The sequence below is a fragment of the Diceros bicornis genome, chromosome 14, assembly GCF_020826845.1.
Source record: "Diceros bicornis minor isolate mBicDic1 chromosome 14, mDicBic1.mat.cur, whole genome shotgun sequence".
Classification (NCBI taxonomy): Eukaryota; Metazoa; Chordata; class Mammalia; order Perissodactyla; family Rhinocerotidae; genus Diceros; species Diceros bicornis.
In genome coordinates, this window is record NC_080753.1 from 52,868,948 (window position 1) to 53,013,126 (window position 144,179).

Here is a 144,179-nt window from a genome sequence, read left to right on the forward strand (position 1 = left end):
GATAGTCCAACTCAAGAAGATGGAGCATAATTCCTTGCTCCTAAGTGTGGGCTGCCCATAATGGCTTCCTTCCAAAGAGAACAATACGGAAGAGCGGAAAAAGAGTAACTTTACAGCAGAGAAATCGGACAAACACTACCTCAACCAGGTGATGAAGGCCAATATCAACCGTGATAAGTCATGTTGACAGAGCGGGCCACGACACGATGTGACAAGAATGGCGCTTTACCTCTGTGGTCTTCCACCCCAAAATCCATAACCCAGTCTAATCCTGAGAAAAACATCAGACAAAGCCTAGTTGAGGAACACAAAATACTAAAACTCTTCAACCTGTCAAAATCTCCTTAAAACTACTCGTCAGTCTCCTTAAAACTGTCAAGGTCATCAAAAACAAGGAGAGTCTGAGAAACTGCCCGAGCCAACAGGCACCTAACGAGACGTGACAACTAAACGTGAGGCGGTATGCTGGATGGGATCCTGGAGCCAAAAAAGGACATGAGGGCAAAACTAAGGAAATCCAAATAAAGCATAGACTTCAGTTAACAATAATATACTAAAATTGGTTCATTAATTGTAACAAGCACTCCATATTAACATTAGATATTAACAAGAGGGGAAACTGGACATGGAGAATATGAGAACTCTCTCTATTATCGTCTAAATTTTTCTATAAATCTAAAGTTTTCTAAAATAAAAAGTTGACTTAAGAAATATTTACTTAGGGGCCGGCCCAGTGGCCTAGTGGTTAAGTTCGCACGCTCCGCTTCAGAGGTCTGGGGTTCACAAGCTCAAATCCCTGGCACGGACTTACACACCGCTTCTCAAGCCATGCTGTGGCGGTGTCCCATATAAAGTAGAGGAAGATGGGCATGGATGTTTGCCCAGGGCCAATCTTCCCCAGCAAAAAGAGGAGGATTGGCAACAGATGTTAGGGTCAGGGGTACTCTTCCTCACAAAAAAAAAAAAAAAGAGAGAAAGAAATATTTACTGAATGCTGCTTGGAAGCACGGCATTAGGCCTTCCTCACAGTCTCCACACTAAAGCAACAGAAAGCTGGAATCTGAGAACCAGAGTTGAGGGAGCCCAGTGAGGCAGCCAGTCGTGAAGAAATGAGTTTGGGGGTTGAAGTGTATTATTTGTTATAAACATAATCAATAGAAAAATTACAAATAGCAGAACTATCAAAACTGGAGAGAAGAGTAAGTGGGAGGTATGTGAGTTACATACTTCCTTTCTTAGAGAGGGGAATCAAGAAGTACTGTGTAAAGTGGATACTTAAAAAAAATTTTTTTTCTAATAGTTAAAAAGGAATTGTAGGGAGTAGGGCTGGGTTTGGACAAAGAAAACTTTTATTTTTCACCTGGTAGCATCCTGAATTTGACTGAGATAATGCGCTTACAGCAATTCACCCGGAGTGTGGCACACGGTAAGAACTCAGTAAATCCTAGACAGGAGCATCCTTGCCCGGTTTCCATAACTGTATGCTACAGGGAGGGGGAACAGGGCCTCAGATTCCTGAGGGGTCTTAATTCATAAGCACAAGTGACTTCAGAAGTGCAGGAAACGGCTTTATTGCTCAACAGAGTACATCACTTCAGTTTTAGTACAGCTTAATGTACAGCATGTTATAATTCTGCAGCCCAATGTTAAGTAATAATTGGCTGATGTACCAATGTCAGACACTTTTCCAGACAACAGACTCCAGCCTCACATTTACCTGCATAATTGGAAACAAATGATGCCTTACAAATGCTTAATTATTTCTGAATTTCATATTAGAACAATGTCAGCATCTTGCAAAATAGATTTTGATGAATAACGGCCATGGCAAACCTTTTAAAAGAAAAATAGTGGCTTTGATGATCTGAGATTTTCAGATTATGAGGTCATTAATCATTGCAAGTGTTATGTCTCATTTCTGCTAGAGAGTTATTTTATACCCCTAGGGCCGTAGCATGTTTATTAGACTTAAGTCAAGAAAGAAAATGATTTCTGCCCAAGGCTATTCAAATTCTATTAAAAATAATTTCTAAACCAGCAACCATTTTTCCATCTCTGCGTTAAATATAGGAAAGAGTAGGCTTTAAAAAAATCAACCAGGCTGCCCTGCACATTTTTCACACCCTAATGTAGTGAGATAACAGCAATACCCATTAATTGAGAATCTTTCTTTTTGGTGAGACTACTACTAGGATGGGTGCCTCTCCTGTAATACTGAACTCCAAGTGAACCCATCCACACTTCAGGTAGATCAGTACATGGCACTGCACGTGCTTTTGGAATTTTTTTTAACCCTCATTGTGTTGTGTACATACTTCAACCACACTATAAGAAAAAGTTCTAAAATTCCCAGAACCCATGGGAGCTCCTTTGGAATCACCACACCTAATAAATACAGTGACCATACATTTTACCAAAAGCTGCCCATAAGTCTGCAGTAGAAGCAGGAGCAGAGGCAGCGAGGAGAAGGGACGTCAAAAAGAAGCAAGTTAATTCATGCAATAGAACCTTGGGAAAGCTCGAGAATTAGAGGCACCAGCTCCTCTGAAGAGGGAGGTATAGAGTGGTTGAGAGTTGGCATAGAGGAAATCAGCCTCCCAGATCCTTTTCTCTCCTCTCCTTGCCCACTGAAGACCGAGGCTTTCTTTCTAGAAGGGTTGCATCAGAGAAGGCCTGTCCCCAGAGACACCAGGAGCACTTGAGGGTGGAGGTGAGGAGTCCTACTGAAAACAGAGGTATTAAAGGGCAAGCTATATATTGAAAAGGGAGTCGGACACCCTCCTCCCCTCGCTCAGCTTCCAAAGCACTGGCGGCCAGGATTTCCTCTGTGGAGAAACTCATCAACTTAAAAGAAAGACCTGGATAGAGTGAGAATTGAGCACCCGCCAATAAAACAGGAGAGCCTTCCCCAGAGGCCCATCAGTTGACAAGCCCCAGCCATGCACACAGTTTCCAAACGGCTTGTTTAGCTCCTCACTAATCTGAAAAGACAGCTAAGGATCAGATAGTTGAGGAATGGTTCTCCATGAAAGACAGAGACCAAAATAAACAAACAAAATTAACTCGGAGGAGACAGACAATGCAGGGAGCAAAAGAACACATAATAACTCTAGAATTAATATGCTCACTAAGGCAAGAGAAGATACTGTGCTCAGAAAACGAGAAGATAATATCACCTAAAAAAAAAGAAACATTCAGAGAACAAGAAAGCAATCTAAGAAATTAAAAATGATGGCAAATATTATAAAATTAAAGAGAAGGGTTGAAGATAAAATTGAGGAAAATTCTCAGGAATTAGATCAAAAATGAAAGAGATGAGAAATAGGAAAGAAAGGATAAGAAAATCAATCAAGAAGGTTCAAAAGCTGAGCAGCAGGAATTCCATAACCCAGAAGAGAAAAAGTAGAGCGGAGAAGATTTTGTAAAAAATAATACAAGAGCATTTCTAGAACCAAGGGAATGAATTTCCATATGGAAAGGGCCCACTTTTGTGAATACCTAGCACAATAAATGGAAAAAAGCCATATAACAGTTTTTCACCATGAAATTTCAGAACATGGACAAAAAGAAGAACTTAACAGTTCCCAAAATGGAAAAGAAAAAAAAAAAAAAAGGAGATCACATACAAAGGATCAGAGATTAGAATGCGATAGAACTTCTCCATGGCAAGCTGGGGGTTACAAGGCAAGAAGCAATGAGGGAGAATGATTTCTAAGCAAATCGTCAATCAAGCCTAAAGTTAGAATAAAGATATTTTCAGACATACAAGGTCTTAAAATTTTTACCTCTTACGTCTCTTTTTTTTTTCTGCAAGCTGCTAGAGAATGTGCCTCATCAAAAAACGAACAAACCAAGAAAAAGATGGCGTGCGATTCAAGACTAGAGAATTCTCAGGATGAAAGGAAGTCTCTGGATGACAGCTGTGCAGAAAGCAACTAATCTGGATGGGATCGAGACAATGACGGGCTCCAGGAGGGTAAACTAGCAGATTATCTGTCACATTTGACAGGAAGGAAAGGTTTTTCAGTAGTCGGAGACTCTGGGGATGATTCAGTTATAAGTAGAGAGAAAGCGAAGTAAATTTTAAAATGAGGCAATTAATTCTAGGGAGAATTAAAAATTATATAAGAAAGAAAATGGTGGTGGTTACAGGGGCTGAGGGTAGGGGAAATAGGGAGTTGTTCACTGGGCATAAAGTGTCAGTTAGACAAGATGAGTAAGTTCTGGAAATCTGCTGTACAACACGGTGCCTATAGTTAACAATTCAGTATCCTACACTTAATAATTTGTTCAGAGGGTAGATCACATACTAAGTATTCTTGCCACAAAAAAAGGAGGGGAGACAGGAGGAAACTTTTGGAGGTGATGGATATGTTTATTATCTTGAGTATGGTGATGGTTTCACAGGTGTATACATATCCCCAAACTCATCAAATTATACAGATTAAGTATGTCTAGCTTTTTTTGCATATCAGTTATAGCTCAATAAAGCTGTTTTTAGAAAAAGAAAATATTCACAATACATTATAACCTCAGCTATGAACAACACTGCATAGTCATTAACAATCTAAGCACTGGATATTGATTTTACTGAAAATTGTGATATAACTATATTGGGAAGATGTAAAGAGTGGAAGTGTGTGTGTATGTGCATGTGCGTGTGCATGTGTGTGCTGGAGGGCAGGTAGTAAGAAAACTAAAACCTCATTTTCCACAACAGAAAATACAAAATGACTAAAATTGAAAAAAGGAATTTTCATATAAGTACAGTTTTCAGAAATATGGAAGTAAAGAGGGGAAAAAAAAGATTTTAGAATAGAAAGTGGTCGCCCTTAGAGGACAGGGAGGGGTGGGTCAGGGGCATCTGTTTTTCATTAAATGCTCTTGTACTATTTAGCTTTTGACACCATGAACATGTGTGACTTTGATAAAAATAGAAGTTACTTTTTAAAAAAAGTAATCAGACCCTTTGAGAAAGCAGTTTCGTTCCAGCTGTAATAGTAAAAGCCAAATGTGAGCGATTCAAGAGTATGAATGGTGGTAAGAATGTGGGGGAGGAGGGGGGAGGAGGACCAATCACTGGAGTTGAGGTCCAGGCACTGAGGGACCAGTACCTTAAAGGAGCATCTTCCTGGATGTGAGAATGGCATAGAGCATCCCTATACACCATGCAGGAACATTGCCTCAAAGATTACTGCAACTATCCAAGTAAAGGTCTAAATTAGGGTGGTGCACAGACAGACTCTCTCAATGGCCTAACTAATCAGGCTCCCGTGAGTTTTCTGCTCAACTAGATCCAAACTTGAGCTTTCCTCTCCGCCCTTGTAGTATCCATTTTTGAGCAAGAATTTTGCTAAGTTAGTTTAGCAAAAATCCCGTACCCTTGCCATCTGACCACCCTTGATATTTTATCGCTGTGGCCTGCCTTTAGCAAGAATTCTGTTGAGTCAGTCTACCAAGGATCCCCCTTACCACTGATGTTTCCTCTTAGTAATTTTCCATCCCCTGACCCCCACCTCTCCTTCACTACAAATCCCCACTTGCACTTGTCTGAGTCGGAGTTGAGTCCAATCTCTCTTCCCTACTGCAAGACCCCACTGCAGTGGTCCCTACACCCATTGCGATGGTTGCCCCTCGAATAAAGTCAGCTTTATCATTTATTAACAAGTGGCATTGAATAACCTTTTCCTTAATAGTCAGAATAATATTTTTTCTTTAACAATATAGAAAGAAAAGATATGAGAGTCTCCAGATCCTGATAATTTGTCACACATGTACTGACCTCTCAGCTCAACACTCTCTTCCTTTTCCTAACGACCACTCTCTTCCTTTTCCTAACGACTACAGCTATATGCCTGTGTATGATAAAACTCTTAGTGTTTTACATAAGTTGTCAGTACTCAAATGCTTTGTTCTTACTTCTCCAGAACAAAGAAGGATGTTGAATAATTCCAATGACGATTTCATGTCTTCATTACATATTTTTGTGGCTAGACATAACTTCTAGGAATAAAAATCATCTCTGTCTAGCCGCATATTCTGTTGTCTATAATTTGATAATCCATGTAGAAAAAAAAAAGTTGACTGATATTGACTAAGTGGCAGGGAAGTGAAGGGTACGAAGCAGACGTGGACTTCAAAGAGCTTCCTTAGAACTTGGTTCTAGCACTTGTCATGCAACTGATCATTTCTCGGAGTGTCGGTTTTACTGTCTGTAAAATAAGGCCATTGGACTGTGATCTCTAAAATCTTTCCAGCCCTAACATTCAATGATCAAAAGTTTAAATCTGGTATATGTTTTTCAAAATTTGGAACATTATGTTCCATTCTTTGAGAATTAACTGTGAAAGTTTCATAGGCTCAAAAAAACAATTTGTAACAAATTATTCTGCTTGAGACCTCCTTCTGCATATATTTAGATATTTCCTTGTGTGTAATGTGAAGACTGACGCTGAAGCAGGGGTTAGAGGCAAAGTTGGAATGAGTCTTTCCATAAAACTTTGACAAGAATGTAAATTGTTAAAATTGGAAATGAGAAATTACCAACATTTTACAGTCCCTGCTACAGGCAGCCTGTTCCTTTCCCCCTTTGCCATAAATGGCATTAAAGAAATCAAAGAAAACAGGAAGAAAGGAAGAGTTGCCTGCGTTTTTGGGTCAGCACATAACAAAAACAGGTGTTCATTTATTGACTAATGATGTTATTTAGCATTAAAAATAACATTTCAGGGGGCCGTGCTGGTGGCCTAGTGGTTAAGTTCGTGTGCTCCACTTTGGCGACCCAGGGTTCACAGGTTCGGATCCCAGGTGCAGACCTACACACTGCTCATCAAGTCATGCTGTGGCGGCATCCCACATACAAAATAGAGGAAGACTGGCACAGACGTTAGCTCAGAGACAATCTTCCTCAAGCAAAAAGAGGAAAGTTGGCAACAGACGTTAAAAAAAAAAAAAAAAAATTTTTCATCATAAATGTGTTATTTTAATTCATTTAAAATTCCATGTTAAAAGATAAACTCTTATCTATAGATATGAAACTTAAAAGCTTAATTTATTTTAAACTATTTAGAAGGAATTTGAGACATTAAGCGAGCTCTCAGAATTATCTGACCCTAATCCATTATACATTTATTAGCCTAGAGAAAATTCATGATTGGCTCAACCAAATTGGAACTGTATTGCCAAAAATTAGGGGAGACATTAAGCTTAGAATTATACAGCATACACTCTACCTAATAATAATGATTATTAAAAATTTTTTAATATCCAAAGACTATAGAATTTACCATGTGAGCTGACAGAAGCTCTGCACACATTCTATGTGCCACTCAACGGACTGAAAAATCTAAAAACGGGAGCGCATGTAGACAAACCTCCAGAACAGTATCAAGACTGGGAACATACGATGAACTTTATGGAAGAACCCACTGCCTGGAAGGGATTTTAAGAAGGGAGGGAATGGTCAGACAAAAAACCAAAGGTTATGTTGGCCAAACAGGATCACTCTGAAGAATAAACTGAGGAGTGAACTAATTACTAGAATAACAAGAAAACACAGCTGTCTAAGTGAAGAGTTGAAGAAGATCTGACCAAGACTGAGGCAAAGGAGTATGCAGTCTTAAAGGAAATGACAAGTAGTCCAACGTGGTTTGGAAGATAACCAGAGAGCTGGTTAAGCAAGTTAAGCAAGAGAGTAACAATGTGTTTCAGGTGGGTGTTTAAGAAACCCAACAGGTATTCTAAAAGTTTGAGGCTAGAATCAAGCACATCATTTACAGGTTTAAAAAAAATGTTATTTCACGAAAGATTTGGGTTTCTTTCTTCTCTGAGATACACAGAAAGTACCTCAGGAGATAAAAGATTGTTTTCCATTTTGGTTTATTCCTTCAGTAATTGGATAACTGTAATCATGCATTCCAACCTTAAGATTTACCAAACTTTAGACAGGTGTAGGCTCCTACGATTCTATCTCCTCCACAATATACCTGCTGAGATGACACTGGACTACCCTCTCTTGAAAACCTCCAGTGAGGGGGAAGGTAGCTCTCACAGAATAACACATTCCAAATCTTTGGAAAATGAAATAATTGATTCAGGCAAAGATCATCATTGGATGCTAGGACCACCAGGTAAACATTTAGGGAAGATGATATTTTCTAGGTGCCAAAGCATCACCCCACATTTTACTTGCTAATTGCATGGGGAAATGGAGAGACCTGGAGGTCACCACCTTCACTGAGTGATCAGACAGCATTTTGAATGGTAGCGCAACCTTTCATTCATGTCTCCCGATGTGATGCAATACCAAATTCACAGCATCATCTAAGAAAACTTCTTGCCCCAAATCTGAATCCGATCATGCTTCTACACCTAACTCTCAGTACACGGGAAATACAAGGGATAGAAGGAAATACAAGGGATAGAAGTTAAACACCATCACTGGAGACAGCCAGACAAACCCAGAATGTGGGGCATTGTACGAGATAACTGGTGCTTGCTTCAAAAAGTCAGTCATGGGGAAAACAAGGTGGGGTGACGGTTCCAGAATAAAAGAGAATAAAATACCTAACAACCAAATGCAATGTGTGAAGCTTGACTAGATCCTGGCCTGTGTTTTGTGCTTTAAACTATAAAAGATACTTTGGGAACAAAGAGAAAAATTTGAATAGACTGCATATTAAATATTAGAAAAGTATCTGAATTGTCTTAGATATACTAATGATATTTTAGTAAAATTAGAGGAAGTCTCTTACTATCAGGGGAGAGAGAAAAAACAAATATAGCAAAATGTTAACTGCTGACTCTAAGAGGTAAGTGTAGCAGTGATAATTATACATTTCTCTCAACTTTTCCGTACATTTGAAAACTTTCATGAGAAAAGCCTGGAAAACATTTTTTAATAAACTAATCTGTAATCTGCTTCCGTTTGTGTTCACCTACTTATCCTAATCCTATCTCCTTTCTCTTGGCTGCCACAACCACACACTGTCCAGTTTCCGGTCTTGGGGCTCTGGCTGCTCCAACGCAGTCCCCTGGCTAGCTTCTCCACTGATCACTCAAAGTTACAGCTTCAGAGAGCCAAGCTTGGCCCTCCGCTCTCTCCCGCTCTCCATGTCTCCACTCCCTTAGCTTCAGTTGCTGTTATGCCAATAGCATTTCAATGACTCCCAAATATGTCTTCAGGCCACACCTCTTCTCTGAAGTAAATGAACCTGAACATAGAAAGAATCTTTCTTACCTAAAGCCTTGCACTTCATGAGAAAATGAAGATCTGAAACAACCTACTAAGCCACAGCACATTCTTTTCTCTTACGAAGTTCCAACCATCTCAGTTTAAAGGGGAATTGTTAATACACTGCAAATCTAATAAACTTCTGATTAATTAAAACGCTTGTAGAGTAACTGTTCCAGGTAATTCAATGTTTTAATTCAAGCACGTTTCAACCACTTTTAAAAATACATTAGCACATATCCCTACTTAGTATACACAATATTCAGGACGTAATTTAATTTTAGGTTTTTTTTGTCTTAAATTTAAAGCACTTGCATGTCAAAACCCTAAATATCTGTACACTGAATATACTTAGATTTGGATTATGCCACAGATTTAAATGATATAATGAGCTGAATCTGTATTGCCTCCAGGACTCACTTGGAATTTACTCAGATTTCAACATTTAGTTATCCACATTCTTCTTTTTTTTTAATCTCTTTTCCACAAAAGTAAATTTGTAAGGGAAGACCCAATACTAAGGCTCTTGTTTCTGACAGAGGAGTAAAAATTCATAAAGGGTTTGAGGCAAAGAGAAGTAAACATCTAACATAGGGGCAGAGATGTGGAAAACACACAAGACTCAAGTTCAAGAGCAAATGGTTCAACTTTTTCAGAGATCTTACTTTAACCAAAACCCTCATTAGTTTTGAGGAAAGCTCTAGAATAATATGTGGTGTTTCTGCAGTGTTTCAAAGAATTAAGGCAAGTATTTGTTTTTTACCAAGAAGAGGGGAAAAAGATGTTTCAAAAAAACGCAGAAACATGTAGAACTGTAGCTTGCCTCCACTACACTCTCTCGAGTTCACTCGTTTCCATCTCTTCTGCACCCGGTACACACAGGGCTCTCATTTATAACTGCTCGATCAGTCTGCCTGTCTATTTATTTATTTTGTGTGTGTGTGTGTGTGTGTGTGTGTGTGGGAGGAGATCAGCCCTGAGCTAACATCTGCCAATCCTCTTTTTGCTGAGGAAGACTGGCCCTGGGCTAACATCCGTGCCCATCTTCCTCCACTTTATATGGGATGCCGCCACTGCATGGCTTGCCAAGCAATGTGTCGGTGCGCGCCCGGGATCCGAACCAGCAAACCCTGGGCCGCCATAGCGGAGCCTGCGCAACTTAACCGCTTGCGCCACCGGGCTGGACCCCAGTCTGCCTCGCAATACAGGATTCTTTTGGCTTCCAGGTCTACCTGGTGATGTATCAGAAAATTTCTTCAAACTCGGGGAGTCCTTGAAGCCTGGTATCTATCTAAAACTGGCCAAATGCTCATCACCTGACAGTATGTTCACACTCTTAAGTTATGACCATCACAGGGAACTTTTTCTTAACTCAATTCTTTCCTCGTTTATGTAGATTTCAGAAGTGAATGAAACCGTTAACCTTGATTAACACATGGTGCCAATTCACTAATTATCATAAGCATATAACTGCTACATATCCCAAATTACTTCTACTTCGCCTAACAATGGTCATATTTCAATATCAGGTAATTTTAAAAATTTGCCCAGATCACACAAGGTTAGTGATTCCCCGACTAAAATGGATTCTATTTGGCTCAGCAGCTAGGCAAATTCTGGAAAACAATCAAACAAATTAAAACCAAAACATTTATCTGTAAAAGATAAAGACAATATTTTTGTTTCTTCTTCTCTCATTTTTCCACACTGCTTTTTTTAAAAAAAAGTATGAAAGCCTTTTAGGAGTGGAATAAGTTAGATTAGCTTTGTTGCAAAGTTCTGAAATCCTCTGCATATGATAAAGGCATGAGCATAATCAATGTTTCTGAAAGCTCATGTTTGCAGTTATCCAACGTTAATAGAGGTCCAAAAGTAATAATTCAGTCTCAACCACGAGAGAAGTCCAGCTTCTAGTTTAGAAATAATAACAATTTAATGGACAAACAAAACATTATCACAGTGAATAAAACACTGAAGCACTGGCCTTTTTTCACTCAACAGCATGAAGAGTTTTTTGTTGTCATACATTTAAAACTCTTTAAAACCAAATTAACTTACTGGCAACTATAAAAAAGACTATCACAATAAACCCAGAGACACAAATTTAGCACTGCAGACATTATACAAATAAGCAAAATACATAGTACCCATGTCCAGAACTTTCTAGAAATCTCATATAACTCACCAATTTATCTGATGCTACATTTCAGACAAAATGAACATTTTTTTAAAAACCTTATAAATATATAAATCCAAACCACAAAACATCTCCTAAACATTATATTTACTCTAAGTACAAATGGATTTTTGGAAATTACATTCACAATGCTATTTAAACTAGATTTTATGAAATCATAAATGTAGTTAGCTGTATCTTGGGGTTTAAATTCATTAGGCCACCTCCCACATATATTTTCCCGTCAGACTCACCTTGGGCATACATATTCTCAAAGTTAATAGTTATATCACTAAAATCAAACCACTATTCTAGAAAAAAGTGTCAATTTTTCCTGAATGAGGAGACTGGAACTGGTCCGCTGTAACTATATCACGCAACAAATGTTTCATCACAGACAAGTTAAAGTAGTCTTAGTAATGCCCCTTTCTAAGAGTTATAAATATTTTAAGGTTAATCATCAGTAATGGGTTTTAAAGACTAAAAAGGTTTTTTTTTTGCCTCGTTTCTGTGAATATTCTATTTCCTCAAACCTAAAATCTGCTAAACAATGTCTTCTCATAAATATATACATTCAACTTCCCCTACATCATGAAAAGTTCCTTAACTCAAGTCACAATGCTTATGCTTTTATTTGAAATAAATTGTGTAAGAACTTGAATCCATTTTAAAATGGACTTAAAAACAACAGGGATTGCAACACGTTAAGCTGCACTCCGCCACCTTCGTTTTACTTCCTTGAAGGGTCTTTCCAAGCAGGGCATCAGCTTTGTGTGTTTCCTGCCCATCTTTTGGCCCAGCCTACTGCAACACAGTTTTGCATGTAAACCTAAACCACTACGTTTTGGTACAACTCAGTACAGTACAGCAAGATACTCAGGTTCTCAGCACTTCAAACTGTGAACTAGAACATCTCAATAATTGTTCCTGGGTTTCCACTGCCACAATTTGACCAAAATTGTTAGGATTAAGTTAAATAAGTCCATAATAGAATTTAAAATACAACGGGAAAAAATAAAATCCTCATAAACTTATAGCAACTAATTTAAATGGAACCTCATTCAGGATAAGAAATGGAGCTGATTGAACAACGTGGTTAAAAAAAAAAAAACTAAACTAAAATGTTTTAAGGAAAGACTCAAAAGATTTCCGTGAACAATAACTGCTCTGTGAGAATTTCAGAGAAGACTGAGGAGAGAGGAAAACAAATCTGGAGGAAAGTGTGTGTCTCAAAGACAAGTGGCCATATTCTGTCATGAATCTTACTTTGATGTGAATTCCTCAGTGTTTTTAATTCTCTTTAGTAATGTGGCAAAACAGGTATTTAATTGAAGCCACACAAGGGAATGTGGCCGAGTTTCCTCTTGGCAAGGGAGCATGTGCAGAGGGAGCTAGCATCTCAACTGCAGCAGCAGACCACAGACAGCGACACTAACTTAAGAGCGAGAGCACCTGAAGAGGATTCAGGGGCGCTCCAACAACGAGGGGTGCACACTTTTCAAACGGATGTGTCTTGGAACAGCTCTCCTCTCATATCCACCCTCCATCCTAGACTGTCGATGATGATAAGAGCAATCAGTTCATTCCTAACCTTCCACAAAGACCTCTACTGCAGCCTAACACACCTCACTTCTGGTCTCCGTCCAGGTGGGCTGAGTGAAATCCTGCTCTTTCTCTGGGAAGACTCACGAGAAGAACTCCATGAAGGCTTAGCTCATACATTTTTGTTTCTTTGCTAACCCCTAAGTAGAAATGAATATTTTTACTTCCAGCATATAGGAAAACCAACTGAGTCAACATTTTGATGGAAAACAGACCACAGACATATGGCTGATGGCTTTGTTAATGTCATGGACCCTAATCGTAGACAATACAAAAGAAAATAAATGATAAATTACCTAACTTCAAACATGGCAATGTACATCAAATTTCTTAGTTTGCATATCGATTAAGAAGGTGTCATACAGTCTAGAAATTCATGACAAACACACTGGCAAAAACCATACACCATAAGAATAACAAGGCTCGAAGGGACGAGGCTGACAAAGACGACCCCAAGGGTGACTTTCTTAGATACCAGTAAGTAGATCCCTAGGGGTAAGGAGCTGAAGTACAGCAAACCTAGCAACCAGACTAAGACCCGGATGGATGTCTGAAAGAGCAGGGATGTACAGTTCCACACAGTCCAGTTGTGGGACACAGTGGTGACAGAGTCGAAACTCGCAGGCCTATAAAACTCTACCACAGGAGTGGAGCTCAGAGACGGGGAGCTCTCTCTCTGGACCTCCATGATGGTGATAACCAGGCAGTTGGAGGAGGTGTGAGAAGGACTGACGAGCGAGGCCAGCCTCTTGGGGGTCAGCAGCAGCTCGGTGGGGTTTTCTGGCAGGCACTTCTTGCCTTTGCCTCCACAAGTCAAGTTCACGAGGATGTTGTTGTCGTCGGGCAGGCTACTAACTTCGTCATCCGGCAGGCATGTCTCAAACCTGCAGAAAGGACAGACGATGACGCCTTGTGGGGAGTCCCCGAAGTCTATGATCTTGTAGAGGCATTTGGCACACACCCTGTGACAACACTCCAGCACTTTGGGCTTCCTCTGCTTCAGGTTGTAGCGATTATAACAGATCTTACACTCGAGCTCGTCGGACACCTGAGACTCTGCGGCGTCTTCTGGCGGTTGACTGGCCATCTTGAATTAAGGATACAATCTTTGGCCAGGTGTGTCTCGCTGGAGAACGACTTGGATTAAGGCGTCCCTCTGAACATCACATCATCCAAATCAGGCAGAGATGCAAAAAGGCAGGAAAAGGAGTGACAGAAACCAGAAATCTTCCAGGCATTTTCAACTTCTACATATAAGTCTCTGTCTCAAACGCATATTAACAAAGGCCACATGAAGGGTCTGTAAAGGAAAAAGAGATTCTAATATAGTGAACAGCTCCACTCAAAAGCGCTTTATGGAATTTTCTGAGCCTCAACAATTAGAAGCAGTAAACTTAAAAGGTTAAATGCCTTTCATCTTTTCACGTGTTTCTGCCCCCAGGAGAGGAAAGTGTTATCTCCATGCTTAGCTTTTTCAGCCCACAAATATGATAGTAAAGAAGGAATTAAGAATCTTAACCTTGTAAATACACTCTAGGGCACTGTGAGATTTCTCTCTGCAACTTGTAACAAATTCTGGCCTTTTTGAAAATAGAATGGGACACATATAAGAAATAGACACATTTCCATCAAATTCCATTCAATATAGACTCACTAATTCAGAGTATCATTGGTATAAATACCAGTGGTCTAAACATCCTCAATAGTGCTTAGGAACACACAAAAGAAGGAAACCTTCAAGATAAATGCTCAAAATGTGTTTTCACAAAGTATGTTGACAGAGATGAGAGCATATTTAAATACAGCAGACTATTCGCATCTTCCCAGTGTAAAGAAATCTGTTATAAATGCCTTCACCATTTGACTACTCAATTTCAAACTTTTTCTTTGACTACTAGTCTTGAAAATCATAGTTGTATATATACACTCACTCAAGGAAGAATGAAGCATATGACATCTGACATAAGCATTATAATAAACAAGTCAAGTCTAATTCACAAGAAAGATAGGTAAACACGATAACACGCACAGTCATTCCTCCAAACATGAAGAGTCGTGCCTGCATGGCCATCAACTCAAAGTTCACCTACTTGCCTAGTGTATTTCATGTAAACTCTCCTTCTTCAGTGAATAGAAAGTGTAATACCATCAGGAGTCCTTAATGTTGGCCCTTAGTTGCTATTACTGGCTTTGGACAAATGGCTCAAGGTTGATTTCATGTGCATAGTCAGTTTTCAATTAATAGTACAAATGGAAGGGAGCAGTAATATAGGAAATATCCAAGTAATTTTTATTTTGCTTTAATATATGTGATTTTTTTTGGTCATAGATTTTGTCTTAAACTATGTTTTGCTTGGAAAAATATCAAAATGTATTTAAATTTGAGCATACCTCCAAGCGATAATACCAGAAGACTGCCATAACAGTTCTGGGAAGTAGAGTGCAACTATGCTAGAATTTAAAATTTGCTGTGGATCATACTGCCTTAACAGAGAAGAGGCAGCTAAACTCGGATAATTTTTGAAATCATGAATAATTGGTTTGTGAAAACCTATTATCTTCCTTTTTATTTATGACTTTAGCTAATTTTTTAATTGACTTCATATAATACAATTATAATGGATATCAGTGGCAAGATACTCTTGGTAGGAAAAGGAAGTCAATCAATAAATAGAATCTCTGGTGTCACCCCAAAAATATAGGCAGAATTAAAAAAAATAGAGTTTACTGTATGTGAATGCATGTATTACAAAATTGCTACCATAAGCCAATTTCTATGTATCCTCTCTTACACACAAAAAAGGATATACAGACACAAACATCAACTCCTCCATCCCTTTTCCCTCCATGTGCCCTAAATATTTTCTTCATTCCTGATCCTGATCCTGTTCAGGTTACAAGTGCCCAAGTCATTGCAAAACGTGACTTCACCTTGCCCACAATTCTACAAAGCTGGCTTTTTATTCTCTTGTAGGATGAACTTCGCCAGGACCATAATCAAGGAACAAGAAGGTGTTCTCTCCCTGTCACCACTCCTAGTCCTAACTTCCTTCACAGAATGGTCCCGAGCCCTGGGCAGGTCACTGGTGATCTGCTTACTGGACAGCTCCCATTCATTCAGCCCTCCTGGCAGCACACACAGACCAAAAGGCCCATCCAAACTGAACACGTTATATTCTTTTTGCAGCCCTTTCCCACTCAGCCTCAATGCCCTCAAAAATCCAGGCGTACTGAAGCTGATATCAATGGCAGAATTCACAGCAGTGACTGCCTCCATCACCATCAAAAAGACTGATGTATGTGAAGTTGTGTGAAAAAGGAAAAGAAAGTATGTAAACATACACACAAAGACATGGGGAAAAGAGAGAGTAAAATATGCAGTGAGGATAAATAAGCAAAATTACATTTAAAGGCACAGAAAGCCAGAGCATACATATAGAAACACCAACAAAAGGCTTATATGTAATGAAACTAGACCCCTATCTTACACCGCTCACAAAAATTAACCCCAAATGGATTAAAGACTTAAATGTAAGACTGGAAACAATACAACTCATAGAAGAAAACATAGAAAAAAAGCTTCTTGACATGGGTCTTGGCAATGATTTTTTGGATTTGACACCTAAAGCACAAGCAACAAAATCAAAAATAAACAAGTGGGACTACATCAATCTAGCAAGCTTCTGCACAGCAAAAGGAATGATCAGCAACATGAAAAGATAACCTATGAGATGGGGAAAAATATTTGCAAATCATCTATCTGATAAGGGGTTAATGTCCAAAATATATAAAAAACTCATGTAACTCAGAGCACTCCATCCAAAAACAGCTGACTACACATTCTTCTCAAGAGCGCATGGAACATTCTCAAGGATAGACCATATGTTGGGAAACAAAGCAAGCCTCAATAAATTTAAGAAGCTTGAAATCATAACCAGCATCTTTTCAGACCATAATGCTATGAAACTAGAAATGAACCATGAAAAAAAAACTGGGAAAGTGACAAAAACGTGGAGATTAAACAACATGCTACCGAACAACCAATGGATCATTGATGAAATTAAAGGAGAAATCAAAAACTATCTGGAAACAAACGAAAATGAAAATATGCCATACCAAACCATATGGGATGCAGCAAAAGCGGTCCTGAGAGGGAAACTCATAGCGATACAAGCCCACCTTAACAAACAAGAAAAAGCCCAAATACGCAACCTTAAATTACACCTAACAGAACTAGAAAAAGAAGAACAAACAAAGCCCAAAGTCAGCAGAAGGAGAGAAATAATAAAAATCAGAGCAGAAATAAATGAAATTGAGACCAAAAAAACAGTAGAAAGCATTAATGAAACAAAGAGTTGGTTCTTTGAGAAGATAAACAAAATCGACAAACCCTTAGCCAGGCTTACTAAGAAAAAAAGAGAAAAGGCTTAAGTAAATAAAATAAGAAATGAAAGAGGAGAAATTACAATGGATACCACGGAAATACACAGGATTACAAGAGAATACTATGAGAAATTATATGCCAAAAAATTGGACAATCTAGAAGAAATGGATAAATTCTTAGACTCATACAACCTCCCAAAACTGAACCAAGAAGAAATGGAGAATCTGAATAGACCAATCACAAGTAAAGAGATTGAAATAGTAATCAAAAACCTCCCAAAAAATAAAAGTCCAGGACCAGATGGCTTCTCCGGTGAATTTTACCAAACATTCAAGGAAGATTTAATACTCATCATTCTCAAACTATTCCAAAAAAATAGAGGAAGATGGAACACTTCCTAAATCATTCTACGAGGCCAACATCACGCTGATACCAAAGCCAGACAAAGACAATACAAAAAAAGAAAATTACAGGCCAATATCGCTGATGAACATAGACGCAAAAATCCTCAACAAAATTTTGGCAAACCGAATACAGCAATACATTAAAAAGATCATACACCATGATCAAATGGGATTTATAGCAGGGACGCAGGGATGGTTCAACATCCGCAAATCAATCAACGTGATACATCACATCAACAAAACAAAGAATAAAAACCACATGGTCATCTCAATAGATGCAGAGAAGGCATTTGACAAGATACAACATCCATTCACGATAAAAACTCTCAACAAAATGGGAATAGAAGGAAAGTACCTCAACATAATAAAGGCTATTTATGATAAACCCACAGCCAACATCATACTCAACGGGGAAAGACTGAAAGCCATTCCTCTGAGAACAGGAACAAGGCAGGGCTGCCCACTCTCACCACTCCTATTCAACACAGTACTGGAGGTTTTGGTCAGAGCAATTAGGCAAGAAAAAGGAATAAAAGGAATTCAAATAGGTAATGAAGAAGTGAAACTCTCACTATTTGCACATGATATGATTTTATATATAGAAAACCCTAAAGAATCCATTGGAAAACTATTAGAAATAATCAACAACTACAGCAAAGTTGCAGGGTACAAAATCAATCTAGAAAAATCAGTTGCGTTTCTGTATGCTAATAATGAACCAACAGAAAGAGAGCTCAAAAAGATAATACCATTTACAATTGCATCAAAAAGAATAAAATACCTAGGAATAAATCTTCCCAAGGAGGTGAATGACCTATACAATGAGAACTACAAGACATTATTGAAAGAAATCGATGATGACATAAAGAAATGGAAAGATATCCCATGCACGTGGATTGGAAGAATAAACATAGTTAAAATGTCTATATTACCTAAAGCAATCTACAGATTCAATGCAATCCCAATCAGAATCCCAATGATGTTCTTCACGGAAATAGAAAAAAGAATACTAAAATTCATATGGGGCAACAAAAGACCCCGAATAGCTAAAGCAATCCTAAGAAAAAAGAACAAAGCAGGAGGCATCACAATCCCTGACTTCAAAACATACTACAAAGCAATAGTAATCAAAACAGCATGGTACTGGTACAAAAACAGACACACAGATCAATGGAACAGAATTGAAAGCCCAGAAATAAAACCACACATATACAGACAGCTAATTTTTGACAAAGGAGCTAAGAACATACAATGGAGAAAGGAAAGTCTCTTCAATAAATGGTGTTGGGAAAACTGGACAGCCACATGCAAAAGAATGAAAGTGGACCATCTGCTGTCGCCATTCACAAAAATTAACTCAAAATGGATCAAAGATCTGAAGGTGAGACCTGAAACTATAAAACTCATAGAAGAAAATATAGGCAACACACTATTTGACATTGGTCATAAAGGAATCTTTTCAGATGACATGCCTACCAAGACTAGGGAAACTAAAGAAAAAATAAACAAGTGGGACTTTATCAGATTAAAGAGCTTCTACAAGACAAACGAAACCAGAATCAAGATGAACAGACAACCCACCAGCTGGGAGAGAATATATGCAAAACATACATCTGACATGGAGTTGATCTCCATAATATATAAAGAACTCACACAACTGAACAACAAAAAAAACAAAAAAGCCAATCAAAAAATGGGCAGAGGAAATGAACAGACACTTCTCCAAAGATGATATACAGATGGCCAACAGGCACATGAAAAGATGTTCAACATCATTAATCATCAGGGAAATGCAAATCAAAACAACACTAAGATATCACCTCACACCCGTTAGAATGGCTATAATCACCAAGACAAAAAACAACAAATGTTGGAGAGGATGTGGAGCAACAGGAACCCTCACACACAGCTGGTGGGAATGCAAACTGGTGCAGCCTCTATGGAAAACGGTATGGAGATTCCTCAAAGAATTAAAAATAGAAATGCCCTATGATCCAGCCATCCCACTACTGGGAATCTATCCAACGAACCTGAAATCAACAATTCAAAGAGGCTTATGCACCCCTATGTTCATTGCAGCATTATTCACCATAGCCAAGAAGTGGAAGCAACCTAAGTGTCCCTCGACTGACAATTGGATCAAGAAGATGTGGTATATATATACAATGGAATACTACTCAGCCATAAAAAAAGACAAAATCGTCCCATTTGCAACAACATGGATGGGCCTAGAGGGTATTATGTTAAGTGAAGTAAGCCAGAAGAAGAAAGACAAACACTGTATGATCTCACTCATATGTGGAATATAAACCAACACATGGACAGAGAAAACTGTATTGTGGTTACCAGGGGCTATGGGGGTGGGGGTAGGGGGTGGGCACAAGGGGTAAAGGGAGACATATATGTGGTGATGGACAAACAAAAATGTACAACCCAAAATTTCACAATGTTAAAACTATTAAAACATCAAAAAAAATATGTTAAAAAAAAACTCATGTAACTCAACAGCAAAAAAACTAATAATCCAACCTAAAAATGGGCAAAGGACCTGAATAGACATTTTTCCAAAGAAGATATATGAAATGGCCAACAGGTACATGAAAAGATGCTCCAAGTCACTAATCACAGGGAAATGCAAATCAAAACTACAATGAGATATCACCTCATACCTGTCAGAATGGCCATCATCAAAAAGAAAAGAAATAACAAATGCTGGAGAGGATGTGGAGAAAAGGGAACCGTTGTGCACTGTTGGTGGGATTGTAAATTGATACAGCCACTATGGAAAACAGTATGGAGGTTGCTCAAAAAATTAACAATACAACTATCATATGGTCCTGCAATTTCACTTCTGAGTATATATCTGAAGGAAATGAAAACACTACGTTGACGAGACATCTGCACCCCCATGTTTACAGCAGCATTAATTACAATAGCAAAGACAAGGAAACAACTAGCTGTCCATCGACAGATGAATGGGTAAAGAAGTTGTGCTATATCCATATACAATGGAATATTATTCAGCTACAGAACAGGAAATCTTGCCATTTGTGACAACATGGGTAGACTTTGAAGGGATTATGCTAAGTGACATAAGTCAGACAGAGAAAGACAAATACTGTATAACCTCACTTATATGTGGAATCTAAATAAAAGAAAACCAAATTAATAGAAAAAGAGATCAGATGAGATTTATGGTCACCAGAGGAGGGGGTGAGAGGAAGGGGAATTGGATGAAGGGGGTCAAAACGTACAAACTTCCAGTTATAAGATGAATAAGTACTGACGATAGAATGTAAAACATAATGACTATAGTTAACACTGCTGTATGTTATATATGAAAGTTGTTAAGATAGTAAATCCTAAGAGTATTCACCACAACGAAAAGAACATATTTTTTCTTTTTCTTTTTTTTGCATCTATATGAGATAATGGATGTTAACCAAACTTATGGTAATCATTTCATAATATATGTAAGTCAAGTCATTACACTTGTTAGAAAAGAGACACCAGGTCCAAAAAGTAGTCATTTGTGCTAAGTCCACATCACCAAACAGAAACCTAATACCTAACCTAATTGCAGTTTCAACCTCCCCCAGGAATATAATCTTAACCAGTTTGTCTGGAATTTCCTGGTCAGCAGTAGTGAGGTAACCTGCCTGATAGAACCCTTTCATCCCCCAAAGAAAGATGAGGTAATCCACTTTTTCTTTGTCCCTGCCCCGTTCTGTCTATAAAAGCCTTTCATTCTGTGCAGCTCTTTGAAGCTCCTTTCTATCTGCTAGATAGGATGCTCCCCAATTTGATCTTTAAATTGACTCAGTTGAGTTTTGTTTTTTTAAAAGATTTGGTGGCAGTGGCAGGACAGAAGGAGACTTCTGACGGCTTTGGGGACAATAAGAAACATAGGCATGGTACCCCATGAACCCTTTGAGTTCACTGTCTTTCTCGCCATTTCCAGAGGCCATGGGTAAGTTCCTCTTGGTTCTGAGCTCTGCTCTCTGTGTGTCAATCTCCTGATCTCTTTGGCTTTCCACTTCAGGGCTTAGCAGGTCAGCTTGAGCCGGCAGACGGTTCTATCCCGAATGTGAGTCCCTAGCCCTTGGTTCAGTCCCCAATTCCCCATTTGATTGGAAACCCCCAGCCCTTGATTCTGTCCCAAGATCCATGTGAGAACTGTTGGCAGCAGTTCACAGTTCCCTAGTCCACAGTCTCCATTTGTTGAGATCTGCTGCTTCAATCCTTTCCTGAGTCCACGGTTCCACAGTGGGAATTGGTGGTGGTACGCACAGGGCCTTCTCTCGGCCAGTCTGCAGTTAACATCTCTTGGTTACTGCTGGTATGTTAAGGTGCACATGTTAGTTTGTCTTGTTTTGTGCAGATAAAGGCTTTCGCGGATCTTGGAAGCCAAAAAGCCACAAAAATTAGTGGGCATGGGTCAAGAATTTAAAAGCTGTTAGAGCACTCATTACCTAACCCAAAGACTCCTGTGTTAGGATGAGTTGGTCACAGAACAGGTTAGATTGGCACTAGGTCACCTGCTAACCTCAAGAAAATTTCTGTGCAATGAGGTGCACTGTAAAACACCACACAATCTCCCATCCAGTGGCACATCCCTTTTAAGTATTAGTTTGGCTCCAAGAGACCCAAAGCCTTAGCTAAACAAATAAATAATTAATTTAAAAATGAGACCCTTAAATCGCAAGGAGTTGAGCATGCCACCTTCTAGCACACTTGTTTACTTTGTATCTAAGAACTATGGTCCCGGAAGCTATATATGTCCACAAAAATGGCAAAATCTTACTGTGTCCTGAGAGTCTGGCTTGGTAACTTGCAGGTTGAGAGCCCCCAAATATAGCTGGACAGAAATGTGGGTTGCACCCCATTTGCAGCTAGATATGGTTGGACAGAAAATGTGGGTTAAATTCCATTTGCGGTTAGGGTCCTACCAAGCTGTTGCCAGCCCTCAGGGGAATCACAACCTAGAATTACAATGGCCATTGCAAGGAACGTTCCAATTAGGTGAGATCATCTCAGAAGTGCATTTAAGAGCAAGGGCTGCCAAATTAAACAAACAGAACAGGATACGTAATTTACTTGATAAGCATAAGCTTCCAAAAGGCTTCAAAATTCCAAAATTTTGGAATAGCTTCCAAAATAGCTTCACTGAAAAATCTGTTGCAAAAGACTAATAAAAAAATTAAAGGGGCCGGCCCGGTGGCGCAAGCGGTTAAGTGCGCGCGCTCCGCTGCGGCGGCCCGGGGTTCGCTGGTTCGGACCCCGGGCGCGCACCGACGCACTGCTTGGTAAGCCATGCTGTGGCGGCGTCCCATATAAAGTGGAGGAAGATGGGCACCGATGTTAGCCCAGGGCCGTCTTCCTCAGCAAAAAAAAAAAAAAAAGGAGGAGGATTGGCGGATGTTAGCTCAGGGCTGATCTCCTCACAAAAAAAAAAAAAAAAAAAAAAATTAAAGATATAAGAGATACCTAAAACAAAAGACAATTAGACTGAAGTAATTCCTGCTTCTTTCCATCCTCCTTTAAGTACTCATTGTAATTCTTTTGTCTAAATTGCCTTTCCATTTTGAAGAGACTATTAAACAGTTACCTTTAAAATAAGACCACCTAAGGCTACAGACAATCCTCTTCAAATATCTTTCACTCCATGGTCAAAGGCTGAACAAAGGGCCACACTTAAAGAATTTCTTAAACCCAGAGAAGATCCTCAAAAGTTTTTTTGTAAACGGATTACCTCCTGAGATTAGTGGATAGATAAAAAGGCAGAAAATAAGACCGAAGGCCACTGGTCTGACTGAACTTGTGACCATAACTGATATTCAGAGCCTAACAGAAATTTTTTTTAGGCCTCCTCCCCTAAGCTAAAATAAAACTATGGACCCAGAGGAAAAGGAAAACCTTCTGAGGCCTCCGTGAAAGGATTTACTAGAACATTCCAAAGGCAAAGAGCTCTAAATCCAGAACATAGAAATCTTTTGATTTCCATCTTCGTTAGAAATCTTCTCCCTGATACAGAAAAACAAAGCATCAGCAGCAAATTAAGGATATTGCAGTTGGATGGGTACATCAACCTATGATGTCATTTAGGCTGCAACTCAATTCTTTGAGGAAATGAGAGCAATTGTCCTTATTTTACACATCTCTGCAAAACTAGAAATGCAGCTCTAGAGGCAATTCAAAGTTTACCTATTCCTTTTTACCAATCTCAAAACCTCCTCTATTTGTCTTAAAAAGCTTGTAATTTGTATTCTTTCCTTGTACCTCTGAGATGTAAATGTTAAAGTACAAACTTCAGGGAGGTAATTCTTATTAGAGGAAAAATGAAAGAGGGAAAGGTCATTTGAAACTAAGACCTGAAACACAACTGAGATCCAACTTCTTTTATAACTAGTGAGTTTTGTATTATTGTACCTGATTCATGGCAGTAATTTTAAAAATGAAAGATATAAGGTCTCTGTTTGTGTCTGTCTGTATGTTTATGCATGTCTATATATGTGTGTTGTAGATGTATGGTATCTTTCTACTTCCAGATGGTATTGCCATAATTAATTTGTAAAAGAGCTCTATTTAATTGGCTTAAAGAAAATTATTGCTTACATAAATTGAATTCTCAGAAATATAACAGAAACTAACCCAAATGAATTTCAGCTTCAAGCGACCTGGGAAAATATTCTGTATTAAAACTAGTTTAAGTTTATTCGTTTAATTAAAACAGGCATGTCTTTAGAGTTATCAGCATTAAATATAACACTTTTACTTTACCTGGGCTTACTAATGGTCAAATGAGTTCATGTAATCTCTTAGAAAATTTGTCAGCAAAAAAAACAGCTTGAGATGATAGCTGACTTTGTCTAGTGTCTCATGAGGTTTTTGTGGGTAGTCGGAACATAATTGCTAAGAACAAGTAAATTCAATAGATGTCAGTAGCAAAAAGATTTTTTAGGTGAACTTTTTAAATAGTTTCCCCAAATCTTTTTGGTAACCTGAAACCTTAAAGTTTTGCTAAGTTAAATTAAATTATAAGTTAATTCATTGAATATTCAGATCATTTCCAAATAAGATAAAATAGTAAAACATTAATTACTGAACAGAGATTTATCCACTTTTGGCTTCCTTTTACAGAAGAACTAAAGATATTTGGGTCTATTAGTAAACATGTTTCGTACGACACTGAAAAAGTTACTATGAGAAAGCATATAGTTTTAGAAATTATAAAATGCATTTATAAATTTACCAAGCCACAGAATGCTAATGTAAAAGAGAGTTCACAATTGTTTATTTCTTTATTTTCACTAAACATTAGGGTTTTTAAGGGTTAAAAATTCTAACGTAATTAAAGCTACTAGAAATAAAAATACAAAAAAAATCTCTGTATGCAAGCAAAGTAGGATATGTGTTTTCAGTAAGAGAAGTTATGAGGAATGGAGATGCATTTTTTGAGGGAAAAGAAAGTAATTTTGTCCTAAAGTGAGGCTGGCTATTTCAAAATGGGAAAGAGGAGAATAAAGGACAAATTAAATAGAAAGTTGGGAAGAGAGAGAGAATTTTACCTTGTGTAATCAACTTGGCTAAAATTGAACGAATTTATTATACAGGTTATAAAATTAAGCTTTAAAATCAGTAATGTACTTATGTAAAACTAGAACTTAATTTTCTTTCATCCACTAAAAGGACAAAGTTTTCTTGCACTATTGGTTAGCTCCTGACAAGAGACTATGAAAAGTTTTTCTTTACCTTTTAAGTAATCTGCCTAGAAAACAAACATTTTGTGTCTTGTCAAAATAATTTCCAGTGTGATCTTTATGAGGTATTTTGACTATCTAAGAAAGCTGACTCTTCTCTATTAAAAGAGTTAAGTTATTTTTTACAACTATGTAACCTTCCATATTTGCCTGTGAAGTCTCCAGTTGTCGCTGGATAACTGGATAAATGGATAACTAGCTATTGTCTCACAGTGACTTATGATTCTGTTTGACCAAGTGTTTTAAAACCTTTTGATATTTTTGACAAAACTTCCCCAAAGTCAAATTCTAAATGAAGTCTTTTTGACTTTAAACTAACTTTGGGATTTTCCAGAGGACCTCAGGAACATCTCAAAAGATTTGTTTTCTCTCCTTTATAAAACGAGAGATGTTAAACTAATTAGGCTAATTTTATATGTCAAATTACATGGGAAACGTCAAATAAGAAGTAATACTAAGCGTTCTTTATGGTGTATTTGTACAGGTATATGTTATAAGTGTTCCAGAAATTATATGAAATTCCTGGAAATCTGATATGTCCTGGTGTAATGTTGTCAGTCATAATTCTAGTTATTATCTTAAAATGTTGCATGTTACAGAAATAACCAAATTTCCTTGTCAATTCTATTATAATAAACTCTCACCAGATCTGTAACAATGAGCATCTTTAAGTCTTCTCACAGACAGTTATTGTTTTACTCTGATGCGTTTACAAAAGCATTCCTGCACAAGTGCTTCATCTTTAAGGAGATTTCTGAAAAGAACTGTGACAAACACAGGTTTCTGATAACTTTAAGATCATAAAACTGAACTGGGTAAGAGTTTCTGAAACTAATGGAAAAACTGGCCTCAAGAAGAACAAGTAATATTTACATGAGACTGAATGAACTGAGGAGAATGATTATAATTTTTATGACTATTTGTTTGAAACATTGCTGATTCTTTAATGTTTTGTTCTTCCAGATATAAGGAAACCTTTTCCCTTAAGCTATCTATGACTTACAACAATTTGGTAAAGTATACCTTTGTAAACAAAGATAAAACACATACTTTTTCTCCCCACCCGATCCCTCCAGGATTCAGAAAATCTTGAGTATTATTTTCATGGCAATATGCATACTTATTTACATAAATTGAATAAGAATCTGTTCTCCCTGTAACAAGACACAACTGGAAAAATATTGGCTGTATTACCAAGGCTTTGACTAAATTTTCATATTTGAAAGATGTGCATAGACTCAGATATGACCATACAGTTTTAAGGAACTAAGGTTGACTTCACGGAATCAATAAAGCCCCTGGGAAAAATCGGCCTGGTACAAGGTTCCAACAAAGCCATCTTAAAACAAGCTTATATGGCAATCACTCTTCTGGCTGCACTTACATAAATAATCAGGCCAAGTTTAATGCAAACAAATTGGTTTTACTGTGATTATCTTTGGTGAAGAATGGGAGTGATTATAGAGAGAAAAATTATGTTTGCACCTTTGTAGATATTAGATTCTAATCCTGTTAGCTATCTTGAGGTTTTGCTATGTACCTGTAAACTGGACTGAATCCTGAATTCTTCTAGTTTCCTCAAATATCTGGACTCTCCAAACTAACATTTCCAATTTCTCCCAACCTTCTAATTCAGAATTACTAATAACAAAGACTGCCTTTGAATCTCTTTGGAAGGGACTATACCAGGTCCTCCTCACTATTTACATGGCAGCCAAACTTCAGGGACTGAACCTTGGATACACATCTCACAGCTGAAGAAGGCTCCACCTGATATCCGGTCCCCTATAAATGCTGGGGACCTCCAAATCAAAGTGACTGGGAAGAGAAGTAGCCAACCTCAGGGTAGACTGCTTCATCCCAAGATATGGGATCAGGACCTTATACTTTAACTAAACACGGAAGCCTCTCTTCTTCTCTTTCTTTCCTTTACCCTGGCATTGGCCTGGAATGATAATGCCATCATCTGTATCTCCTGCACCACTGCTAAGGGGGGGGGGGGCTACCTTTCAGACTGCTGGATTTTGTCATTAAAAAACTTTGATCTGTCCATGATGCTAGAGACCTCCTGATTCATTTCCTTGTCCCTGGCTGACAATCCCAAACTTGGAGAACTTTGCATCCAGGCTCTATGCAAAGAAAGAGACACAAGGCAAGGGTAACCAGAATAAAACTGCCTGTGTGGTCTACAGATCATTAAAATTTTACTGGCCTCCATGGCTGTCACCTTTCCAGTCCTGAGCCACACATGCAAACGGGAATTACCAGGAGGCATTCATAACCCAAGATTTGCTTCCTTTGGCAGGGCCCTACTTCCCTGGTTAGGAGTAAAGGTAAATGAGGCTATGACCAGGAATCTCTCCTTATCTCTTGAAAGTATTCTGGAATTCACTGTTAAAGCAATAGGTGCTCAACAAAAATCCTTAGACTCTCTGGCCAAAGTTGTTCTTGGTAACAGGATAGCCCTTGATTATCATTTAGCTGAGCAAGGAGGTGTCTGTGCTGTGGCCACCACCACCTGCTGCACCTGGATTAACACTTCTGGGAAAGTTGAAACTCAGTTACATAAGACCACTGAGCAAGCCACCTGGTGACTCCTTCAGCGGGCTCTTTCTTTGACTTACTAGATTTTAATTGGTTTGGGTCTTGGGGACCATAGCTCCAAAGTGTACTTCAGATACGGGAAACTATCCTGCTTATAATAATCATAGCGGTTCCCCTGGCGTGCTTTATTCTCTCAAAAGCTTTAAATGCATGATTGGAGCCACTCACCACCAAGCAAACAATCTCCCTAGGACTGGAATGTCAGAAAAGGAACAAAGAGATCAACCAACTTAAAAATTACGACTGAAGTCGTGGCCTGTGAATATCACAGAGATTAAGCAAAAAACGCCATAACCTGTGAACACGACATGAAGGATCAACGAAAACTTCGAGAACTTCAGAGTGGTAGCTGGGAGTGGTGCTAATGCCTTAAATTCTGATTACATCTCTCAGTCAAGCTGAGAGTCTGATCAGGGGGGCATTATTAAAAAAGAGACGACAGGCCCAAAATGGAGTCACTTGTGCTAAGCCCACATCACCAAACCAAGACCTAATACCCAACCTAATTGCAGTTTTAACCCCCCCAGGAATGTAATCTTAACTGGTCAATCTGGAATTTCCTGGTCAGCATCTGACAATCCACTTTTTCCTTGTCCCTGCTCCCTTCTGTCTATAAAAGCCTTTCATTCTGTGCAGCTCTTCGGAGCTCCTTTCTGTTTGCTAGGCGGATGCTGCCTGATTCGTCAGTCATTGAATAAAACCAATTTGATCTTTAAATTTACCCAGTTGAATTTTGTTTTTTAACATGCTGCACACGTTAAATTTATACAGTGTTGTCAATTATATCTCAGTAAAACAGGGACGAAAATGAACATTTAAAAAAGGCTTACGTGTATGTGAGAATATATTACATTGCCAGCATTGGACAATCAGCTGGTCACGTTAATAACTTTCTGTACCAAGCTTCCAACCATTGGAAGAGTAGCAGCAATGTTCTATGTTGGGCCAGTCACAATTTCTAGTTTATAATTCTGTGAACACAAATTATTTGCTTAGACAATATTGAGCTATTGTCACCCGGAGAAGCCCCTAAACCATTTTCCATGTCTAATGCTCTGTTTTTACATTGTGCCTGCGTACAGGAACCAAGGCAGAACATTGCCAGACGGCCAAATTGCAGAACTAGTCCAAAGCAGAAAGGTCCAAGATGGCGATGGGGTGCCATGTGCAAAATGAAACGTGTGCAAAGGTGCCGTGTGCAAGAAGGGAAGCTCTGCGCATGCCCCAAATGCCCCTGCCCAGAGTGATGACATGGAGTCCCCTCCCCCTTCACATCCCATAAGAACTCTGCTCACCTTCCCTCCAGGGAGAAGGTGTTTTAGAGCATGAGCTCTGCCTCCTCCATTCACTGATCAGCGAGTCAAGTTTCTGCTCTGTTATTCCAAACCAGGTCTCGTTCTACTGGCACCAGCGGCTCCAGGCAAAAGAACCCACTTGCGAGTCACCGGTCCCTTAGGGCTCGGTAACACTATTATTTGAAACAATACTTTCCTTTGTCACAGAAACAAAGTTCTATCAGAACTTTGAACATGTTAAGATATAGTGTTATATGACCATAATGTTCATATTTATAAAAATTCATATGGGGGCTTCTTGGTAACACACAAATACTAAATGTTCAAATATACAATCAAAAAGATACCTACTATAATTCTAAGGCCAATTCTAGCAAACCCACTCCATCAGCTTGAAACATTTCATCAAGTCCTGCCTCTGAGAGTGGCACTTCTGGGCAGGACTGGCCGAGAGCCTTGAGCCCTGGTAGCATCCCTGGAAATGCAGCCAGCACACATGCTTCTCCCTGGAATGGCACAAAACAGCACGGTGATTGTTCCTCTTGGGAAGCTGGGTACCAACTGCTGGAGTTCTTAATAAATACTTCATCTGTCTCATTATGACTCTAAGGTCCTTCAAAGAACTCAAATAATAACCTAAAATCTATAACTTGATAGAGTTATGATTAGTCGGAATTGTTACCTGGTCCTCTAGAAGATATGCATTCCAGCCCATTCCCACCCTGCCTTCATTCCATAATTATGGACAACAATTATGATGTTGAGTGAAAGAAGCCAGACACCAAAGAGCACATCTTGTATGCTTCCATTTCTAGAAAGCTCAAAAAACAGGCAAAACTAAGCTGTAGAAGGGATGCAAGTTTAGATAGTGCAACTAATAAGAAAAGCCAGGAAGTGATTAGCATAAAAGTCAGGCTAGAGATGCCTTTGAGGGGACTGAGTGGTGGGGAACGGCACAGAGTGGTTGCTGAGAGGCTGACAAGGTTCTACTTCCTGACCTGGGTGGTACTTACGAGTGTTCACGTTGAGCTACACCATCAGGTGGTACATTTTTCTGTACTGGTGTTACCTTTCACAGCAAAAAGTACCAAAAAAAAATCCGTGGCTAAATAATTTAGCTATTTTGATAGGCCTATTTTCCACATCCATTTTCTGACAACGGATATTTTGGATCAGTTTATCATTTTTCCTCTACGATCTGTAAGTTCATTAATTTTTTTCACAAAATTGAAATGTCAGTCATTCACTTATCACCAAAATATACAGGCATTACTATAAATCAATATTTAAAGGGATAGAATCTTTAAGATGAGCGAGTCTGGAGCATTCCTTGATGAGAACAACTGCTACAAGTATGTCTCACCAGGCACAGGGGAAAGAACCTGGCCTACTAAAATTGCCTTAAAAATAACTACATGTAGGGGCCAGCACGGTGGCGCAGCGGTTAAGTGCACGCGCTCCACTTCGGCAGCCCAGGGGTTCACAGGTTCAGATCCGCAGTGCGCACTGACACACCGCTTGTCAAGCCATGCTGTGGCGGCATCTCATATAAAGTGGAGGAAGATGGGCATGGACGTTAGCCCAGGGCCAATCTTCCTCAGGAAAAAGAGGAAGATTGGTATCAGATGTTGGCTCAGGGCTGATCTTCCTCACCAAAAAAAAATAATAAACTACAGTAACAACATGAGGTGATGGATGTGTTAACTAATCTTACTGTGGTAATTATTTCACAATCTATACATGTGAAATACGTGTATCAATTCATCATGTTGTACACCTTAAACTTACATAATGTTATGTGTCAATTATATCTCAACAAAGCCGGGAAAAAAATAAATACAAAAGGTTTCCTTTTCCTAGAAAAATATATATTCAAATATATGAAGCCGGTATTTCTTATGAAATCACTTTTGTCTTTAATCCTTTTATAAATCATCTGAGGTAAGAATATACAAATAGATAATTACCTACTAATTCTTATAAATCAACTCGAGCTACTGGACAAATGACTATTTTCACTGCCCTAAATGTATAGTACCTACTATTCTACTCAAACCCTCTTCCTCCACTACTCAATTCCTTTGATATTGAAGATGCAAACTTGGCTTGTATTTTGAAGCAAGGTCCCTCCAGTGGACACCCGTTGTTCTGTCTACCTAGCACCTTTTTTTCTCCTGTAGACCACACCGCTCCCTTCCCAACTGCCACAGCTTCTTCGGGGAGATGTTCTCCACTCACTCAAATGACGTGATTGCAGTCGGGCTGCGTGCACCAGTCGCAGTACCTCCCTTCTCTCCAAAGGTGTGGATCTGTGACCCAGGCCTGGCTAATCACAGTACTCCATTATCCCCCTGCTCACAGGGATTAGTCTGCGTGGGCACGAGACTCAAAGCTCCTTCCTAGGATGATTTTTTTTATTTGAAGCTAGGGGAAGAGGGAACATGCCAGGGGGCAGGGGAGGGAGCACAGAACCATAAAACGATGTATCAAGGAACTGTCATGCCATCAAGAGGAAGAATAAGAGAGAATAAAGCCAAAAGTAAAAAGAGAAGTGAAAGAAAGCAGGAGGCAGACATATAGACAAAGGCAAAAGACAGACATACACCTGATGAGAGCTGAACTGAGTTTCTGGATCTAACTATGTGTGAAGGCTTCTGTGAGCGAATAAACCCCTTTTTTGCTTATGCTAGTTTTTTGGTTGGATTTCTGCTACTTACAACACAAGGAGCCATGATACAATTACCACGCTGTACTTGACTTCGAGCATTTATTGTTTTTAGATCTAGGTTCCTACTTATTACTACAGAAATTATAAATAATTGGGTAAAACAACCCAGAGCCAATAGGAATTCTTTTAAAATTTCATTTCCACGTGTGTGCACACACATGAACGCACGCACACATATACATACAAATTTATACACACAAATATACAAATGTCATCATACATAGTGTTTGTTTATTAGTGGTCTGTGTGTGTGTGTGTTCTTTTTTATCTGGTTAATTTCTCCTCTTCACTTCCCTCTACCCATATCAGCCTAAATGCTACCCCCTTACCCCTAGTAACCCATATTAACTACCTGGTATGTTTTCTTCCATATATATTTCCATGTACATATATTTATCCATGTACATATACTTGTAAAGACACACATAAGCACAATTTTTTCCATTGTTTTTTTCTAACTACTATATAATACCCAGTTTTCTGCATCTTGCTTTTCCCATTCAATATTGGAAAATCTCTCAATTCAACTGATAAAGCCCTAAATTCCTTTTTTAATGGCTGCATAATATTTCACCATTCAAATGTATTATAATCTAGCCGACCATCCCTCTCTTGGTAAGTATTCATTTATCTCCATTTTTCCCCAACACAAACATTACTGCAGAACACAACCTCGTAATATACATCCTTACATACAGGTGTTTTTATTTCTTTAAGAGATCAAAGAGTGGAATTTCTGGATCAAACAGATATTACTTCTAACATATGATGCCAGATTGCTTCCCAAAAAGACTATAACACATACTTCAACCAGTAACAGGAGTACTCTTTTCCCCTAACAGCAACAGATGTTATTGAGCTTTTAAGTTTTGGCCAGTGTGAGGGTGATAAATCATAATCTGAGTTTGAGTGTCTTCTCATTTGTTGGCCTTCTGCATTTGCTCCTCTCTGAACTAAGTCTCCATATTTTTTGTTTACTTTTCTATGAGGTTGTTGGTTGGGTCTTTCTAGTCAATTTGGAAATGCTCTTTGTCACTGCAGGTACTCTGTCCCCTGTATTGCGAACATGTCCCCTAAATTCACTATTTATTGGCTTTGCTTAATATCCTTCGAAACACAAAATATTTCACTCTTTGTACAGTTACATGTTTATCTTTTCTCTTGTAGCTTCTGAGTCTCCAATCTTAGTAAATACTGCTCCTAATATACATGTCGTTATTTTCTTACAAAATTTGTCTTGCTTCATTCTAAACTTTTTTTCATTTTTATTGTGGTATAAAATAGGATCCTAATTTTATTTTCTTCCAGGTCAACGGCCATCTGTGTCAATCCCGTTTGTTAAATAATCCATTATTTTCTGATTAACTGAAATATAATCTCTGTCATATATTAAATTTTCATGCTTTCTGAGATCTATGTCTGATTTTCTACTGTATTCCATTGATCTATTTGTCTAGCCATCTGCCTCAACCATAATAATTTGAATACCATGCCTTTTGAGTATAGTCTGATACCTGGTAAATTAACTCTCCCCTCAGTAGTCTTTTTTATTAATTCATTCAACTATTTATTAAGGGTCTACTACATTCCAGACACAGTTATAGGTGCTGAGGATTCAACAGGGAGCAAATCCCTTCCCTCATGGAGCTTATGTTCTAGTGGTTTGGAGGGAGGTGGCAGAGGAATTCTTCTCTTGGCTATCGCGGCACTTGACCTTCTGTTACAAACTTGCAGATCATTTTATCAAATTGAAAAACAAATTTTGGGGATTGGAATTGGAATCACATCACATGTATACTTCAATATTAAGACAATCCAAGAACACGGCATGTCTCTCATTTGTTCAAATCTTGCTTTACGTTCTTTGATGAGACATTTTCATTTTCTCTCTGTTTCATGCCTTTCTTTTAAACTTATTCTTTAGTATTTTTATGTTTTTTTCACTATTCTAATTTTTTTCCATTTTTCATTTCTAAGAACCTATTGCTCTTATGGGGGAAGGGGCTCTTGATTTTGTTTATTTATTTTGAATCCAGCCACTTAAAAATTCTCTTATTCATTCTAATAGGTTTTATTGAGAGTCTCCTGGATTTGCCAGCTATACGATCATATCATTAGGAAAAAGAGATAGTTTCAGCTTGTCTTTTCCAATATTTATTCAGTTATTTCATTTCCCTTGTTTTAATGAATTCACTAGAAACTCCAAGTTAACTAATAATTCCGACAAGAATGTAAACTCCACAAGTCAAGGCCTTTTGCCTTCCTTATTCATTCCTCGTATCACGGAAAAATAGCCTGGTTCAAAATAGGTGCTGAAAAGATATTTGTTAAATGAATGAGTGCAGAGTGACAGCAAGGCTGTTTAGTTCCTAATATTAATTGTAATTCCTGTGTGTTTTGCCGTTTAGAATGATACTCACTGTTGCTTTTGGTAAATGGTCTATTATATTAGTTTCTTTCCATTCCTTCTGTTCTTAATTTATACTTTTTATTACTAAAGTTTATGCATTTTATTAAATGCTTTTTGAGCATGTATTGATGTGATCACATGGTTTTCTATCTTTAATTTGATCACGTGAGGGATTGCACTGATAGATTTCCACTCTTATATTTTTGGAATAAACTCTACCTAAGTCATAGTGGGGGGGTCTCAAATACACTGATGGGTTCTATCTGCTAATATTTTATTTAGAATTTTTGCATCTATATTCAACATTACATTGGTCCCTAGACTTGTTTTTGTACTGTACCAGGTTTTGTAATTAAATGTATGCTTATTTTACAAATTAATTAGGAGCTTTTCATCATCTCCTGGAATCGTTTAAATAAGGATAAAATTGTTTGTTTTTTAAAGGTTACATAAAACTCAGCTGTAACTCCATATGATCCCAATGCCTTTTTAAACAATAGACCTTTAATCACTTTTCCAATCTCTTTTATGGCATAGCCTTATTCAAATTTTTCACTTCTTCTGGAGTCAAATTTGGACATTTACATTTGGCAAGGAAATAATTCAATTTTTCTGGTTTTTGTAAGTTGTTGCCGTAAGTTAAATGCGGTTATCTTTGTTATCTTCTTTGAATCATTCCTGCATCCCTGATTATGTCCTTTTTCTCATTTCTAGTAATTTTTTACTCTTTATTAATTTCCTAATCAGAGATATAAGTCTTTATATCTATTTTATTATTTCAAAGAGCTATTATATGTATTTATCCTTCCTATTATTTTTTATTTTATTACTTCAGCTTTTATTATGCTCTCTAATTTATTTTAGTTTGTCATTCCTTTTTCTCAATTCATAATAAGAGTACACTTTGTCTTCATTCTTAAATAATGAAAACATCTAAAGGCTGTAAAATTTCCACGGGCTACAGCCTTCACTCTATCCCACAGCTTTTGGAATAAATCATGCTCCTTTTATTAATTTCTAGATACCTTGTAAACTGACTTTTGTTTTCTCCTTTGAATCAAAGGTTATAAAGAGTATTTTTAAATTTCCAAATAGCAAAGTTTCCTTTTTATTACCTTCTGTTAGTTATTTCTAATATTATTGCATTATAATCTGAGAACAAGATCTATAAAAATCTCTTTTCCCTTGAATTCGTTAAGGTCTTCTTTGTGGTAAAGCATATGATTGAGTTTTGTAAGTAATCCAGAAAAGAATATTCTGTATTCAAGGGATATAAGGTTCGAGCATATCTGTTAAATATAACTTTTTTATTTATTCAGTTTCTCTCTCTTAGGAGTCTGTACACGGTTAACGCAGGTTGGGACAAGTGAGAAAGGTTTATTAAAATGTCTCACCATAACTATATTTGCATTTCTAATATTTCTGCTTTACAGATTTAGTGGCTATGTTATTTAACATATAAAGGTTTATTTATCTTCTTCATAAACTGTGCCTTTTTAAAATCATTATATAATGTCTTTCCATATCTTATTTATGCCTTTCACTTAAATACCACCTGTCTAAACCTAATGTTGCTAGTTCTTCTGACTCTGTATTTGCCTGGGATCTTTGTCCATCCTTTTGTTTTCAACTTCTCTCACTTTGTTTCAAGCGTTTCTTACAAACACTATATAACTGGCTTTTGCTTTTTAATTCAGTCTAACAATATTAAAGTTTTAACGGGAAAATGCAGTTCATTCGCATCTAATGTAAAGACTGTTATATTTGAACTTACTCTTTCCTTCTCACTTAACTGATTTAGAAAAATTTCCTCTATTATCTCTCCTCATCTTGAGGTGTTTCTGATTAACTTTTTGTTTGATACTATTTTCTTGAGTATTTTTGTTAGAAAATGCGTGACGATACCTTTGAATTCTTACATAGGAGATTTCTTTTACCCTGACAGGGAAATGGCACCTTACTATGTATGTGATTTTCAGGCTGCCACCTTTTTGTCTCCATGGTCTACAGAAGTTAATCCACTATCTCTAGCTTCCTGTGTCATAGACGAGAAATCTGCTGCTAGTCTGATACGTCTTAATGGCAGGTAATTTGTTCTCTCTGCCTGGAAGCTTCTAAGATTTTGCTTTTTATTCTTAACGAGTTCAAGAACTTCTCCAATATATACAGAGATGTTTTTTTTCATAAATCTTGCTTGGAACTTGATGAGCCATTTGAATTTACAGACTTATGTCTTGATCTTTAAGCTCAGAAAATTTGTTTCTTCCAGTTATTTAACTACATATTGCCTTTTCTCCATCTGTTCCTTTTTTTCCTTCTGGCTCTCCTGTTACTTACATGTTATATTTCCTATATAGATTTTCTTTTTTTTTTTTTAAGTTTATTTATTTTTCCCCCAAAGCCCCAGTAGATAGTTGTATGTCGTAGTTGCACATCCTTCTAGTTGCTGTATGTGGGACGCCGCCTCAGCATGGCCGGAGAAGTGGTGTGTCGGTGCGCGCCCGGGATCCAAACCTAGGCCGCTAGTAGCGGAGCGCGCGCACTTAACCGCTAAGCCACGGGGCCGGCCCTCCTAGATCTATTTTCTCTTGTGATTTCCATCGCTTTATATTTTTGTTCTATGCTTGTAGATTCTGCCACTTGACTGACCAGGCTACATCTCCTTCACTCATCTACTAAAATGTTTGATTCGAAAATCATGCATTTCATCTCTAGGAAGTCCTTTGGTGCTGCATTTAAATCTCCTTAAGTGCTCTTACTATTTTTTGTCCGGTCGTCATCCGTCTCCAGCTGCCGCTCTATGACATTACCACGTGTTCTATGTGTTCTCATGGACTGTCTTCTCTTTGGCTGTGGTGCATTTTTTCTCTGTTATATCACTGGAGTTCAGGTCTGACTGTTGGAGGACCTACGTGACTGCACTTCTGTGAGTGGTGGGAGTACAGTGGTCTCTACTCCTGTGGTCTAGCAGTATGACAGCAGGCAGGCGCCAGGGCCCTGCCAAGGTACCAGGGAGGAAGACTTTCTGCTTCGAAGTCTCCTCACACTCTCCCAGCCTCCAAAGGACTCACCCCAAGTGTTCATTTCTCCTTGGTCTCTTGTGGGACACACACACACACTCATGCATATAGAATGGGGTGAGGGCAATTTCAATTTTCCTCCCAGGAGTCCCCCAACCTCTGCAGGTCAAGCTCTTTATAGTATCCCATGCATTCTGATCCTCCCCTAGGACTCATCAGATGCCAGTCTTCAGTGCCAGCCCAGCCAAGGAAGAAATCCCCCACCTGTTCCCCCTCACCTTCAACTTCCACAGAGCTCAGGACTCTGCTGGCTCCAGGAGTGGTTTGGGTCAGAAGAGGCAGACAGTGTAGAATTGAGAATGGCAGCACAGTGAGCCACTTTACGTTGCTATCTTGCCAGAATCCTTGTCAACTGTAATTCTTGGATTTCTTTTTTCAAACATTTATCCAGATGGGAAACACAGCAATTTGTGATAAAAGTTTAATTTGAGGAGAACATCGGCAGTCCTAATCATGTTCAGTGAATATTACATAAAAAAACGTATCAAACTGATATTCATCCCTAAGTTCATAACTATTCTTGAAATTCACTTTTTAAAAAACTCTCCCTTTTACACATTCTTCTGTTTCCCTTCTACAGCAAACTGTCTATCTTTTCTAAATAGCACCTTTCAAGTTCTACATCTTATTTCAGAAAGTTGTATTAGCACACACCAATTATATCAAAAAGCCATTAGATAAAAATTATTCATATTTTTCTATTTCAAAAACATTCATATATACTTTTAAAAACTTAGATGTTTGGGGTCTTTGCTGCTTGAATCTTAGTCTGTTTGGGGTCTTCTTCCCCAGTTTTTCAGGATATAACTCTTCTATTTCAATTTTAAATTTATTAGTAGACCATTTTATCTACATATCCTTTGCCCTTCCGTATCATATGTAGTAGTACTGTCTGCAAATGTGGCTGTAATAACTATCCACAGCCCTGCAAAAACTTTGCAGTGTGACTTTCTGTTCATCCCATCAACAGGTAGAGGAATCTGCTTCCCCACCCCTCAAATCTAGGCTGGCCCTGGGACTCCTTTGACTAACAAAATAAAGTTGGAAGTGACTTTGTGAGAGTTCTGAACTCTGACCTCAGGGTGCCCAGCAGCTTCTGCTCTTGCCCTCTTGCAACCCAGGCTAGTCTCCCTGAAGATGAGAAATCAGACAGAGAGAGAGAAGCCCAGACAAAAGCCAGCACCAACACCAGTCACGTGAGTGACACCATCATAGACCAACTGGCCTCAGTTGAACCACCAGTGACTACAGCCAACTGAATGAAAGACCCCAAGAGAGACCAGCAAGATTCATCCCTACAGAGCCCAGTAGAAAATGCTGATCCACGGAATCATGAGCAAATAAACAGCTGTTGTTTTAGGCCACCAAGTTTTAAGGTGGTTTGTTTTGTAACGATAGATAACCAAAACATCCCCTTTCCAAACTAATCCACAGCTAATCTCTGTCCAAAGAAATTATTTTCCTCATTTATCAATGGTCATCATTCCTACCTAGAAGACTTGCTTATGTGCTTTGAAGCTTTCTAACCCTGTAGTTCTTGCAATTTTTGTTCATGTTAGGAAATTCTTGGTCAAAAGACAATTTCTGTATATTCTTCTGTATATAAACTTTTATAATTTTTATTATAATAACTTCTGTTAACAGTCTCTCTAAGAAGCTCAAAAATTTTAGAAACATTGCATAACCTTCGCAATAGTGAAGGGCAAGTATAACTCCCATTTAGTAGATGTGTAAAAGCCCAAAGAAGGTAAGCATTTTTTCCAAAATTACATGAAAAATCAGGACAAAGGAGGTTCAAAAAATATGCTGTCACTGTGATCCTATTTTTTGCCTGTTCAGGGCTCTATCTTGTGTATCACTCCACGGTCCATATGAATTAAGTTTATACACCTCAGGGGGAGAAATACTTCTCTAAAGTATTTCTCATTCAGGTTTCAGTTAGCCTGCATCATGCTCAGAGTCCATCAACCATTTTAATTTGGCATTAACAGGACAGGCTACATTTTTCTCCTTATGAAACAGTAACAACTGCCAAGTTTCAACTCTCATTTCCTGGATCCTCCTCCCACCCTGGAAAATAAACAATATTAACACTGCTCTCTACATGACAAGCAATATATTTTAAAGGGCTCGCTCGCCAACAAAAAAACTGATATAAATTAAGAAATTGTCATTCCCATTATCTCTAGTTTCTGTTGTGAGAGATGGTGGGTGCTAAAGCCTTGCTTCTATCTTTAATTTCTTTTTATGCAAAATGGAACATCACTGTTCAAACATTTTCATTTCATGATCATCAGTTTTTATGACAGCCTAAATTCTTTGACTAATAATTTTATCCCCCAAAATATACGAGAGATGCTGGCATTGTAGCAGCATTCTTCTTCGTGAATAATCAAGGCAGGACACTGGTTTTTAAGCTCAGCTATTGATAAACGACACACACTTGCCATCTCTCTAATGCCAAATCTCTCATTCACAAAACCCCATGCTCCAAATCTTAGTATTCATGGCACTTGAGTCTCAAATTAGGCTTAAACCACACATGTGGCATCTACTCTCAAGTAAGTCCAGCTTTTCCATCTGGAGATTCGTTAAGTTGGCTTCCAGTTAGAGTTTGAAAGATTCATATTCCTGTTAATAATTACTAATCACCAATAATATCCTGGTCTCAGTCCCAATTATCATAGTTCTTCCTTAGGGAATATTAATAATGTTTGAAATTTTGTATAGCATGAGACTATCAGAATTGAGGTTTTTTTCTATGCCTTTTCATTAAAAACAATCCCTCTTGCTATAATAAAAGGCTCTGACTTAGAAAACCCTAAAAGAATAGGCTCAACAGATGCCGAGCACTCATTCTTGAAGGATCAACAGCTGACTCTAAATCAATTTAACCAGCAACACCGATAACCCTTAATGGTTGCTTGGCAGCATACTGAGCACTTCTAGAAAACTTCCCTCAAAGATTAAAACTCTTTTAATCCTCCAAGACCAAGCAATTTAATTTGATGGATAATCATAATCTATTTATTAGAATACAGTCAAGTTAATGATCTAGAATTCTAGGCTATTAATTTTGGATGAGAGGCCACTATTTACACATATGAAGGAGGGATTTATGATGCATCGTTTGCAAGTGGTTTTAAACCAATGAATGTCCAGCAACAAGGGATAAAAAACAGGTACCCCTCATCCACATTGCTGCAACCTCAGGACCCTGGACGTGCAGGCAGGCGCATGACCATCACTTGCAGGCAGTCTGAAATGGAAGCACTTAGGATCTGGAATAAGGGGATCTAGATTTGGGACCTGGCTCCGACACTGACTGGTCATATGATCTTGCACTAAGAGATAACACCTACCTCACAAGGCTGTTATGAGGATCCAATGAAATCATATAGGTATAAATATTTTGCATAAATAAGCACTATACGAATGTGATCAGAAATTCAGAAACAACGTATCCATTGATAATTTTAAAGTACTTCAGCACTCGAAACTGAAAGTAGATATAAGAATGTGCATTGAATACGGTATCAAAAGGTACACAGGTTTTCTGTCTATAGATAGAGCACCCAGCAAGTAAAACATAATCTACCAATTTTGCAATATTGTTAATAATCTCAACTACCTGATGAGTTGAGAGGAAATTTCATTATTTTTGGTCTTGCTTATTCTATCTAAACGGGGCACTAACAGATAACGTATAAGTCTTATAAGTTTAAATCGTTTGCTTGGTGCCTTACTCTTTACTTGGAAGAGGCAAACAAAGATATAATTTAAAAAGACCACGGGTTAATAGGAACACAGGCTGCAAATTACATTATCAAAAGTGACTAAGTCCTTTCCCATGAGACAAATCTCTTTACTGTTAAATTCCTTCCTCCATAATTTCCCTTGGCCAAAGTTTCATAAAACTCTCTAACCGTATCAAGAAAGAACAAAATGTCTACAGAAACTGACATAGGTGATTGCACCGTTTCTGCAATTTCAAACTTAAGGAGAAGTGGGTTAATTATTTTGATGCTGATTTCACTAAATGAAACTAATACTACAACACAGAAACTCAAGTGTTCTCTCTTCTTCAGATAGAGAAGAGAGAACATTGTAACTGTTCTCTCTTGAGAACAGTTGTAACAGCCTTTCTTTTGGAAGACAGAGGTAATAGACTTACCAGTCAAAAAAGTATATGATTATACTCCTGAAGCCATGGCTGAAAATCACCGACTTGCAATATATTTTTATCGATATATTAGCAATTGATAGGAAAGTCATCTTGAACTGCTATAGAAACTCACTTAAAAGAGCAACAGTTTGATTTTAATCCTTGATAGACTGACGATGTAGGCCTCTTTTGATGCTATCTCTTTCATTTAGTCATTCAACAAGTGTTAATGCCTACTTCTACCAGGCTATGTGCCAGATGCTGGGGACGCGAAGACAAATAAGATGAGATTTCTGAAGGCAGAAGTTGATTATAAAGATAAATGGATCCTTTTCTGCCCTCATCTTGTTTCACATCTCAAGAGCTGTCTACCCAATGACCACACCCTTCTCCCTGAAACCCTCTCATCGTTTCTATGATGTCACACTTCTTTTCCTGCCCACGCTTTCTCAATGTTCTCTGCCAGCTCCTCTTCCATCAAATCTCTAAATGTTGGAGCACCCTAGCACTTGGTCTTGAGCCATTGTTCCTTCTCTATCTGCCCTCTTTCCCTTGGATTGTCTCATCTACTCCAACACGTGCAAATACCACCTGACAACACCCCCAATTTTGTGTCTGCAACTCATACCTTTCCTCTGAATTCCAGACTGCCTACTGGACACCTCCACTTGTATTCTTACAAACATTTCAAATTTAACTTAAATCTAAGACAAGTCTTAATCGTCAACTCTAACCCCCACCCAACATAGCCTCCCCATCATAATAAATGGCACTACCATTCTCTCAGTTTTTCAGGCCAAAAACTAGGAGTCATCTTTGATTCTACACTGTATCTCACTCCTCACATCCAACCCATTGGCAAGTCAAGTCAATTCTACCTCCAAAGGATGTCTCCAATCTTCCAACTTCATCCAGTCTTTGACCTTGTCCATTACCAAACAGTCTCCTAACTGATCTTCCTGCTTCTAATCTTGCCCCACTACAAACGATTTTCTTTGCAACAGCCAAAAGTGAGCTTCTAAAATTATAAATTAGATTATATCTATTCTCTGTTCAACAGTTTTCCATTACATAGAGATTAAAATCCAAATTCCATACAGCAAGGTACAGTAGTCCCCTCTTATCCACAGGGGATATGTTCTAAGACCCCCAGTGGATGCCAGAAAACCCAGATGGCACCGAACTCGAAATATACTATGTTTTTTCCTATACATACATACAAACCTACGATAAAGTTTAATTTATAAATTAGGCATGGTGAGAGATTAACAAGAACTAATAATAAAATAGAACAATTACAACAATATAATAATAAAAGTTATGTGAAATGTGCTCTCTTTCTCTCTCAAAATATTTATTGTAGGGGCCCACCTGGTGGCATAGTGGTTAAGTTTGTGCACTCTGCTTCTGTGGCCCGGGGTTTGCAGATTCGGAACCCAGGCGGACCTACACACCACTCATCAAGCCATGCTGTGGTGGCATTCCACATACAAAAATAGAGGAAGATTGGCACAGATATTAGCTCAGGGCCAATCTTCCTCACCAAAAAACAAAACAAAACAAAAAAGCACTGAAAATATTTTATTGTACTGTACTCACCCTTTTTCTTGTGATGATGTGAGATGATACAATGCCTACGTGATGAGATGAAGTGAGATGAACGACATACGCATTGTGATGTAACGTTAGGCTACTATTGACTATGTATCCTCAGAAGGAGGATCATCAAGCTATGATGATGTAGATGGCTGGGGATCCAACAAAGGGATGATTCACATTCCGGGCAGGATGGAGCAAAATGGCAGGAGATTTCATCACGCTACTCAGAACGGCGCACAATTTAAAACTTACGAATTGTTTATTTCTGGAATTTTCCATTTAATATTTTCAGACCGCGGTTGACTGCGCCTAACTGAAACTGCGGACAGTGAAACTGCAAATAAGGGGGGACTACTGTACTGTAGTCCCTGCCATCCCTCCAGTCCATCTTGAACTACTGTCCACATTGCCTTCCTGTCACAGAGGCCTTTGTTAAGTTCCATGAACAGTCCAAACTCTTTCCTGCTTTAGGCTGTTTCCTCCATGTGAAATGTCCTTACTGAGCTCTTTCCTTCTAATTGATCTCAACTTCAATATAAAGTCCTCAAAGAGGTCCTCCTAATTACTTTGTGTTAGAAATCCCTTACCCTTTGTTTTCTATTACAGCACCCTGGTTACTTTCTTCAAAAAACTTACAAAAGACCAATTTAACTAATTAATTTGTTTGCTCTCAATTTCCACTACTAGAATGTAAATTCTAAGAATACAAGAGCCATTGATATGTTGTTTACTATTGTAGCACAAGCACCTATCATAAGCCAGCACAGAGTAAATACTCAATAAATACTTGTCATATACATAAATATATTGAACCGTCTCCAGATCCTCCTATCTCCCCCAATCTGTGATGGTACACCCTACCCTTCTAAGTGTGGTGGAGTCAGTACTTTGTCTTTACAAATATTCTTGAATACTATAAATTTCTAATCTAGATTTTTAAATTATAAATCCAATATCCCAAAATTTCCATAAAAAAAATCGAATCTGATCAGCTGAACTTCCTAAGAAATCTTTAACTATAAAATAAAATATGTAAAAAGATTTGTAAATCATAGCATCTAGGAAGCCCTCAATATACGCTGAACAAATGAATGAATTCCTTCTTTATCTTCATCACTGAAAATCCTCAGTTTTCATAAACATTTGTCCACAATCAGCTTCAGGCTTAGGCTCATCAAAGATACCTATTAATGAAATTCATAGAATACAATTCCTATAGGATTGTTTCTCTATAAATGTCCAGTCATCAACCTGAAGAGGTATACTTTGTCCTTAAGGCTTGTAAATTTTCTCTAAATGTTTCCTTATATACTAAGCAAAACAGTTATCACTACTCTATCTCAATACTCACAGCTTTCTCAAAATTATAAATACAGTAAAAGCTAGAAAGATGTCATCTTTATAATATTATTCTAAAATAAAAACAAAGTCACAAAAATATTTTTCCTTTTTATCTCTCCCGAAAGTGTTTTGCTCACTTCCCATAATTCTAGAGAATACATTCTCTCTTCTCCAGTATTAATAAAAATAGCTATATCTCCTGAAATGAAGTATATTTATACTTACCAAAGTCCAACTGTGCTCTGACTCAGCAAAACGTGACCAATCCAATTAATGAAATGCTTCAATTAATAATGGGCAAAAAGAATTCTAAAGGAAAAAAAAATCACATTCTAAATTCTACTACATTTACTATATGTCTTCATCCATGCTTGGCAAGAAGAAACAGAAATATAGATCAAATTTTGTCGAATGTATTGGCCTTGAATGGCTTTTCTCAATAGGCCTTTTCAGACTCAATCTTAATGAATGTGTCACTCTGTAACGCAGCTATATAATATGGCATTATTGATTGATATATACTCAGCTATGAAGATCAGGATAAAGTAAAAAGCCGCAATTTTTTTAATGAGATAAAAATGGTATTTGCATAAGAAAAGCAGCACACTGTTAGGAAAGATAGCTTTATCTTTATTACATACTATGGATAAGTGATTTTGTCATGTGACACATACTAAACATTCGCATCCTCTAAAGGCAAGCCCAGAAGAGCATTGCTTCCTTTTTTATTAGCCCAGAAAACAATGAGTGTGAGGAAGCTTTTAAACTATGAAAAAAATTCCTCCTAATTTCAGGGTTGAGAGAAAAAGAGCTCAGCAGCTGGTATCTCTGAAGATGGTCAGAATTAGTCTGGAAAACCTTCATGGAAAAAAGAAAAACTTGTAGTGGGACAAGATATATTAAATAGAGAAAGAATGTGATAGAGTAGTCTAAAGCAGAGGACAGCCAGCAGAACGGGCCAAAGCAGAGACAGGAAGCAGCAGAAGATGAAAATACACAGCTATTGGGAGACAACTTTCAGAAGGTTTAAACCCAATCTTTTCATTGATCAACTAGCAACCAGAGGCTCCATGAGTGACATGAATACATTTAAAGGGTACCTCAAGAACACGGTGGACTCTCTTCTCTTGGATTTTATTTTCCATTGTTTAAAGTCAAAGTTTAAACAACTTATACTTGACAATAAATACAGAAATAGAAGCTCAGACTTAGAGACAGAGTTCTCAAAGTCTATATGGTGTGGGAGATCAAAATTTGGCCACCCTGAAATATATCTCTTTACCTTGATTGTTTTCTCTGAAGGACATTTGACCTCCCCCACTAACTGCCTAAAGAATTTGACATGGTGGCTCCTTCCTGGAACAGATCTTCTATCATGATGGTTGTAAAGATAATGTAAAATAGATGTTACAATGGGAGGGGCACCAAGCCCCTTTTATCAAAAACTCTGTCTCTCCCTGACCACATTATCTATAGATGACCCCGAAAAGAATTGTCCTCCTGCCCTCTGAAGTCCCAGGCCACTACCCACCCCCAACACGCTCCTCGCCTTTAGCTGCAATACTTAAGCAAGCAGCTTAGACAGAGGGACGAGTTGCTCATTTCTGAGCTTCTCCCATGTATACATGTTATTAAACTTGGTATTATTTTCTCCTGCTAACCTGTCTTATTAATTATTTGGCCAGCCATAAGAACCTTAAGGGAAAGGGCAGAGGGGGATTCTCCCTCTTCCCCCGACAATGGGAATACCTGAAATCATGGAAATAAGACTGGCAAACTGTGAACTTCCCAAAGAAGTCAGAGAAACAGAAAGTGAGAAATGCTGAGGATATCTAAAACAAGAACATTGTGAATGAGTTGGGAAAAGAGATGAGAGAAAAGAAATCGAGAAGAGGATGAGAAGAAAAAAGAAAGGTCATCCCTAAAGCCAAAGAAGGAAAGGGTGACAAGGAGGTGTCAAAAGCAGTAAGTAGGTCAATGACACAAACACGTCAAGGAGACCACACATGACCACAAACATCTCAGAGGAAGACAGACTACAATGTGTTTAGGGTGAAAATCTGGCTGTGGCAGAGAGAAAATGCAGAAGATGAATTTGGACAGCTAAAATAACAGAGAAAAGAAGCAAGGAGGAACATTAGCACAGTCAACTGACTTCAGTGAAATATGGATGATAAATCAGGAGAGCCTTTTGATAGGCACGATAATGTTAAATTTGAGCTCTTTAAATGTCTATTTTTTTCCAACTTGGCACTAATGAAAAACCAGAGTATTAAATCAAATTTCAGATTGTAGGCTAACTAAATAACATTGCATGATGAACAAATGTCAGTTTTGCTTAACAACAGTGACCTAGTCATGACAAAAACAAGTATGTTAACATAGATAAAAATTATATAAAACTTCGAGAAAGAATCTAATTTCTGAATTTGAAAAACATTAAATGTTTTTCTTACCTAACAAAAAGGAAAACCCTAGCATCGTGGATTTTACAGCTGCAGAGAGAGACCACTGATTCATTTTATAATAACAGTACAACTGACACATTCTGCCATGAAGCTAAGGATACCTCCGAAGTGCCACAGACACCAGCCCCAGGGCTTGTATCTACAGGGCCTAAGTCTAAGAAGCCTGAAACATCAAATATGTGAAAACATGCATAATTTCATGATGATACTTAAAAAAACAAAGTGATCACCTTTGGAAGAGGCTAGGAAACCAACTCCTTATTCCGAAAAGGGGTAATAAATAAAGGGCAAGACTCAAGCATTCATCCTGCCTTTCCTTTACCAACAGCTCCTTAGAGTAACCAAATAACCGATGAGGCAAAATTCTTCTTTATATTTCAACTAACGGACAAAGGAAGAATGATAGAATTACAATATTATTTTGCAACCCCTAATGAAATAATTGATGTAGGTCATGCATTGGCAAATACAGGCCAGTGGGCCAAATCTAGTCTGGTAAATAAAGTTTTATAGGAACACAGCCACGCCCATTCATTTACATACTGCCTAAGGCGGCTGTTGCATTACAATGACATATGGCCCGTAAAACCTAAAATATTCACTATCTAGCTCTTTAGAGAAAAAGTTTGCCAACTCCTGATCTAGATGACAATTATCAACGGTTGCTAAAACCACTAAAAAACTACAAAGGGGACCAGGTATTAAGCGCCCTTGATGTCCTGCAATAGGAAATACATACCTCACCTCTGAAGACTTCTTGCCAAAAAATGGAAAGTCTGACTGAACCTCTGGTTCTAATCACCAGTTCACAGGAAATATAGGGGACAGAAAAACAAATTAAACTACACCATAGGAACACAATTAGTAAAAATTCACACTGGGGGAAACTCTACAGGCAAAGGATCTGGTGTCTTCAACAAATAAATTGCAAGGGAAAAAAAAGGGCAAACCTATAGATAAAAAGAGGCCTAAGAGATTTATCACCTAAATGCATGTGTACTCCTTATCTGGATTCTGATTCCAACACACCAACTGGAAAAAAAGTTTACAAGACAATCAGGGAAATTTGAATACTGAACTGATACTTGATGACAGTAAGGAATTACTGTGCTGTTTTCAGGTGTGCTAATAGTGTTGTGGTGATATTTTTTAAAAAGGCAAGTCTCTTTATTGTTTTAAAGACACATCCTAACGCATTCACAGATGAAATAATACGACATCTGGCTTTGTTTAAAATAATCCACTGGAGAAGAGGCAGATAAATGAAGCAAGATTGGCCATATGTTGATCATGGTTAAGGCCAACTGATTAGTAAAAAGGGATTCATTCTACCATTTTCTCTACTTTTGAATATGTTTAAAGTTTTTCCATAATAAAAAGATAAAAATAAAAACCATTAGCAAAGCTTTCTGTCCCTACTTTCCAATATTTGTGTTCATGGATGTTTGTTTCTCCCCCTGCCCATCCAAGACGTAGCTCTGTTCATAAACCAAATATTTATTGAACACTTACTGTACCATGGACCTTGTGCTAGGTGCTGGCGATGATCTGACCTTCAAGGCACGTACAGTCTAGAGGTGAAGCCCAGGAAGCCACTCAGCTCCTACAGCACTTGGTGGTACACCCTACAAGAGCAGGATCCAAAGCATGCAAGGGAATGCAGAGAAGGGGGAGCTACACCTCCTGTGTTCCCCGTTCCCACCCTTTAATATACACATATATACACAATAGAATACCATTCAGCCATAAAAAGAAGTGCCATTTTCCACAACAGGAATGAACCTTGAGGACATTATGCTAAGCGAAATAAGCCAGTCACAGAGAGACAGATACTCCATGATTCCACTTATACAAAGTATCTAAAGTAGTTGTGGGAGATCAAAATTTGGCCACCCTGAAATATATCTCTTTACCTTGATTGTTTTCTCTGAAGGACATTTGACCTCCCCCACTAACTGCCTAAAGAATTTGACATGATGGCTCCTTCCTGGAACAGATCTTCCATCTGATGGCTGTAACATAATGTAAAATAGATGTTACAATAGGAAAGGCACCAACAAGCCCATCTTATCAGAAATTCTGTCTCTCTGGCCACATTCTCTGGATGGCCCTGCGAGGAGTTGCCAGACAAACATTTACATTTCTAAGGGAAATCTCCATTTGTAAAGGTATCTCCCTCTCTGTCTTGGGAAGAGGGGGGATGACCTCATTTCTAGAAACTTATCAATGTGGAAGGTGAGGTCTTAAATCTGCATAATAACCTTACCCTTGTTTACAGTGCTTTAGTGGTAATCTCCTGTAACTGACACCCCCCACCCCCAACATCCTCCTTTGTCTTTAGAAGAAGATGGTATTTAAGATGAGAATTTCTGCTATTGTGTGGAGAAACGCAGTGTCCCTGCTTTCTCCCATGTATACATGTTATTAAACTTGGTATTATTTTCTCCTGCTAACCTGTCTTGTTGATTATTTGGCCAGCCAGAAGAACCTTAAGGGAAAGGGCAGAGGGAGATTCTCCCTCTCCCCCGACATAGTCAAATTCATAGACTCAAAGAGTGGAACAGTGGTTGTCAGGGGGGAGGGGGAAATGAGGAGTTGCTAACCAACAGGCATAAAGTTTCAGTTAAGAAGATGAATAAGTTCTAGAGATCTGCTGAACAACAGTCAGCAACAATATGGTATTGTGCACTTAAAACTTTGTTAACAGGGTAAATCTCATGTTAAGTGTTCTTACCACAATTTTTTAAAATGGGTTATTTTACTACTAAAAAAAAAAAAGAGGAAAACTATCAACATAAAATTCAAGCATAACAATAATAGAAGGAAAACAACAACATTAAAAAAAAACCTTACTGTTTAACACCCAAAACAGCATAAATTAACAGGTTTTGACACAAGTAACAGACGTGTTATACTTCAATCTTTGAAATTTTTAAAACACAGTAGTGGTCACATTTAGTCAAAAGCTTGTAAAAGGTTTGTTTATTTTTTTAGTTCTGTGTAGTGTTTTGTTGTTACTTTATTTTTGCCTAAACTGTAGTGTGGGGGTCACTCACAAGAGATCTGACAGATTCAGACAGAAGATTCTGACACAGAGCGCCCTGCTAAATCCCGATGGGGCCACCAGGGACACTGCTGAGTCACTGTCATCTCCACCTAGGGGCAATTTCACCTTTTCAGGTTATTTTCTAAAAGAATGTAGTGGTAACTTGTGGAGGTTTGACATTTGATAAGTACATTCTGTGATAACGACATCTGAGGGTAAATCTCCACAGTGGGCCACAGTCATTCTTGGTTAGACCAGTCTCAGCTTTCTCTGATGAGCAGGCTCTGGGATCCTGAGTAAATATCTTGGGGAAAGCACTTAACCTTTCTGGGTCATGGCTCTTTCATCTGAGAAATTAGGATTCTGGACTTGGTGGCTACAGACCTTCCAGTTCCAACAGTACAGGGACCTATAACTAGGAGCAGCCTTTCCACACATATTGGGGTGTGAGCAGTAACTCAAACAACAGCTGAGAACATCTACATCCTGACAAGGCAGAGCACTAGTAACACTCTTACTTCCTCACTACTCAGAGTTCATTAAGCCTCGCTAAATTTTCTCCTAAGGACATGGCACATAGTAAGCAGCGTATCTATGTTAACTGTTATTAATGTACATTACTTTTGAGGAAAGCAAATTGCTACACTGTTGTTAGTGTCATTGAGTGGATTCTGACTCCTAGCGCCCCTGTGTCCAGCAGAACAGAACCCTGCCCCGTCTTTTTGCACCATCCTCTCACCTCCCCGCGCTATATCAGACAACGCTCTGCTGCTATGCATAGGGTTTTCACGACCAGTTGTTTCAGAAGTGGGTGGCCAGGTCCTTCTTCCTAGTCTGTCTTAGTTTGGAAGCTCTGCTGAAACCTGTCTACCTTGGGTGACCCTGCTGGTATTTGAAATACCAGTGGCAGAGCTTTCAGCATCACAGCAACACACAGCCACCACAGTATGACAATCGACAGATGGGTGGTGTGGTTCCCTGACTGGCAAACGAACCCAGGCCTCGGCAGGGAGAGCACTGCATCTTAACCACTAGACCACCAGAGCTGGCTAAATTGCTAAATTTAACAATATTAAAATACACATTAATGATCAGAGGACGGCACTTTGAAGTAAAAAATATCTAGGTTTGAACCCAACTCCACCAACCGCTAACTATATGATCTTCGTCTGGGCCTCTGCCTCTGGATTGAATATGGAGATAATACTGACCTTACAGGGTTGTTACAAGGATTAAGTAAAAATAACAGATGTAACGTGGCCGGTTAAACAAATATTAGTTCCTTCTCTCCTAGCCAGTTCTGGATATTAAATTCTTCTAGGTATCCCTGATCTCCACTTCATTTCTGCTCTCATCCTGGATTTCCAATCACAAAATACTCTTGCTTGCTGCCTGTGTTACTGACAAAGACTCTCTCCTTGGCCAAACTTGACTCAGGCTCCTCTGAGCCCTCGGCTCAACTAGGCCTCAACGTCAGCCTATAAAAACTATAACTTTCAGCACAAATGATTTCATCCACCTCCCACACTAAGAGACTCAAACAAACACTAGCACAGTTTCTATCAGCTCAAGGTCGTGTTCCTAGAAGGATGACCCCAGCTCCCCAAAATGCCTGCCTGAGAAAGTTCAAGACTGCCAAAAGAATTTATACGGTGTGTTCCAGCTAAAACCTGACTATAGGCCACTCAGCTCCCTTTTCTGAGAGCATTTACTTTAAAAAGCTTGCAATTATAAATCCTTTGCCCGCCCCTTTGAGATGTAAATCTTCTACCACCCAGAAATGTCTCCTCAAGGACCTGGGAGCCACCCCTTTGAAATGCAAACATCCAGGGACATAGCTCTCCTGTCTCCCAGTCCCTGTGGGAGAGCAAGAGCCTAATTTCATGGGGCTCCAGGCTCCAATGTGCAAAACTTCTTCCTGTCCTAAAGATTGAGAAGTTGGTTCCTCCTCCAGACAAGTGTCAATGAACAAACTCAGAATGCCTAACCATGTAGACCAACTCCCCTTAACGACCTTTAGTACCCTTCCTTTAGCACACTGCAGAATTTAAGAGGCTTCCCATCTTTTGTTTTCGGTGGCTTTGAGCTCAGTTTACACTGAAGTCTCTCTCCCCCTACAACAGTAGTACTGAATAAATCTGTCTTGCAGTTTTTTACCAGAGTCTGGTGCAAAATTTTTCTTTAACATTATTCACTTAGCCAACTTTTACTGAATACCTCCCACGTGCTAGGTACCATATAGCCAACAACGAGCAAGATGCTGTCACCTTCCTCACGGAGCTCATAGTCTAGTGACAGGAACAGGCATATTTGCAAAATACAGCAGTCACAGGCAGCAAGATAAGTGATGGTGGCACACAGTTCTACCGGCATCTCAATATTCACATGTCCAGTAGTATAACTTATTGTAAAAAGTCCTATATCTATATCTCCCTCAAAAAAACGTGGACTGGAAGGCAGAAACAAGCTCCAGGGGCCTAGTAATGAGGCTGTACATCATGCAGCATTTTGCAATTTTATCAAAGGTTTTGATACACATCCTGTTATTGGACATACTTTCTTATTTGGATGAATGAAATTACATAGCACTTTGTAATTCAGAAACACTTTCACTATTCAGACATCTACAAGGTAGCCATTAGTGTCCCCTATGTGCAATCAAATATGTATAATCCTATCAAGACTTATTTTTTATCTACTAATCTACCAAATAAGAATTCCGGAAAAAGACAAGAAACAGGGAAAGGTTTTCTTTCATACGTTCCTAGAAAGTCACTGATTTCCCTTTTTTTTATTTTTCAGTGTACTATAAATCCTCATAAACTTAATACCTTGAACAACAAAAATGCACTTTAAGATGTTATAGGTTCAACTTTTGGGCTTACATTAATTCAAAATCAATGCCTATCAAAAATACACACTTGAGGGGCTGGTCCGACGGCGTAGTGGGTAAGTTCACGCGCTCTGCTTCAGCAGCCTGGGGTTCCCAGGTTCGGATCCCAGGTGTGGACCTACGTACTGCTTGTCAGGCCATGCTGTGGTTGCAACCCATAAAGAGCAGAGGAGGATGGGCACGGATGTTAGCCCGGGGCCAATCTTCCTCGGCAAGGAGAGGAGGATTGGCAATAGATGTTAGCTCAGGGCTCATCTTCCTCACAAAAAAAAAAAAAAAACCACACACTTAAGGGCCAGCCCAGTGGCGTGGTGGTTAAGTTCACGTGCTCTGCTTCAGCAGCCTGGGGTTCACGGGTTCGGATTCCAGGCACAGACCTAGGCACCGCTCATCAAGCCATGCTGTGGCAGCATCCCATATACAAAATAGAGGAAGATTGGCACAGATGTTAGCTCAGGGCAAATCTTCCTCAAGCGAAAGGAGGAAGACTGGCAATAGATGTTAGCTCAGGGCAAATCTTCCTCACCAAAAAACAAAACAAAACAAAACAAAAATCCACACATTTAAGGTCATTATAGTTCATCATAATATTGTTTACTATAGGGGTATATAGAAAAACAGCACCTAACATATTTAGGTTAAAAATTTAGGAATAATAATTAAGAAGTTGCTCCAGCAATATATCAGGGTAACACTGGTATATCAGAGTAGATAAATTTTATTTCTGTGGATCTAATAATTTTTTTGAAGACTTTATTCTTCTAGAGCACTTTCAGATTCACAGCAAAACTGAGAGGAAGATACAGAAATTTTCCATATACTCCCTGCCCCTAAACATGCATAGCCCCCTACATTATCAACATCACTCACCAGGGTGGTACATTTGTTACAACTGATGAATCTTACCAAATAAATTTTAAAGGCTATTTTTAAGATTGATTTTTCCTTTCTATATTATAATGAAAAGGATTAAATTGTAAAGAAACTAGCATAAAAAATTAAGCATTCTGGGTCATTTCACTAATAAACTAAGAAAATAATTTGACATTAATGAGTTGTTACATATTTGTGTTTTTCTAATAATAAACTCAAATGAAGTTGGTTTTAATATTCTACAAATTACAAATAAATATCTACACTAAAAGTCATTATCAAATTTTTATAAAGTTTCCTCATATATTTGATTTTACTGTAATAAATAATAAACAACTAACTGGTTCAAAAGAAAGTATTCAAAGACCAATACTGTAATTACACTGCAGGTCAGTTTATCCTTTTATACAAAACAGTTTTATCTCTTAGCTATTGATGTATATTGAGTAGAATTTCTCTAGTTCAAATTTTGCAGGATAGTTTTTTAACCTTTTCTGTCTAGTCATTGTATCTTGAAGATTATTCCAAGAAAAGACCCTAAGCTAAAGAAAAAAAATTGCATGATCACATATTTTTTTGTCAACTTAGGTCAAATAAAGTACTGACATTAAAAAACACTTTTGGAGTTCCACTTCATGAAGAGTGAAGTAGTTTGTATCAGACCAACCCTCACATGAAGAAAAGTTGGATAAAATTTACAAAAGCAAAGAACTGTTTAAGGCCTTAGACAGCAACCAAAGCAACCGGGACTTGAGAGACCAAAACCCTGGAGAGAAGGGAAGTACACTGAAGTGAACCTGACATTCTCTGCCATTTTGTTTGTCGAGGCATTTGCCGGTTTCTGTGGGCCAAGAAGAAAGCAGCAGCTCAAATTTTCAGCTCACTGCACTAGGTGCAAAGCAGACAGGACCGGAAGGGCCAAGATCCCAAAGAAAAGAGAAGTGCAGAGAAACAGGACCAATACTCTACGTAACATTCCCCTTCAAGATTTCTAAGTCTCAACATGAGAAGCCAGAAAACTAAAAGGAAGGTGGCATATACGAAGTTAAAATACTAAGCAGAGCTTTTGGTAAATTTGTGGGGCTCAGGAAAAAGAAAGTGGAGTTCAGGCTCATCAAGGAGGAAGGCCCCTGTAAACACCTCAGGTCTTCACTTGGGATCTCTAAAAGGCTATGCCCTAGGAATAAAGAAAAACCAAAAGTAAAATATTCCTCAAAAAGAATGAAAGTCAGAATCAAATTTTTCAATCCTTGACTGAATCAAAATAGGCTGCCCCTACTCTGTTTTCCAGAAGAAAATTAAATGCATGCTGAAGAAAGATAACACGATCCAGAGCTTCTACAATTTTTGCAAAAACACTGTCTGACATTCTATCAAAAATACCACGCATGCTAGGGAACAAGACCAAATGACTAAAATTCGAGGTGGGGGAGGAGGGTTAGACAAGAGAAACTGACCCACGGGTGATCCAAATACTGAAGTTATCAGACATGGACATTAGAAGAACTAGGATTAACATGTTCAAGACAACAGATGATAAGTGAAGAATTTCACTAGAGAATTGGAATCTGTTTTTTTAAAAAAAGAAAGAATCAAATAAAGATTGTAAATCTCAAAAATACAATAACTAGAACAGATTTGCTTCAGCATGATGGAGTGAGGAGGTTGGCAAATCCTCTCCCCACAAAACAACTACAAAGCTGGTCAAAACTGGCAAAAACAATCACTTCAGCACTCGGGAAATTTCAGAATACAACAAACTGAGCAGCATTTACTCATGAAAATGACTGAACTTTGGGTGAGATTAACATAAGTACTGTAGTACTCTTGCCTGGGGCTGCTCCCATCACCCTGTGCTCCTCCTTCAGCATAGCAGTTCAACAAGAGCATAACCAACTACGAGAATTAGCAGCTTCGCTACCACTGTCAAGGAAGTTCATTTGATATGAAACGTTGTTTAAAGTGGTGATCTCAATCCCAAGCTAAAAGGGACAGACAGCAAGCAGCTCCACTAGCACAAGATAACAATTCTGTTTGGGGAAAGCCATAGTCTGGCAGACTAGCCAGATATAGTGTTCTAAAGTTAAGACAGCCAAAGGAGGGTTTTTTACAGCAAGCAGCTCCACTAGCACAAGATAACAATTCTGTTTGGGGAAAGCCATAGTCTGACAGACTAGCCAGATATAGTGTTCTAAAGTTAAGACAGCCAAAGGAGGCTTAAAAAACTTTCCAAATAGCCTAGGTTGACCAGAGGCTGAGCACATACGTAGTAGAGACTAAAGTCTAACACACTAACACATTCATGGCCAACAGAGCCCGAATACATGCATAGAAAAGACATAAGAGCATCCAATGGAAGTAAAAACTAGGGCAGACTTGAAAACAGCCTGAACTTTGAATGGATTCCCCATCCCACATGCAGATCCATCTGTAGAGAGTAAAAACCTTACTGGCTTGAGATATCTGAGCACAACCTCTGACTAATCTGTGGCTGAATCTTCAGCTATGCAGACACAGGAAAGATCCCTAGGAAGCCAAGCTTAGAAAATAAAAGATGACAAAAAGAACTGGGCAGACACATCAGCTGCACATTATTGAAAGACAGACTTCACAAATTTAGGCCAGTTAAGTTAATAATCACAAATGAAATAAAACAGCAACCACCATCCTAGGGAAATTAAATCACAATCCACATTGCTATGATATATTATTCAAAGTTCAGTAGTCAACACAAAAATTTTAAGGTATGCAAAGAAACAAAAGAGTGTGACCCATACTCAGGAAAAAAAGTAGTCAAGAAAAACTGTCTCTGAATGACTCAAGATGTTAGATTTAGCAAAGATCTCATGCTGCTATTATAAATACATTTACAGAAATTTAAAAAAAAATTGAAAGAACTGGAGGAAAACGTGGGACAACAATTACTCAACAAATAGAGAATTTCAATAAAGAGATATTATTTTACAAGAACCAAACAGAAACTCAAGAGTTAAAAATTACAATAACTGAAATGAAAAATTCAACAGAAGGGCTCAATGGTACATTTGAGATGGCAGAGGAAAGAATCAGTAACATTAAGAAAGATAAAAAGATATCCAATCTGAAGAACAGAGAGAAAAAAGTTCAAAGAAAAGTAAACAGAGCCCCAGAGACCTGTGGGACAGCATCAAGTATACCAATATACATGTAATGGGAGACTCAGATGGAAAGGAGAGAGAGAAAGAGGCTGGAAAAAATATTTGAAGATATACTGGCCAAAAAAATTCCCAAATTTGATGTAAAAAATCAATCTACAAATCTAAAAGCTCAATAAACCTCAAGTAAGATAAACACAAAGATCCACACAAAGACACACAGTCAAGCTGGTGAAAGACAAAGAGAAAGAAAATCTTTAAAGCAGCAAGAGAAAAACCACTCATCACCTACAAAGGAATAATGAGATTAACAATTGTCTCAAGAGAGATAACAGAAGCCAGAAGTCAGTGGATGACATATTCAAAGTGTGGGGAAAACCGTCAACCAATTGTGCAAAACTATCCCTCAAAAATGAAAGTGAAAAAACATATTCCCAGATAAACAAAGACTGAGAAAACTTGTTCCTAGTAGACCTGCCTTATAAGAAATACTAAAGGAAGTCCCTCAAGCTGAAAAAGAATGACATCAGACATTAACTTGAATTGAAAGGAAGAAATGAAAAGTGTTCCAAATGCTAAATATGTACATAAATACAAAATAGTCTATAAATAAATAAATTTTCCTCATTTCTTCTATCTTCTTTAAAACATATAAAATTGTATAAAGCAATAATTATAACATTGTTGGTTTTGAAATATTTAGAGAGGCGATTGTTTAGTTTCTAATATATGTAGATGTAATATGTGTGACAATAAGAACCCAAAGGAAGGGGAAGGAAAAAAGGATTTAATGGAACAAAGTTTCTGCATTTTACTGGATTTAGGCTACTATTAATCTGAAGTACAGCTATAAATTAAGACACATGTTGTAATCCCTAGAGCAACTACTAAGAAAATAATAACAACAACAACAAAAGCATATGTAAAAATCAACAGACAAAACAGCCCACTAAAAACTAGTTAACACAGGGGCCAGCCCAGTGGCACAAGCGGTTAAGTGTGCATGCTCCACTGCGGCGGCCCGGGATTCGCCGGTTTGGATCCCAGGCGCACACCGACGCACCGCTTATCGAGCCATGCTGTGGCGGCATCCCATATAAAGTAGAGGAAGATAGGCATGGATGTTAGCTCAGGGCCAGTCTGCCTCAGAAAAAAGAGGAGGACTGGCATCAGATGTTAGCTCAGGGCTGATGTTCCTCACAAAAAAAAAAAAAAAAACACTAGTTAACACAAAAGGAGGAAGTCAAAGAGGAAGAAAGGTATGAAATAAGAGATATATAGGACACGTATAACAGAACGGCAGACATAAAACCACATCAATAATTACATTAAATGTAAATGGACTAAATATTCCACCCAAAAAGCAGAGATTGTCTGACTTGATTAAAAAAGCACAACTGAATTAGATGCTATCTACAAGAGACACACCTCAGGTTCTAATGTACAAATAGACTGGAAGTCAAAGTAGAGACAGATATATCATATTAACAGTAAATGTAAGTGAGCTGAAATGGCTATATTAATATCAAATAAAACAGATTCTAATGCAAAAAATATTACTAGAGATAAAGAGGGACATTTCATGATGATAAACCTGTTATTACATCAGGAAGACATAATTATAAATGTATATGCAACTAATAATAGAACCCCAAAACTTGGACAGCAAAATATGATAGTCATGAGAGGAGAAATAGACAATTCAACAACAGTGAGAGATTTCAATAACCAACTCTCAATAATTGGTAGAACATCTTAGACCAACAATCAGCAATAATAGCCAACACTTAAACAAAACTATCAACCAACTTGACCTAACTGATTTTAGTAGAAAACTCTACTCAGTGACTACAGAATATACATTATTTCAAGCACAGATAGGACATTATCCAGGATAAAACATACACTGGGCCACAAAATAAAAGTCTCAATAAATTAAAGATTAGACTCAAAAAAGCATATTCTCTGATTACAATGGAACTATATTAGAAATTCACGACAAAAAGAAATCTGGGAAAATCCCAAATATTTGGAAATTAACACATTTTTTAAAACCTTCAAGGATCAAAAAAGAAATCAAAAGAGAACTTTAAAAATATGTTGAACCTGAATGAAAATGAAGCCACAACATATCAAAACAGATGGGAGAGACTAGCAATGCTTAGATGAAATTTTATAGCTATAAATGCCCATATAAAAAAAGAAAAGTCTTAAATCAATAATCTAAGCTTCCACCTTAAGAAACTAGACAAAGATGAATAAACTAAACCCAAAGCAAGTGGAAGGAAATAATAAAGATTAGAAAGAAAATCAATGAACCAGAAAATAATAGAAAAAAATCACTGAAACTAAAAGTTGGTTTTTAAAGGAAAAATCAACAAAATTGACAAACCAACTAAGTTAGTTAAATTTCCCCTAGTAAAACAGAGAACATAAATTATCAAATTACAAAATATATAAAAAGAGGACATCACTTGTGACTCTACAGAAATTAAAGGGCTTATAAAGGAATATCACAAACAACTTTATCTCCACAAATTGGACAACTCAGATGAAATGGACAAATTAAAAAGAAAGAAAAAAAAAAAAAACACCCAAACTACCAAAACAGACTCAAAAGAAGTAGAAAATCTGAATAGACCTATACAAGGAAGAAAATTGAACTGGTAAATAAAAATCTTCCCACAAAGAAAAGCCCAAGCCCAGATGGCTTCACTGGTGAACTCTATCAACAATGTAAAGAACAAATAAAGCCCATCGTTCACAAACTCTTTCAGAAAATAAAACTCATTCCATGAGGCCAGTATTGCCTTGATTCAAAAGCCAGATAAAGACATCACAAGAAAACTACAGAGCAACACTCCTCATGCATACAGACACAAAAATCTTCTTTAAAAGTACTAGCAGGCTGAATTCAGCAATACAGGAAAAGAATTATACAGCTGGGACAAGTGAGATTTAACCCTGGAAAAGAAGGTTGGTTTAAACTTCAAAAACCAATTAATGTAATACACTATATTAGCAAATATTATAATAAAGGGGAAATTAATAAATATAATAAAGGGGGAAAAACACATGATCATCTCAATACATGTAGAAAAATATTTAAGAAAATCCAACACCCACTGATAATTTTTTTTTTTGAGGAAGATTGGCCTGCACTAACATCTGTTGCCAATCTTCCTCTTTTTCTTTTTTTCTCCCCAAAGCCCCAGTACATAGTTGTGTATCATAGTTGTCGAGTTGTAGCCCTTCTATGTGGGACGCCACCTCAGCATGGCTTTGATGAGTGGTGAGCGGGTCTGCACCCAGGATCCAAACCAGCGAACACCGGGCCACCGAAGTGGAATGCACAAACTTAACCGCTACGCCACTGGGCCTGCCCCTCCACTGATAATTTTTAAAACTCTCAAACTAAGTATAGAAAAGGGCTTCCTCAACCTAACAAAAGGGAATCTATGAAAAAAACTACAGCTAACATCATAAATGTTGAAAGACCGAATGCTTTTACCCCTAAATTCAAGAACAAAGCAAGGAATATATTTCTATGTCTCTTATTTCATACCTCTCTTCCTCCTTGACTTCCTTCTTTTATGTTAAGTTAGTTTTTAGTGGGCTGTTTTGTTTGTTGATTTTTAAATATGCTGTTGTTGTTGTTGTTGTTATTTTCTTAGTGGTTGCTCTAGGGATTACAGTATGTGTCTTAATTTATAGTTGTACTTCAGATTAATAGTAGCCTAAATCCAGTAAAATACAGAAACTTTGTTCCACTAAATCTCTTTTTCCTTCCCCTTCCTTTGGGTTCTTATTGTCACACATATTACATCTACATATATTAGAAACTAAACAATCGCCTCTCTAAATATTTCAAAACCAACGTTATAATTATTGCTTTATACAATTTTATACATTTTAAAGAAAACAGGAAAAGAAATGAGGAAAATATATTTATTTATAGACTATTTTGTATTTACGTACATATTTAGCATTCCATTTCTTCCTGTCAATTCAAGTTAATGTCTGATGTCATTCTTTTTCAGCTTGAGGGACTTCCTTTAGTATCTCTTCCTTTAGTATTCCTTCTGCCACTAAACAAGGCAAGGTTGTCCACTTTTATTCAACATTGTAGTGGCAGTTTTGTCTACTGCAACAAGAAGAAAGGAAGAAGGAAGTAAGTAAGGGAGGGAGGAAAGAAAGAAAGGTATTTACATTTGAAAGGAAGAAATCTAACTTTTTTAATTTGCAGATTAGCTGATACTATATGTAGAATATAATATGGAATCCACAAGCGACACCTAGAACTAATAAAAGAATTTAGAAAGCTTGCGAGACACAGGAACAAACACAAGAATCCCTTGTATTCTTTCATATCAGCTATAAAAACTAGCTACTATGCTACATATTAGCAACAAACAACCTAAAAACGAAATTAACAAAACAATTCCATTCATAATAGCATCAAAAAAGAATAATCGGGAGGTGGTCAAAATGGGTGAAGGGAGTAAAAAGGTATAAACTTCCAGTAAAATAAATAAGTCATGGGGATGTAATGTACAGCATAGCAACTATGGTTAGTAATACCATATTACATATTTGAAAGTTGCTAAGAGAGATCTTAAAAGTTCTTATAACAAGAAAAAACATTCTGTAACTACATATGGTGACGGACATTAACTAGACTTATTGTGGTGATCGTTTTGCAATGTACACAAATATTAAATCATGTTGTACACCTGAAAATAATATAATGTTGTATGTCAATTATACCTCAATAAAAAAAAGAATAAAATACTTAACAATAAGTTTAACAAAAGAAGTGCAAGACTTACACACTGAAAACCACAAAATATTACTGAAGGAAATTAAAGATCTAAATAAATAGAGATAGTCCATATTCAAAAATTGGAAATGTTATTAAAATGGTGATTCTCCCCAAACTGAGCTACAGATTTTTTTTTGTAGAAACTAGCACAGTTGTCTTAAAATTTATATGGAAATGTGCAAGACTTAGAATAACCAAAACAATTTTGTAAAAGAAGAACAAAGTTAGAAAATTTACACTACTTGATTTCAAAATTTAATATAAGGCTACAGTGTGATACAAGGTAAGGACAGATAGATACATAGATAGATACACAGAAAGACAGATCAAACAAACAGAATTGAAATTGAAAAATAAATTCTTACAATAAACTTATTGTCAATTGATTTTTAACAAAGATGCTAATTCATTGAGGTAATTATAGTCTTTTCAGCAAATGGCGTCATAAGTGATTAGATACCCATATGCAAATAAACAGATAAATAAATAAACAGACCTTTATCTCATGCCATATGCAAAAATTAATTCAAAATGGATCACAGACCTAAATTTAATAGTTAAAATTATAACTCTTATAAAAAAATATAGAAAATCACTATATCTCATGAAAATGCAAAAAATTTCAGATTAGGCAACAAGTTTTTAAGTACAGCAACAAAAGTATGCCATAGAAGACAAGATTAATAAATTGGATTTCATCAAAATTAAAATCTTTTGCATTTCAAAGAAGACACCATTAAGAAAACGACAACACAATGGAGCTGGCCTGGTGGCACAAGCGGTTAAGTGCACACACTCCGCTTTGGCGGCCCAGGGTTCGCAGGTTCAGATCCCAGGCATGCACCGACGCACCACTTGGTAAGCCATGCTGCGGCGGCGTCCCATATAAAGTGGAGGAAGATGGGCACAGATGTTAGCTTAGGGCCACTCCTTCTCAAGAAAAAAGGGGAGGATTGGCATTGGATGTTAGCCCAGGGCCAGTTCTCCTCACAAAAAAGAAAACAACAACACTGGCCACAGATTTGGCGAAAATATTTGCAAATCATATTTCTGATAAAGGGCCTGTCCAGAATATATAAATATATAAAATACTCTTATAAATCAATAAGAAGACAACCCAACTAAAAAAACAAACAGATCTTGTTTGAGATTTTGTTCACCAAACAAAGAATACAAATCTTGTCAGAGATGGTTTATTTACCAAAAGAAACATACAAGTGGCTAGTAAGCACATAAAAAGGTGCTCAACATCATTAATTACTAGGAAAACGCAAATTAAATCACAAATTAAACTCTACACACCTGCTAGAATGGCTGGAATCAATAACCGTTGATGAGGATGGGAGGAAACTCAAACCTTCATACATTGCTCTGTGGGAACAGAAAATGTTACAGCCACTTTGGAAAACAGTTCGGTAGCTTCTTAAAAAGTTAAACATGGGGGCCTGCCCGGTGGTGCAGCGGTTAAGTGCATGTGCTCCACTGTGGCAGCCCAGCGTTCGCAGGTTCGGATCCTGGGCATGCACCAACGCACCGCTTGTTAAGCTATGCTGTAGCAGTGTCCCATATAAAGTGGAGGAAGATGGGCACGGATGTTAGCCCAGGGCCAGTCTTCCTCAGCAAAAAAAAAAAAAAAAAAAAAAAAAGAGGAGGATTGGCAAATGTTAGCTCAGGGCCGATCTTCCTCACAAAAAAATAAATAAATAAATAAAAATAAAAGCAGATGAAATACTAAAAAGAGAGCATTAGTGAACTGAAAGATAGATCATTAGAAAATTTCCAAACTAAAGCAAAAAGGAAAAAAGACAACAAACATTACAGAAAAGAGTTTAAGAGTTAAATAGGACACAGTGAAAAAGTCTAACATATGTAAAATTGTACTATCAGGAGGAGAGGAGAGAGATTGGACTAGAAAAAGTAATATCTGATGAGATAATTGCCAAGAATATTCTAAAACTGATTCAAGAAGCTCTAAGATCCCCAAGCAAGATAAATAGTAAGGAAAATGTGCCTCGGTACTTTATAATAAAACGCCTCAATATCCAAGACAAAGAAAAAAAATTTTAAAGCAGAGAAAAAAGGCACATCATCTTCAAAGGACCAACGATGAGACTGACAGCTGACTTCTTACACAAAAACACAATGGGCGCTCCTTACCCTCAGGTTCCGCATCCACGCATTCAACCAACTGCAGATCAAAAGACATACGATGGTTGCATCTGTACTGAACACGTACAAACTTTTTTTTCCTGTCATCAGTATTACAACTGTGTACACAGCTTTATGTTGTTTTAGGTATTATAAGTAATCGGGAGATGATTCAAAGTATACAGGAGGATGTGCGTAGGTTATACGCAAATACTATGCCATTTTATATAAGGGACTTGAGCATCCTTGGATTTTGGTATTTGCGGGGGTTGTGGAACCAACAGGGAGGGAAGGTTGTAATAGAAGACAGAGGATGATGAAATTACATCTTTAAAGCACTGAAAGAAACTGACAATCTAGAATTCTACATGCAGCAAAAATACACTTCAAGAATTAAGAAAAAATAAAGTTTCAAACAAAAATACAAAGAGGACTAAAGGGAGTTCTTCCAGCAGAAGGAAAATAATCCCAGAGGGTAAACACAGACTTAAATGAAGGAATGAAGAAAAATGGTAAATACAAATAAATACTAATTGCATACAACAGCAATAATAGTATATCATGTGGTTTTATTCATAGGTGAAATTAAAATAAATCACAGAACAGTACAAAAGGCAGGGTCTTTTACAGAGTTAAAGTCTTCTCAGAATCACACATTTTGAAGGAAGTGGTAAAGCACTAATTTAGAGTAAATTCGTAAGTGAAGGATGGATGTTATAATCCCTACGACAATGGCTAAAAGAATAACAAGATATATAATTAACAAGCCAACAGAGAAGAAAATTGAATGTTAAATACTTGATTAATCAAAAAAAGGAGAAAAAGGAAACAAAGAACAGATGGGATCATTAGAAAACAAATAATAAAATGGTAAATTTAAACCCAAGTATGTTACCAATTATTTTCCATGTAAATGGACTATTAGATGCTCCAAAGATCATCAGGTGAGATAAGTAAGCAAAACCCAACTATATGCTGCTTATAAAAGAAACAACTCAAAAATAAGAGTCTGAAAAGTTGCAGTATAGAAAAAGATACGCCATGCAAACACCCACCAAAGGAAAGCTTGTACATACTAACATCAGACAAGTAGACTGTAGGTCAAGAACCATTACTAGGGCTGAAGGGAGGCATTTAATAACAATAAAAGGGTCCAATGCAACAAAAAGATATAACAATTATAAATTTGCATGTATCTAATAACATTTCCTCAAAATATATTTGAAAAAACTGACAGAATTAAAAAGAGACAAAAATTTATCACCAAAGTGAGAGATTTGGCTTTCAATAACTGACAGAGTTAAGCAGACAAAAAAATCTTTAGATAGAAAGTTTGATCAACACAATAAATTAGATCCAATCTACATGTATAGAATACTGCACCAATAACTACAGAATACACTGTACAGTCTATTCAAGTGTACCTGTATCATTTACCAAAAGTGACCATATTCAGGCCATAAAACAAGTCTCAAAAGTATCAAAAGACTAAAATCTTAACAGCATATTATTTGATAATAATGGGATTAAGCCAGAAATTAATAAAAAAGATCAATAGAATATCCTAAATAATTGGAAATTAAACAATAATGACTAAATAACCAATAAATCAAAGAAAAAAGTACAGTGGCCACTTTAAAATATCTTGAGCAGAAAAATAAAAATATAACAGCAAAACTTGTAGGATGCTACTAAAACCATGGCTTCACGGAAAATGCAGAGCTTTGAATACATATATTAGAAAAGCAGGCTGAAAATCAACAATCTAAGTGTCCTTCGCACAAAGTTAGAAAAAGAACAGCTAACTAAAGCCAAAAAATATTAGGAAGGAAATAATGACAAGAACAGAAATTAATGAATTAGAAAATAAGCATACAACAGCAAAAAACCAACAAAGTCAAAATAGGCTCATTGAAAGAATAATAAATTTGACAAAACCCAGGCAAGACTGATCAAGAACAAAAAGAAAGAAAGCACAAATTGCCAATATGAGGAATGGAGAGGGGAACACTACTCAGATCCTACAAACACTAAAAAAGTTAAGAGGATTTTATTATCAACTTTTACTTGTAAATTTGAAAATTTAGATTAAATAACCAAATTCCTTGAAAAACACAACCTACCAAACTTGATGCAAGAAGAAAGGGAAAATTTCCAAAATTTAAAACTTTCCGACAAAGAAAACTCCAGCCTCAGGTGGCTTTACTGATAAATTTTCTATCAGACATTTAAGGAACAATGAATACCAGTCTCTTCCAGAAAATTGGACAAAAAGGGGGAACACTTCCCAATTGAGTTTATAAGACCAGCATATCCTTGATACCAAAACAAGACAAGTTCATTATGCAAAAAGGAAAATTACAAGCTAACCTCCCCTAAACACAGACACAAAATTCTTAAACAAAATATTAGCAAACTGAATCCAAAAAACACAAAAATGATAGCACATCTGTTGGATTTATGACAGGAATACAAGATTGTTTTAAAAACTTTTTTTAATGTGATTACCACATTGACAAAATAAAGGAGAAACAAGTCATATGATAATCTCCATAGATGCAGAAAAAGCATTTCATAAAATTCAACACATCTTCATGATTAAAATGCCTATTAAATTAGAAATAAGAGAATTTTCTTAATCTGATAAAAAGGTTTCAATGACACTCGGAAGTAAATGCCATACTTTCCCCCTAGAATTGGGAATGAGAATGAGACAAATACGTGATGTCATTACAACTATTCAAAATTATACCCGAGGTCTTAGCTAGTGCAATGAAGCAATAAAAAAAAATATAAATGGTATAAGAATTAGACAAGAAAAAATAAAACTCTTATCCATCACATAAAATGATTATGCACATACACAATCCAAATGATTCTACAGATAAACCATTAAGACTAAGAAGTGAATGTAGCAAAATCTTTGGAATCGAGGTCAATATACCAAAATCTATTGTATTTATATATACAGGCAACAAAAAATTAGAAGTTGAAACTTTAAAAGATGTCGTTTGCAATAACAACAAAAAGAATCAACCTAATGAAAGATGTGCAAGAATGCTACAGAGAGAACTTGAAAATATTACTTAGAGAAATTAACGACAATCTAGAGAGCTATATTGTGTTCATTAATAATATTGTGAAGATGCCAACTCTCCCAAACTGATCTACCGATTCAATGCAACCTCAATCAAAATCTCAGCTGGTTTTTTTGTGGAAATTGATACAGTATATTAGAATTTATACGTAAACGCTAAATACCAAGAAAAGGCCAAAAGAAATCGGAAGAAAAACAAAAGTGAAAGACTTACACAATCAGATATCAGGACTATAATAATTTAAGGCATTTTATTAGACAAATAGCCCAATAAGACAGAATACGGAGAGACCAGAAACAGATTCAAAAACAATACGATAACTTGATTTATGAAAAAGCTGCCATTGCAGTTCAGAAGAAAGGATGATCTTTACAAAAAACAATGCTGGGTCAACAGGATATTTACACAGATAAAAATAATCTTGACCCCTCCCTCACAACATACACAAAATTCAATTCCAGGAGGGATATAGAGCTAAACGGGAAAGGTAAAACAGTAAGACTTCTCGGTAGCACAGGAGAATATCGTCATGACCTTGAGGCAAGTAAAAATTTCTTAAACAAGACACAAAAAGCACTAACCTCAAGGAAAGATTTATAAATTGGAATTCATTTAAATCAAAATTTTCTGTTCATCAAAGAAACAACATTACAAGATCAAAAAGCAAGCCACAGTGTAGGAGAAGATATCTGCGATACATATGTCTGACAAAGGACTTGTATCTGAAAAATATAAAGAACCCCACAAAAATCAGTAAGGAAAAGAGAAACAATACTTTTTTTAATGGGCAAAAAAACTTGAACCAGCATCTCACAGAAGAGGCTAACCAAAGGGCCAATAAAACATATGAAAAGTGCTCAACATCACTTATTGGCAAAGTACAAATAAAAACCACAATGAGATATCACTTTTCATCCACCACTAGACCGACAATACCAAGTGCGAGTAAGACTGAGAAACAACTGGAACTTTCACACACTCACATTGGGAGTATAAACTGGTACAGCCACTTGGGGCACCTGTTTGGCACTGTCAAGGTAAATCATACACATAACCTATGACCCATTCCAACCCTAGGTACACACTCAACAGAAATGTTGCCCACATATACATGTATAAGCACTACTTGTAATAGAGAAAACCTGGAAATAACCCAAATATCTATGAACAGTAAATGGATAAAAAATAAAAGTATACACAACAAGGAAATATCAAGATGTGGGGGAAGAAAGACCAAACTATTACTCTATCCAGCAGCATGGATGAATACGACAGGAAATGGTTAGTGACAAAAAAAGCACACATTGTATGAGCCCATGTGTATAAAGTTTTAAAACAGGCAAAACTAATCAATAGTGATAGAATTCAGATGAGTGTTCACCTTTTAGGAGCGGGTAATGACTGAAAGAAGGCAACAGACGGATTCTAGGGTGATAATATTTTATTCTTCGATGCGGGTGGTGGCTACAAAGGTGGCTTACTTTGTGAAAATGCATAGAGCTATAAACTTATGACTTGGGCATTTTTCTGTATGCGTGTTAACGTTCGATGACAAAGTTTACTTTAAAATAAAAGTAATGCTTCCTTATGTCTATACATGATGCACATAACACAAAACAGGTACAAGAATGCTGTGAAATTTGAAAAGTCTACACACACCACCCAGAGAGATTTTATAGAACTCAAATCTGGTCATTTACTCCCTGCTGAAGTATTTTAACATCTTCCTCATCTGGCCTCTGCCTTCCTCACCAGCCACATCTCTTACCACTCCCTCCTCCTCCTCGACCTCAGTCCAGCCCTCCCCGACTCTACCTTCTCTGCAAAAGAAGCCACGTTCTCTCTAGAATAGAGTCTAGCTTTTAGTTGGCTAAGTTCCCTCTTCCTAGCTCTTTTATCTGCTCTTACCACTCTAACCAGTCCCATACCTGTCCCCGGGCCTGGGCCATCCTTCCTTGAGCACAGATATTAATCATTCCCAAATCTTGTCTGAGTGCCTCTCCCATGTGCTTCCACAGGCATCATATGGCCCTCACGTCACAGTCCAGCGTAACGACCAGTCACTACACTGTCAGCTCCAGGAAGGTGTTCGTCTTTGGGTCATCAGTGCCCAGCCCAGAGCCTTCCACACAGTGGGTATTCAATAAGTACTTACCGATTAAATAAAGCAATCAAGTCAGCAGAATCCTTAAAGGCATTTACCTCAGAAATGTCCTTTCTACAATGCAAGATTTTTACGAGATGTCTGAGTTTTCTTTTTTTAAGCTGACTTTCTCTGGCAGAAAAACCTATCATTTATTGACCTGTTGACCATGACCTAGAGGTTAATAATCAAACCATTTAGATTTACTGCAGACCAAAGAATAATTGCATCTCAGCCCAGATATAATTTTGAGCTCTAAAATACTTTAAGCTGCTCCTAATTATGTGTCCCACTGTTGGAGCAAAACTGTTTAAAGGTTTCAAACTCTTCCATCATTATCTATAAAGACAAAGAAAAGGAAAACACTAAATTTGTTATGTTGCTAGTTCCATACCAAAACTGTATAAATCAACATCATGACACATTTCTGATGCCCCAACACAGTCAGTGAGGTCTATCTTAAATGAATCAGTCTGTTGCCTTATTTGTAAAAATTAAACGTTTTAAAACATCTTTTGCACATATGCCGTGTAAGACACACTGAGTAACTTTTCTCCCCATACATTACCACGATTAAGAGATCCTGACAATCTCAGCAGTTTCAGTGACATCATATGGTTATAACTCACGCGCTACCCTTTTTGATTATCAAGTGTTCTGACAGATTACCTGTGAAAATACCTTCCACTTATTAATGTGTGGCTTGTAGGGCTTCCACTGTCAGAATAAAAGGGAAGGACTTGCAATTCTAATGTGACTATTGGAATAAAGGCCTTGACATTATGACCTTAAGAATTTTTACCTGCTAGCTATAATTTCTTTGACTATGACACATACACCTATTTCTATGTGTGATATAAGGAAAACACTGAATGGATGGTTAAATCAACATATATGGACCACATCTTATTCATCATTGTTTCTCACAATTGAGTGACTTATCTAATCACTCAAGTGCTAGGTAACTAAGTGTCCATATGGTGCCAGGCTCTGGACTACACACTGGAAACACAACTTTAAGCAAAAAAAGACACTGTCTCTGCCCTCATGGAGCTTACACTCCATTGAGGGCAATATCAATCAAATAATCTCATAAATAAATATACAATTACACTTGTAATAAGTACACCATCTCTCCGGTCGACTGCAATAGGCTCCTAACAATTCTCCTTGCTACCACTCTTGCTCTCATGATCCAATCTCTACACAGACGAATATTTCTAAAATGCAACCCAAATTATTCCCATTTCCCCAACCCCCACCTCTACAAAAAGCCCTCCAATGGCTTCCCATTGCATACAGAATAAAACCCAAGTCCTCACCTTGAATTACAAAGCCTTGAACAATCTGGCAACTCTTTCCCTTTCTAACCTTATCTTATACCACTCTCCTACCTGCTCTCTGCCTCGGGGCCTTTGCACTTACTCCTTCTGTCTGAAATGCTCTGCTCCTGATCAAGGCTCCCCTTGTCACTCAGAGTTCAGCTTAAATGTTACCTTCCCTCTTAATCTAAGGTAGCCATCCACTCACTTGCCTTATTTTAATTATCTGCATTTTATTTGTGTCTGCTAGTTTTCTTGTTTATTTGGATCTTGTTGGTTTGTTTTGGGCTATCTCCTCACTGGAATACAAGCATCACAGAAAAGGAATCTTGTCTGTTTATACTTCCAGAGCTTAGAACTCTACCTGGCTCACTGTAGCTACTCAAAAAATATTTGTTGAATAAGTAGTGGTGTCTGACCTGGTCAGGAATGTAATGGAAGATTTCTCTAAGGAAGTAACAACTGAGCTGAAATCTGAAAAATGAGCAGGAGTTACTGAGTGAAGAGAGAAGGGAAGAATAGCCACAAAGCAGGAACAGACAGTGCAAAGGCCCAGGGGCAGCAGGAAGCATTGCACAAATGAGGGATTAAAAAAAGACCCCTGAGACTGGGGCTCAGAGTATAAAAAGTATAGCTGAGAAAGACATTAGGAGGGCTGGCCCGGTGCTGCAAGCGGTTAAGTGCACGCGCTCTGCTGCAGCGGCCCAGGATTCGCCAGTTCGGATCCTGGGGGGCACAGATGCACCGCTTGGCAAGCCATGCTGTGGTGGTGTCCCATATAAAGTGGGGGAAGATGGGCACAGATGTTAGCCCAGGGCCAGTCTGGGCACAGATGTTAGCCCAGGGCCAGTCTTCCTCAGCAAAAAAAAAAAAAGAGGAAGATCGGCAGATGTTAGCACAGGGCTAATCTTTCTCACACACACATACAAAAAAGACATTAGGAGAGATCTGTCAGCTGTCTGAAGGATACAAAGGCAAATACTACACAATGAAATTAATATGCTTGTCAGGTTTGAGCAAAAAACAAGAGCTATATGTAAAAAAAATCACTACAGAATTATTTCATAGTAATAAAACCAAATCAGGCATAAAAAACAAGATAAAAATGTATTCTATTAGTAATATTTTTAGAACAGGAGCTGCTACAACATATTTAATCTAAATCCCACAATTTAACCATATCTCGTCTTATTTTTCTGTCCTGATTTCAACAGACTGCTACATCTAAAAAAAACAAAAACTGCTACATGAAAAATATTTCAATTGATGAAAATTTATTTGTAGATTTAGCTTAATAAGAAACCCTGATTCTACTGAGATATTATTGACACTATAGTATGTCTGACATTTTAATATGTTATCCTATTAAATGCTTTTTTTTTTAAGTAGACTCATAATGTAGTTTTTTGTGGGTTTTTTTTTTTTTTGGTGAGGAAGATTGGCCCTGAGCTAACATCCATGCCCATCTTCCTCTATTTTTTGTATGTGGGACACCACCACAGCATAGCTTGATGAGCCATGCATAGGTCCGCACCCGGGATCTGAGCCTATGAACCCTGGGTCGCCAAAGCAGAGTGCACAAACTTAACCACTACACCACCAGGCCGGCCCCTCACAACATAGTTTTTAACTGACATAGGACTCCACATTTGAAGGGAGGTGTAAAGAACTTTGTAACTAAAAAATAAACACAGACCTTGAAAAAAATAAAAAGATAACATGCCAGAATTATTTTTTGTAAGCAATGGTTAAAAATGATCTTCAAGTATATGTCTTCATCTCTTAGGAGGAAAAGGCAGAAATGAGAGGTCATGTGACGAGGAAAAAGTTGCCAAATAACAGAGGGCTACCGTTTATTAGAGCTTCGCATCCGTTATAAGTGTTGTATACTTTACATGCCTCCATCCATCCATCCGTCCCTCATCCTCACAACCACCCTCTGAGGCGATGGCATTACACTCATTCTACAGTTCAGTGCCCATCAACTCCTGCTCTCTCCTTGTATGTGTGCCATTTATTCTACCTGTGTAAATATACTATGTAAATGAGAGCTTTACCAGAAAGAGTTGTTTACCCTGCTCTTTAAAATCTCCTACCATCATCATTTGTCAGTAGGAAGACCTTCCTACCTTATCCTAACAGATTTGTTCCCAACATTCCCCAAATTACTCAATCTGAGCCGTCTCTTCAGAGGTAGAGCTAAATCTACTTCCTTCCCACCTACAGACCGATATCAGTCACAAGAACACGCACTCTAATTCTGGTGCATCTTAACCCCAACGAAACTGCCATCACTTACGAGGGAGCCAAATGACAAAACACCTTTAAATCAACACCAATCAATTCCCACCACTAGAAAAGTTTATGTCCAAGACGGTTATACGATCTTTCCATACAAAAATGTAATCACTACTATTCAGTGCTATTATAACCTCCCCAAGCTAATCATGTTGTATAGCTAATAAGAAACATAATAAATAAGCTGATAATAAATAATAATACATATACTACCTCATTTAATCCTTTACCCCTCCAGACACTCACTACGATAGGTACCATTAGTAAAGTGAAGGGAACTTGCCCTAGGTCAGCAATTTACAAAGTTCCTTTACCCCTCCAGACACTCACTACGATAGGTACCATTAGTAAAGTGAAGGGAACTTGCCCTAGGTCAGCAATTTACAAAGTGGCAAAGCCAGGATTTGAATCCGGATCTGACTACTGGGAAGCCCATGCTCTTCACGTCCATGCAATACAGGCACAGTGAACCAGCAAGTCAGACCACACACCGATGTGCAACTCTTGATCTCATTTCCATCTTTCAGCACTAAAGAGTAAGAGCTGATTTACTCTCAATCACTTTATGAGCTGATTTACTAATCTTCAATAAGTCTGTTCACTTTCTCAGGAGACATGGACACAAGCTCAAAAAGAAAAAGTTTATAAATGACACATATGCATCGATGCAACGAACAGCAGAATTTTTTAAAAAATCATAGGCTGGGGCTGGCCTGGTGGCGTAGTGGTTAAGTTCATGCACTCCGCTTCTGCAGGAGCCCTGGGTTCGCGGGTTCAGATCCTGGGCACAGACCTGTGCACCACTTATCAAGCCATGCTGTGGCAGGCATCCCACATATAAAAGTAGAGGAAGATGGGCATGGATGTTAGCCCAGGGCCAATCTTCCTCAGCAAAAAGAGGAGGATTGGCAACAGATGTTAGCTCAGGGCTAATCTTCCTTACCAAAAAATAAATAAATAAATAAAAAATCATGGGCTGGGATTGGGAGTATATTTTGCATTTTCTATAATCCTGCCAATATTTCAATGATTAAGAAGTCATTAAAAGCTTTGCTAAAGCACAAGTTTCCAACCCTTCCTTCCCAAAAATACATTTACTTCATAGAACTATTAGACTTACTTGACTTTGCCACCTTTAGCTCTTGGCACACCGTGTTTTTTAAAGCGCTTGTTATTATCATTAGTACTCAAATATCTGCAAGTAAACTGCTAATTAAAGCTTATAGACAAGCGGGTTTTAGGTGTTTTCCTTTTATTTCTTAGCCCTATAATTACATGTAAGAAATTCTATTTCGTATTAACATTAGCCAGGTTTCAAAAATTATCTTCAAATGGTTTATACCCATTTTTACTAAGCCTTGAAAAGAGAAGGGAACTATACAGTATCTTCTTTTAAGACTTCAACAAAACTGTTAAAATATAAAGGTATTATTAAAAGCACTCCACCCATGTGAAAAAGTCTCTGCCATGGACATGCTCGCGTCTCAGTGATTACAGCTGCCTCAAGTTTTACCAAATAAGTCATTCTGACCTGTTGACCACCACAGAGGACGGCATTTTCCACGCTCTTCTGTGGGATCATCTGAGAAGCACAGAGACAACCACTCAACAACACCAAGCAGAGTCTTGACTATGGAAATCTAAAACTCTTCTATAATATTCTGGAGTTTTCCTAAGACTGATCCCCTGTACTGGAAACAGGCATCACATAAAACTATTTTATTCATGCAAGAAATATTATGAAGCACTGACTATGTTCCAGGCATGGTTCTAGAGGCTGAGAATACAGTAGCAAAAAAAATAGAGCCCCTGTCTTTGACGATTTTACACAGAGAAGAAAGAGGAAGACAAACAGATCCACTCTCTGTGTTTGTTGACATGATGTGCCGCGTGGTAAAGTGCTATGAAAAAAAACAGGTAAGGAGGATAGAGAGCACGGGAGACAAAAAGACTACAATTTTGTACAGAGCGTGTAGGGAGGGCCACTCTGATAACGTTCGAGTACAGATCTGAAAGAAACAAGAGAGTAGGTCACACAAATATTTGGAGAAAAAACAGTCCCAGCAAAGGGGACAGGAGAGCTAAGGTCCGGAGGCCAGCGCAGGCTTGGTGTGTTCTAAGGACAGCTAGCCTGGAGCGCATGAGCCAGGGAGAAGGGCAGACGAGGCCGGGGGCTAGCGGGGCCAGAGCACGTAGCGCCTCGTAGGCCCCTGACCCGACCTCGCCTTTTATTCTGAGTGAGGAGGGCACCAGTGGAGGGGTTTTATTTTGTTTTCTTTTGGCACTGCAGTCTTAGGAGCAGGGAAGTGACAGGATCTAATTTAAAGTTCAAACGGATTATTCTCACTGCTACACAGGAAATAGACTGTAAGGATCAAGGGTAAAGGCTGGGAGACCAGTTAGAACGTACCTGCAATAAAACAAGAGAAATGGTAGCAGACTGTACTAGGGTGGTAGTGGTGGAGGTACTGAGAAATGATCATACTGGAATGCAGAGTCAACGAATTCGCTAATGGATTCGATTTAAAGCATGAAGGGAAAAAGGGGGAAGTCAAGGATGACTCCAAAGTTACGGCCCAGGCAACTAAAAGAATGAAGATGCCATTTACTAAACTGGGGAAAACTATGGGAGGAACAGGTTGGGAGGGTATTGTGCAGAAAATCAGGAGTTCATTTTTGGACATGCTGAGTTTGAGATGCCTATTTAGCCATCCAAATGGAAATGTCGAGTGGATATATGAGTGTGGAATTAAGGGAAGAATTTTTGACTGGAGATGTGAATTTGAGATTCATCAGTGGGTAGGATGATATTAAAGCCATGACACAAGACGAGGTACCTAAGAAATGGGGGCAAACAGAGAAAGGAAAGAATCCCAAGACTGGACTCTAAGGCGCTGCAATGTTTGGAGAGATCTGCAGAAGCAATCAAAGGATACTGAGCAGGAAAGCCAGTGAGACAGGCAGAGAAGCAAGAAAGAAAGGTGTCCTGGAGGCCACATGCGATGCGCAGGATTACTGTTCAGCAAATATTCACTCCCCTTCCCTTCCCAGTTGTGGATGGAGCATGCTTTCCTGCCCTATTGATGTTAGGCCTGGCTATGCGAATTTCTTTGGCCAATGGGAATGTGAGTCAGCAGATGAAAGAAGAGGCCAGTGTGCTCAGTGGCTTGACTTTACTCTTGGACCCCAATAATCTGGCATGACAAGAGCGTACCCTGGGTAGTCCTTTCCACATAAGTCCCAGAAATAATATACAAGGAGCAGGTCTGAACCCACTCCACAGCCTGGAGCAGGCCCACCCAACTCAGCCCATCCTGGATCAGCTGAAATGCAGCCAACCTATGAGACCCATGAACAGGAGATTAACTGTGAGCTACTGAGTTTTAGTGTAACTTGTAATGCAGCATTACTAAGCAACAGCTAATGTATACACCAAGCACAGAAAGTCTTTTAAGAAGAAGGGGTTGATTGACTATCAAACGTTACTGATAGGTTGGGTTGGGTAAGATGAAGATTGGGAACTGCTCCTGGATTGGGCAAGGTCACTCTGAAGCACTTTCAGCAGAGTAATGGGTACGAACGACTAACTGGGACAGGTTCAAGAGTGGGAGGAGAGAAGTAGGAAAGAGCAGCACAGACAACACTTTCAGGGAGTTTTGCTATAAAGGAGGGCAGAGAGATGGTGCAAAAGCTGAAGAAAAACGCAGGGGTTAAGAAAGTATTGAGTTGTGTTTTTTTTTTTTAAGATGAGCAATATTACAGCTTGTAGTATTACAGTATATAAACTGATGGAAATGATCCAATAGTGGGGAAAACTGATGATAAAGACCATTATCCGTGAGCGGGCAAGAGGGGAAGGTTCACAATGCACAATTGAAGGAGGTGGCATTAGAGAGGAGCTCAGCCATTCTGGGCCCATGGGAGATAGTAGTGCACATGGGCTCAGAAGCAGGTGAGGCCCTGCTTGGTGGGGAAGTGGTGGAAGCCTGTGGAAGTTCTCTAGACACAAGGTCATCTGCAGAGGCTAAGGGGGAGGGGTGCAGGTTTGAGGGGAGAAGAGAAGAGAAGAAATGGTTGTCTACAATAGCAAGATAATGAGCAGACTAGGAAAAAGAAGAGTGGCCAGCCAGCATCTAAGCTCACACGGGTTACATTTAAGTCTTAATATTCCTATCTAAATGGCAAACTACTTATGATGAAACACAGATGGCATGAGCTTACGCCATTGTACCTCCTTTGAAACTACTCCTACTGTTGTAAACAAACAAATAAAAAAAATTGTCTGAGAAACCACTCAGGAAAATAGACAAAAGTATGGAATATCTGGATTTAATGAAATGACATTAAAATGCCTTTCGAACCAATCAGATGTCATTAAAATTACTATGAGCTAGAGAAAAGAAGAAGCCAACTGAGCGAAAGAAGATACCTGAAACCATAGTAGGGCACAGCCTAAAGCCGATAAAAGAATCAGGTGAGGCGTAAATCTGAACCCAGAGTCTAGGGCTGCATAATTCACTATGGGAGCCACTGGCCACACTGGCTACTAAGCACTTGAAATGTGGTTAGTGCAACTAAGGAACGGAAATTTTAATTTTAATTTTAAATTTTAAATTAATTTTAATTAATTTAAATTTAGAAACTGAAGCAATATAAAATATTTTTCCATCAAATACAACTTGACTATTTTGGCAAGACTATATTTCATTTTAACTGCTGAAAATTTAGCATCCAAATTGAGATGTTTAAGTGTAAAATACATACCAGATTTCAAAGACTTCATGTGAAAAAAAAAGAATGCCAAATATCTCATTCATAACTTTTATATTGATTATAAGTTGAAATTATGATGATACTTCAGATATATTGCGTTAAATAAAATCTATTATTAAAAATACTTTTACTTTTTGAATATGGCTATCCGAAACTTAAAATTACATAATGGACAGCGCTGGTCTAAGGTTAAAACACCAATACTATCAGAAAAGCATGGTCGGGAGTCACTTATTGGTGACTATAAGGAGGGCCAAGCCTGTCCATCGACGTCACAGGAAGAATTATCTAGGACGTATGCAGTCCAGGTGCAGCATCTAAGCCTTACATCTGTGATCAGTAAGGAACCATATTTTAATGACAAATGGTCCCGCAGTAACGTGACATCAATACTGAATGGATGGTAACTAAAGCTCACCTGGAACGGTACCTCCAGCTTACCTGAGATAATAAACTTCCTTCTAGCAGGTACATGAGTTTCCAATCTAGAGAAGGTTTAGAATTAAATGTAAAGATAATGAAGAAAATCAGACTCATATTAATACTTTTTAGAAAAGTTTAGAAATATGTCTTATATTCATTGGAACAGTTTGTGCATGATTGCTGTTTTTAAAGTTTAAAAGAATCTGACATAAACTGAGAGATTAGCCTTGTGATTCTAGTTTAAAACACATGATAGATTTAGACATATGATTTATTTAGACTGAAATGTTTCAGAGGATTAGGCTATGTCTATAAAATATTCATTTTGTAAATGACAGAATAGTCAAAGGAACCTGAGCTAAGTATATGGAAAGGTTTTACTTATTTGGGTCATAAATTTGCCCAATAAGCACCTGATTTGCTTAAACAGAAAATCAAAGATATTAAATTTATAGGCAATTGAAAATATTTAAGGGTTCAAATTTTTCTTTTTTAATGATAGAGTTTTTATTTAGCATTACTAGTTGATTTTTTTTTTTTTTGGTGAGGAAGATTGGGCTTGAGCTAACATCCATTGACAATCTTCCTCTTTTTGCTTGAGGAAGATTATCCCTGAGCTAACATTTGTGACAATCCTCCTCTATTTTGTATGTGGGATGCCACCGCAGCATGGCTTAACGAGCAATGTGTAGGTCCGTTCCCGGGATCCGAACCGGCAAACCCTGACCAGCGAAGCAGAGCGCACGAACTTAACTACTACGCCACCGGGCTGGCCCTCAAAGGGTTTAAATTTAACTAAGTTTATAGATGAGACTGATAGTTAAAGGAATTCAATCTGTTCAATTTGAATTAAAGAAAAAGTGAAGGTGATTGCTCATATTTACCAGATTTATAAGCACAGTAATAAGATAAGTTCAACTTAAAGGCCTAAAGAAAACCAGATTCTTATTTTTACCTGTAAAAAGTCAAATATTAGTTGTCCTTCCTATACACAAATCTTATCTTTAATAGCTAACAATTAAGTAATTTGCAAACATTAATTCGTTTAACCCTCACAACAACCCAGTGAGGTAAGAAATATCCTTCTCCCCATCTGACAGGTAAGGAAATGAAGGTACAGGGAGATTAAGTGGCTGCCCCAAGGTCATACATCTAGAACGGACAGAGCCAGGATTCAGATCCGGGCTATCCGGCTTCAAAATTCTCTTAACTATCATGCTTTACTGACTCTCATATTGCCCTTGAACAGGAAAAAAAGCTCACATTGACAAAATAACTAGCTGTTCAAAAATCGAGCCTTTACAGGCTGTTACGATTTTAACTAAAAGTCTCTTGTTCCTCTTTTTTCCCAGTAGCTCTCAAAAAAGGTCTGCACTAGGAATTCCAGGAAAAACCAAATGAGAACAGTTTTCAAGGCTTCTGACATCATCCTGACCCTGTACCCCGGCCTGCAGTACCCTAAGACCAGGACCTCATCCACTGTGACAAGGAACATGCTGCTCTGAGCCTCGGAGAAGTCCAGCCCGGAAAAGTCCAGCCCGGAGTATGTGACCTTTACTGAGTTACTTTTCATTTCACTTCTTTCCATCCCACATCATCTCATACGGCCCTTGTCTGCGTTAATTCTCAATCCACAGTATAAAACAAAACAAAATAAATTCAGGAGATAGAAGATAACTCCGTTTAATTTTGTTTTTAATTCTAAAAACAGATCGAGAGCAAGAGTCCTCCCCCATCCTTCTACTCCAAAACCCCACCTGGAGGCTGCAGCAACAAGCGTAAACAAGGATATATTTTCTTGGTTTTCTCCTGAGAACCAGGTCCTCCCTCTAAATTGACCAAACCTACTGTTCTGAATCTGCCCCACCAGGCCGTCCTCAACTGCCCCTCTTTCCAAAGCATACATAATTAAAAAGCATCCTCATGTGGTAGGAAGCCTTCTTTGTCTGCTGGAAATTAACAAAGCAATCATAGTAAACTTCAGTCTGTGACTTATCCACACAAATCCTGTTTGTAAATTTACGAACTCTGTGTGATCTTGGATAAGCTATTTACTAGCATTTTATAGATGAGGAAATGAGTTATTGTGAAGATCAACAGACACAGCTTGTGTCGCATCCTTAATAGAGTACCTGGCACCAAGTAAGTGCTCAATAAATGGTAGCTACTGGAATATTTATTATAAGAACCTACAGAACTATGCTTCGTTACTTGCTTTTATGGACACCTGTCTCTTATGTAACCTTACTTTTCATAGCTTAAATAAGAAAAGCCCCCCCGAAATTAAAATGCTTAATCACTCTTCTACAGAGACAATAAGAACATCTGTTTATAAGGGGGTGGGGGAGGGGCGACAGGAGGTAAAACACTAAAATTATTATAAAGATAAACCTAAATGATTTTCAAAGATCCATTTTTTTTGCTCTCTTTGACTAGAATAACCAAAAGCTTCTTCATAACTGCTAGTATAAAATTAAGCTGGCCAGTATTTTTTATGCTTTTTATATACAACTTTTTAAGATATGAACATCAGAAATCCAAATAAATTGGAACAGAATTATGATATTTGATTTCTAATGTTGTATTTCAAATAACTAAAAGCTCAAATTAAATTTATAGTTCCCTAATGATACATTTTGAAACTCAGATAACTGAAGTAACACTACTACAAAAAACTTGGGTCAGTTTCCTAAGGCCCTAAAATTGACTTTTTCAAGGTCCTCAGTACTGACTTTGGAACTAGATTAAAACATAATAATTTCATATCACATAAAAAATCTTTTAAATATTCAATTAAGTACACTTGTACCTACCTTATCTTTGGAAATGAGTAAGACATAGTTCTTGTTCTTGAAAGGTTTACAGTCTAGCACAAAAAACAGATATATATATTTTTCAACATGACATGCTAAATTGTTTAAAAAAAGAAGAAGTACACACAGAGTTCTCTTGGAAGAGAGTGAGAAAGGAGGATCACTTAGTCCTCAGAACAGGTGAGAGGTAGCTAAGGAAAGAAGAGGTGAGCCCAGATTGACGACAGCCCACATAAGGCAATGCAAAATAGACAAACAGTCAAAAGATATATTTACATGTCTATAGCAAGCTAATACCATAGAAAATATGTATTCTTTTAATATTGAATACAAATAATAAGTGAAAGAATAACTACCATCAAAAATTATCTTTTTTGGAAATTACTCTTATCTAGTTTCTACGTACAGAAAAGAATCCTGGTACATGTCACAATACGCTATGAAGAAATGCTTCTTGTTTTATGACTTTAGGTTTTGTTTCTTTTTATTAAAATAATAAAAAAAAATCCAAGTGCCAGAACAATTAGTGTCATTATTTCTACACTTAACATATATCAGTGGACTGAAAAGCAAAGCTTGCTGGCATCCCTTGACTAAAGAAGCTAGGATTCTGGTATGTTTTGTGTACCTTTGGGTTAATACAACAGAGAGATCATATCAGCTTCCTCCTTCTCAAATTGGGGATCATGATAGTACCTACCTCATAGGGTTCTTGTGAGGATTAAATAAGTTAATAATGGTGAAGTGCTTCGAACAGTGCCTGGTCCATAGGAAGCACTAGTAAGGGTTCAATTGATTGATAGAAAAACGATGGAACTGCAATCAAACTAAACCGGGTCTGAGGAAACCATCTGTAACCAAAGGAGGTGCCAGAGAAGACCACACAGAAACCTTTCATTGTAGATTACAGCGCACGAGTTTGAGTACGCATCTGTTCTTCTCTATAACTATGCCTGACACGTCGTGCAGTGATCAAATTGTGTAAAATGCCATGTCTGCCTTGAATGACTATGGTTATAAGAGAGAGAAGAAGACAGTTCTTAATGGGCTGACACTCAAAAACACAACTTCTCATTCAAACACATCAAATATGTTAGACAAATACATAGTTCCATTACTGTCTTGATTATCTAACTGGTCTACCTGACAATTAGATTACATAATATACCCAAGCGGAAAACTTTTACTCTTGTGCCCTAATTTGTAATTTACAATATTCAAAGTGCCCTTACGCCACAATTCAAGGCAGTCACTTTTTAGTTAGCCAGGAGAAAAAGCAGCGGTCAAGACCAGGACCAGCATCTCTGTTGTAGCAGTGGCCAGGCCCCGGAGACCACTGAAACAGCCCTGGGACAACTGCTTCAGGAGTTGGAACCATAAGGTGTGAAAAGAGATCATTAGTGCCATCAGGGTCTTTTTTCCTCCCCTCCCCTTGACCACCAAGCCCCGCAAGCATCTCAGTATGTATGAAACTCTCTTTTGAACGCTGAAGCCTCCACCTCGTGGTCCTTGGGCTTTCACTTCTACTAATTATAAGGTAAAGAAGCAGCGATCTAATTCACGACAGGGAAATGAGCAATCAATCACCTAACAGGATCTCAAATTTTCCTATCCACCAATTGTTAGTGCCATCTAGCTGATTCTGACTCTCAGTGACCCTGTGGACCGCAGAGCAGCACCCTGCCCAGTCTTTTGCGCCATCCTCTCACCTTCTGGCGCTATATCAGACAATGCTCCGCTGCTATTCACAAGGATTTTTCAAGGCCAATCTTTTCGGAAGTGGGTAGCCAGGTCCTTGTTCCTAGTTTGTCTCAGTCTAGAAGCTCCACGGTCCACCGTGGGTGACCCTGCTGGTATTTGAAATGCCAATGGCATAGCTTTCAGCATCACAGCAACATGCAGCCGCCACAGTATGATAACCAACAGACAGTATGTCTCCCTGACTGGGAAGTGAACCCAGGCCACAGTGGTGACAGCACCAAACCTTAACCACTAGACCACCAGGGCTAGCTCCAATCCACCCTACAACCTCTGTAAATGTCCAAAACCTGAAATAAAGGACTATAACAGGTGTTGTGCTTTTTTTTCAATGCACACCATTATAAACTTAGTTTCTAATATTCTTGTGGTTGAATAACAAATTAACCAAATCATATTTTTTTAAAGCCTTGAGGATATAAAATTACTTAAAAAGCATTAAGGAATTAACTGGTAACTATTCCCCATAAGAAAAGGAAGGCTGAAAACTAGGCGAAAGGAGAATATTTGGGCATCATACGTAATAAGTTATACATAAAATAAAAGAAATAATCATAATAGTGGGAAACAAGTAATTCCTCAACCATAAGAGCTCAGACGACTTTCATCACACAATATGGAATACAAAGAAGGAAACACTTGATCAACATTTGTCGACTCATGCCCAAAACCATACTACATAACTGCTACAAATAACTGGTATGTAAGGAAATCAATCACTGACCTTGAACTATATTTATAACACTCCAATTATGTGCCAGAGAGTATAAATGTATACATTTTCCCCCAAGCACTTGTGGTTTACAAAATGGCTTAAGACATCTCATCTTACTTTAATTGAGAGCACAAAAAATTAAACACATGCCCACAAAAGTTTTTCAACCTCCATCAATCACTATTAATAATCCATGTCACAAAATACCACTTCCTGTCACCACCGCCATGTGTCTCCGATGCATTTTCTCAGCACAGCAGTAATAATCAATACCTACCACGCACAGCAGGTTAGTTAACAATACCTTATATTTATAGCATTTTTCCTCAAGGTCTCAGGGCTACATGATTCTCCACAGCCACAAATCCTAACCTAACTGTTTCGGTAAGGAAGAAATCATTAAAAAACCATCAACCTTCACAAATGTGCTTTTATAAATGCTACAACACATTGTACTAGACACTAAATTACCTACCAGTCCTCATGCTATCACAGTGCAACTAGAAATTGCAAAAGAACGTTGACCCAGAAACAGCCAATAAAGGCTTCAGTGGCCTTACGCCGCCCATGCCCTGTGCAGGCTCATAGGGTTACAAACAACTGATTTTCAATAGCACAAGTACGATGTCAATCTTAAGAACATTTCTTGGCTCCTTTTATATCTTTGAACATGCTTGATAAGTTAAGTTACAGAATTCTTTAGGTAGAACAATTGCTGTGGTTACAATTATCAGACCATATTTTACAACTTACACGAAAAATTAGGACCAGTTTTTCTTCATAAAATTAAAGACTCTGAAGCCTAGAAACGTAGAAGATTCATACTCCTGTGAACTAGTGAGAGAGACGAGTAGTATTTTACACCTGAGGATGCGCTGTGCTGTTCCCTACTTCCACCAGGTGGCTAATCTAAATTGTGGACATAAAGCACACTTTCCATTTGCATTTCCTGAGGAGATACTGTGGAGATCACAGTATTTTTTTCTTTCACTATCTGGTTATGCACATACTTCAGAACGCTAGTAACTTACACGAACATGCCAAATTACTGTTTTTCACTGCACCGACAAAAGCTTCATTTCATGCTTCAGAGCTTGTGTAAATAAACCACTCCAACAAAGCAGAGCTTGCAATACATGACTGTTTGTTTCTGATGTTTACTGACTCTTTTCTTGGCAGAAAGCAATACAGCTTTAAAGATGCCAAACTATATTGAATCTTGTGCCCTCTGTGAGCCAGCAGCAAAGGCAAAACATGAGTCCTTATTGTACTGAATTAACATTGGTTATCTCCGTTCTTCAGAATAGAAACTAAGGGCCACAGTGTAAATGTTTAGGCTAGAACCCATAGTGAGAGTCCCGTCCGGCTGAAAAGCAGGTCCAGATCCTTGCCCTTGAATGTTGGATTTGCTAACAAAGACCTGAATAAAGCCGTACTCTTGGTACCTCAGAAAAAACACAAAAATAATTATTTTTAGTACAAAATGTGAAACTACCCTATGCCTACATAATATGCCTAGGCTTTAATATTCTGATTGCCTTTCATGCTTAAATGAGAAATACTTATTTTCTCTCCTGGTTATCTTCTCAAAACAGATCTACATACTTCATTTTAATCAATGTACCATTTCATTACCATCATCAAAGAGTATTTAGCAGAGCATCTGTAAATCACTCTACAGGTAAAATTCGGTTTAAAAACAAACCCTATTGTGAAATAATCTGCAGACTGTTGCTGCAACTTAATCCTTTAGTTTCCAATATAATCTTCTAATGAAGTGACATTACTTAAAATTGCCAGCAAATATGAACAGACTTAGAAACCTAGTAATCAGCAGGCTGACAGGGATTTTGAAATCCCAAAAGAGGGAAGAGGACTATTACATAATCACTTTATGTCTAACACCTCAAGTAGCTTTAATATCCATAATTCTAATCAACTTAACTGCAATTCAAAACGATCAGTGTCATTGGTTTCTTTTCATTAGCTCCCTTTTAGCAAAAGTATAATTTCTTGCATTCCATATAATGTTCTCCAATAGACCTCTTCCAACTTATAAATTATTTTACCAAGTTAGGTATACAATTGAATCAACTGAATCATTTTCCAGTTATCAATGTGATATCTCTCCCCAATTAAAATAGATAATATTAACAAACATATTTCCTTCCGAATTGATCGGCTATATTCCTGAAAATACTGTTTTCCGTCTTTCACATTATTACACATGAGATGATATCTAAATAGCCAAAAAACAGTCTTCACAATCATACTTTTAATTCATTTTTTGTGTCTGCAACAAACTAAATATCATGAAATGATGGCAAGGCTTGGGGCTGTTTAGAAAGGGGGGAGGCACCCATAACTTGAGCAATTCCCCATCTAGTACCCGTGTGCCCTTGGCAACGGCATCGTAACCCTCTCATCACACTCATAAACACGGATGCAAAAAGCGCCCAGCTACCTGCCTTCAGAGGTGCTTCCGATTGCTTCCTGACACAAAAACGCAAGGCATTTTCCAGTTCCTTAAAGGATGAACACAATACCTTCCAGAAACAACAGCAGTGGCATCGTTCACTGCCAAGTATCTTCTCATCTACAAAGTATTGGTCCTGCGATTAAACTCTGGTATTGCTACATGGGAAACCAGGGCAACCGTTCCCTTTTAGTTACAGATGCAAGCACACCTTCCCAAGATAAAGGTCGTTATGTTCAAAATCCAAACAAACTTCAGAAGCACCTCAAAAGGCTTCCGTCACTGGCATATAAGACTGGGCTCACTTTTCAGAGATTATCAAAATGTCTCGGTTGTTCCCCTTACAATCCTCCCATCCGGTCCTCAAAGAGAATAAACTATGAAACATGAAAGTCCAAAGGTAAATATTTCCCCATCTTTTTTTTTTTTCTAAAAGCCTCGATAACACACCAAAAAAGAAAGAAAGAGAGAAGGACAGATAATGTAGGCAGGCACCACCCACCGCCTCTCTGCAAAATCGCATCCCCCAAGCGCACGGCCGCTGCTCCGGGGAAGCCTGCGCCGCACCGCCCGTCGAGCGGTGCCGGGACGGCGGCCCGGGCCGTCGTGGCCCGAGGAGGCTCAGCCGCCTCGGCCGCCGCCGCTGCCCGCGAAGTTTGCCGCCCGCCGCCGCCGCCGCCGCCGCCGCCCCCGGCCTCGGGGCGCTGACCGCCGGGCGCCGTCCGAGGCTGCGGGGCGGCCGGGCGGGCGGCTCCCGGGCGCGGGAGAGGCCGCGGCGGCGTCGGGACGCGCCCCTGGGAGACTCGGCTGCAGCCGGCCCCGGCGCCCGCTCCCCGCGGCGGCGGCCCCCCACCCCGGGCGCCCCGCCCGCCCCTCCCGGCCGCGGGCGCGCTCGCCTTACCTGGCCCGCGGCGGCGGCGGCGGCGGCGGCGGGCGCGGGGTCGGAGCGGCTCGGGCGGCGGCGGTGGCGGCGGCGCTGGGAGGGGAGGGAGGCGCCCGCGGAGGAGGAGCTCGGGCGCCGAGCGAGCGAGCGGGCGGGCAGGCGGGCGGCTTTGTTTCCACTGCGCCGAGCCGCCGACCCTGCGTCACCATGGCAACCGCCGGGGGCCCGGGGCCCAGTGGGGACCCCCGGGTACCCAGGGTCCGGGACCCGCCGGCCTAACGCCACCGGCCCCCGAACCGCCGCCCCTCTCCTCAGCAGTCTGGCTGCTCCGAGGGGACGAGGATCCCCAAGAAGCCGCCACCACCACAAACACACCCCTCTCTGTCTCCCTCACCAAATCATTTGTCTCGCCCCAGCAAGCAAGGGAAGGGGAAAGAGGGGAGCAAGCCCAGGGCCAATTCTTATTTCCATCCTTGTAGGCACTCCCTTTGGTGTCCCACACTGGGCCTTCCAAAGCCCCCCACCACACCTTTCTTCTGTGGAGCTGCGCCCTTCAAATGGAAATTCACTGAAGAGAGGAGAAAGAGCAGTGCAAACTGATAAAGTGTTGAGCAACTGGTACTCGGTGCTCCTGTTGCCACTGCCGCAGCATGTGCGGAGCTGCCAAGGGACACTGTACCTCTGCTCCTCCTCCTTCTTCTACCAAGCTTCGCCTCAGCTGGGTCTCACTCCACCCAAATCGGGTGTCAGTCTTGTTGAGGGCTCCGGTAGGAGAGAGGGGGAAGCAGGCTTTAATTTTTTTACTGTAAACAGAGGATGCACTTGTAACCTCACAGGCTAAGACACAACTTTCAGGCTGCATTGTGAATCGCAGCTGCTGCCACTGCTCAGCTACTGGCTGTGACTGCTAAGCATCTACCGTAAGCGTTGTCTTACTCTGTGCCAAGAACTAGCCATGCGCTGCAGGCCATGGCATTCTGGAGAAGAGAAGGGCAAGGCTAAGCTTTGCGCATGCTAGGCATCCTCTCCTAGGGAAATTCTTGAAGAGGGAGGGAAAAGTACTAGCAGACCACAGTAACGCTTCCTCTGAAGGACAGAGGTGGAGGACAGCCCCATGGGGTGAGTGAGTCATCACTCCATCCTATATTTTCTTGAAAGATCAGTTACTGAATCCAAAACCTACAGTGTCTTCTTTTAGACCCTGGGAAGTATGGCATTTGTTTTCTGGCATTTGTGAATCACCAAAGGAATGTCAATAACGTACAATAAAACCCCAGGGTAGCTGATGTTTTCTGGGTTTGCTACCTATCTGAGAAGCCATAAAGCAGAACAATGTTATTACCAGTTGAAGCCACACATATTAATTAATGAAAATATAAGATCCATTTTATGGTGGAGAATGGAAACATCTTGTTCCTCAGAAAGGTTGGCCACTTTCCTGTAATGGGAACATTAGTACTTCCAGACAAAGTCAAGAGACAAGGTCTTTTCCACAGGCTGTTAAGCAGTTTGGCAGTATTTGTCAAAATTTAAAATGTACACACTTTCACCCGGCTATCTTAATTGTTAGAAATCTATCGTGCTGCAAAACTCCCGCTGTATTGCAGCAGTTTTGTAATAGCAAAAGTTTGAAATAACTTGTATGTCCATCATTAGTGATGTGGCTAAAAAATTTGGCACATTCATACCATATAATACTATGCAGCCATTAAAAAGAATAAAATATATAAAATATGTAGAAAGATATTGATTTCTTATTAAAGAAAAAAGAGGGGCTGCAGGAGAATATGTATAGGGTGATCCCATATCTGTACAAAAAAGTTTCTAGATAGATAGATAGAAACATAGACATAAACATATAGATCAAAGTCTGGAAGAATACATACCTAATTGTTAACAGTGGTTTCTCTGAAACCAGAGTAAGACTTGAAGGGACTATTACTTGTTATTATATACAATTCCGTATTGTTTGGTTTGATTTTTTTTTTTCCAATGAGCATGCATTAGTAATTTTTCAATGAGGATCAAAAACAAAGATCCTTAATAACTGTTTATTGACCTATACATTACTGCCTGGTGGAGAACTGAATACAGAACAGCAAAAGGCTATTGAGTTGGCCATCCCTGCCCTCAGGTGCTGAAGGCTTGGAAAAGTCCACTTTGGGTCCACACTTAGTCAATTCCTTAGTGACCTGGTTCTGCCTTATTCTGTGAGATATTCTTGTAGACATTCACTTTTCCCAAGGAGATTTAGTTTTATCTCCTATCTTGAGGAAAAATCACTGCAATTTAAACAACAGATATTTATTTGGGCAATTAGAATTGCAATTCAGGAGACACAGATTTAGGCAGAAACCCAAAATGTGCTCTGGAGAAGACAAGGAAAGCAAGAGTTTATGAAAACAAAAAGAGATAAGTCACACAGGTGGTTTTATAAGACCCGTGATTGGTGTTGGCAACAACTGTTATTCCTTGGCTTCACATGATAGGTTGCTAAGGCCATCTCCAAGGCAAAAAATTCTTATCTATGGGAGTAAGCCTTTTTCTACGGGAGTAAGCTTTTTTGTTTTCTTGAAGGAAGGTCAAGATAACAACAGTGAGGCACAATTCAAAAAGTCACATTCCATCTGGGCAGAGATGTGGATAAGCTTCACTTCCTTAAGGGTTTCCCAGCTCCATTTTAGAAGCCCTGACATATGTTACTCTATTTCGATATTGCTGCCCACCTTCCCCCCTTTTAATCAAGATCTTTCCGCAGAAACCATCATGGATCAACCGTTTGATATATATAGGTATTGATATTTTTTTTGTTGCCAAGAAGGCTCATTTCTGGGAAGTCATGTCCCACGTAGGAGGGAAAGTGAGATGCTCGACCATCAGCAAGAGTAGCGCAGTGAGCAAGAGTAATGCAGATTGACCACATCTGAGCAATAAGGAGGCAGTCAGGAGATGAGTCTTAGGCATAGTCTGTCTGGAAAAGGAATCAAGTCCTTTGTTTGTTCCAAGTTCCAAGATTGGTCGATCATCTCAAGTCACTGAGCAATCATCACTAAGGGTTTAGATGGGGAAGATATAAGATTAGAAATACAAGCATGGTCCTGTGTCTTGGGATTTACAGTCTTCATCAGATGTCGTCTGCTTCTTGTCCAAGTGGTTGTTGTTTTGGGGCAATTTTTGATAACTTTAAGATCACCAACAGGTTGAGAAGTCTGGTCAGGGGTCGTAGATCTGGGAGCCTTTTTAAAATGAGAAACATGAATCCATGAGTCAATACCTTTTAACTTTGCAGCGCAAGGATTAATCAGCAATATTTGATATGGTCCCTTCCAACAAGGCTGGAGGGAGTCCTTTTGGAGGTGTCTTTTCCAGTAAACCATATCTCCACTGGTAGGCTGTGGTGTTAGATGTCTTCATCTCCCAGAAGCATGGGGTAAAAAGATTGTTCCACCAGTCTCTCGTTTGTTTGGAGGGCTTGGATTAAGCCTTTACAATAGGTCATTATGTCACCTCTGAGTAGATTAGGTTTATGGGCCCCGTAGTTCAGTCTCATTGGCCTCCCAGTAATAATTCCAAAAGGTGAAAGTTTATGTTTCCCAAAAAAGTGGATCTGAAATTTAACAGTACTAGTGGGAGAGACTTGGGCCATGGCAGATGGAAAGATTCCATAAGTTTTGCCAGTTGGGTTCTTATGATGCCATTGGTTTGTTCCCCAAGGCCAGAAGATTGAGTATGATAGGCACAGTGAAAATGGGTGCATTGTTTGCCAAATGTGACAAATAAATTTACTCCATTTTGTTATGGATGTCCACAGCTCCATTCTAGCTCTTGGAAAAAATTACGAGATTGTAAGAAAACCATCATTCTAAAATTTGCCTCCTTGCCCACTAGGGAATATCATTTGAACAGGTTAAGTGGCAGCTGTTAATGCAATTAGTTAAATTGGAAATGAAGGTACTAGAGCTGAGAAATTATTGTATGGATGCTTGAATGGCCTTTCTTATTCTCACCATTTTTGAAAAAGGTAAAATAATGAACTGACTTTCCCGAAAATATCTACTGGAGCTGCACTATCCAATTCAGTAGCCACTAGCCACATGTGGCTATGGAGCATTTGAAATGGGGCCAGTCCAAACTGACATGTTAAATAAGTGCAAAATACACACAGATTTCAAAGACTTGGAACAATAACCCAAAAACGTATAATATCTTATTAATAATGTTTATATTGATTACACGTTGAAATAATATTTTTAATACATTGGGTTAAATAAAATATATTATTAAAATTATTACATTTGTTTCTTTTCCCTTTAACATGGTTACTAGAAAATTTAAAATTATATATGTGACATATCAAACAGCTCTGTTTTAGAATTAGTGTCTATGGTAAAATATCATCAAGAAATCCAAAATTAGCTATTCTTCTTAACCTTTAGTTAAAACAGAATCTAATTACCTCATTAATGCTTCCCAAGTCATAGATGTGTCATAATACAGCAATTTATGTTAAATAATTTCAACTTATTAAAAAATTGTTATATACAAACATTAGTTCACTTGCTTATATTTTAGAAAGATTTTACTACAGATACTGAAGTCAGATTACCTGGGCCTAAATCCCAGCTCTACTGTTTGTCAGCTAGATGACCTAGGCAAGTAGTTTAGTACATCTGTTCCTCAGTTTCCACATCTGTCAAGGTGGTACTTATCTCCCTGAGTTGTGAGAATGACATAAATGAATGCATGAAAAACTCTAATTAGATGCCTGATTATATACAATGATGAATAAATTTTAGCTATTATTATTATACTTTGTCAGATCTGTCACATTCTACTAACCTTCAATTCAGGTGAGTCTGTATATATAACAAATCTTTCATCTTCCTTGAAATAGGCTGATTGGAACTGTGACTGAGCCATCAAAATTTAATTCTCTTCACTTCTGAACTGGTTATAAAATTATTATCAAAATCAAAGAGCTATTTTCATCCATTTTAAGTTTGCAAAATAAACGAAAATTTTCAATTACCAGATCAGCATTCATAATAATTTTATTTTGATAAATATTAAAATTTTCAGGTTTAACAAAATGCAACAAATATGCTCAAGTGGTTTACATTCTGTTTATTATCATCACATCTGTAATGTGTAAAGTAAATAAGATATCCCTGCTTGAGCATTTGTATGAAAATTGTCCTGTTCTGTAACTTGGAATTTATCTACCCAAATTTGTATTTTTTTCTCAATTATAAATCATAGTACTAGCTATTATTTATTACACCCTGTGTCCCAGGTCACACAGTTATTTAGTAGCAGAGTTACTAGGCTCTTAACCACTACACACTAAGAAATATCTTAAAACTATTTGAGAGCTTGATGTCAAATATGTTTGATCCCATTAAGCCATGAGTTTGGGAATAGGCAGAGAAAAAAAGCAAACTTCAATGTTCTCATTACAACTTCATTAAACAACAACTCCTTCGACCCCTGCCTTTTAGCCATGTTCTGACATTGTTTAATGAGGTGATATCAACGTATTCAAAATACATGAAAAAAATACTTCTGTTGTCTATGTCATAAAATTAGTTTTCTCCACGGATCGTTTTAATTTTCTGTTGGAAAAACCCAGCTCTGGCCATTCAGAAGGCTTGAAAAAGAAAAACAAACACCCTGCTGAGTCTAGAGAAGCTGAAAATTCAGATCTCACAAATTCCTCTCCTCCCAACAGCCCCCCTGGGGCACTAGGCAAATCTGTTCTAAAAGGCAAATATTGACTATCATATCCCTGTAAGCGGAGAAAAATGCATTCCTTTATACACTGCTCCTAAGCGGTGTGGACATCCTTGCTCAAAGAAGGTATATTGGTCCCTTGGACTAAGAAAACTGTGGCCTTACAGGAGAGTTTAAATCATATTTGTTTCAAAGGCTCCAAGAGATGCACAATGAATGTTCTCAATTCCTGCATCGTAGTGAATCTCTTAGAGAAACAGAAGATTCAGCCAAATGGCAAGAATTTCAACTAACTTGAAGTGAGCTCTGTGCGTAATGTGTTGGTTGACAAAAGACCGCAGACTACCCTGCTGGCTTTAATAGTAAAGAAATAAGAAGACATCCAGCTTTCTTATCAATGCCAAACAGTTCTAGAATTGCTTATAGAACTGAAGGAGACTAACTTCCCTCTGCAATCCATTCCATCAAGATAAGGTGAATTTTGAAATTACCTTACTACGCAACCAGGTATTGTGAAAAATATTGTCAGTAATTGGTAGTGGCGATATATTTAACCACTGAGCTATCTGACATATCAGTATCAGTGTGAGAAAAGTTGCTGCTTATCAGAGAAATGCGTCCTCTAGGAATCCTGGAGAATACAGCCAAAAGTAGATAGGGTTGAGAAGCACTGTCTTATTCATCATTTCTTATCCCCTTGAGTTTATTGTGCAGCCCATTTAAAAATATTCACATATTATTTGTCAATGGGGAAAATGTCAGGGAAACAGAAAATTAAAGAAACAGATACATCACAGGCACAGGTCTTTGCCAAGAGCTCCCTATATGGAGCTCATAATATCTCAGCCAAAAATATAATTTGATATCGATCAGATCACATTAAAGTTCATTTTTGATGTGCTTTAATTGGGTTAAAATAAATATCATTTTAAATAAATTAAATTTTGGCTACATTCAAAAATGTTGAATTCAGAGAATTGGTGTAAGGACGTTGCTTCCTTTCCTTGGGTCATTAAGTAGAGGCTCATATCTCTCTTCAGAGCTCCCTGGCATCACACCTTCTCCACACTCACAGCTTATCTCATTTCAGTGGCAAAAATGTGTCAGGATATAAACCAGTTCCAATATTATCTGTTTTAAATTCATAGTTCATTTACTTATCGATCCCTGACACAGCTGCAAATTAGCTCTTAGCAGCATGGAAATGATTTGTTTCTAGTTTCCTCAACTATAAAATGAGGGTATTGAGGCCTGCCCTTATCTCCGGTAAAGGATTTCCTAAGTTTGATTAGAGCGTTCAGTAAAGCTCATTGATCAAATGTTCTATGAGACTAATGCTATAATACTGTTGGAGTGAGAGACTAGAAGAAGTATCAAAGGGAAGCTGTGCTGTACACATCATTATAATAGTAAAACTATTTTAAAGGCCCCCTTTGTGACTAGATCTTTTGAACATTGTACATGAAGAATTCTACGCCATCAAAGGCAAGCCAAGGGTGTTGTGACCAGACAGGCTCTTGTGGATGAGGTACGCAACATGTCAAAGGAAAGATGCACGGCAGCGTTTCCCCTGATGCCTCACCATCACTTTGAGAGCATAGCTTGCTTTGCTAGATAGGCACAGATCATAGGAAATACCCAGACGTAGGCTTGTTAACTATAGTCAGATGCGGCAAATGAGACAGGAGTGCAGACGGGAACAAGCTCTGCTCAGTAGGGTGGGGAGGACTCTAGGCAAAGGGCATGGTAGAGTGGCCATATAAAATACATGATGTGCAATATTTGGAACATATGGATGCTAAAACATTTATCTTTTTTTGTTTATCTGAAATTCAAATTCAACTGGGTGTCCCCTATTTTTATTTGCTAAATCAGGCAGCCCTAGGCAGAAAGCACAGGTAGGATTTCAACAGGTACAGATGCAGTTCCTGGGAAGAACCTATTCTAGTGAGCAGGACAAGACCTCTAGTCAATACGATCATAGGCAATGGCTAATAACGGTAGTGCAGGTAAGTGGTTGATGAAGGAATTGGGGGCAAATGTGGGAGGTTCCAGGAGAGGAAGAGCAGTTATTAGGAAGCGCACAAGATCAAGGCCACACTAACAAGAGCGAGCTGATGCTGAGACCCAAAACGTTGGGCTAAGAGGTGGTTCTCGATGTTTCTGTCTCCATACCATTCACAAAACCAAATCCTTCAGTCAGTAATACCTCACTTTATATTTCCCCAGAGGCATAACAAATTTCCCAACAAGGAGATAGGGTCTGAAAAACCTACCCCTAAGCTTCTAACATGCACCACCACCACAAATGAGGCTATCTTCCCAATTAGCAATTTTTTGAAGATCACTCTAGTTTGTGGAGAATGGATTTTGTGATGAGCAAGATGGAAACAGGGAGACTCAGGAGCCCACTAGTTCAGTAGATTAGGTGAGAGACGGTTTTGAGGTGGACTGGGTGGGTGGTAGCAGTGGAGATGGAGAGAACTGAGAAGATTAAAGAGGCATTTTGGAGGAAGAATGGAGAAGTCTTAGTAAGGGGTTTCCTCCAGGACATGAGAGCGAGGAGAGTGCCAAGAATGCCCCTTAGGTTGTCGGCCTGCCATGAAGGATTCTGTGCTGAGGGAGAAGACCTGGGCCAATTAGATTCTCTCTCCTGAAGGAAGAGACTGAGCCCGGTTGGTGGCAGTGGATATAGCTGAGACGACACAATGGACGGCTAGGGCTAACTTCCGTGCTGCTCCCGGGGCAAGAGGAAGATGAGCAACTGCAGAGAGAAAGAGAGACAAGAGTTCTCTGGCCCCTAAGAGGCCTAAAGGGCTGCCTCACCGGCTTTCTTTCTGTTCTTTGACACATCAAGTGCATTCCTGTCTGTTCTCTAACTTGGAATGCCCTCCCCACAGATCTAGCTCCCTTGTGTCTTTCAGCTACCCACTACATGTCACCCACTCAAAGAGAACTTTCCCGACCACCCAATCTGAAACAGCACCCAGTTTCTTATGATCACATTACCCTCTTTTATTGTTTTCAAAATATCATCTTCTGAAATTGTCATTCATTTACATGTGTATTATCCACCAGCCCACCCTCTGGAATGCAAGCTACCAGGCCAAAGGGACTTGCCTATCCCTTTCATGCTGACTCCTCAGCCCCTAGAAGAGCACCTGGTCAATAGACACCTGGTGAAGGGGTTCTGAACAGCTGGCTTCCCAGTTCCAGGTTCTAGATCACAGGGAGCTGGCCATAGTTTGTTTTCTGCCCCTGGATGCTGTAAAACACCCATGTCCTTATAATAACCTTTTCTTTTCCTTGATTTTGTTTGAGTGGCTTCTTTTCCTTACCAACAAAGGGGCTTTACCAGAACATACATAGAAATCTCAATCAGCAGAGGGGCTGGAAGAAGGCCAGCAGATATGCCAAATATGTCAGTCTCTACTAAGGAGAAAAGCCACAGATTTTTTAAAACTAGAACAGATATATCAAGAGAAGAATAATCTACTGAGTAAGATACTAGCTTACTACCTGTTGATGAACATTAGCCAATTCAAAGCTTTTATTCTTTTGTGTTGCCTCCCTGCCATGTGCAATCTCTGGGCTAGGCCAGAGATCTCGAGATGAAGAAGGGGCAGCCCAGCCATGAGGGAAGGCAGTCTGCAGAAGGCAGATAAGGGTGACAGTCAGTGGCAGCACAGGTAGTAAGCGCTCTCTAGAAGTCTGCAGGTCATGCTTCAGGCCTGAGGGCCACCAACGAGGTAATTTTCCCACTGGCTGTTGAAGCAACAAAGGAAGGGAGGTCATTTCAGGTAGAGGAAACAACAGATGCAAGGCGCTGAGGTGCTGAGCCAGCATATCAAGTTATGAGATCTTGATGGTGTGTGGCCAGAACTCAGGCGTTTATGGGCTAGTGGCAGGAAATGGTGTTGGGACGGTAGCAAGGACCAGGTGTGTATGGACCTGTGTAAGGAAAAATCATTTTCTTTAGTAAAATTAAAACCCAGGATAGTAAAATCAAGCCCTGGAAAAATACTTTCCCAGTGAACAGGACCTCACAGAGCCTAAGTCTGTTCCCTCTTTGATTTTCCTGCCCCGGGTAACTCTCAGTACTAACAGCCTCAGGGGACCCTTGTCCCTCCAGCTGAGAAGGTGGGATTTTATCCTCCAGGTGACCACACACACACACATCCTTTCTTGAATGCTCTTGGACATTCTCTATGAGACTGCCTTTAAAAGTGCTTAGCAAATATTAAAGCTGAATGCGATTAATAATGAAGTGTTTTGGAAGTTAAGAGGCCTGCTGGTCCCAGTCCAGGTTCCCATGGATGGATATCCAGTGTCGCCAAGACCAGCGCCAGTGTTAGCCTCATCAATGACAGCTTGCGGGAGAAAGGCAGCAAGCCAGGAATCCTCCAAAGCTGCCTGTTGTGTAGGCTGATGGAGACCGTAGATCACAAGGGGCTTCAGTTAACTCATTTAACAGGAAAGACATTCATCAGAACAGTTTGATTTGAATGAAAACAAAACCTGTAAGCTGGGAGTGTACTCTGTCCTTTCAGCAACTCGCATTATAGAGGAAAGCCTGGGTGAAATTTTTTTCTCTGCATTCTGGCCATGCGCCACATTCTATCAACTCCATCTTTATATTTGTTTCAAACCCACTCTCCTGCTCACTTTCAGTTCCATAACCCTAGTAAGGACTTTACTATATTTTATCTGAAATATCATAATAGCTTCTGAACTGGTCATGTGGTCTTCAGTGTCCTCCACCTGTAGTCATCTCACTCATTGCTGCTGGCTTGATCTTCCTAAAGCACAGCTTTGAACATGCCATGGCCTGCTCCTGAACACTCTGTAACTCCCCACTGCCTATAAGATGACAACCTTCCCCAACTCTTGCTCTCTATGATCTGGCGCTAACTTACTGTTCCCGTTGTAATGCTTACTACATTGTCTTCATACCACAGCTAAATTAAAACATAGTGTCCTTCTGTGGTGACAGGTTTATTCTGCTTGGAGTGACCTTTTCTCCAAGTCTCCCAGGTTCAAAATTACCCACCCACCAAAGCTCACTTCAGATGCCCACACTTCCATGAAGCAATCTCTCATCCTTTTGGTGGGATGGAATCTCTCCCACCTGGTACCTCCCATAGCACATGACCTTGCATCTCTCTTGTAGAACTTGCTACCTTGCATTTTGTGCTAGAGGGGTATTTGCATATGTCAGAAATAAAAACTCCTAAACCACAAAGTTTGATGTCTTCTCGCTGAATCCACATAGCCCCTAGCATGCCTTCTTTCCTCCTAGCACGGTGTCTTGTCCTCTGTTGGCATTTTGTTTGTGGAATTAATTAGTTAAGTATTTCATTCCACTTGGAACTCCCAGCCCAGGTGTCACTTCCTTTGGGGTCTTTGCTGTGGCATTTTGTTTAGCTGTCAAAGGAGAGCGCACACCAAGGGTTTGTTTTGTCTTTCTGTTTTGTATGGGAGGTGGCGTTGGGTGTTTGGGATTTTTGGGTGAAGGCAGACTGAAGAAGTGCCAATTTGTAAAATGTGGCCTGGACATTAACTTGTCTCGTTGCTCTGAAGGCGCTTTTATTGGCACAAAAGCTCAGCTTTGGAGTTGCAATCTGAGCTTCGTTTCCTGCGTCCCTAATCACTCATGTGGGCTTCTTTTGTTGGAGGTTTTTTTCCTTTCTTGGACTTTTGCCCTGCTTAACAGCTCTGAACACCCTAGCGCTAGGGACACATTTGTTTCATCAGCTTTTACTCCAAAAGGATTTTATAGGATCGATTTGTTTAAGCAAACTTTTAATTTGGTTTGTTTTCTCTTCAGAGACTTTATTTGTAAAACTGGAACGTGTGTGCACAAAATCAGATGATTAAAGTGATTGAAATGCCAGAGAACAGAAAGATAGCTCAGCCTCGGGGGACACTGGGAGAAACTAATGGTGGGTATCCCAGATGGCTGTGTTGACTGTTTTCACGTTTGTAGCAGCAAAGTGTTAAATTATGAAAGTACCTGTGTCTTAGTCCATTCGGGCAGCCATAACAAAAATGCCATATCCTGAGTGGCTTTATTTCTCACAGTTCTGGAGGCTAAGAAGTCCAAGATGAAGGTGCTGGCAGATTCCTCTGGGTGAGGGCCCACTTTATAGTGCATAGACAGCCATCTCTTTGCCATAACCTCACATGGTGGAAGGGGAAGAGATCCCCCTGGGGTCTCTTTTATAAGAGCACTAATCCCATTCATGAAGGTTCCACCCTCATGACCCCTACACCTCCCAAAAGTCCCATCTCCTAATACCATCACATTAAGCATTAGGTTTCAACATATGAATTTTGGGGGGACACCAACATTCAGACCTTAGCAACCTGTATCAGGTAGAATGCTTTCAACTACAAGGAAGGAAATAACTAACTGAAAGTAGTCCAAAGGTGTTTATTTCACAAAACAAGATGTCTAGAGGAAGGAATTCTCAAACTATCAGCAGAGGATGGGTTCTTGCTATCTCTCTGCTCCCCTCTCCCAGTAAGTTGGCAGTAGCTCCTCTTATAATCACCAAATGGCTGGCATGGCTGCAAACCTCATGTCTTCAGACAACGACATCCAAAAAGGAAGAAATGTGATGTGACAAAGGCCTTTCTTATCATGCTACTCCCTTTAATCAGGGAGGAATGTTTTTCCCAGAACTCCTCAGCAGCTTAAGGCTTGGTGGACTGAATTGGGTCACATGCTCATCCCTGGGCCAATCATTGTTAAAGGGAAATTCTAAAGCCATGATTGGCGTAGGCCAATGACACCATTCCCTGGATCTGAGCATATTGCCAGGTGTAAAAAGAAATGGGGTTCTGAGAGTAAGAAGAAGGGGAAATGGTTTTTAGGCAGGCAGCCCTCTGTACCTGCCAAGTGCTATATACTGCTCTCCATCTGGTTCAATACTGAGAAGGTACTTTATAAGCAGTAAATCAGTGCTGATAGGAGTGAATGAAGGACTTTCCATATAGATTAATCCAAACCTGATCGAATAATAATAATAACCTACTGTTATTGTTGTTATCATCATCCTCATCCTCCTCCTCATCAAAAAGGATACTAATGAAGGGCTGAATCTAACAGACCAAGACTGTCTACCCGATTTAAGCTGTAGTTTGTTTTATTGTCCTGGATATTTTTATACACAGTGACTGCAAATATCTATCTTATGTTTATTTAAATTAAGCTGAAAGGCTATCACGATTCATTCTTTTCATATTGACTGCTAAATTAAATAGTGGCTTATGTTTAACTCTGGGCCTGGAAGCTTATCCTGACTTGTGGGAAAATTCCTCTCAATCTGTCCATCGCTATGAGCTTTCATTCAAATTGAGTCACCCAACCTTTTTCACTCCCTGCTAGCCTGACCACAGCCGTCATTTATCTTTTATTACTGCTTCACAGTTTGCTTCCTTGCATCCTTACTTCTTTTGTTGTTCTTTCTCACCTCAAATTTATTTTATTTACTTTTGCTTGGGTTGCTCTTCCCCTCGAGTCTTGCATTCACAAGTGTGCTGCCATGTTCTTTTGAACATGTTGCAACCTAACATTGCTCACAGATACATAAATTCCCCCTTGGGAAACCTTCAAGGTTACAAATCAAGTGTTAAGACTACAAATATCAGAGTGCTCTTTGAAGCTGTGTTCCATTTGAGCCATTAGAGAGACCGCGGTGGGAATAAACAGGGCAATTGAGCAATTCAAGAAGGATGACTAAGATGCCAGGAAAAAGAAAGACAGTTCAGGCTCAAAGAAAACTCAGAAGATCTTGGGCCAAACTGACTGCCAATATTGTAAAGAGACAGGAGGAACACAAAAGCTGTCAGAGGCCTCTTATAGAAGGCCAGTTCAGGTCAATAAGAGAAGGATGCATGAAATACAGCTGCGAGGAGGAACAATGATGGGGAAATTGATCATATGCTAATTCAGAAGGCTTTCTTGGATGCTCTATGACTTGAAGTCACTTTAATAGAACGTCAACAGTTGTTTCTGCTTTCCCATCTTTCTCCGTTGCCTGCTGCTATCCAGCCACTGCCTCACTGGATTCAATAGTGAAGCAGAAGTGGAATACGGCATACCTGATAGCTTCTCATATAAAAAAGAATCACTCTAACTTCAGGCAAGATCTTTCTGCAAATTCAGTTCCCTTGAAATCTTCTGATAATACATAATGAAGAATGAAACAGGCACTATTTCATGGACATGCTGGCACATTACTTCACTTTACCTCTCATCAGTTCCCAAATCCCCAACCAATTTTATTGCCTGCTCCTTCATTTTCTTCTTTTTAACACTTCTCCATCACCATCTATGCATTTTGACCTACCTCTCTTCCCAGATTGAAAAATAATAATATAAAGTTTAAGAAAAAACTGTCTTTCTGTGTATGCGATGGCTCAGACTTTGTCCTTTCTAACCCTTTCGCACTTGGGGGATATGATACAATGGAGAGTCGCAGACAGGGAGCCGTAGACCGGGCTTCTGTGCCAGCTCCACCCTAAATTTGCCCTTTTTCCCCATTGATCAAATTAGGTGATCCCACACAAAGACTTCCTGTCTTACAGGCAGTATCGTCTATGGTGAAGAGTAGGGATTCAGAGCCGTCCTAGTTCTACCCAAGAGATTCTAACGCGGCCTCTTACAAGCTAAGTAACCTTAGGCAAGATCCTTCATCCTCCTTGTCTACAGTTAGGTTTCCCTAACGGTAAAGCAGCGAAGATTAAAGTACCTACCTCCTGAGATTGTTGCCCAGAATAAGAGTTAACATATGCAACATGCTTAGAACAGTCCTTGGCAAATAAGTTCTATGTAAGCAGCTGCACCAGACTATGGATTCTTTTTTTTTTCACAGCTTTATTGAGATACAATTCAGATACACACAATTCACTCATTTCAAATGTATAATTCAGTATAGTTACAGAGTTGTGCAACCATCACTACAACCAATTCTAGAACATTTTTATCACTCCCAAAGAAACCTAGTACCCTTTTCAGCTATCATCCTCCTATCCTGCCACACCCCACTCCCAGCCCTGGGCAACCGCTAACCTACTTCCTGTCTCTACAGATTTGCCTACTCTGCATCTCTCATACAAATGGAATCATACAATATATGGTCTTTTATGACTGGTTTCTTTCACTTAGCATAGTGTTTTAAAGGTTCATCTATGTTGTTACATGTATCAGTACTTCATTCCTTATTATTGCTGAATAATATTCCATTGTGTGGAATAATATTCCGTTGTATGGCTATACTCATTCATTGATTAATGGACATTTGGGTTGTTTCCACATTTTGGCTATTATGAACCATACTGCTATAAACATTCACGTACAAGTTTTTGTGTGGACGTACATTTTCATTTCCCTTGGGTATAAATCTAGGAGTGGAATTGCTAGGTCCTATAGTAACTCTGTTCAATTATTCAAGGAACTACCAGACTGTTTTCCAAAGCTGCTACACCATTTTTCCTTCCTACCAGTAGTGTATGAGAGTTCCAATTTCTCCATCTCCTCACCAACATTTGTTGTTTTCTGACTTTTCGATTCTAGCCATCCTCATAGGTATGAAGTGGTATCTCATTGTGGTTTTGATTTGCATTTCCCTAATAACTATGATGTTAAAGATCTTTACAGGTGCTCATTGGCCATTTGTAAGCTATGGATTTTTATAAAATACCTCTTGCTGATGCTTCAGGAGACCTTATGTCACTAGAGATACGCTGAGAGCAGATCCAGACCCTGGGTTCCCATGAGAGTTTGAAAAGATCCAGTTCATACAACTTGGTCCTTGCAAAGTGAGGACACTAGCCATGTTTTTAATGTTATACCAATCATGGGTAACTAGAGGAATAGGATGGTACATCTGGAATTCAACAAGGCTGCTGTTTGGCTTCCATTTTTACTCGGGCCTCTTTTGTTTCTATGAAAACTTATTCCAGTGTCTTCTGAAGGCCCTAATTACCATAACTTGGGTTCTCAGATTCTGCTGCCTTGATGTCTTTTTCATGTGTGTAAGCCCTCTCACTGTAAAATCTTCAAGGGTATGGAATATTTATGTCTTTCAGAATGCAGATGGAAGTAATCTGTACATACTGGCTGAGAAGATCAAAGCCTTACCACATCTCAAGAAGGAGCTTCCTTAAACTAGACGACTAACCAGATTCATAAACTTGAACAAGTTAATCCACTTCCATTCCCTTATTGATCAAAGGAGATTCATAATCTCTAATTTATAGAGCTCTTGTGAGTAGTAAATGAGATGTCGTATATAAAGTATTTGGCACAGTGCTAAACAAATAAGACAGAAGAAAAGGCATCTGTATATACCTTAAATTATTCTGTCTAAAGTCACCTGCAGGTTGACACTCCAACCTCATGGGGCCAGTGGGGCACATCAGGACTCAGATAGGGGCCGCCCAAGAATATAATTTGCTGGGATGTCGGGAAATAAGAGAGTGGGGGACTCCAGACCCACGGGGACCAAATGAACAAGGCTGAATTATCAAAAGAACTTTCATTTCATAACGCTCAGGTTGAATGAATCGAGGCAGAAGGCAGGAGGTACTGGGCAATCCAGGGACACCTGGAGCCACATGCCCTCCCTTCATGACCTTGGCCCTCCCTTCATGACCTTGGCCCTCCCTGCACAGCCTTGACCATTCCTTCGATGCTGCTGGGGTTCTTCTCTTAAGCCTCAGAAGAAGAATCAAAACAGAACAAAGTTCTCCAGCTCTAAAGAGAAGAGCCACATCTCAGACGACTAAACGAAGCCTCCAGAGATGTAATCTGTCATCTTCCACATTCTTCCCTTTGCCGTGGTTTGACAGCAGGGGGGCCTGACAGGGACTGGCTAGAAGGCCCAGTGGTTTAGCAGAGTGATCACTTGCTGCCATCTATGGGTAGAACATCAAAAGTGACCCGGGGGAAATGAAAATTTCTCATCCGTCACTGCACATTTAAATGTATGTAATTCTATGCAAAGTACTGAAGAAGTTTTTTTGCCTATTCATTGATTTTCCTAACATGCAGAAATATAAGAAGGAGGATTTAGGATCTGGCAACCCTACAACAAACATCATCAAATCTGCCTGAACAGTGATTCACAGATCACAGTATTGGTTTGAAAAATAAATTGATTCTGATTTGTCTCGCCCGCCATAGCCTTTAACTGTGAGCAAGTTAAAAAACAGAGATCAAATTAGGTTAAGGTATTTTTTAACAACAAAAGTTGTCATTGTTCTAACTAAAAATAAGCTTACCAAAACCTATTATAGCAAAGGTCCATTTGTCATGGTTACCATGGAATTAGGATCTTCACAATTATTTTAAAATAGTGCTTTCTCTCTACAGCTAGAAAATTCTGCATGCAGATAGGAGAATGGGCTTTAATGAGAAGAGCTCAATTGTGGCCTGAAATACTTACACCAGCCTTGCAAATAAGTATAAAACATTTACCAGCTCTGCCTCCAAAACTATCCTTGAAAAGAGCAGAAAATGTAATCCCTGATTCACCAAAACAGAAACAAAAAAAGTTGTTTTAACTTATCTGGTCTGCCGATTTTAGGCAAATTAAAGAATCCAGGGTAGGTGAGTAGAACAGGAAAATGGGAAGTGGCAACTTCAGTAGGCGAGATGGAGGTAGACACGCTGTGCACACAATTCTGAAAAAATTCATCATATTTCTGGTTGATGTGCCTATCTCCTAACTAGATATGAGATCTTTGAAAGCAGAAATAGTATTTTATTTATCCTGTATACTCCAAAGCTATTCGCAGTGCCTGAAGTTTAGATAATAAGTATTTGTGGATATCTAGTCAACAAAAGTTTATTTTGCACCTGCTATGTACTAATTGCTGTTCAAGGTGCTTATTCTAGGTACTGTTATTGGTAAAAGGAGGGAAGGAAGGAAGGGAGGGAGGGAGGAAGGAAGGAGAGAGGGAGGGAAGGAAAAAGGAAGGAGGGAGGGAGAGAGGAAGGAAGGAAGGAAGGAAGGAAAGAAAGGATTTTAAGGTGTGTTGAAAAGATGATGCTGACTTTAGCAGTGCAGGCACAATATAGGACAGGAGAAATAGAATCTTGTTGAATGGATAAGTTCAGACGAGGTCGTTTGATTTGGATAATAAGTTCTCCATGGTGTAACCTGTATTACTAAGAAGATGTGATGCATAAAGGCTAAACTTTGGTGGGGTATGTTGACTAAATTCAAATAGATCAGTTGATTACTTCCAGCTGAAGAAGGTGGCAACATCACCTTTGGGGGAAAAAAAATAGATTCTCATCTATTTTGTTTACAGCTGTATCTCTAGCACTTAGAACATTTCTTGGAACATAGGGCTCAATAAATATCTAAGAATGAATATTAATATCATACTTTCCTAGTGGAGGCATTGTCTGGCATACTTGTGAAAATGAGGCCTTCGGAGGGATGGAATGATCCTCCCAAGGTCAGTTAACAAGTAACTATTTGAATTCCAACTGATATCCAAATGCTTGATTTCTGAGATCCCAAGGTTAGTCATTAGACCAGACCGTGTTATACTGCTCAGATCTCAGATTCTAGTCTTATTGACACTGGCAAGTAAATACACACAGAGAAACAAGCATAGTGAATCCACAGCCTCTTCACCTGCCTTTGCTGCAGAGCCTGACTCTGTCCGCCTTCTGTCTGAGGCTAGCTCAGGAGTTCCGGGATCATCACTGAGTTACGTAACCATCCAAATGAGATTGTTCTTCCACCGGTTAAGGGCTGTCAGAGCCCCCGTGCAATGAATTTCAGTTTAAGGAGCTTTATGTCCCTCCTGGAGCAGTAGGATTCCTTTCTATATAAGAGAAAAAGGTCGTTGTGATTTTAACCTGGTTTTAATGGAAATGACTCAATTGAAATTTTAAAATTTAAATGATATTTAAATATTGTATGTTTCAGCACACTGAGAGAGAATGATCTTGCCAACAATTATTTTCAGAGTCACATTTTCACAGCAGTAAATGCTCATTAAAAATAAACCATATATACAAGAACTCTCATTGCAGCTCTGTTTGTAAGAGGAGAAAACTTGAAACTAACACAAATGTCAATCAAAGGAAATGAGATACAGAAATTGTGTTATGTTCATACCATGTAGCTGTTAGAAAGAATGAAGTAGATCTACATGCGTCAATGTGACAAGATATTTAATATCTACCAATAAATGAAAAAAGCAAGGTGCAAAATGCTATGCATGTTTCTAATACTAACAACAGCCAGAAATGTCAGTATACGCATATCAAAAAATCTGAAAGAATATACAACAAACTATAGCCAATAATTACCCTAGGAAATAACATTATGGGGTAATTTCATTTTCAACCTTATTCATCTCTGCATCATGTAAAATGCTTACAATCATCACATACTACTTCTGTAATTTAAAAAATGTTTCTATCTCATTTTAAATATAAATAGACATAAGAAATAAATTTAAAATTAATAAACAGAGTTTAAAATGACAGTTTACATGTAAATTGAATATGATCCTTTTAGAGAGTTATCATGTGCCATAGCATTGCATATGTTCACATTCTTTAGTCCAGTAATCTTTAATACAGAAAACCTTTATTCATAAAGATATTTACTACAATTCTATTGTAACAGCAGATAATTGGAAACAACCCAAGTGGTTAACAGAGGAACAAATAAATTGCCATTCTCAATAAAATATTACACAGCCATTTAATAAGAGGGACTGTTAACTATGAAATAACATGAAATGCTTATGTTATAACGTTAAGAGTAAATGGCAAGATATAAAATTATATATGCAAATGTGTGCAGATCTCTCAATGGAAAATTAAATAGAAAGAAATTTACCAGCGCTAAGAATAATGTTGTTTAGATGATGGCACTCTTGTTTATTTTTCTTCCTTAAACATTTTCACATTTTCCAATTTTCTAATACACCACTTAATACATTTATAATGGAAAATAGTGCAATGACTGCTGCTGACGGGATAATACAGATAGCGATATTCTTATTACTGGCCTGGCGTATAAGTTTATTCACATTTTTTCTTTCACTCCACCCTCAGGAGTTCATTTTGAGGAAAAGTTCTAATCCTAGTGCTGCCCCTAACTTTCCCAGTGCTCTGGAGCAAACCACCAACCTCTTCACCCAATAGATGTAAAATTAAACTGTTTCATCAGGCTAAATGAGAAACTGAATAATCCATGAAAAATAAAATTCCCACAAAAGGAGATCTGTTCTGCTCACGATCAAGCTTAGCATCACCAGTGAGCCATGAGTGATTGCTGGAGGGATCGAACAGTCCAAAGTCAGGAGAGTTGAGTGACAGTCACAATTCAGACACTTATGCAGTGAATATTCTTTCTGCCAGTTATTTAATTTATCCATTTTTCAACTTTTTCACTTGTAAAATAACTGTGTTGAACTAGAATCTGAATTTTACACTTAGAATTTTCCTAAAATGAAGGGAATGGGAAGTACTTACTGTGTGCCAGGAACATATTAGATGGATATTATTACCTTTATTTGGCATATAAAGAAAAATACATAAAGAGGGTAAGAAAATTGACCAAGATAGTGACTGAGCTAGGATTCAGTCCCAGGCTGTCTGATTCCTTCACTTGAAGGTTTTGTAGGTTAAGGCAGGGAAGCTTCAGGGGGCTGAATGGTTTGTCCAAGGTGCACAGCAAGTTAGCAAGTTAGAGTCAGAGCCAGAACCCAGATCTCTTGATGCCTGTCATGTATTTACTTTACTTTTTCTTTTTCTTTCTATTTTTTAAAACTCAGATGCCGATTTGAGTTACTTATAGTCCTCAATTCATAGTTCATTGTCATCAATTATCAGTATTGTCCCTCTCTTGTTTTATTTTATTTTTCCCTTTCATTTCGTATCCTTATGTAATTTGCCTTCTGGGAGTGTTCATTAATTTGTTCGTCGACTATATACTTTCTACTACGTATCTTATCTCTTGAGTTTGGTATTTAATCTTTTTTTAATATAATCAGTATATCCAGTATATTCTCCTCTATACCTTCTTGTCCCTGAGTCATGTTACAAATATTCTCTCATCTCTTGAAGTTCTTTATTGTGTTTCTTTTAAATTCTTGATCTATTTGATTACTTCTAATTCCAACAGTAATGCAATAGTCAGGATAAGATAGGATGTGCTGCACTAAGTAATCCTAGAAATTTCAATGGCTAAAACAAAGATTTATTTCTCACTCACAGACAACTTCCCTTGCTTTTCTCCAACTGTGACCCAGTCTGCTTTGACATTGCAACTCTGCTATCTTGGAGTTCTTCACTCTAAGTCACAAAAACAGTAGGAAAAATACATGGAAAACTCACATCCCATTAGTCAGAACTAGTCACATGGCCCCAGCTCAACTGCAAGGAAGGCTGGAACATGATAGATGAGCACACAGACACTCGGTGAGCACCAATTATCTCCACTACAAGGGCAGCGTGCTTAGTTTGTTGTCTCTCTTTCACTGTGTTGTGCTCCTCAGATGTTCGTGAGCTCATTTTACTCTGAGAGTTCATTGCCTCCCACCCAGTGTTGGCTGGATGTGTGGGAGGGGCCAAAATTCAGGTCCTAGTAAGTGTCATTCTTGTTAGATTTAAGGAGAGAAAGTATGTGGCCCAGGACACAGTAAAAAGTCCCCTGTATCGTAATCTGAGTTTGACCACCAGTCCCACACACATGATCCTGCCCCTCAGGTAAGCTTTTAATTCTCTGCCCCAGGCATTGCTCTTCAAGATAAATTGTCCCAAGTATAATCACGTACTGCTCAGGGTGTGGAGGGGAAGAAAGAGGGGAAGGCATGCTCAGTGGTGGACCGATCAGCTGGCTCCACAGCCTCCCTGATGCCATCCCTACCCAACGTCCACAGCACAGGACAGATGCTGCTGTTTGTCTCTCAAGGAAGTAGGCTGTGATCTGTCCAAGACCATAGAGCGGGGGATGGGGCTGGGGGACAGTGGGGGGGGGGGGGCTGTGCCCAATCTGTCCCAAACTGTGGAGCACAAATCTCCTCTGCCTTACTCCCATTTCTTCCCCCAGCACATCATAACCTCCCTTTCTCTACCTAGGTGTTGTCCTGCTCTTTACTTCTCAGATTCCCAGGCCGCTTTAATTTCTCTGGCATCTCCAGGGTTAGGCTGAGGCTGAGGGACAGAGAAGGAGCCTATCCTGGGTCCCTGACTTGTCGGGCACCAGAGTCCAGAGCATTTCTACTGCAGCGTTTCTAATGCCTCCTTGGAAATGGATAAGATCCCTAAGATAGTGAGCTTTTCTAGAGAACACTAGACTTCTTTTTTCCCATCTTGGAATAAAGGTACATGGTACCGGCAAATAGCAAAGGCTCAAAATATGCTGACTCGATCCGACTTGAATACCCCATCCCCCTTCGTGTGAAGAGGGAACCGCTTCCCCCAAAATATGCAGCCCTAATGAGTGTGGCTACCCCAAAGTGTACTTTATCATTCTCGGAAGAAGTCTGAACTCAGCACCCCTTCTTTTCTCAACTTGTTGTTCATATGAGGACAGCACTTAGGAGGACAGGATAGGAGGTCAGACAGGATGGTCATGAGGTGGCTAGGTTTTCTAATTTGCACCCTGCCTGGAAGTTGACTTTTATGAGCATAATGAAACATCTGGGAGCAAGCAAATGAGATATTGCTGTCAGTATTTTTTGTTATCAGAGGAAGGTATGCATGATTTGCTTGTGCCTAAAACATAATAAATATAAACATTCCAGTCCTAAAAGTATGACCTAAATTGCAATGAAAAAGAAATCCTCATTTCTCCAACCACTTAATTGAATCCCAACATACAATCAGAAAAGTGGAAAGATAAAATTACTTTTTTTTCTCTGCCTAGCTTCCTCACTGTAAGATATTGTTGGTTGCCTAGTTGAAAATCATACCCTGCCTGTTTGTTCTTCATCTACCTCAAACTACAGAGGATGAAAACCATAGAAATTTGCTTTGCCAACCTACCTTGCAGCCGGCATAGCTAAAAAACCCAACTCTGGCCACAGGTTTGCAAGAGAAATCTCCTTGGGGGAGCGGGGACTATAGGAAGTATATTTTATCTCCCTGGTAATGGACCACTTGTAAGAAGAAAAACCTTTGCCACCCTGTCCTTCCTCCTCTTCCTCTTGTTTCTTATCTTCAAATGTAGTCCCAATATCTAGAGCTGTTGTATTATCTGGCAACCATGATGCGTCACAGCTTAGCATGAGAAAGCAACACGATTAGGATAGCAGAGCAGAAAGACAGTAGGAAGTGTTCTTAAAGTGTCCTTGAAGACGCTGTTAAGCTGCTGCACCAAACTTGGAAATGCCTGCCCCCAAACTTCTTATTAAGTAAGATACTTAGATGCTTTATAGCTTGAGCCACTGTTTGTTAGTATTATGTTACTTGCAGCCAAAAATATTGCTAACAATATGTGCCCCCAAAAGGGAGCTGTCATTATCAAAAGGAGCAATTCTGAATCCTTGTAAATTGATAAAAGGAATTCAACAGGCAAGAACTGTACTTAAATCCTTTTGCCTTGAAAATGTAAAGGAATTACGGGGCCGGCCTGGCGGCACAAGTGGTTAAGTGGGCGTGCTCGGCTGCGGCAGCCCGGGGTTTGCCGGTTCGGATCCTGGGTGCACACCGACGCACTGCTGGGCAAGCTGTGCTGTGGCGGCATTCCATATAAAGCGGAGGAAGATGGGTACGGATGTTAGCCCAGGGCCAGTCTTCCTCAGCAAAAAAAAGAGGAGGATTAGCTGATGTTAGCACAGGGCTGATCTCCTCACACACACAAAAAAAGAAAATATAAAGGAATGAATGATTAACATTTTTAAGCTGCCATCTATAAGCCAGACACTGTGCTGGACTCTTCAGATGTATTACCTAACCTACAACTTCCTTTGGTTGCTGCTGTAGCGACACTGAAGAGCCTCTGATTCAGAGAGCTACAAAAGCTCAGCGAGGGGAAATTTGCTCTGGGAAGCAATATACTTTAACAATGCCTCTAGTAAAACATAACGTGAGGAGAGGAGAATAACCGGGAGTCCATGTAGTATAGTGACTAACAGTGTAGCAGGATGTTTAGGTGCTCTCCTGTTGAACCTGCATTGACAATTAGGACTCAAAGGTGGGACAAAGAGATGCTAAGACCTCCACTTTCTCAAGAGCTGCCAACGATTAGGATGTCTCTCTGCTCAACTAAGAATGCAGAACTGGCCCCTGTCACTGTCTGCCACCATCCCAGTCTCCCTCCCAAGAGGACAGGGAGAGGGACTCTTTGGAGTGGTCGGGAAAGCAGTTTCTTGGGGAGGAAACTCTCCTCTCCACCACCACCCTGAAGCAAACTGAGAGGCTCGCCAAGAGAACCTCTCGCAGAGGCTGAGGATGCCTGCAGACAGGGCGCTAAGGAGCATCTCATTCCGGAGTCCAATATGTGCTTAGGGAGCGAACTTGTTGATTAAGAAATAATTGGAATCTATAGTGAGAGCAGAAAGGACTTTTTAAATATCAAACCTTTTAAGACAGCAAAAGCATTCATGGAGAATAACTGGAACCACACTATGAAATGAGAACTATATTCAATTCACCATCTAGTTAATTTAATTATTATTATATACCACAATTGTAAATAACAGAGCAGTGTCTGATCTTAACCACAGATCTCTCCCTTTTGCAAATGGTGAAATGCATAGATAGGCATTTCTTTGCTTATCCTCATCATTTTTTATTGTCACCATGGTTCCTACACTGTCTCCAATGGAAAAGTCTCTAAGATCACGGCCCTTATTACAAGCGGCTGAAAATTATCAGACTCATGATAAAATTGCTGAAAATCCAGACAGGATTAAAATCTTTTTCCCTTTGCTTATAAAAGCAGTGTATATTGGTTGAAGAAAATTGGAGGAAAGAAAACAAAAAAAATGTAATAAAGAATATTAAAGTCACCTAGAATCCTGCCACCAAGATGAGACCACTTATTAACATTGTCTTGTATTTCCTCTAAGATTTTTTAGTGTGTGTTGGGGGGGAGGGTGGAGAGTGTGCACTTGCACACATGTGTGGGTATATTAAGTAAAATAGGGATTTATTGTAAACTGGTAGCCATTTTTTCTGTTACTGTCATATTGTCAACATTTTCCCATGCAATTAACTATGCCTTAAAAACATGACTTTTTAATGACTCTAAAGTATTTCACTGTAAAAGTGAATCACGTTTCATTTAACCTTTTCCCTATCATTAAGATTTGATCCATTTCCAATTCTTGGGTAATTCTAAATAAAGCTTCAATTAAATATCTTTATTTTTTTTTTTTAATTTTTTGTTTATTGCAGTAACATTGGTTTATAACATTGCAAAAATTTCAGGTGTACATCATTGTACTTCTATTTCTGCATGGACTACATCATGTTCACCACCAAAATACTAATTACAACCCATCACCACACACATGTACCGAATTATCCCTTTCACCCTCCTCCCTCCCCCCTGCCCGTCTGGTAACCACCGATCCAATCTCTGTCCCTATGTGTTTGTTTATTGTTGTTATTATCTACTACTTAATGAAGGAAATCATACGGTATTTGGCCTTCTCCCTCTGACTTATTTCACTTTGCATTATACCCTCAATGTCCATCCATGTTGTCACAAATGGCTGGATTTCATCGTTTCTTATGGCTGAGTAGTATTCCATTGTGTATATATACCACAGCTTCTTTATCCATTCGTCCCTTGATGGGCACTTAGGTTGCTTCCAAGTCTTGGCTATTGTGAATAACGCTGCAATGAACACAGGGGTGCATGTACCTTTGCAAATTGGTGTTTTCAAGTTCTTTGGATAAATACCCAACAGTGGAATAGCTGGATCATATGGTAGTTCTATCCTTGATTTTTTGAGGAATCTCCATACTGTTTTCCATAGTGGCTGCACCAGTTTGCACTCCCACCAGCAGTGCATGAGAGTTCCCTTCTCTCCACATCCTCTCCAACACATGTTGTTTCCTGTCTTGTTAATTATAGCCATTCTGACGGGCGTGAGGTGATATCTCATTGTAGTTTTGATTTGCATTTCCCTGATAGTTAGTGATTTTGAACATCTTTTCATGTGTCTGTTGGCCATCTGTATATCTTCTTTGGAGAAATGTCTGTTCAGGTCTTTTGCCCATTTTTTAATTGGGTTGTTAGTTTTTTTGTTGTTGAGATGCATGAGTTCTTTATATATTTTGAAGATTAAGCCCTTATCAGATGTATGGTTTGCAAATATCTTCTCCCAATTGTTAGGTTGTCTTTTCGTTTTGTTGATGGTTTCCTTTGCTGTGCAGAAGCTTTTTAGTTTGATGTAGTCCCATTTGTTTATTTTATCTATTGTTTCTCTTGCCCGGTCAGATGTGGTGTTTGAAAAGATGTTGCTAAGACCGATGTCGAAGAGCGTACTGCCTATGTTTTCTTCTAGAACTTTCACAGTTTCAGGTCTTACATTCAAGTCTTTAATCCATTTGGAGTTAATTTTTGTGTATGGTGTAAGGTAAGGATCTACTTTCATTTTTTTGCATATGGCTATCCAGTTTTCCCAACACCATTTGTTGAAGAGACTTTCTTTTCCCCATTGTATGTTCTTGGCTCCTTGGTCAGAGATTAGCTGTCCATAGATGTGTGGGTTAAATATCTTTAAATTAAAATAATTTTAACAATGACTAGAGTGAGAAGCCAAAGCAGAGAGAGAGAGCAGCTGTGGGCCAGCCTGCCTTCCACCACCTGGCACAGCAAGAACTCAGGAGTGCCCTTCCCTGGAAGGGAGTCAGCCATGAGCCATTTCCTTATTGGGATCCACCAGGCGAAAGAACCCAAAGAGCAAGAAGCCTGAGTGTGCAGCGGGTGGCAGGAGCTAGGGAGGGGGGCAAACAGTCAAACTGGAGCCCGCTCTCCAGTATCAGAGGATTGTTCCATGGAGAAACCCCTCTGGCTCTCAAACAAACAAAAAACATGCACGCAGCCCAAGAGAGAGAGCACTGGGATGCTGCCACTCAGGCGACCTCAAAGGCCAGTCCATGGGAGCCAGGAAAACAGACACAATCAACAAAGAGGGGACTGCACCTGTGGGTCCATGAATACGAGATAGTTGTGCTAGTCCCTCTCCCTCCTTCTCACCCCTTAACTCCAGAGGAGCTAGGACCCAGGAGCAAGAGGGAGAAAAGGTATTCCAAAGGAAGGCATCGTCCTTCAACTCCTTCAACTCCGAGGTGAGAAACAGTAATAGCAGAGCAAACCACGTGTGCCCCTTCCCTACTTCAAGTCACCTGTGCGATAGTTAAGTTCTTTATTGCTTACGCAACTGTTAGCAGTCTCTTAGTTGCAGCCAACAGCATTCTTTTCCCCCATCTTTACTGAGATATGATTGACATATAACATTGTGTAAGTTTAAGGTGTACAATGTGATGATTTAATACACGTATATATTATGAAATATTACCACAATAAGGTTATTACATCCTTCCTCTCATATAATTACCATTTTGTTGTTGTTGTTGTTATGGTGAGAACATTTAAGATCTACTTTCATAGCAACCTTCTCATAGCAAATATACAATACAGTATTGTTAACTATAGTCACCATGTTGTATATTATATCCCCAGAACTTATTCATCTTATAACTGGAAATTTGTACCTTTTGACCAATATCTCCACATTTTCCCCACTCCCCACCCAGCCCCTCGTAACCGTCATTCTACTCTCTCACTTTTTTTTTTTTTGGTGAGGAAGTTTGGCCTTGAGTTAACATCTGTTGCCAATCTTCCTTTTTTGCTTGAGGAATACTGGTCCTGAGCTAACATCTGTGTCAATCTTGCACTATTTCGTATGTGGGCTGCTGCCACAGCATGGCTTAACAAGTGGTGTGTAGGTCCACGCCCAGGATCCAAACCCACAAACCTCGGGCTGCTGAAGTGGAGCATGCACACTTAACCACTACGCCACTGGGCGGGCCCCTCATTCTACTCTCTTTTTCTATGAGTTTGACTTTTTTAGATTCCATATATAAATGACATCATACAGTATTTGTCTGTCTCTGTGTAACTTATTTCACTTAGCATAATGCCCTCAAGGTTCATCATGTTGTTGCAAATGGCAGGATTTCCTTCTTTTTACAGCTGAATAATATTCCATTGTATATATAGACCACATTTTCTTTATTTATTCATCTATTGATGGACACTTAGGTTGTTTCCATGTCTTGGCTATTGCAAATAGTGCTGCAATGAGCATGGGGGTGCAGATATCTCTTTGAGATAGTAATTTCATTTCCTTTGGATATATACCCAGAAGTGGGATTGCTGGATCATATAGTAATTCTATTTTTAATTTTTTGAGGAACCTCCACACTGTTTTGCTTAGTGGCTATACCAATTTACATTCCCACCAACAGTGCACAAGGGTTCCCTTTTCTCTGCACTTTTGCCAACACTTGTTATCTCCTATCCTTTAGATAACAGCTATTCTAACAGGTGTGAGGTGATATTTCATCGTAGTTTAATTTGCACTTTCCTGACCGTTAGTGATGTTGAGCATCTTTTCATGTATCTATTGGCCATTTGTATGTCTTCTTTGGAAAAATGTCTATTCAGGTCCCTTTCTTATTTTTGACTGGATTATTTGGTTTTTTGCTATTGAGTTGTATGAATTCCTTATGGGTTTTGAGTATTAACCTCTTATCAGATAAATGGTTTGCAAATATCTTTTCCCATTCTGTAGGGTGCCTTTTTATTTTGTTGATTGTTTCTTTTGCTGTGCAGAAGCTTTTCAGTTTGTTGTAGTCCCACTTATTTATGTTTGCTTCTGTTGCTTGTGCTTTTGGTGTCATAGCCAAAAAAACCATTGCCAAGACTGATGTCAAGGAGATTTTTCCGTATGCTTTCTTCTAGGAGTTTTATGGTTTCAGGTCTTACATTTACGCTCTTAATCCATTTCAAGTTAATTTTTGTGAGTGGTGGAAGATAGTGGTCCAATTTCATTCTTTTGCATGTGAATATCCAGTTTTACCCACACCATTATCCTTTCTCCATTGAGTATTCCTGGCTCCCCTGTCAAATATTAGTTGACTGTATATGTAGGGAGTTATTTCTGCACTCTCAATTCCATTCCACTGGTCTATGTTTCTGCTTTTATGTTCAATACCATTTTGAGTACTATAGCTTTGTAATATAGTTTGAAATCAGGAAGTGTGATTTCTTCAGCTTTATTCTTCTTTCTCAAGATTGCTTTGGCTATTCAGGGTCTTTTGTGGTTCCATATGAATTTTAGGATTTTTTTTTTTTTTGGTGAAGAAGATTGGCCCTGAGCTAACATCTGTTGTCATTCTTCCTCTTTTTTGCTTGAGGAAAATTGGCCCTGAGCTAATATCTGTGCCAATATTGCTCTATTTTATATATGGGACACCACCACAGCATGACTCGATGAGCAGTGTGTATGTCTGTGCCCAGGATCCGAACCTGCAAACCCTGGGCCACCAAAGCGGAGCGTGCAAACTTAATCACTATGCCACCAGGCCAGCCCCATCCTTTGGAATTTTGATAAAGATTGTATTGAATCTGTAGATGGTGTTGGGTAGCATGGAACTGTAAACAATATTAATTCTGATCCATGAACAAGGCATATCTTTCCATTTATTTGTGTCTTCCTCAATGTCTTTCATCAATGTCTTATAGTTATTTTATGTCAATTATACCTTAATGAAAAGTCCTATAGTTTTCAGCGTACAGATCTTTCACCTCCTTAATTAAATTTATTTCTAAATATTTTATTTTTTTGATGCTATTCTGAATGGAATTGTTTTATTTCCTTTTTGGATAGTTTGTTGTTGGTGTATAGAAATGCTATTGATTTTTACATGTTAATTTTGTATCCTACAACTTTACTAAATTTGTTTATTGGTTTTAACAGTTTTTTTGGTGGAATCTTTAGAGTTTTATGTATATAAGATCATGACTTCTATAAACAGAGACAATTTTACTTCTTCCTTTTCGATTTGGATGACTTTTATTTCTTCTTCTTTCCTATTGCCCTGGCTAGGACTTCCAGTACTATGCTGAAGAGGAGCAGTGAGAGTGGGCATCCTTGTCTTGTTTCTCATCTTAGAGGGAAAGCTTTCAACCTTTCATCATTGAGTATGATGTTAGCTGTGAGCCTGTCGTACATGACCTTTATTATGTTGAGGTATGTTCCTTCTACACCCAATGTGTTGAGAGTTTTTATCAGGAAAGGATGTTGAATTTTGTCAAATGCTTTTTCTATATCTATTGATAAATTATGACTTTTATCTTTCATTCTATTAACGTAATGTATCGTATTTATTGATTTGCATATGTTGAACCATCCTTGAATCCCACTTGATAATGCTGTATAATCCTTTTAATGTGCTGTTGAATTTGGTTTGCTAGTATTTTGTTGAGAAATTTTGAATCTACATTCGTTATGGATATTGGTCTATACTTTTCTTGTAGTGTCCTTATCTGGCTTTGATATCAGGGTGATGCTGGCAATGTAAAATGACTTTGGGAGTATTCCTTCCTCTTCAATTTTTTGGAAGAGTTTGAGAAGGATTGGTGCTAATTCTTCTTTAAATGTTTGGTAAAATTCACCAGTGAAACCATCTGGTCCTGGGCTTTTCTTTGTTGGGAGGAGGACAGCTCTGTTATTTAGATGCTAGTTGATTATGTGATTCAGAGTCCTTTAGCTCTAGTGATTTATAATTTTCACAAGTTTTTAACTTCAATAAGTGTACTTAGGATAAAGTCTTATTTAGCACAATTTATCAATCCAAAATTGAATTCATAAATTAAATGACCACAGGGCTACACAAATTCCTGGCACGATGCACATAGGACCAGCTTTGATTAACTAATGTCTCATCACAGAATAGCTGACAACCCTCTAAGAACCAAATAATCACGGAGGAAAAGCAGGGGAGGGCAAGTGCTAGAGATGCTAGAGGCTTCCATGATCACCCAAACAAACACTGGATCCAGGGCCCACCTGGGCACATGGTAAGAATTTTAATTTTTTCAAACTTATTGATTGGTACATTCTTCCCATATTTTTCAGAAAAACCCTCAAGGTGGGGGATAAATGTAGGTTTTAAATTAATTAAACCACTTGCTAGGTACCCTGAGCTATTCTGCCAGCTATAGTACAAGTATGAGTCAAACATCATCTCCCTTGTCTTGAAAGAGTTGGCAAGTAACCTGAGATTTCAAAACCTGAGATCTAAAAATACACACCAAAAATGTACATGTGCAATGGTAAGTATTTGTATTTTCACTTGGTGAGTAGGTCTCTAGTCAACAAAATAGGCTGCCTGTTGGAAAGAAAGCTCTAAAGTTAAAACGGGTTCCACGTATTTTTAGCAATGTAATACCTCCAAAACGAACCCAAAGAAAGAGCAAACGGGTTTATAAAATGGGTTGCAGAGGTTGAAACTTCATCTGATATTCTTTGTTCTGTGGTCTTTCAACTGCCAAGTATTATACAAATATCATTCTTCAGTGTGGTAATATTATCTCAGCTTTCTTTATAAACGATGTTTCTCCTCAGAGGATAAGTTCTTCAGTCACACTTAGTTTGAGCACTGCGTAAGCAGAGATGAGGATTTGCAGTATATGCAGATGAAATAAGTAGCCGCATGTCCCATACCTTGAGGGTCACAGAAAGGCTCTCTGGAAACAGACTCTAAAACAGAGAGGCATAATGTCAGTTCGTTTGCAAATGCTCCCAGGAGGTACCTGGAAAGAACGAGGAAGACAGGCAATGGGCAGACACAGAAGCTGCCCTGCAGTACAGTCATGACAGAGGCCTCAGCCCATCCATCGAGGATCTCTGGAGCTGGCATGGCCCTTCAGATTGTCCCAAATTGAGGTACAAGGGTGTTATAGACTGAATTGTGTCCCCCCCAAAATTCATATGTTGAAATCCTACCCCCTAGTACCTTAGAATGTGACTGTATTTGGAGACAGGGCCTTTAAAGAGGTAATCAACGTTAAATGAGGTCATATGAGTGGGTCCTAATCCCATAGGACTGGTGTTCTTATAAGAAGAGGAAGAGACACCAGGGATGCACACACGGAAGGCAGGCCATGTGAGGACACAGGGAGAAGGCAGCCACCTGCAAGCCAAGGAGAGAAGCCTCAAGAGAAACCAAACCTGCCGACACCTCGGTCTTGGACTTTCAGCCTCTAGAACTGTGAGCAAACAAATTTCTGTTGTTCAAGCCACCCAGGCTGTGGTATTTTGTTATAGCAGCTCTAGCAAACTAAAACAGAGAGCCAGGCTTTTATCTGTCAAACAATTCCTCCGTTCCTGCCTGCAATTCCATCATCATAAATTCCTTTATATCACCAACAACTTACTTCATTCATCCACCAAATAATAATAATAACAATAGTACTATTAATCACCTTCCCTCTGTTAGGCACAGTGCTATGCAGTAACAATACAATGATGAGCATGCTAGATATAGTTCCTGCCCTCTTGAAGAACATAAACAAGTCATCACGCTAACGAGGTAAGTGCAATGATAGAGGATGAGCAGCGTATGATGGAGTGCAGCTGTGCGGTACTTAACTAGACTTGAGTGGTCAGGGGGGCTTCTGGATGAGTAGGAGACGTTAGGCTGAGCAGGGGGAGGAATAATCCGGGAATAAAGACGAGCATGTACAAAGGTCAGGAAGTGAGAATTGACGGTGTGTTGAGGCAGAGGAGGGTGGAACATAGGCTGAGAGGGAACAAAGCGGTGAGGGGAAGCTGAGGGAGCACAGAGTGACTGGGCCATCCCGGGGTCTGGACCTGATATGAAGAGCTGGCGAAGGCACTGAAAGGTCTAAAACAAAATGAGATGACATTTGTTTTACAGAGAACTGTCTGGCTGTAGAATGGATGAGGGGAGATGGATTGCAGATGGAGAATGGATTAGAGAGGACGAGTGATGAAGCAAGGAGACAGTCCCAGCCCTCCTGCAGTCAATCAGATGAGAAAGGAGGGCAGTTTCTTGGAGGGAAACTGCTGCGAGGACGTAGAGAACCCATCCAATTTGAGCCATAACCGGCAGGTAGGAATCAGGAAGACTTTGTGATTGACTGGCCATCAGTGGTGAAGCAAAGGGAAGAATCACTTGGAAAACCAAGTGGATGGAGGTGCCCTTCCCAGAGAATGGAGTAAAGCACAGAGTAACCCATTACACCATTAACTGCGTCAGCACATTCAAACCTTGCCTGTTACATATGTAAGCATTTGCAAATCTGTCACTCCACTGAGATATAATCACCATGATGACGGAAATCATTCACGTCTCTGTTCACTGGGCACAGCCCCTCCTACTGCTCGATAAATGCTACTAGAGGAAACACAGACTGAGGTCAAGCAGACCTGAGTTCAAACACCAATGCCACAACCCATTGACTATGTGAGTTTAGGGCAACTGGTTTTATTTCCCTGAGCTCAGTTTCCTCATCTGTGAAATGGAGAGACTAACACCCACCCTACTGGCTAGCTGTGGGGATTAGTGAGATCATATATATGATAAACCTCACATACATATTCATTCATTCACTTTTAAGCATCTATCATGTGCCAGGTACTGTTCCAGTCTTGAGGATTTAGGAGGTACATTCCAGTAAGGGGAGACAGACAATAAGCAAGGTAATTTCAGACAGTGTAGTAATATGAAGACTACAAAACAGGGAGAGATCACAGAAAGTGGGAGTGAGAAGAGGGGATGCTCCTTTAGATCAGATCTTCGTGGAAGGCATCGCTGACCACGGCACATTTTAGCTGACATTGAATGATAAGGAGGAGAAAGAGCATCTAGGTAGAGGAAATAGCAGTGCAAAGGCCCTGAGGTTTGCACTCACTAATTATTAGTCCCCTTCTTACTTTCTTTCCCTTATTGAAGTGAATAAAATAACTTAATTTGCTAAAAATTCAATCTCAAGATTACCACTCTATAGCAATATGTCCTTTATCTTCAGCTACTTATATCTTGTAGCAGCAGTTCTCAGACTTGCCTGAACTCTATTCCCTGAAGATTCTAATTTAGCATGAGGTGGGCCTAGACTTGTACCTTATTAAGAAGCCGTCCATCTGACACAAAGTTTGAGAAGTACTGTGTTACAGACAGGACTGTGAGCCCCAGTTTTAAAATGCGCTATATTCCTTATAAAATGTCCTTCTTGGAGTTTGAAGCTTGATCTCTGTGTCCTTCCCAGCTCGACCAGCAGAATTCAGAGTTAGATGAGGACTCGCTCAATTATGAAGCGAGTTAGCTTAGCTCCAGGGGAAAGAAATGGGGCCACGTTTTTGGCACCTTTTAATTGGAGATAAATGTTACCATTTTGGAAAAAATCCAAAGAGCAATTAAGAAGAGAAAAGAACTAGCAAAATTATAAGACTAGTAAGTATTGTTTCCAAAAGCTGAACACCCTCTGCTCCATGACGATAGGGAGAAAAATGAAGTGTTCAAAGAGGGATTTATAAATGCCAAAAAGAAAAGCTCTAGAGGAGAAAAGGGTTTCATTTACCAAGAATAAGTTTCTTGTGTTAAGCAGCTAAAATTTGAAGTTACCAATGAGGGAAATATTTATAGCAGTCCTGAAAATATAACTTATAAAATAGAAACATAACTATTGTGGTAAGGAGACTACTTGTACGTTATTTTGTGGGATAGCTGTGTTTTTGAAAAGATATGGTTATATCAAACTCCAACACAGAGAGGAAAAGACCAGGGAGCGGAGCATCTTCCTCAAGAAGCCCAACAGGAGGGGAAGAGAGAGGAGGAGGAGGACCAGGCGGCCCTAAGACAGGGAAACACAGTGCCGCCTTCCTGTGGATCAGCGGGCAGGCAGCTGGGTTGCGCTAGAGGGATCCTTGCTAGCAGCTCCCTGAAAAATGGACTCGACGGCAGCAGGGAGAATGGTGAAGTTAAGAGGAAGGGGCAGTGGGGGCAGCAGCGGTACAGGGTCCCACAGAGTTAGGAGAAGGAGGGGGCCTCCAAAGCAGCATCCTGTGGCACTTGGCAGCTGCAGAGGGACAGGGAGGCAGGGCAGAGACAGTCCCCACAGTGACCTGAGCACCAGGAAGGAGAGGCAGTCATGAGGCGTCCCAAAGACTCACACACACACCCCACATGCACACATACACACACATGCTCACACACATACACATACTCATACATACCCCACATGCTGAAACACATCCCCCACATGCTCATACACCATACATCACACACACATCCCACATGCACACATACACACATGCTCACACACACACACATACTCATACACACCCCACATTCTCACACACACACCTCACATGCTCATATACCATACATCACACACACATCCCACTTGCACACATACACACATGCTCACACACACACACATACTCATACACACTCCACATGCTCACACACACACCCCAAATGCACACACACACACGCTCACACACATACACATACTCACACACACCCCACATACACATACACCATACATCACACACACCCACATGCTCACACACACATATTCATAACATGTACATTCACACACATGTTCACACACATGCTCACACACATGCTCACACACACACATACTCATACACACACACCCCACATGCTCGCACACACCCACGTGGTCTCACACACCCACATGCACACACGTACTCCCACATACACATTTAGCCAGAAGGAGGAATTTCAAGGAGTTACTAGCCAGAAGAAGTAGCTGGACTGCTCAGAGCCTGAAAATCATTGTTTGTCATTATTTTCTGTAACTACTATGAATATTCAAGTGGGAGGCCAAGGAAACACCTGTTACCCTATAAATCACACTTTGAGGGAAAAAATTAGTGACCTAATCAGAAATGTATCATCTCAATTTTAATTAATCTCCGACTAGCAAAGATCCTAAATTTTTGCATTTAAAAGCCTCTCCCACAACAAGCCAAACCACAGCCTCTCTCCAGCAGAGAATGAATGGTGGTGCTGTTTGTGCTGGGGGGTTCTTCTGTGGCTTAAGGGAGCAGTGTAGCCAGGGCCAGAAGTGCCCTGTGAATCAGACACAGTCTGCTGGTTAGGGAGCTGATCCTGTAATAACTTTGGATCATAGGAAAAGTTTAAAAAACAATATGTTTTTATTTTATCACTGTAAACCCTTCTGTGAAGTTAAGATCCTTTTTATGATGTGAATCACACTGTCACGCCCAGAAATATTTATTGAGGGACTCTATGTATTATTCTCTGGGAAGCTCTGCCCTTCTGGAGCCCATTTTCTACTGGGAGGGAGTGGAGTAGGGTGACAAAAATCAAAGGGATAAGAAAAATATACAACACGTCAGATGGTAAGTTCTATGATAGAAAATAAGTTAGAAGAAAAGATCCGGATAAGCACCTCGGCTCTTTCTTCTGAGGTGCGTTTTCATCTTCTTGAGGTGAATCTTCAGAAATTTCTTGAGTGAGGATCTGCTGGCGATACACTCCCAGTGTTTACCAGAATTGTCTATATGTCAGCCTTTTTCTTGAAGAATGGTTTTGCTGAGTGTATAGTTCTAGGCTGATCATTATTGTCCTTCAGCGCTTGAAATACATTGTTTCTGTCTCGTCTGGTTTCTGTTCTGCTCTTCGCACCTCCGCTGCTAGCCTCCTCTTGTTTTTGCTGTGTCATCAGTGTTTTATCTCTACTACTTTAAGAATTCTGTGTTGTCTTTGATGTTTTGCAATTTTGTCACCATATGTCCTTTTATTTATTATTCCCAGAAGTTTGCCATTTCAATGAACCCACTTTTAACTTTAATATTCTTTATTGTTTCTTCATTTTCTGATTCATTATTTTTCTCTCCTGAATTTTTCCTGCCTGAATTTTCAGCTTTTCTTTTCAAGACTAAAAATTTGTCATGAAATACGTTTCTAGCTACATCCTTTAAGTTTTAACATGTAGTATTATTATCATTGCATTTTTAATATCTTCACCTTTCCATTGTGCTTTTTTCTTTCATCCACGAGGTATACAGAAATGTGCTTTTTAAATTTCCAAACATATGGAATTTTTAGTTTTTCTTGTTGGTTTCCAACTTACTTTCACTGTGGTCAGAAAATGTGATCTTTGGAATTCGTTGAGATGGGCTTTATGGTCCGTTCACAGTCAATTTTTGTACATGTGCCATGTCTTGTAAAAAAATATATATTCTCCAATTTGGGGATGCAAGTTTATAATATGTCATATTATAATATTGTTAGTAGTATTTTTGAAATCTTCTATGTCCTTATTGATTTACTATCTTTCGATCTTCAATAATTGAAATGACTGTGGTAAAATATCTCACTGTGAATGTGGATTTGGCTATTCCCCCTAATGGGAATTTGTGTATTTAAGGCTCTGTTACTAAGTGCACACAAGTATTGTTATTTCTTTCCTGTAAATTAAATGTTTTATCATGACGAAGTGACCCTCTTCAGTCTAGCAATGCTTTCCGTCTTAAGGTCTAGCTTTTCTGGTGTTAATGTAGCTACGACAGCTTTCCTGGGTTAGTCCGGGCATCCAGCCTCAAGAAGTATTGATTACACAAAGTTATTGTCCAACGGAGGTCCTAGAAACAGCTCTTTAAGGATTCTCAGGATGCAGGATCCTCAGCTCACTCGGAACAAACGTGGGGCGGTTTTACTCTTCCCAATGACTGATCGTGACTTTGCTTTGTGGAGCTCTGCCCACTCGCCCCCTCGGGGCCCTGGGAGCAGAGAAAACCGAAAGCTAGTCGTTCAGCGTTTCAGTCCCTGCGGATCATTTAGCCCAGTTGACTAACTTGTAGTTGAGCTTCCATCAGTGTCCGCGGGGCAGCCCCTCTCCCACCGCAGCGCGGGGCGCGGCTGCCCCTCGTGCCCCCGCTCTCCCCTTGCCTTCCTGCTGCGGGTCCCAGCCGCTGGTGGCCGCTGGTGACCTCTGGCGGCCGCTGCCGGATTTGTCGTGCGCGCCGTGGGTGGGCTGCGTGTGCCCAGTGGCGTTTGCTCCTCGGACTCCGGAGGGGGGACCCCGCAGGGCAGTGCGGCGACCTCGCTCTCCAGCCTCGTTCCGCAGAGCCCCCGGTCCCCGCGAAAGGCGGGGATTCCTGTCCCTCCGCGACAACCGCAGGGGAGCAAGACTCGCCGCCCTGCCCTCGACGGGCCGCTGCCTGTCGCCGGGTCCCGCCCCAGCCACGCTTCCTGCTGCCCCGCTGCTGGGCGCGCAGCCAGCCAGACTGCGGGCCGGGCTCTCCCGGGCCTCGGGGATTCCCTCGGGGGCCCCCACTCCTAGAGGGGGGTGATCATGAACCCCTTGCTTGGGATGGCACGGACAGGTGAACGCTCCCCTCTTCACAGGAGGGCAGAGGGACAGAATAGTCACCACTTCATTAACTCTTCCCCAAAAGAAAATCCACCTGCTCTCTCCACCTTGCTTTATCACTTCCTCTCAATCTCCCTCTCCCTCCCTCCCTCCCTCCCTCTCCCTCCCTCCCTCCCTCCCTCTCCCTCTCTCTCCCTCTCTCTCCCTCCCTCCCTCTCCCTCTCTCCCTCTCCCTCCCTCCCTCCCTCCCTCTCCCTCTCTCTCCCTCTCTCTCCCTCCCTCACTCTCCCTCTCTCTCCCTCTCTCTCCCTCCCTCCCTCTCCCTCTCTCCCTCTCTCTCCCTCCCTCCCTCTCCCTCCCTCTCCCTCCCTCTCCCTCCCTCACTCCCCCTCTCTCTCCCTCTCACACACGCGCCAGCGCACAAAAGAAAAGATGACAAACCAGTTTTGCTCTTTTTCTCAACTTCGTCTCACCAGGACAAGGTCGCTGTACTAATCTGCTCTGGCTGCCATAACAAAGTACCACGGACTAGGGGACTTAAACAATGGAAATTTATGTTCTCACAGTCTGGAGGCTGGAAGTCCAAGATCAAGGTGTCAGAAGGATTGATTTCTCCTGAGGTCTCTCTCCTTGGCTTGCAGATGGCCGCCTTCTGCCTGTGTCCTCACAGGTCTTCCCTCTGTTCACGTATTCCCAGTGTCTCTCTTCTTCTTAGGACACCAGGCATATTGGATTAGATTCCCACCCTAAAGGCCTCATTTTACCTTGATCACCTCTCTAAAGACTTATCTCCATATACGGTTACATTCTGAGGTGCTGGGGGGTTAGGAGTTCAACACATGAATTTGGGAGGGGACATAATTCAGCCCAGAACAGTCCTCCTGGTGCCTAACCATTGGTGATCTGGGAAGAGGAGGTGGTGATCAGGAGGAAGAGAAGTTTAATGCTGTAGGTTGTTGCTACAGTAAACACTTCACATCCCTCTGTTGCCCATATTCAAGCCCCCTCAGTCACAAATATCGGTCTGAAGTTCCATCTTAACTGCTTCAAATGGGTGCTGTAAAGCTGCTTCCAGTGGTTGAGCATGGTAAACAAAATGTGGGGGGTTGGGGGAAAACAAACCTTTCTCGTTCAACAGAAATAACTTCCACTCAGGCAAAGAGGATGAGCCACAAGTGTAGACACGAGGGTAAAAGTCTCTGGAATCACCCTCACTAGGAGCAAAGAAAAAAATGAGAGGTGAAGCTAGCTGAGCCCCAAGACGTCACCTTGGATAACGCCACCACATGGGACATTTTTCTCTCAGTGCCTTAAGGCTCCTGGGTAAGCTCTACTGAGAAGTAGAGGTGGGTTTGTTCCAGGAAGCATTTCATCAAAGTAAACTCATAGCAATTTAACTGCCCCCCCACCCCCAGTCATTCCTCCTGAGATTCTCTTCACTACGTTTCACTTCTTGCTGAACTTCTGGAGCAAAATAGAAATACCTATATCCATCACAGCACCATAACAGAGTAGAGTTGGTTTCCCTTTATCCTGAGTGAGTCTATTAAATCACAATAAATGGCCGTGATGAGCTCGTTTTCTGTGATCCTAATTAACTTCTGAATGGTGATGCATTTTCCAGCTCAATATATCTTGTGCTCTGTTTCTTTAACCACTGCCAAGAGCTCCTGGCTTCCTTTACCCAGAGGCTCTGCCAGGCAACTGATCCCAAGTAATTGGAATCCTCACATCCTTGTACCAGTTAAAAGGGAAGAAATGCCTCACCCTCATTAAGATGGCTACTACCAAAACCAGAAAAGAACACGTGTTGGTGAGGATGTGAAGATGTTGGACTCCTTCTATATTGTTGGTGGGAATGTAAAATGGTGCAGCTGCTATGGAAAGAATTAAAAATAGAATTACCGTATGATCCAGCAATTCCACTTCTGGGTACATACCCAAAGAATTAAAAGCAGGGTCTTGAAGAGATAATTGCACACCCATGTTCATAGCAGCATTATTCACAATAGCCAAGAGGTAGAAGCAACCCAAGTGTCCAGGGACAGATGGATCGATAAGCAAAATATGATATATACATATAATGGAATGTTATTCAGCACTAAAATGGGAGGAAATTCTGATGCATGCTACTGCATGGATGACTTCAAGGACATTATGCTGAGTGAAATAAGCCAGTCACGAAAAGACAAGTACTGTGATTCCACTTATACCTAGAGTAGTCACATTCATAGAGACGGAAAGTAGAACGGTGGTTGCCAGGGGCTGGAGGGAGGGAGGAGTGGAGAATTATTCTTTAGTGGGTACAGAGTTTCAGTTTTGCAAGATGGAAAAGAGTTCTGGAGATGAATGGTGGTGATGGTTGCACAACAATGTGAATGTACTTAATGTCACTGAATCATACACTTAAAAATGGTTAAAATGGTAAATTTTATGTGTATTTTTATCACAATTTTAAAAATTCGAAAAAAATCAATAAAGGAAGATATAAATTTGAAAATAGAGTATTTGTAGAAAGAGAAGGAATGAAGAATGAGAGTCGAGGATGGGATAGGGACCAGGAGAGGTGGCAGTATCTGTTAAGCATGTTATTTGGTCATTTTAAAAAGTTGAAAGTCGAATGACGTTTTTAGTGTGCAACAAATTATCTTTGTCAAAATGGTTGTGCAAAGTATTGATCACCCCTTTCATAGTTACATAGCAAGAATGATATATCATCCAAATATGCCTCTCCTAGTATATTTGTCTTGTTAGTACAGACAATAGCATAAATATTACCTTATCCAAAACCCACTTACATTTCAATTCTTTTACATCCAGCTAGATGGGCTGTGCTTCCACTGCTGGTGAGAACAGGCCATTTTCACATGGAGACTGAGGGGAATACGTTTCACCAGCCATTTGTCAATTGTGTCAAAACATTGCATCGAATGAAGAAACACTATTTTTATCGCTTAATCATATTTCAAACAAACATCTCTTGAACTTACCCCCCACCCTGAGCCTCGCCCCGTCTCTGAGCCTTTCCCGTGCCCTTACCCCCACAGCAAAATAACTGCATCCAAATTGTAAAAACTCTTTCTTTGTCATTATCCATTTTCGCCACAGACATGCAGATATCCCTGGTCTTCACCCCAATGCACACCCCACCCGTTCCTCACACTCACTCTCCCTACAACGATGGAAAGAAGCTCAAGGAAACGTGTGTCCAAACAGGGTGAGACATCAGGTGTCCACATTGACAGGAAATTGTAGCAGCCTCTGTTGGTGCCCAGTGTCCCATCCCCTTGACTCAGCTCTGATTTTGGTCACAACTGCAGTAGACAGTTCCTGCTAGTTTAGACTCATACCTATGGATCCCACCTAAAACCTCACCTTCAGTCTCCATGTCCTGCCTCAAGTCCTTCTCTCAACTCTTGGAGCCCACTTGGCCCTCTCAAAAACATGGCCTGGACACACAAGGCAATGAACACTCCTGGGGTGACGCTCAACCAATGGACGATGACAGAGCTGGTGGTGGATAATGCCCCACGGTCTCATCCTGCAGAGAGATAGTGCTGGGAGGCTGTCTGTACCCTGCTTAGGTCCAGGTGGAATTGAATCCCCATCACCTGGATAACTCACCCATGTGTCAGCTTTCTCTCTTTCCTGGTCTACCTCTCTCCACTCCTCCATGGCTGTTTCTTGGAGTCACTGCTCCCTCAAGTCTTTGATTCTGGCTCAACTTTCAGAAAAATCCAAACTGTGATGATAATTTTTTTCAAAACCTGCATGTTTCATGTTAGCTATTTTTTCTTCCTCTTTTTTTAATGGTGTTAGCTTTGAAGGCTGTGTCAAAATGAATCTACATCAAAATGGCCAGGCTGGGCCCAGTGGCATAGTGTTTAAGTTTACGTGCTCCGCTTTGGAGGCCTGGCGTTTGCAAGTTTGGATCCCAGGCGCAGACCTACGCACCGCTTATCAAGCCATGCTGTGGCGGCGTCCCACATATAAAAAGTAGAGGAAGATGGGCATGGATGTTAGCTCAGGGCCAATCTTCCTTAGCAAAAAGAGGAGGATTGGCAACAGATATTAGCTCAGGGCTAATCTTCCTCACACACACACAAAAAATGGCCAGGTTGAATGGCCTTGTGGAAATGTTATGGACTCATATTAAAAAGTCTTATTTGTAAGATGTTGAGTTCTTTTGGTTGTGCCTGTGTGTATTTTAGGTGACACAACACTAGTTACTTTCTGCAGTGTGGTATCATCATGACCTGAAAAAGAATCTATACGATTTCTATTTTGCTCAGTGGTTCTGCATGAGCCTAGGGATGTGTAAAGTCAATCCCACAATAATGCGTGTGTGAGTGTGTGTATTTGTGAGTGTGTTGTAGATACTACTAACGTAGTTTCAGTACCAGGACAGGTTTTTTTTTAAGGTAGCTCTAAGTTTTAGCAGAAGTTATAAGAAGAGGCAAATAATGTTTGTGTTGAAAAGTACTTAGGTATGACGTTATCCCATTTTATAGGTGACGAAGCTCAGACCCAGAGAGGTGAAGCAGTGTGCTCAAGGCATCTCATAGGAATAATGGTAAAATTGGGATCAAAACCCACTGATTCTGAATCCAAATCCTTGGTTTTTTTTGCGAGGAAGATCAGCCCTGAGCTACCATCCATTGTCAATCCTCCTCCTTTTGCTGAGGAAGACTGGCCCTGGGCTAACATTCATGCCCATCTTCCTCTACTTTATATGGCACGGCGCCACGGCATGGCTTGACAAGCGGTGCGTCTGTCCGAGCCCGGGATCTGAACCTGCGAACCCCAGCCCGCCGAAGCGGAGCACGCGCACTTAACCACTTGTGCCACCGGGCCGGCCCTGAATCCAAATCCTGGATCCTTCATTTATACCACATGATAAAATATTTCAAACAATAAAGGTTATTTAAATGATGATGATAATAATAATAGCATTTATTGGGTGCTTTCTGTGTGCTCTAAGTACTTCACCTCCACAATTTCATTTAGTTTGCACAGCCTTGAGATGAATACTGGGACCATCCCCATTTTGCAGATGGGGAAACTGAGACACAGAAGGATTGGGCAACCTACCCAGAGTCACAGGACTAGTAAGTGATAGGACCAAGCCTCAACTCAGGTGGTCTGGCTCTAGAATTTAGACTTTTAACCCTTATGCTCAAGTGAAAATTCATCCCGTAATTCCTCAATTTTATAAATCTATATTTTTTCATATATAATCTAAGCCATCATCTTTGAGAGAACAGAAAAAAGTTTTAAAGTACAATTATCTTTTCTAGTTTCACAGGGAACTATGGCACTGATGTTGCTTTCTCGGGAAAAGGCCGGGGCTGAACTGCCAAGACAGATGGTGCCTTCTCTTTACGCCAGCGCGGTGACAGCAATTCTGGCCACTGTCACACCTCCATCTGGAAAAAGGGCTGGTGTTCTCCCTTCCTTTTTCTTCCTATAGACTCCAAAATTCCTGAAGCTCATTAGAGGAGATGCCTCGTTTAATACAGACTTATTGTCTGATGCCTACAGTGCTATTTCACAGAGATCTCCTTTGATAAGCAACTGCCAAAAAAGGCATTTTATCAAGACAAAACATTGTTGAGTTTGAAAGGAAATGTGTTTTCCAGGTTCACCAGTATCCAGTGATTATAGTTATGTGACTGCTTTATGTCCACATGGATTATATTTTCAAAGCACAATAATTAATTCAGATTCCATGTCGTTTTTTAAATGATACAACTGAAATAGAAAAGACACAAGTATCCCTGGAGTCTATTATAAACATACGTTTATTAAGGAAAGAAAAGCACAAGCCAAGTGTAATCTATTCTTTTTCTAACCATATTACAAGGAACTGAAAGAACACAATTATACTACTGATAATAGAAATGGTAATAATAATCGTAAAAAACAAGTTTGAATATACATAAAAAGGAAAAGTTCTTCTATATTCAAATAAATGACTATTTCCCAGTTCAATGCAGGAAAAAAAATCACTGTATTAATCAAAGAAGATTCCTTAGTTTGAGAAGCACAATACTGTAGCAATTAGGGTACAAAATGACAAATGAGTCTTCATTACAGTTTTAAATGAGAATTTAGTTTGCTAAGCAGAATAATATTGATGATATAAGGCCGTGTGCAATTGTTAAGGCAGTGGCTCTCTGGTGAATGAAATTCCTCACCTCCTTATACAATAACATAGTAATAAAGAATTAACAGCTGTGCTTAAAAAAAAAGTATAGTATAGTCACTTAAAAGTATTTGTGTTTTATTTATCATAGCATTGAGTGATAAATGTGAAAAAAAGTTATAACTTTTGGATTATAACACAATCAGTTAATTTAGAAATAAAGTTTCCAGTAATCATACCACTGTTGATTCAATTGTAACGCTATTATATCCTGGGAACCCACATAATCCAGTTTCAGGAGAGTTACGAATTCAAAGGAAAAAGTTCAACAAACAAAAATAATTAAAAAGAATTCCAGCTGTTATTTTTATAGTTCCAAGAACAATAAAGAGGTTCCACTTCCTCTTCTTTCCGATTCTTTGAAATTCCGAAGCTGCTTCCGTGCCTCTCTTCTTCTCATTCTCAACTCTCCCGTGAAACTCTGCCACACCCCATTCCTTTCCAGGTGTGTCTCTTTCCTCCTTCTCTCCTTGCCTGGAAGCTCCTCCCTCCTGGTCAAACCCTGCTCCCCACCGAGTGCCTTGGGAAAGAATATTCTTCTCTCGTGAGAATTTTCTGTTCAATAGAATTCTTCACCTCCTATTGACAACATAGTAATAAAGAATTAACATTAGTGATTTTTAAAAAAACTACAAGGTGAGCAATACAATTATTTTACTTAAAAGTGTTTGTATTTTCTTTATAACATTGAGTGATAAATGTGAAAAAGGTAAAAATTATATGTAAGGAAAGTGTTCCTAACGATAGCGTAATAATATTAATAGGAAAGAAAAACCTTTTTTTAAACCAAAAAGTAGATATAATCAAATATTGGATTTGCTCAGTGGTATTTTGGTTGTATAGCTAGGCACTTACAATAAAAGCAATATCTTTACACTGAAATGCTTATAGGAAAAATCACTTCTTAAAAATTGTTATTCCATAATAATTTTTTTTTCTTCTTTTTCTAACTAAAACAGTTATAATTGTGTGGGATTTGATCCTCCTTCTTTCCCATCTTACAACCATGTAAAACAGAGATATTGGGGATATCCACTTGCTACCATATGGGACTATTAGATATGAGTGGTCATTCAGTCTGATGTTTTGGAAATATATTACTTCTCTACAATAAATCTGGTTTTTAAAATGGTAGACAATGGTTGTGATCAGCCAATGAGGTAAATTTTTGTACCCTAGGAGCCATCCGGGTGGTTTTTTCCCACCAAATGAACCTTTCACACCTTGTCATTTCTCTTTTCAAACTTCTAAAACCTCCCTCCCAGATCCTCATTCTGAAATGACCTTGTTTCCCATTTTACCGAGAAATAGAAGAATCAGAGAACTTCCTCCTGCTCCCGCCACAAGTCTCAACCGACCTGAGCCATGAAATCTGCTCTCTGGTTCTCTCTCTCTCCTTGTTGTGCATGAACTTGGAAGGGTACCCATTCCTCCTGCATGCCAGGTGGATCCTCTCCCTTATTCAAGAGTATGGGTCCAGCATCTGTCCCATCTCACTCCTGCAGCTGCAATTTTTCCCTCTAGAGGATCTTTCTCATTAACATACAAACATACTGTCATTACTCACATTTTTTAAAAAATTAAAAAGTTTCTCTTGATCCCACTTACCCCTCCAGCTTCCATCTCATTTCTCTGTGCTCTTTGCAGTACAACTCTTTGAAAGTGTTATTATGATTGCTGTCTCCAATTTTTCTCCTCCCATTCTTTTGAAACCCCCTCCAATCTGGCTTTTGTCTGCCATTACACCAAAAAGGGTTCTTGTCAATCTTACTAATGACTTGCATGCTGCTAAAGTCAATGGTTAATTCTCAATCCTCATCTCACTTGATCTGTGGAAATCATTTGGCCCAGTTGATCTCTCCCTTCTTGACATTTTCTACAGTACTGCCTCCTGGTTCTCCATCTCCATCAGGGGCTGCTCCTTCTCAGTTTCCTATGCCAGCTGGCCTGCCCCAGAGCTCAGACCTTGAACCTCTTCTCTGTCTGCATTCTCTCTCTTGGGTATCTCATCAGGCTCATAGCTTCAAAAGATATATGCCGACAGTCCAGGCCTTTCCCTCGAACACCAAACTCATATCCACCTGCTTACACAGCATCTCCACTTGAATTCATCACAAACTCGACATATCCAGAAACAACTGCAATCCCTACCCTCCTCCACATCTGCCTCTCTCACCATCAGGCCCATCTTAATAAAAAGCAACTACATCTTAGTTCTTCTAACCTTAGAGTCAACCTTGATGTCTTTCTTTCTCTTCCGGCACTCATCCAATCAAAGCCAACGGTAAATCTTGTTGCTTCTACTGTTAAAATGCATCCAGAATCTGACCATTTCTTACTACATACTGGCTCTGGACAGCATCATCTCTCCCCTCGATTACTGCAGTATCCTCCAAGCTGGTCTCTCTACTTACCACTACAATCCATTCATCACACAGCAGACAGGGAGCTACCTTTAGAGGTGAGTCAGATTATGCCATTCTTCTGCTCAAAACCACCCAGTGACTTCCTGTCTCACTCAAATAAAAGCATAACGCTTTGTAGGGGTCCACAGGAGCCTCTCTAATCTGATCTTCTGCTAACTCTTCCCCTATACTCTGTTCCACTCGCACTGGCCTGCTTACAGTTCCTCACACAAACCAAGCACACTCCTACCTCAGGGCCTTTGCACTTGCTGTTCTCTCAACTTGGAATTCTCTTCTGATATTTACTAGATTCTTTCCAACACTGACTTCAGGGTCCTGTTCAAAAGCTACCTCATCAGTGTGGCCTTCCCTGATTGCTTTATGTAAAATAATAAGCCTCCTCCCCACCTCCCAGTATTGTCTATTTCTTTTGATCTTCTTTATTTTTCTCCACAATATCTGTTATATTTGTTTGTCTATTCCTTCTGTCTCTCAATTAGAATGTAAGATCCATGAAGGCAGGGACTTGTCTATTTTGTTCACTGATGAATCATTAAGGCCTAGAATAGCTCCTGACTAATCAATAATTAATTTTTGAAAGAATGGACAAAGAATGAATGGATGAATGGCACATTTTCCTAATAACATAGAGAAAATAAAATTGTTCTAAACCAATAAAAATATTCACCACTAGGGAAATATAACATGATTGACAAAATAATAGTAAAATAAAATTTGGGGAGAAAATTTTTTGAAAAACTAAAGTCATTCTAAGTTGTCCAGAAATTCATTGGCTATAAGAATGGTACAATAAAACATACAGCAATGAAAAATAATGAGTTAGAACAATATATATTGACCTGAAGATTTGTCCTTCATACAATAAGTGAGAAATCAAACTACAATGTAACAAGAACAGCATCATTACCTTTTTTTAAAGTTTCAATGACTACAATATATAAATATTTGGTTTTTGACCATAGAAAGCATAACTTCAAAAGGGTAGAATTAGGGCTGGCCCCGTGGCTTAGCAGTTAAGTGCATGCGCTCTGCTGCTGGTGGCCGGGGTTCGGATCCCGGGCGCGCACCGACGCACCGCTTCTCCGGCCGTGCTGAGGCCGAGTCCCACATACAGCAACTAGAAGGCTGTGCAGCTATGACACACAACTATCTACTGGGGCTTTGGGGGGAAAAAGTAAATAAATAAAATTAAAAAAAATAAATTAAAAAAAAAGGGTAGAATTAAAGTAGAAAATCTCAAACTTGAGTTATAAGCCCCTACATTGCTTGTCCTATTGAAGTAAGCATTTATTATTTTCATAACTTTTTTTAATTCAATAAGGCTTTTGAAGTTGTAATGTGGAAAAGTGTTTATTGAGCACAAAGTTTTTAATGGAATATGATGTAGGCATTGGGCAGCTTCTGGATTTGTGACATAGTGAAGTCTCACGGTGCAAAATTTAATTATTAAATGCTTGAGCCAAACTTAGGAAAATAATTAACTAAATAAATTAAAGAACCTGCATATTTTTCTTTCATGGCTTATGCAACTCAAAATATTTTCAAATAGTTCAACTAAGTTTAGTATGCACATACATCCAAATTGCAAAAGATCCAATTTTTTGAAGAAAGAAATAAACAGATATCAAGGAACCATTTCTTGATTTTGTTGCTATGGAGGATGGTTCAACTGCTAGAGTTATATTAATTTTGGAGACTATTAATTTTAGTGATCTGGAACTTTCAAAATGTCATAGGCAGGGCCATGGTAGAATAAATACAATAAACGGAGTACGTTCAGTCATAGAAGCAGGCTTAAGAGAATGACAGCAGACACGGCCAGTTTGGAAATCTCAGTTTCTTTAGTAACAAGGCAATAAGCAAGTGCCAGAAGTATCTAATTATTTTGACATTTTTTAAAATATACACATTTTTTACCTTTTGTGTCAATTCTTGAGATTTGCCTCAAATTTCATTCCAAGCAAATCAGATACTAAATTAAAGAAATTAAATTCTGAACAAATTGGTGGTCCCTTTATACCTACAACTGCTATAAAACTGAGTTTTCCACACTAATAAAGGTGCTGTGAAAAATCTCTGAATTAATAAAAGGTAATAAAAGTTCTTGGGCTATTTGGATTAACAATAATACTCAAAATTTTTATTTCTTTTCATTATTCACAATACTAATGGAAAAATCTTATCAAACATTAATGCAATAGCAATGATTTTACCAAGAAAAATTATAACTGATGTTTAATAAACTTTATGCTACCTAGAAGTATCATATAATAAAATTTTTTTCTTTTTTTTGTGAGGAAGAGTGGTCCTGGGCTAACATCCGTGCCTATCTTTCTCCACTTTATATGGGATGCCGCCACAGCATGGCTTGACAAGTGGTGAATGGGTGTGCACCTGGGATCCACACCATCGAACCCCTGGCCGCCGGAGCAGATCGCACTCACTTAACCTCTTGCGCCACCGAGCCAGCCCCGTGTTTTTGTTTTTAATTATTTTGTCTGCAGGCTGGCTGTCCACATTCACACTAGGAAAAAGGAGAAAGGGTAGCACTAATCATAATCAAGTTCTTAAAATAAGAAATGAATTTAAAAGTAACCATTAAGTTAGCAACATCTATTCCCAGTGAGAAAACGTTTACACATCTTACCTCCCGTCCTAGTCCCAGAGCCTGTAAAGGTGAGAAGGAACTGTTTGAGGAATCATAAGGATTTCTAAACATGGGAAAGGGAAAAACAGATCACTTGTTAAAAAATCATTTGTATAATTTTTTCCAGGGGCAAAAAAGAAAAAAAAAGGGAAGCAACATCTACTGCACTGAAATAGAGCATAAAATGTCACTTTTTAAATAAACAGTGAACTATTGCAAATCGCCCTTTGACAAGCTAGCAGTGCAGAAATGTATATTAAAGTTACTATTATCCATAACTCTGTAAGCCATACGCAAAATACAGCTAATGATATATATATTTCTTACTCCAAAATAAATGGGTGAAAAGTCCATTATGAAAAATTTAGAGGGCCGGCCCCATGGCTTAGCAGTTAAGTCCACGCGCTCTGCTACTGGCGGCCTGGGTTGGGATCCCCGGAGTGCACCTACGCACGGCTTCTCCGGCCATGCTGAGGCTGCGTCCCAGGTACAGCAACTAGAAGGATGTGCAACTATGACATACAACTATCTACTGGGGCTTTGGGGAAAAAAAATGAGGGGGATTGGCAATAGATGTTAGCTCAGAGCCGGTCTTCCTCAGCAAAAAGAGGAGGATTAGCACAGATGTTAGCTCAGGGCTGATCTTCCTCACACAAAAAAAAAATTTTAGAGAAATACAAAATAAAAATCTTGTAACTTAGAGCTATTACCAATACAATTACAGCTTTGTGTAAAATAAATCAAAAGCAATATTTTTAAAAAGAATATAATGTAGTACGCATTTAGGCTTTCCCAATTTCTTCAGTTTTAGGTTAAAAGTTATCAAAAATCATTTACAAGTGAAGAAAACAGACATTGCTTTAGAGCAGTGGTTCTTAAAGTGAGGTCCCCATGCAGCAGCAGCCACAGCAGCATTTGGGAACTTGTTGAAAATACAATGGAATACTACACAGCCATAAAAAAGATGAAATTGTGCCATTTGCAACAACATGGATGGACCTTGAAAGTATTATGCTGAGCAAAATAAGCCAGACAGAGAAAAACATATACCATATGATTTCACTCATATGTGGAAGATAAACAAACAAACACATAGATACAGAGAACAGATGAGTGGTTACCAGAGGGGAAGGAGGTTGAGGGAGGGGGAAAGGGATAAACGGTCACGTATGTATGGTGACAGATAAAAACTAGGCTATTGGTGGTGAACACAATGCAGTCTACACAGAAACTGATATATAATAATGTACACCTGAAATTTACACAATGCTATAAGCCAATATGACCCCAATAAAATAATTTTTAAAAACAGTACAGGTTCTCACCCCACCCCATCTCGTCCGTCATGTGTTGAACCAGAAGGGAGTGGAGTCCAGCAATCTGAGCTTTAACAAGCTCTCCTGTGCTTCTGATGCATGCTACAATTTAAGAACCACTAGGCTAAATATAAAAATCCGTAATTATTTTATGAAGGCTATCCTACAGGATGATAGCCAAGACAGAGTTAGTTAACACTTCTCAGCTTGGAAACCCAAACAGATGAAAAAAATGGAAATTAAATAAATGGTTGATATTTTCCTAATGCCAAATGATATCAAAAACCATTGTTGAATTGGTAGAATATTGTCTTTATTTTGTTGATTTTAGATTTGAAGTTTCAAAGTTTGTTCATGTAATAAATGTTTTATTTCATCAAATAGTGCTATTTGTTTATTAATAAAGTGATACACAAATATACTGTCAACCTAAGCTCATTCAGCTGTGCAAGGTGTTGTGGGAGAATATTACTTTTGAATCAGGAGTTACTTCGAATTGGGGTCTATTTTGCTAATTGTGCCACTGGTCAGGGTCTTCGTTAGTACTTTTTGACCTGGTACATCTCCTTCCCATCAGCAATCACAACTCTTTCCCCCCAAGTGGAGGGATAACTTCCTTATACTCAATTGTAACAGCTATTTAATGATTGAGCACAGCTGGGTTTCTTTCATTCTCTCTGAAACTTACCCTTATTATTTCAAGCTAGAGATCTCTTGATTTGGACCAGAAAGACACTTCTATGAAGTAGTAGTCTACAAAGTTGGAAGACAATACTAGAACTTAATAAATATTTATTGTTATACCTTAAGGATAAGAAATAAAACCTCACTAATGTTTAGTATATGACTTGACTCTTCCCCAACTTGGTCCATTGGTAACAAGGTCACATGCTATGTATAGTAGGTGAGAGGTCACAAGGGAAAAGTAGGCATTCCACCACAATGAGGATTTGTGGTAGCACCTCACCCTATCATTCACTTCCAGAGAATTGCTGTAAATTACAGTTTACTAGTGCTAGTTAAATCAATTTAAGAATTATGTAATGTTACATAAATTAACCCTTATTAAATACACAAGTGTCTTAAGAAGATACTCTTTGTTAGGGATTGAATTTGTCCCCCCAAAATTCATATGTTGAGGTCCTAACCCCCAGTATCTCAGAACGTGACCTTCCTTGGAGACAGGGACTTTACAGAGGTAATGAAGGTAAAGTGAGGTCATTGGGAGGTCCCTAATCCAATCCAAGTTGTCCTTATTAGAAGGGGAAATTTGGACACAGACAAAGACAGAGGGAAGACCAAGTGAAGACACAGGGAGAAGTCGGCCATTTACAAGCCAAGGAGAGAGGCCTGGAACAGACCCTTCCCTCACAGCCTCGGAAGGAACCAACCCCACCGACGCCTTGATTCTAGCCTCCAGACCTGTGAGACAATAAATTACTGTTATTCAAGCCACTCAGTCTGTGGTATTTTCTTACAGAAGCCTTAGCAAACTCCAATACTCATCCACGAATAAACCTCTGATGGAAGATAGTATTTATGACATTAGAACAAGAAAACAACAAGAAAACGGCAGAGCTGTTGCTTTCCTTATACAAGTTCTTTATTAGCCATAATACAAGGTAAAAAATAAAACAAAAAAAAAATAATCTAATCAGATCTGACAAAAAATGACCTCCCAAAAATCAGAATTACCAAAAAAAATTTTTAAATATGGATGTTGAAAATTTGGATGATTCTGAGTAATTGAACCTCCAAAAACTTTGAGTCTCCCTCTCCAGGAGAAGCACCCATCCTCCCCTGTCACATGTGGCTGGCCCTGCCTTGCCTGAAGACCCCATAATGACCTCTTTTGAGAAACTCTTCTGGCAATTGTCCTCATGCCCCACCCCTCTGTCACATCCCTAAACCTATAGAGAGTCAGATCCCGCTATGACCCTAGGCATTAATTAAAAAGACAGTTCAGGACAAAGTTACTTTCACATCAGAAGGAATGCCTGGTTTGTAGATGTTCCAAATCCCTGGGGAATGGGTGTAGGAACAGAGTCTGAAGAGGTTAGGCCCAGAGGGAAGAGCGTGATTAGAGGTTGACGTCATCTACATGGTGAATATACTTAGCTAAGATTCCAAACACCCAGTGCTGACAGTCCTGGCAGCTAGATGAGATTCTCACTGCGTGCTCACTGGCCTGACTAAAACCTGCACCCAGTGGGGGTCTCAACCAAGCGAAGTGAATTTATGCTGTATGACCTGCTCACCCACCCCTAACTGTGGCCCTCAGTGGGCCCAGAGGACACGGCCTTCTCCAGAGCTTTGAGAGTTAGAATGGTGAGGGAAGCATCTGCCTCTGCGAAAAGTATGGTGGAGACCATCCTTGTAGGCATGGGGCTGAGGGTGGGACAAGGCCCTGGATTTGCATTCCAACTCCACAACGCACCGGCTTAGCAGATACTAAACTGCTCCCAGGTCAGGTCACTCGTCTTGAAATGAGGATAGTGAAACCTTCTGATAGGGCGTGTTGAAATGTACTTGGGATTTGTTTTAAACAGATATGGCAAGACATGCAGACATGGAAATGATTGTAATGAAGAAAGAAGTTTTTATTCACAGATCTCTAGAAACAGGAGGCACACCACACAGGGACCCAGGGGGAAACAGCAGGGGCAGCCAGGTGTAGGAAGAGGGGTGAGAGGGAATAGCACAGCGCAGGGCCTTTGTTGGGGTTTTCGCAGGAAGGAATGGGCAAGTCAGGGTACATAGGCTGAGTAAGCTTGGGACTGGATAGTTTGAACAATTTCAGTGGGCTCTCGGTTATAGGGGTGGTGCCTAGTTGTCTGGTATCCAGCCCTGGGGTGATTTAGGGCAGGGTAACACTGGCTTGTGGTTTGAGAGTTTGATAAAAGAGATGGTTGGGGGTGTGGGCTCTGGATTTCTGGATTGGTTGGTTTGTATGCTGAAGACACTCTCACAGAGGAGTTCTTTGCTATGTCTAGGAATTAGCTACTCCTAGGAGGAACAGTCTCTCCAGGATCAAGGCCCCAAGTGGCAGAACGTCAAAACACAGAGAATAAGAAAACATAGTCAATACCCAGGGCTACTGTGAGATTGAAATGGTGTGATGTTTGTAATAGTAAAGAAAATAAAAATTTAAGACCACTAGAGACCAAAGACTGAGCACTGAGCAAAAAAATCAGTGTTCACATAGGAAGTACACTCTTCGACATTGATCTTAGCAACATATTTTCAAGCACCACATCTGACTGGGCCAGAGAAACAATAGAAAAAATAAACAAATGGGACTACATCAAACTAAAAAGCTTCTGCACAGCAAAGGAAACCATCAACAAAATGAAAAGACAATCTAACAATTGGGAGAAGATATTTGCAAACCATACATCTGATAAGGGGTTAATCTCGAAAATATATAAAGAACACATGCATCTTAACAACAAAAAAACTAACAACCCAATTAAAAAATGGGCAAAAGATCTGAACAGACATTTCTCCAAAGAAGATATACAGATGGCCAACAGACACATGAAAAGATGTTCAACGTCATTAACTATCAGGGAAATGCAAATCAAAACTGCAATGAGATATCACCTCACGCCTGTCAGAATGGCTATAATTAACAAGACAGGAATCAACAAATGTTGGAGAGGATGTCGAGAGAAAGGAACTCTCATATGAGTTAATTTTGAGTTAATTTTTGAGCTAATTTTTGTGTATGGTGTAAGGTAAGGGTCTACTTTCATTTTTTTTCATGTGGCTGCCCAGTTTTCCCAACACCATTTGTTGAAGAGACTTTCTTTTCTCCATTGTATGTTCTTGGCTCCTTTGTCAAAGATTAGCTGTCCATAGATGTGTGGGTTTATTTCTGGGCTTTCAATTCTATTCCATTGATCTGTGTGTCTGTTTTTGTGCCAGTACCATGCTGTTTTGGTTACTATAGCTTTGTAGTATATTTTGAAATCAAGGAGTGTGATACCTCCAGCTTTGTTCTTTTTTACCAGGATTCCTTTAGCTATTTGGGGTCTTTTGTTGTTCCATATAAATTTTAGGATTCTTTGTTCTATTTCTGTGAAAAACGTTGTTGGAACTAGAAGAGAATTTAGAATGAACCGAAACTTAAGTGACATATCAATCAAATACAATGTATAGACTTTAATTGTACCCTAACTTGAACCAACAAACTTTGAAAAATATTATGAGGTACCTGAGGAAATGTAAACGCTAACTGAATATTTGCCAACAGTAAAGAATTATTGTTAACTTTAATTGTATGGTAATAGTGTTGTGCGTGGGCTTTCAAAAAAGAGTTCTTTTCTTTTAGAGAATAGTGAAGTAGTTATGGGTGAATGATATGACATCTGGGACTTCCTTCAAAACAACCCAATGGTAAAAAAAAAAAAAAATTGAAAAAAAAAAAACCCAATGGTGAAGAGGATGGAGAGTTGGTAGGGGCTAGATGGAACAGGATTTGTTGATAATTACTGAAGCTGGAAGATGGCTAAACAGGAGTTCATTATACTGTTTTATCTGTTTTTTTAATCCATTTGAACATTTCAATAATAAAAAAAATCTGAAATTGTATTAATCACGCCTTTTTGTTTTCTATATTTCTGATGCTTTGACATTTTGGGGTCTTGCTGACTCCAGAGAGACTATCCCAGGATTAGCCAATTCCTAGAGATAGTAAATGATTTGCCTGGGAGAGTGCCTTTTAGATGCAAACCAACCAATCCAGGGCCCACACACCCCACTACCTCCTTTATCAGGCTCACACACTCAGGATCACTTTTCCCCAGCTCTAATCACCCAGGGCCAGGTACTAGACAGCTCAGGACAACCCCTACACCTCAGAGCCTGCTGAAATTACTCCAACTAGCCAATCCTACACCTGCTTACCCCGCCTTGCCTGTTCCTTCCCAGAGAAACCACAATAACAGCTCTGGCCCATGTTTTCTCCTTGCTCCCCCTGCCTCCCAGCAGACGCTGGTGCTTCCCCATGCGGCCTGTGTGGCATGCCCCTCCTCTTAGAATCTGTGAGTATAACAAACTCAGGATCTTTTCAATGGCAGTCAACTCCTCATCTGTTGGCCTTTCTATACCTGAATAATAATAAAGCCTACATTTTAAAATAGAAGCCTATTTTGAAACTCTAAAGCTGAGATTTGCTCTTACTTTTCTTTGTTTTGCTACTGTAACAACTCTTTCCTTAGGGACTGAGTTTGGGATGCCCTATAGCCTGAGTTGAGTCAAGCAGGTTTGATAGAAAAAACCCATATTGGTAATAATCTCATAACGATGATAATTACCTTATCTTAAGCACTGAATGAGCACTCGATAAATATTGTTGATTAACCAAGTAACTTGAGTAAACTTTTCTTCATTAATCGATAAAAGTAAATACGCTTTTATTTCCTTCTTTTGCCCCCACCACTGATCAGGTACCCATGAGTATTTTTAACAGATTGAAATCTATTTTGACCCACTTATTGCTATGGGATTTATGGGATTCTTCTCCCATCCTCTATAAATGGCTTCACTGATTTCTCAGAAGAGACAATATTTATACTGTACTTTGTGAATACGTACTTATTGGATTTGTATTGAGCCATTTCTTCCAAAGGAGAAATTCAAACGAGGAATATTTAAGTTCAAAAGAGCCATACAGATAGATTCATACAAGATTATTGGTTTTGGTAGAGTAATTTCTTTTCAACTCCGAAGCTGGCTGAAGGAAAGCATCAGATAGACATGTTCATTTAGAGATAAGAACTTGTATGCAAGAATAAAGGCCTATGTTTACAGAGATACATATTATGTGAAGTTATACAGACAAAACTTAAAAGTTGCATCACTGTGATTCAGAGATCTTGCCTGTTTTCTAGAAGTGAAAAAGAAAAAATGTAACTATCTTCATTACATAAAAGGTACAGAATTTAAGGGGCACATTAGTTTTCTAGGGCTTTACCATAAACCAGGTTGCTTAAAACCACAGAAGTTAATTCTGTCACAGTTCTGAGACTAGAAGTTCAAACTCCAGTTGCCAGCAAGGTTGGCTGCTTCTGGAGGCTTTGAGGAAGGATCTGTTCCAGGCCACTCCTAGCTTCTGGTAGTTGCTCCAATCCTTAGTTTTCCTTGGCTTGTAAGTGTGTCACTGCAATCTCTGACTCTGTCTTCACATGGCCTTCCCCCTCTCTGTGTCTTCACATCGACTTCTACTCTCCTTGTTTGTCTCTCAGTGTCTCTGTGTATCATTTCTTATGAAGACACCAGTCATGGAGTTAGGGCCCACCCTAATCCAGTATGATCTCATCTTAACTAACTATATCTGCAATGACCCTATTTCCAAATAAGGTCACATTCTGAGATTCTAGGAGGACATGAATTTAGGGGGCACACTATGCAACTATTTGTACAAGGGAGAAGAATAGATGAGAGAAAATACCTAGAATCACATTTCATAACATATGGATATGGGCTAGGTCTATCGCTGAGATAGTCACACAATGTATGATGTGGCATTCAGCCTAAAGTATTTTCCCACAATCTGGGTTGCTTACCTACACGATCTAAAA

The 144,179-nt window shown here is 39.3% G+C and overlaps 1 protein-coding gene and 1 non-coding gene across 4 annotated transcripts; one reads left to right on the top strand and one right to left on the bottom strand.

Annotated features, from left to right (window-relative positions):
- Positions 1–12,829: 12,829 nt before the first annotated feature.
- RNF182 (ring finger protein 182) lies at positions 12,830–86,645 on the bottom strand. 3 transcript variants are annotated; one of them, XM_058555233.1, is made up of 5 exons: positions 63,319–63,415; positions 61,173–61,338; positions 45,006–45,089; positions 29,809–29,963; positions 12,830–14,310 (listed from the first exon to the last, which is right to left on the bottom strand). In XM_058555233.1, exon 5 carries the CDS (start codon positions 14,095–14,097, stop codon positions 13,357–13,359), a length of 741 nt encoding a protein of 246 aa, XP_058411216.1. In that variant the 5' UTR covers positions 14,098–14,310; positions 29,809–29,963; positions 45,006–45,089; positions 61,173–61,338; positions 63,319–63,415; the 3' UTR covers positions 12,830–13,356. The 3 variants fall into 3 exon arrangements, with proteins under 3 accessions (XP_058411216.1, XP_058411217.1, XP_058411218.1); XM_058555234.1 differs by lacking the exon at positions 29,809–29,963; XM_058555235.1 differs by lacking the exons at positions 29,809–29,963; positions 45,006–45,089; positions 61,173–61,338; positions 63,319–63,415 and adding an exon at positions 86,486–86,645.
- Positions 86,646–136,249: 49,604 nt separating this feature from the next.
- Positions 136,250–136,356, top strand: LOC131414284 (small nucleolar RNA SNORD22). The gene has a single exon (XR_009222174.1). It is a non-coding gene; the product is annotated as a small nucleolar RNA SNORD22 (small nucleolar RNA).
- The last annotated feature ends 7,823 nt before the right edge of the window (positions 136,357–144,179 follow it).

Coding starts and splice junctions, on each gene's coding strand:
- RNF182 (XM_058555235.1), bottom strand. CDS start 14,097: ATGGCCAGTCAACCGCCAGAAGACGCCGCAGAGTCTCAGGTGTCCGAC.